Source organism: Ceratotherium simum, chromosome 28, assembly GCF_057802395.1.
Source record: "Ceratotherium simum simum isolate JZ-2026a chromosome 28, ASM5780239v1, whole genome shotgun sequence".
In the NCBI taxonomy this organism is placed as follows: domain Eukaryota; kingdom Metazoa; phylum Chordata; class Mammalia; order Perissodactyla; family Rhinocerotidae; genus Ceratotherium; species Ceratotherium simum.
Window position 1 is genome coordinate 456610 of NC_141927.1, and position 144179 is coordinate 600788.

Here is a 144179-nt window from a genome sequence, read left to right on the forward strand (position 1 = left end):
CTGTGTTTACACTTTGAAAACCCAATGTGTGCAACACACCCCACTCACACAGGTCAGTAGCACATGCGATTCTTAAAAGGTGATTTTTCAAACTAACAAAGCCTGTGCCCAAATAACATGAGGTTTCTCTGAGAATCATTTCTGAATATTAATCATGTTGACTTGGCCTTAAAATGCCAGCGCCTGGCACCCAGGGTCGGCTTTGTCTTCAGACCAAATTGTGATGTTGCCAGTATTTTCCAAGTTAGAATAATAAACCGCAGTCTCGCAGATGTTGGGACTGGAGAGGGACCGAAGAGACCCTCTCGGACACAGCCTTCAGTTTCCTTGAAAGAAGCTCCAGGCTGGGGGCCACAGTCGGGGGGATGGCTTTGACTCCAGGCTGCAGCCCTGCGCCCGAGCCCTGGTGTCATTGTGCCCAAATCGACGTCCACAACAGGAGGGCAGTCAGGACCGACAGCCCAGCAATGCTCTGAAACGAGGCACAGGAGACGACGACCTGGCAGTGAGAACAGAACAGCTCCGTGTTCTCGCCCACTGCTTCCCAAACCAAGGTCTCCAGACCCCAGGGGCAAGGATTATTTTTCTTACTGTTATGGGTTGAATTGTGTCCCTTCCAAAAACAACATGCTGGCGTCCTGACCCCAAGTATCTCAGAATGTGACCTCATTTGGAGATGGGGTCTTTACACAAGTAATCAAGTTAAAATGGGGTCATTAGGGTGGGCCCTAGTCCAATGTGATGGAGGGAATTTGACACAGACACACAGAGGGAAGACGGCCGTCCACCAGCTGAGGAGAGACGCTGCACAGGCCCTCCCCAGCCCCAGGAGGAACCGACTCTGCCGACACCTTGATCTCAGACTTCCAGCCTCCGGACTGAGAGGCAGTAAATGTCTGTTGTTTAAGCCCCCGGGTTTGCAGTTCCTTGTTACGGCAGCCCCAGCAAACCAACACACTCACTGAACCCCAAGACGCAAAGCTACCGACCTACGAGGAGTGAATCACAGCCAGGACGGCTGAGCACAGCTACTCTGCTCCTACCTTACAGTTCCTGAACACGTGGAGAACCTTCCTCCCACGTGGAGAACACACCGAGGCTGTCCCCAGGGAGGCACCAAGGTTCCTGCCAACACGGCACTGAAGTCAGAACTCAGGACACCCACACACCGCCTGCCCTCCCACCACGCCCAGGAGTATTTCTTCCCCATCCAAGGCCTGGAATCCGAACAGTCATTAGCTCACCCTCAGCCCCATCCCGTCAAGTATTAAATGGGGAGGGGGGGATATTTGCAATAAGAACTCCTGGTCTAGATGGAGGGGCCGCGATCTGCAGTGACTTGGAGTCCACCAGCTTCTAGGGCTGAGGAGACCCCGCCTCCAAGCGGGGCTCCTGGACCAGCCAGGACCTGCCCCCTGGGAGGGGCCCTCACCCAGCTCTCCTCGGCTGTGCCCTGGTCCACATCCCCCACGACTTCTGAACTGAACACAGGGAAAACGCCCTCCTCCGCATTTCTGCAGCTTCCATATCCACTTTCTGCTGGTGCTGAGGGTTGCTGAGGGTGGTAAGCTGGACTCCAAGCATCGAGCTCCCTTCTCCGGGGCGTTCCTTCACACCAGAGCTCTTTATTATAAGGGCTTCACAGGCTGGCTCATTTCTCCGCCCCTTGCTCTCAGGCCTCCCACCTCTTTCTGTCTGTGCAAGAACTTGGCTTCAGCTGAAAGTTTACAGTTTTACTGAACTGGGCATTCTTTCCAGCCCAATCTGCCGGCTCGCCTTGTGCTGCCTGCGGCTGTCAATGCTGGCAGTATTTCAGGATTTATTAGGGAAGCTCACCAGCTCCCGTACCGTTTCTGCATTCCTCAGGGCAGCTAAGTGCTCCAGCAGACAGAGTCCCAAATGCACATTAGCTGAACCGCCCCTGGACGACTATTTGACTCACAGGGTGGTGGAGGAGGGTGTCCTGCTCCTGCAGATCCATTGGCCAGACGACTCGGGGCCCAGGCCTCCTCAGTCTCACCTGCAGACATCCAATTCCAGGGGAGAGGGTAGGAGGCCTGTGTGCAGGGTCCGATGGGCAGCTGGACGGGCAGCAGCCGTTCTGCTCACATTCCACAGGTCAGTGCTTCAGCGCGTGGTCACACAAAGCTGCACAGGAGGCCGGGAACGTGTTCCTGCTCAGGAAGGAGTTTGGTGAGAATCCAGCAGTCTGCACAGAAGCATGCTAGGGGCTGCTCAACTACAGCAGTGTAGCCGGGATTCAGGCCTGTATTTGTCTGATATCCAGAGCCCAGGCCCTCGGTCGCTAGGCTCTGCTGGGCAGGGCGAACGGAGAGGGCGCGGGGAGCAGGGGCTCTCCACACGTCTGTGCTGGGTCATCGGGCGGTTATGCCACATGATGGGGGGTTCTGATCCAACAGATGTGCAGGAGTCTCACTTTTAATAAGCCAGGGATTCTCATGTCACCTACACTCTGAGGAACAGGGCTCCAGGGGTGGATCTGGAGAGAAAGCTGGCGGATCAAAGCAAAACAAGTCAGCACAGCGGCCTTTTGTTCAGGACGTCCTGAAACTCGAGGTGTGCCTCCGGTGACTTGTGGGTTAGTCTGGCCGTGGGGACGCCACGCTGAGGACAGCGGGCACCTTCTGCTCAGGAGAGAGTGCTTTCCTGTGACGTTCAGTCCCAAGCCCGGGGCGGCGCCGTCCTCGGCTGTGGTGTTTCTTGTCTTCCTCTTGTTTCTATAATTTCAGTCTTTCTCAGGATGCTCAGACCTTGTTTAAACACAGTGAACTTGTCTTACGATGGAAATTTCCAAAAATAGCTCTTCGCAAACAGTTAATTATGTTGATTGTGTATAATTTAAATTCTAGTCAAATCTGTGGCTCATTCTGGCTAATTGCTTTCCCTCCTGTAGGAAGCACTGAGAACTTGCTTACACCCAAGGCAATGTCACCTTATCAATATGTCGGCATCAACCCAAGATTTCCGCTGTGACACAGACTTGGTGTCACCACAGAGGAAGGTCACAGTCGCCAAAGGTCGTGCCTTGTGCTCAGCTCACTGCCCACAGGCTCCTCTAGACAGCGGCCCGGATGCGTCCCATGTGGCTTTGTCCTGCCCACACCAGTCCTCGCCAGACGAGACAGTTTGAACCGACAACACTCCTGTCTCTTCCAGGTGTGGTTCCTTCCAGGACAGTCCACGCCACCTGCCGGCCGTCCTGCCGTGGACGTCTCATCGTCAGCGGTTCTAAAGGAAGGACTCGGCTCTCTGCCCTCTAGAGGAGCTGACACATCCACAGTGGGGCTCCTGTGGTGGGCTTGCCCCTCACCTTCCTGTGGCCCTGTCTGAGCCCCTGCACAGTGGAGACATCCCCACGGCCTGTCCCTGGTTCTTCTGCGTCTCCCGCCCTGACAAAGAGTGAGGGCAGACTGCTCAGTCACACACTTCAGGCTGTTGATGCTGAAGGAAAGCAGAATGTGTCACCCCAGAGTGGTCCTCTTTGACACGAAATTTATTTTGAGCTGAAGGCAATTAAGGAGAAGCAGACGCAGGGAGAGCTCTCTGCACCCGCCTCTTTCTGCCTCGAGGCAGGATACGAGTCCTCTGCTGGAGAGGACGTTGGCCCAGAGCCACACCAGAGGGATCGACATAACCCTCCCTCCACAGGTTTCTGCATATATTCACCTGCCACGGTTTGCCCCCTCGGACATGCAGACCGCATCCCTCGTGCTCTCTCTTCTCCGCACACTTGGTTCTTTGTTAAAACCAGACACAAGCCCCAGCTTCAGTGCCTCTCCCCGCAACTCACCTCTGGGCCCCGCGGTCACACGCACAGCACACTGGGCAGCAACTTCCGCTTGATCCTCTCTTGTTCTCCTGCCTTCTGTTTCAGGGGCCCAAGCGAGAGCCGAGAAGGGTGGAAGGAAGGGGTCTTTCCTCCCTGCGTGCAGACAGAAACCCGGGCTTATTTCCATCACGGTGTCTTTGTGGACTCGTCATGTTGCTTACTCTTTCCAGGTTGAGAATTTCCATCTATAACACTGGGACAAGAGAGCATCCTAGAAGAATCGAAACAGATGAATGAAGTGATGACATGGAAAGCACTTTGCACTAAGAACTTCTCGCAGAGCTCTGGGCACCACGAAATGCCCAATGACCCCATCACTGGGGAGGGCGATATCTCGGCAGCTAGGTGTGGTCCAGCAAGTGACGGGGCGCTGGATTCAGAAATAACCTGTTTTTGAATTCCCAACCCTATTGTTTACTGGCCGTCTGACCTTCGTTAAATTTCTTATTTCTTGACCTTGTATTTCCTGACGTTCTCAAGAGGCTTAGAAGATGATGACAACCAGCAGCGATGAGCATTTCCTCCGTGCCTGACCTGACGGCAGGGTGTGCTAAGCACTCGACAGGCAGCGATTCATCTTACACAACAGAGCTGTGACCACCACGCCCACTTCACAGAGGAACAAACAGAGGTCAAACAGCTGCCCTAGACACACAGGTAGGTGGCAGAACAGCGGGGTGACCTGCAGATTCTTAAATAATACGCCACTTAAATGAAAAACCTATATAGGGTGAGTGCTCACGAAATGGCGGAGGATACTTGCTTGTGTGTGTCAGGAAGACCAGACTTGAGCTAATATCCTTTGCCAATCCTCCTCTTTTTGCTGAGGAAGACTGGCCCTGGGCTAACATCCGTGCCCATCTTCCTCTACTTTGTATGGGACACCGCCACAGCATGGCTTAAGTGGTGTGTTGGTGCATGCCCGGGATCCGAACCTGCAAACTCTGGGCCAACGACGTGGAGCTCGTGAAGTTAACCACTACACCACCAGGCGAGCTCCTATTTTTTAATACCAAAAATATGAATTCTTGGTATCTTGGCTGGACTTTCACATCCCAGTTCCTCTCTGGAGCCGCTGACACAGAAACCCCAGCCTGCCGTCTGCAGGCCCCTCGGCTGCGGGCTCTGCAGCATCCCAGCTGCCCCTGGGCCGCCCTGAGCCCCTCTCCCAGCCCACGTCTCAGCACCAGGCAGATGGCCTGAAGGCCAGGAGCCCACCAGAGGGCAGGCCGGTGTCTGGTCACGACGACCTCTACCTTCCTCCAGTTTACCTCCTTTGAAGTCACCTAGCAAGTATCCTAGGCGTGTGGGTGCAGTTTTTTTTTTTCTATTTATAATGTTTTCCTGCTTGTGATCCTGAAAAACAACCAAACCCAACAAACATGAGTTATGAGATTTTTCCATAGAAGAAGAGATTCACTCTCATCTTGTAAGTGTAAACAAAGCAACTCCTTTCTCAGCTCCAAAACACTGCCACTTTCCAGCTTCAGTTCCATTCTGGCGTACGTCTTGGTGACGCAAATAATCCATAACCAATCTATAAATCAGAATTGGGGTGAGTTCATTATGAGCCAAATTTGAGGACCACATAGCCCAGGGCCTTCCCTCCCCAAGGAAGGAAGGGCGCCAAAGAAGTGGGGTGTACAGAATGGTTATATGCCATCAAAGAGCATGTATCACATATGATTGCAATGTCCCTTTTACAATAGTCATGAGATTGGCCTGTCAGATTGCCCTTTTGGCACAGCGATTGATGGACACAGCAGGTAGCAGGTTTCCTGTCTCGATTTGGGTGGTCACAGGGTGAGTGCAGCAATCAAATCCTAACCTAGGGAGAAATGCTTATCCTTAAGGAAATGCCAATTTGGGGGAAGTTGCATCCTTATCTTCAGGGCATTTGTTCTTGTCTTTGGGACATGTTAATTGCTTAAAGCAGATATACAATGCATGTTCAAAGGCCACAGTCCCTTTTGGAAAAACAAGATCAGGCTGAATTAGTTTTACATCAAATAGCTTCCTCATATGCTCCAATACATCCTATTTCTTGCCATTTATTTATCAGTCTTAAGTCTTTCGTTTTCATTTTGTCTATAGTGAGGTATAATGCGACACATGGCAGGCTGCGGAAGGAAGTAACCCACTGGACCAGCACAGGGAGCGGACAGCACCCCACCAAGCTCCCGGACACTGTGGGGATGAGCAGCCATGCACAAGAACACCATGGATGGAGATGACTTGTAGATTACAGTTCTCAAAGCCACATCCTGGCGATTGTTTCCTTGGGAACAGAACTGGATTTTTTTTCACTTTGGGTGCAGCTGAGACTGAAGCTGTTCCAATTTGATTTTGCCAGAAGCCAGTAAAAGCTTAAAACCGTTCACATCTTAAACTACCAGAAGTTATGTTATTTTTCTTAAAAATCCCCAGTTTTGTTTCAACAAAACCTTCAAAACAAGTGCTTCCAGGGTCAGTGAGCTTTTGAGGGAGACGTGAAATTCGACAAAACACTGCAGAATAGTTCAGGTTACTTTTTCCATGGAGCCTGGGCTTTCCCTGACTTTCTGCCCTTAGAGAACCGACTCCACAGTGTCTCCCTGAGCTGCGATCAGCTTCTTATTCCTGGACATGCTGATGTTTTCTCGTTTTCCCTTGATGAGTGGGGCAGAGGACTGAACATTTTCTCCATCTATAATTTTACATTTAAATGGATACACTGGTGGAAAATGATGGGCAGTTTGTTGGAACCTGACCAAGAGTTGATTTTTCAAATTTCCTTGAATTAATTCTTGTGAAGGAAAAAGTCTTCATCATGGTATAAATCTGTTTGTAATTAATAACGCCGAAAGGAACAATCTTTATGCATTAAAAAAACCAGCTGTTTAGGATGCCCCTTAGTGGCTAAACATAAACAGTGTTGACAGGGTATCATTTTCAAAATTAAAAATTAAAAAAAAAAAAGAGATCCCCAAATCCCGGCAGTAATCTTGGAGGAAATTGATGCAAAGCAGCTCCATTTACACACAATTATAACTCTGGGGGCTCTGATTAGCTTGGTAAAGGTTAATTTTAGCTGTCCCCTAAGGCACCTCTTAAAAGGCCCCTGTCGCCTGGGGTCTACAAGACCTTTTTTCAAAGATTATTGAAATTGTAGTTTAATAATATTGTCTGATTAGTTGTACAGAGAGAAGGGTGTCCTATCGGCGCCTGTTAATGTGTCGAGAGGCACCTCACTCCTCCTTGCCGTCACTCACATTCTCTCCACGTCCTTCCAGCCGGACCTGCCGCTTCCCTGCCAGACGCCGCCCGCAGACCCGTCTCAATAGGAGCGAATGGTCACAGTCCCCTCACCAGCGTCTTCTGATCCGGAGACTCATTTCACGCGGTGCTCTCCGTCTGGGTGTGGTCTGAGGTGGGGGCACACCATCCTACCTCCCTCGGGAGCACCGTGAGGACCCCAGAGCGAGGCTGCGTGGCGTCACAGGTGACAGGGTGTTTTTACCTGCTCCCCCTGTTTCGTCCTCGTAGCCCCGGGAAACTTCAGGAGCGAGTCCCCCGAGGTTAAAGAGACTGAGGCACAACGTGTGCCCAAACCTGAGCCCCAGGGGGAGTGGAAGGGTCACAATTGATAGCATTTCCCACGTTGTTTTCAATGACTCTTGTCACAGACTGTAGGGAGGAGGGAAGAAGCACACACTGCCTTCTGTACCTGTGCATTGTAGGTACAAAACTTAATATTAATATTTTATTATTTAATATTAATTTATAATTAATTAACGACAATATTTATAACGTGGACTATAAGTATGTAGCCTGTTTGTATTCACGTGATACATGTATTTGATACGTGTGGTTACACAGTACATTAAACATACTCCATCATACGTCACACATATTAAATATGACCGTCACCACAGGGTCCACTTCACAGGTCGGAGCAGGAGTGCAGGCCCCTGAGTGAGGGGTTCCAGGTCCCAGAAGTTCCCGAGTGTGGGTCCTTCTGCCTCCACGGAGGTCCTGGGAGGGCGGTTCTGGGAGACCCAGCTGGAGCTGGCAGGGCTGCCTGGACGGCAGGACCAGGCTGGAGTCGGGGGCTGAGCTCCAGGCCCGGACGGGAGTGGAAACCCCTGCGCCAGGCAGAAGGGCAAGCCCCCGGGTCACAGCCCACGTTCCGCTGCCGGGGAGGGAGGGAGGGAAGGCAGACCCAGCGAAGGTGCCAGCTACTGGAGAAGAGGCCGCCCACAGCAGAGGCTCCTTGTCCCCACACTGGGACCCGGGCCACCCCGAGCTGTGACAACAATGGACCCGGCTCCTTGGTTCAGGACGTCCCTACAGGGGAGGGATCCCTCTCGCTGACCCCACAGGCCTCCACTCAAAATGCTTCAACCCTAGGAGCATTTTATCACCCATGGCCCCCCTGTCATCTGGTTCCCAAGCCAAGAACCAGCAGAGGCTGACTCGGCGGCAGGACAGTGGCGGGGGATCTGTGGACGTTGGAGCTGGTGCAAGCCTTCAGTCCTGGTGTCTTTCTCTGCAGCCCTGACCCTCACCGTGATCAGATTCCAGCTCGGTTTACCCTGCCGCGGCTGCTGCTTCTTTATGACAGGTAACTGAGTGCTTATCCGAGTCGCCGTGTGCAGAGGTGACTGCATTTCTGCCCCGTCCACACGCTGGGGAGACATGTTGACCTGATTCCGGGCACCTGCCGCTCTCATTTGTAAATTTCCCCGCTGCCTCCAACACGCAGTCACTTCAGCACAGAGTCGAAGGGAGAAATGTTTATCATTTAATGAAAGCAGGAGCTGTTATCATTCTCCCTCCAAATGTTTGGCATTAGCTATTCCAAAATGATAGCCACTATCAAAAATTATCATAACTCATTTACTTTTTAGCAGATGCTTAATTAAGACTTTCATGAACTATTACGAGACTTAACCAGGGGAAGTCTGCGTTCCCTCAAATTAATTTTACAGTATTACAAGCTAGAATGACTTCGAGCAAAATCGATATGGCATTTCAAAAGCTGTAATTAAAAGGAGAAAAAATTAGAATTTTTCTGCCTACCTGTAGCAGCCTGATGTATTCAGAGTGATCCTCCACACATTTAAAAAGAATTATCTTATCAGAGTGACAAGGAAAGTGCCGGAAAAATCTTCAGATCTTACAAAGACTAAAATTGAGAAATTTGCCTAAATTGACATTTCATGAAATACAGAATCAAATTTGGTTTCGGAGAGGGCTTCTGTCCCAAGGAAAGAAAAGCAGTCTCAGAGGTAACTAATGTAGGACCCCAAACAGCCGCGTCTCCCAATGGCACACGTCCAGCGAGTCTGTGAGGTGAGGCTGACTGACGGCCCCGCGTCGGGCGGGGGCAGTGTCATCCTTGTTTCCACTCCTTTGCTAGGGGCTAACTCCGTCAGGAAAGAAATCGGGGCCCTGGGCCCCATCCCAACGTCTACACGTTTATCAAGAAGAAACACAATGACGCTGGGTGTCTGGTGGCGCGTGCTGTTAATAATACAGGCAGTAAACTAACTCAGCACAGTGCCTCCCACGCACCGGCCAGGAGCCTTGACTGTGCCGGGTGCCCGGAGGTGACAGGGGTGCAGCACAGGGCCTGGCTTCCACGCCTTGGAGCCTCGGAGAGAACATTCCACACAAAAGACCAGCCCAGAGCAGCACAGCACTCCAGCGTCAGGGAGCAGGTGCCCGAGCCCTCAGCCTCCCTCACAGCTCGTCTCATTTACCCTCACCAGGGCCCTGGCGGGGCTGTTATTTATCAGCCTGGCTTGTAGGTGGGGACACTGAGGGGCAGCCGCCTCCCAGCCCGTCCACATCTGGTGGGATCCAACACAGGTCTCTGAGTGTCGCCTGAGTTCACGTGTGCTAAGTCTACAGAGGGTGGGGTTATTACGATTCTGGGTCACAGATTTTCCAAGTCGGGGGACCCTACACGCAGTGAAGCCGTCATATCGTGCCAGTGATTATTACTCACGACGGTGGTACCGGCGATTATCAAGTGGACGCTGGATTCCCTGTCTTCATGAAATCCAGAACTACCTGCTGAGAGGGGAGGCCGACTGAATTCCCTGACGCTGAACTGAGGCCGGGCCGGACGTCCGAATGCAGCGGAGCCACAAAGGGACACGACACGCCATTCACACCCCTACCTGTGGAAGAATAATGCAGACACACACACCTTATAGAGGACGAGGAGGAACTCAGCAAACCGCCATGATCTCATGAATCACGCACTTTCTGTCACCAGAAAACACCATGAATTCTACTGGCAGACTGGAATTTGCTCAAAAACAACTTTCCCATTGTTGAAGAAATCTTCAATCCAAGCTTCCTCCTGAAATAACAACATAAACAAGATTTATTGCAATATTTTTAAGGTGAAAAATGCTTTAATCACTCATCAAACACTGAACACTAATAATTTTCTTGAAAAGTTAAAATACCTTAAATAACGCCCCTGAGAAGTAGTGTCTTCCTGACTGTCTCTCAGGACCCGCAGCTCATCTGCCATCAGAAGAAATTCTACAGATTCACAAGTACCCTTCCGTCAGTTTTCAATATTTTATATGGATTTTTAAAAATTTCTACTGGGCTCTGTTATAAATGCTATCTGGGTTTAAAAAATAATCTACGCTGCCAGTCACGTGATGATGTGTTCTCCGTTCTCTGTGGGATTTTGTGATGGAGGCAGAAACGCCTCCTTCCTCCCTCTCGAGGGTAAAGGTGTCACCTCCTGCTGTGGCTCCTGGGCCACGGGCCCTGCAGTGACCACGTGGACCACCCCTCAGGGAAGCACAGAGAGAGCTCCCGGTCACTCACCTTAGATGGAAATGACTTTAGGACAGATCCTAGGGACACGGAGGGGAGACAGGAAGGACACAAGCTTAGAAAGGCTCCTGAGATGCCCATGGGGGGAGCCGGGACGCCTCCCTTCAGTCTGTGCAGACTCGGGTTGTGGAGCTGCCTCACCCACTTCTGCCCCATTAGGACATCTCTGGACTTAGCACGCACCTCACAGTGCTAAGTCCAGAGACGGATGTCTTTGCAGCATGTCCAGAATGGACCAGTCCACAAAACAACCCTCAGGAATAGGCACCGTTCCTAACATTCTCATTTCATGGTGGAAACCAGGGCCCTGAGAGGTTAAGTTTTCCACAGTCTCATGCTCATCAACAGTATGGCCACGGACTTAGATTTAGGTCCCCCAATTCCAGACTTTGACTGAGGTAACTATTGTACAGCTTCCTGAAGAGCTGCTCCCCTCATCAATAACAATGTAAGGTACCTGTGGGGGTGTCTGGGTTCGATTTCCCCAGGGCACACGAACGATGTCGCCCTGGTCTTTGTCCCCCCCTCACCCCAACAACTACAGCTGTAGAACTATCCTGACCGTTCCCCACAAAGGTGAGGTGACCTGTGACCAACCAGTGAACACAACTAACCATGAGCCAGCATTTCAGGGTGAACTAACAACAAGAGGTCACCCACCCAGGGTCCTGTGTTCCTCAGTGAGATGGCCAGTGACCCTTGCCTCTGAGAGCGTTCAGTTCCTCCTCTCTCTCCTTTGTCCTTCCCCACCTCTCCCCTCCCCCCAATCCTCTCCCTTCCCCTCCCTACCTCTCCCCTCCATACCTCTCCCCTCCATACATCTCCCCTCCATACATCTCCCTCCCGACCTCGTCCTTCCCCTCCTCTCCCTTCCACACCTCTCCCTTCCCCTCCTCTCCCCTCCTCACCTCTCCCTTCCCTACATCTCCTCTCCCTTCCCCTCCTCTCCCTCCCCACCTCCACCCTCCCCTCCTCTTCCCTCCCCTCCTCTCCCTTCCCCCCTCCCTTCCCCACCTCTCTCTTCCCCTCCTCTTCCCTCCCCTCCTCTCCCTTCCCCCTTCCCCCTTTCCCTTCCCCACCTCTCCCTTCCCCCTTCCCCACCTCTCTCTTCCCTCTTCCCTCCCTCCTCTTCTCTCCCCTCCTCTCCCTTCCCCCTTCCCCCTTTCCTTTCCCCACCTCTCCCTTCCCCACCTCTCTCTTCCCTACCTCTCCCCTCCCCTCTTCTCCCCTCCCTTACTCTCCCCTCCCCACCTCTCCCTTCTCTTTCATTTTTTCCTTCCTGCCTATTATCCTTTCTCTGTCTCTGAACTGACAATATTGAGAACATAGTTTTGTGTGCTGTTTGCTATTCTGCTTATTGAATGGAAGCTCATTTCTCTATGATTCTTTGGAAAAGGAGGGTGATGGTTAATTTTATGTGTGAACTGGACTGGGCCACGGTGCCCAGATACTTGGTCAAACATTATTCTGGGTATTTCCGTGAGGGTGTTTTTTGGATGATATTAACACTTAAATGGGTGGACTTTGAGTAAAGCAGATTGCCCTCCTGAATGTGGTGGGCCTCATCCAATCAGCTGAGGGTCTGAACAGAACAAAAAGATTGTTTTCCTCCGAACAAGAGAGAATTCTCCAGCAGATGGCCTTCAGACCTAAAATGGAACATTGGCTTTCCTGGGTCTCCAACCAGCCCACTCACCCTGCAGCCTTTGGGCTTGCCAGACCAATTGTGTGAGCCAATTCCTTATAATAAATCCCTTTATAACTATGTATCTCCTATTGGTTCTATTTCTCAGGAGAACCCTAATGCAGACAGTTGAGTTGAATATACCACACTTTTATTTATAAGGTAAAAACCCAACTCAAGTTATGTCTATTATGTGAACCCTCAACATAGGGCATTATATTTTTCCATAGTTTTTCTTCGGGGTAGTGGTCTCAAGCAGAAAAAAAATTTTCCTGCCCCTAAATGTTCCCCAGCAGCACACTAGATGAGCAGGACTCATGAGATGTCACCAGAAATTACCTTTACTTTTACTTACTGTCCTCTGAAGCTTTTCTGTGGGGACGTTCTTCAGGCAATCCATGATTATCTGCTGTCTCTAATATAATAAAACATCTTAGAGTGGCTTTAGGTCAATGGATCCGTGTAGGTCCTCAGAGAGGCAGATGCAAGAAGGGATCAGAAACACGAGGGCCTGACTGGGGGGAGTGTCTGTGAGAGATGAAGAGTGTGTTCATCTGCCAGGGCTGCTGTAACAAGACACCACAGACTGGGGCTTAAACCCCAGAAACGTATCACCTCAGAGTTCTGGGGGCTGGAAGCCCAAGATCACGGTGTCGGCAGGGTTGGTTCCTTCCGAAGCCGTGAGGAGGAATTTGTTCCGTGTCTCCTCTAGCTTGGTGGCTGCTGGCAATCCTCGGTGCTCCTAGGCTGTGGATGCCTCACCCCACTCTGCCTTCATCTTCACACAGCGTCTCCCCGTGTGCATGTCTGTGTCCCCTTTTCATAGGAACATCAGTCATTTTTGGTTAGGGACCCGCCCTGCTCCAGTATGACCTTGTCTCATCTTAAGCAATCACGTCTGAATGACCCTTCTTCCAATGTCACCATCTGAGCACTGGGCATTAGGACTCAACATATGGAATTCTGGGGGACACACTTCACCTAACAAGGGGGAGAAGGAGCAGAGAGAGCTTCAGACACACACAGGGCTAACACCTGCGAGACGAGGGCGAGGACTGGCAGGAAGCACATCGGATGCACTGCAGGTGAGGACGTGATGTGGACAGGCCGAGGGACCCAAGCACATGGTGCTCTAGAGGAGGCCTGGGCTGGACGAGTCCTCTGACGTGCTCCATCCTCATGGGAGGAACCGGGGCAGCGTGTCCGAAGTGTGAAGCAGCCATGGCCCAAAGGGGCGGCACCGGGGCTGTGGGTCAGCTGTGCTCCTTCAGCGAGCGCTCGTGGAGGAGCGTCTGAGTGATGCACCGGCAGAAAGGAAGCGGAGAGGGAGTGTGGGCCACCTCAGTGTGAGTGTAAATGTGAAGATGCCGAGAAATAAACAGAGCTATCCACATCCCAGGTGATGGACAAGAAAACGAACCCCCCCAGGAACACAAGGATCACGGACATGAGAAGATTTGCCAGTGAATCAGCCGCACCTTCCATGACCACTAGTGCAGAACTAGCTGCCCACACTCACCGGCCTGCATGGCTCTGGACTTCATGGGTCAGACATCTGGGAACACTGGGCAGTTCTGCTTGGGTCCCCCATGTGGTGCCATCTGGAGGCCTGACAAGGTCCAGCTCCTAAGATGGCTCACTCTCGTTGCTGGTGGCCCTGCTGGTTGGCTGGGGGCTCAACCATGGGCCTACATTGGTCTCTGGAGCGTGGTGGCCTCAAACCTCCAACACAGCAGCCGTTTTCCCCCAGATGAGGAACCCAGGAAATCAGTGGACTCACTGACTTGTCTCGGAAGTCACCCAACATCACTTCCACCACGTTTTTTGGTCAAGGAAATCAGTCTTCTCAGATCCAGGGGAGGGGACAGAGACCGTGCCTCTCAAAGGGAAGACTGTCAAACAATTTGTGACCATTCTCCTTAAACTACCACACCACACAGCGGATTAAAGGAGAATAATCAAACTGTGTTCTAAATAGATGCAGAAAATTCCCTAATGACATTTAACCTTTACCTATGAAAAAGTCTCAGAAAATAAAGAATAGAAGGAAATTTGCTATCCTGAGAAAGGCAATATATCAAAACCTATAACAGACATCATATTTGAAGGATAAATTTATATAATTCATACTAAGATCAGGAAAAAGACAAGGATGCCTGGTACCATTGCTACTGTTCAATATAACACACGATGTCCCGGCCAAAAGTATGACATGAAAATAAAATAATAAGATTAAAGATGGAAAGAAAGTGATAAACTGTTATTATCTGCAGTTAATAAGCTCATCTACATGGAACCCTCCATAGGATCAATACACTTTTAGAACTGATAGGAGATTGAGAATGTTGCCAGATCCAAGATCTGCTTACAAAAATCAGTATCATTCATCTACATCATCAATAATCAACTAGAAAGTATGACAGTAAACAAACAAATGTGTTCCAATGCTCTTAGAGTGAAATGTTATGGTAACATTGTAAAAGGTAAAATACGTAGTAAATAAGTAAATAATCACTTACAATAGAACACAACATAAGCACTAGACCATCCCTTTACGTTCTGCCCCTTCCACACTCAGCTACAATCTGCACACAGCCACAGAACATGCCTCATCTTCCACAGGTTCACCCAGAATCTCACCTCTCGGGGCTGGGACCTCCTCTGCTTCCTTCACTACGTGTCCTCAGCGCTCAGAACAGTGGAAGGTGCTCAGTTCGTGTGCATTAAAGGAATGAATGTCTACTCAAGGAGGAGTCAGGAATTGACCTAAGAGAGAAGGCACCAGACTTATGAAGAAGCATTTTTAACTCTACTGAAGGACAAATAAGAAGATATGGACAAATGCGGAGAGACATGTTTTTGGATGTGATAATGTCACATCGTATAGACGCCAACCCTGCTCAAAGACATTCTTTGCAATGCAAACAAAAATCTCAGATGGAATTTTAGGTAAACTGAAAAATATCATTTGAAATCTATACGAAAAACAAAAATACATGAATAGCAAAGTCAATTTTAAAATGTAAAGCAAATGGGGACTCCCCACCTTGTAGTGAGACATACGACAAAGCTGTATTAACAAAACCCATGTGGATGGCTGTAGGACCCAACAGATGGAGCAACACAACAAAGTAGGATTCAGAAATGGACCTGGAGTCCTACGGGAGACTTGATATCTAATGAAGATGACTTACCACAATCAATAGAGACAGGACAGATTTTTTAAAAGTTGAGATTGAGAAACTTCCTCACTATATGGCAAGAAAAATGAGGATAGATCCTCAACTTTGTCATATCCAGTGTGGACTTCACCTGGACTAAACATCAAATGTGAAAGGTAGAATTATAAAGCTATAGAAGAAAATGAAGATCTTTGAGATCTGGTTATGGGAAAGGAATTTTTACTAAAACTCCAAGAGCACAAATCATCAGGCAAAATATCGGTGGATGTTCACTAAAGATACGATTAGCAGACAGCTGGGATTCTGGGGCAAGACTTTTGCCGTGTCTGAAGTAGACAAGGGATTCCTGCAGGTCAACAAGAGAAGGAAACCCTGCAGAAAACGAGGAGATGACTGAGTGGGCTCGTCCCAGAGGGGAGCCTCAAGGACACAGACGTGCAGATACTTCCGGAAACTCACTAGGGATTGAGAATGCCAAATAAACTGATAACACTTTACACCCATCCGAATGGCAAAAAGAAAAATAGCAAGGTGGGCGTGCTAAGTGGGGCCAGCGTGTGGGAGGCAGACTGTGCTGTGCCACTGTGGCCGGCATTCTGGAGAGCAACTGGCTGTGCCCGGGGAGGTGGAGCAGCCCACTCTGGGGTGTAAGTTCACACGTCTCGGAGTGGTGTTCATGAGACGTCCTCACGGCTGTGGGGAGTCAGGGCGAGCCACCACCACTGGAAGAATTTGTGTGGGAGTTGGTGTGCTTCCTTCTGTCTCAGGTCAGACTGGAGGTGGCCCGGATCCGGGGAAGAGGGGCTGGGCCGGCGGGGTCAGCAGAGGCCTTGTCCTCCACTCCTGCTCTTCTGCTGCCTCCTGACTTGGCCTCGTCTGCAGGTTGAAGTTGGTTTCCACGACCAGGTCACGACGGTCCAGCCACTGGGAAGAGGGATAGACCGTGGCCTGGAAGTCACGCCCTTCGGTTCCCCTAAGAATCTCAGGTCAGATGCAGTTACGTGGCCACCCCCAGCAGAAAGTCACAGCTCGAACCCATTCCTGAAAGGAGGAAGGGGGGATGGGTGCTGTGGACCGTTCCCTGTGCACGGGTGTGGACGCGTGAGATGCGGTCAACGCAGAGACGGTAGATATCAGAGGAGAGACGTCCGAGGGTGGTCAGGCTCCACAATCACATGAACACACAGCAAAAAGTACACGTCAAAACGGGTTGGCAAGAAACAAGATGAACCGAGAACTGTAGCACACTATTCACGTAGACGCACAACACAGCCACACAAAACAGTGCTGCCCAAGGGTGTGCAGAGCCGCGGGCTCGTGGAGAGGACACGGGAGAGGGGGAGCAGCACAGAGTCAGGGACCCTGCGGCGGCCAGGCGTGTCCTGCCTGAGTGGCCGCATAGTTCCTGCAGCTGGGCCCGAGGAAGAAAGAAAATAGTGGGAAGAGGTGGGAGAGACCGGGAACAAGGATGCCTCATCAACCCCACACACAGCTGGGACGTGGGCGGTGGAGCTCCCCTCCTCCTGCCCCGGGTGAGGCTGACCTGTCGCCGGGGGACGGTCCCCGGTGACTGCCCGCACCGCCCTGACCGTGAGCTGGAACCTCGGAATAGCTGCAAATGACACTTTTCAAAAGTTCCATATTTTGAAAACCCTGGAAAGAAGACGGCTCCTCAAAGGATTGAAAAGAGTTGTTTTATATTTTGACGCTGGGAGAAACCTTCACTTCAGAGATGAAGGTGGGAATGAAGGAGGGAGCCTGACGATTGCGAAACAGAGTAATTCACGCAGAAACCGCGGGGCCTCCCTGCGCGTTCCTACAGAGCATCCCCCACCACCATCTCTGCGTGCGTTTCAGCGGCTTAGCTCCGGTGGGCGTGCTCTGGACGGCTGCACGCAGGTGCCAGAATTCAAAGCTCAGCCGGATGATTTCCACCTTTATTCAAACGCTCCTCCTGAGAATTCCCACGAGCACACCGCTGTGGAAACGCTGGCCTCAGTCACTGCGTAAACAGACAGTGGATCACTGGCCCAGTGAACTTAGACCTGGGGTCTAAAACTAGCCCACGCTTTACCCCTGTCCACCAAGATCCGGGGAGAGCCGAGGATGGCGTGTCTGCTCTCCTGGAGCTCTGGTTAGAGTAACTCAATATTTAGGTAAAATGACGTGTGTTTCACCCTGAAAATGAGACTGGAGTTTACAGTGGCTTGTCAAAAACAAAAAATGCAGTAATTCAAAATGGCTTTTATATTCAGGGTGTGGAAAGCTGCCTTCTCGGCCAGGAATGAGGCCTCCTTTTACGCTGTGCTGCCCTCAAGGCCAAGATCAGAGAATGTACAAAATAGGCCCCTTCCCTTCTGTGGAACGTTCTCCCACCCACCAGGGAAAGGTGAGCCCCATGGCGTCGACCCAGCTCAGAGGGTCAAGACAGCCCTTCTCTGCCCCTGGGAGCCAGCACAAGGTCATATGAGTCCTCCCATAAGAAGACGGATTCCGATTAGCAAGGCTCCCTCCTGGAAGAGGCGTCAGAGAAGACAGACAGCACCGAGGACAATCCACGCTGGGCGGCTCACCTGGGGCGTGTGGACTGGCCAGCTCCGGGCTGCCAAGATAGCAGGCACCATCTATCAAAGTGTGGGAGATGGACAGCAGGGAACCTGGAATATATAGGTGGCTGACATACCGGACTTAGATCCACTTCAACAAGCTGGAATCCACGCAGAAGACATTCCCAGGGATCTGTGGGAGAGCGTGGGCACCCGCGTGCGAACGCGTGGACACCAGCGTGGGAGAGCACAGGGCATGGGAGAGCGTGGACACCAGCATGGGAGAGTGCGGGGCGTGGGAGAGCGTGGGGCGTGGGAGAGAGTGGACACCAGCGTGGGAGAGCGTGGACACCAGTGTGAGAGAGCGTGGACACCCAGGTGGCAGAGCGTGGGGCGTGGGAGGCAGGGGACACGTGTCCACCACTCGGTTGGGACATCTTGGGCAGCCGACCCTGGGAGGCCGACGCCTGCCCTCAGGAGTCACCAGGCTTGTCCTGCATGCTTTACAGAAGCACGTGGGGACTCAGCTGTGTCGTAGAAGAATCAAGAAGCTCAGGGCACTCAAGGAGATCGACAGACAGCAGCCTTCACGTGTTCACTCTTTCTGCTGGGAGCACGTGGAGCTGGACTCTGTAAGTCAAGCGTACACTTGTGCGAGCTGGCGTGTGGTCCTATTTCTCACGGCCCCCTTACGAGGTGGGTATCTCTAGTCTGGCTTTGCAACGAGGTGGAGCAAATTCCCGAGTCGGTATTGAATCCAGGCGGGCCTGACTCTGTGGCACGAGCTCTCCCTACACCTTCCCCCCTACCTCTTACTGACACCTTCTAATGAGAGGAAGCGTTTGTTTTCTCCTGCTTTTGGGGACTGCCAGCTGACTCAGGATGTGACTGTCCGGTGATGAAACAAAGCAGCTCCAGGCACTTTCGGCTCTATCTGTCCATTTCAGTCACTGTCCCCTGCAGGACACTGTCACATCCAAACGTGACTCCTGGAGGCTTGGGGAGCAGATACTCGAGCGAGGCCCCTCAGTGACGGCCCTCAGGCGGCTGGCTCCCTGGGGGTTCCTCCTAGGAGCTGGTCCCAGATCCCTGCTCCGGGCCGGCCCAGCACCAACACAACATCTGCCACGCAGCCCAGCCCAGCCAAGGATTTCCAGGGGCAGGAGCTGGGCGTCTCCCGCCTCCAGACCCCAAATGGAGTTGGCTCCGTGGTCTCAAGATAACGGGGAGGGGAAGACGGGTAGCGCAGAACGTGAACTCAGATTGCTCTGCCACTTACAGGCTGAACCCTCCAGTCCCCAAGCCTCCTCTGGCTGTGCCATCTGTAAAATGGGCGTCACAGAACAACCGACCCTTTACAAGTGCACTGAGAGGATGAAGCGTTTTCTAAGGGCTGGTTATTGCCGTGGACTGAATTGTGTCCCCTCAAATGCACAGGTTGAAGCCTGAACCCCCCAATGCAACTGTGGACATGGGGCTGGGGGAGCTGATAAAGGTTAAATGAGGTCATGAGGGTGGGCCCTGACCCCGTAGGACTGGTGTACTTATACGAAGAGGAAGACACCCCAGAGCTCTCTCTGTGTGAGGACACAGCCGGGAAGAGGGTCCCCACAAGGCACCTTGATCTCGGATGTCCGGCCTCCAGAACCACGAGAAACATGTCTGTGGTGTTTGTTACGGCAGCCCTAGCCAACTAACACAGTTATGAACCAATGCACCATCCAACAGACCCTCACGGGGGCTACTGTTTCCTTACTGGTGGCAGAACAAAAGTTCACCCTCCGGGGCCACCTGCAAGGTGACCGCCGTCCTCTGTGACATGTGCTGCTGAGAATGGTCTCTGCGCTGCACGGCTCTGTGCCGTCTGCAGAGCACGGGGGCAGCTGGGATCTTATTTGATAAAGCAGGGGGAGGCGGCTGAAATTGCAGAAAGAAACTTTAAATATGCTTATTCGTGATGAAAAGATCCCAAATTAAAACACTGGCGTGTATTATCCAAGGAGACCGTGGAATTTCCTTCAGTATGATTTAGAAATAGACCTAGGATCCCTTCTCTAGGGTGGTTTAAAAACAGTTGAAAGATGGAGTGAAATAATTTTAGCCAAATAAAATACCAGTTTATTTGTGCATCTAAAACCTTGGTGTTCTGGTCTTGCCTGGGTTCAGTGGTTTTAAAAAACATTATTGCTCGGGAGCCGTATCTCCCTGCTTTATTCTTTTCAATGTCTGATTCAGTACAAAACTGATATTTCAAGTAAGTTGAATTAGATGCAGCAAATCAATGTGGGTTATTTTGGGCTTAAATTCATGCTTTGATTCAGCTCAGTTGCTAGTCTAGGGGAAGGAAGGAAAAGACTATTTTTTATTGAGTACTTTCTGTGTACCAGGAACTGTGCTGGGTTTTATAGGGGTGAGGGTACCCCAAACCTATCTGATGTTATGAATCACATCATTCATAACATGGGTGGGTGTGGGGATGAGGGGAAGAGGGATTCTGAAAAATACTGGTCAATTCTGAAATCTCTATTTAAAAAAAAATTATCCCTGTGCTCCTTGGAGAAATGGCTGACCTCAGCTCTGGGGCCCTGAAAGTAGTAGATTTTGGAGACCTGGAGGTTTCAGAGAGCAAGCACGTACTCAAAGGTCACTGGGGGCATGTCGAATGGATGCAAGAGCCAGCTTGAAGGGGCCCCGCTGGACACAGAAAAATCCACAAGTCCATAACGGGAAGAGAGAGACACGGGGGGGAGAGAGACACACAGAAAGACAGAGACACACACAGAGACAGAGAGACACACAGAGATGGAGAGACACACAGAGACGTCGAGACACACCGAGACAGAGAGACACACAGAGACAGAGAGACACACAGAGACGGAGAGACACACAGAGACAGAGAGACACACAGAGACAGAGAAACACACAGAGACGTAGAGACACACAGAGACAGGGAGACACACAGAGACAGAGACACACAGAGACGTAGAGACACACAGAGACAGGGAGACACACAGAGACAGAGAGAGACACAGACACAGAGAGACACACAGAGATGGAGAGACACACAGAGACAGAGCTGAGAGAACACGTCACCTGCCCCGCCCAGAGGTGACCATCATGTCAACTCTTACTCTGCAATTGAGTGCTACAGCTATCCTGCCTTCTTAAAGAAACAGTGGTTCACCCTCGGCTGATGAGGGCAATGCCTTGTTCACAGAAGAACGCCTGGTAACTAACGCGGAAGGGACGGCAGAACTAGAGCATCAACACTCCTGCAGCCCAAGTGAAACAACTGACGCAGGAAGGGTCGTGAATGGACAGGAAAGCATTGAGGGGACACTCAGGGACAGGGCACGTGCAGGCCCCCAGATTCACACCGACTCAGGACATGACAGCCTTGGACCCGACCTCCAGCGACGGGAGAGTTGGGGGCGGAGGAAGAAGTCATATGACCGGGAGAGGAAACCCGCGGCCTCAGGGAGAACGAGGCCACTCCCAGACCACTGACCGGTCACTTCAGAGTCAGCGCCGAGGGGGAATGGCGGGAGGAGCCTGAAGAGACGACCACCAAACGCAGAGTGTAGCCCCACTGGTCCTGGTCTGGAGGACTTTCTGGGGACAACACGGAAGTGAATACGGATGGATAGAGCTGGTGTGAGGCAGCGACCATCCTCGGTTTGTTGGGACAGCCCCGTATGTGCCTGCGGTCCTGGGTAATTATCAACACCGGCGTGTTCACCTTCCACGGGCTCATGGTGGGGGGGGGGGTGGAGGGAGGTAATTTATATGGTCACTCAACTTAGGGAATTACTGTTAATTTTCTCAGGTGTAAACAATGGTATTGAGTTGATGTAGGATAAAGGCTTTATTCCTAGAAGATGCTGGTTCAGAGAAGTTGAGCTGCCTATACAGAGCAGGACCACACAGCTCACGGGACACAGAAGTGACTTATAAAAAGTGTGGTAAACAAAACTAAACCCAACTTAAGTGGAAACTGGGCAGAGGGCTCGAGTAGACATCTCTCCAGAGAGGACGTGCGGATGTGGAGTTTGCTCCAGGAGGGGGACCCGCCTGCGGCTGCCCCTCCCTCCTGCCCTCTCTCCTCCAGAGGAAGGAAGCGTGTTCTTGTTGTTTGTTTTCTAACCAGTTAACGCTGAGAAAACAATCTTGGAGCACAAGGACTCCTGTCTTCCCGAGAAGCTGCCCTTGGTGGTTCTGACTTTCACAGAAGATACAATGTCTTCTACCCTAAGTTTCTGTCTTCTGCCTGAAGTCCTCTGGGCTTCTCAAAAAGGCTGACAGAGAACCCTACACTGGCAGATAGCACTGCTTCCAGCAGCCTGACCCCCACAACATGAGAGCCCCTCACCCCAGCGGCCCCACTGCACCTGCTCCCACGGCCTGGTTCCCACTCAAGCCTCCTCCTCTGAGGCCCTTCCCCTGGAGGCGCACGGCCTCCTGCACACAGCTGCACACCTTCAGAAGGAGCCGGAAGACCCCGTCTCCTCTTCATCGCGGGGATCAGAACACGCCACCCCCACGTGCGCCCCTCTGCCATGAGGACTGTTCTCCGCTGAAGACACCTGAGGAACAGCAGGTCTGCCCCTCATCTACCTAAAGCAGGACGTGAACTTCCATCTGTACCAGCAGCTCCTCCTCCTGTGCCGGGAAGAGGAGGACGGCTCCAGACTCGCCTCAGCCCAGACCAGGCACAGGAGCACACGACACACCTGCTGAACCACCCCCATCTCCACTCGTTTCCCATATGCCTCCCCCACAGCCAGCCGCCCTGGAGCCTGCTCCCCGTCCCCTGTCCTGTCCCTTCCCCACAAACTCGCTGTTCCTTGTTCAGATGCCACACGAGCCCGAGTTCTGACCACCCTGAGCTACTCATCACAGTCTCTCCCGCGTGTGTGCGTGACACACGTGTGGGCAGACTCGTCTGTCTCCTCCTGCTCATCTGTGTTTCCTCGTATAATGTCCAGGCCCGAGTGCAGGACCTGCGAGGCCAGAGGGAAGCTTCTGTCCTCCTCTACACCCCTCACAGCGCTTCCTAACCCTCGGGGTGTTCCTGTGGGATCTCGGGAAAGTATGAACGTGTGAGGCTGAGTCTCTGTCCTCCGGAGGCTGCAAATCAGAGCTCAGGTCAGACCGGGCCCTGCCACTCTGTCGACGGGTGACTGGGTGACCGGAGGCCTCAGCATGCCCGCTGCTGGGTCCCTCCCTCTCACTTCTGACAGGCCCTTCCCAGGCTCCTGCTTACCCTGGGCTAACACAGCCAGGAGTGGGAGAGGCTCCTGGACACAGCAAGCTGGGAGAGGGGAAGATGTAAGGACAGCGCTCTGAGAGAAGGCAGGAATGAGCGCCCCCTTCTGCACAGCCACGGCTCAGCGCAGACAGCCTGTGGGGGCCTCGCGAACGTCTCGCCAAGAAGTCTCTGAAAGGTCTCCTTTCTTCTCTCTTGTTCTGCTACTGAAATGTGGCTTCCTCGAATCCCATTTTCAATGTTGATTAATAATTTTATGAATAAATGTTGAATTTTTCCTAATTCAAAATGGTATATGCATAGATAAAATCCATCTTACTACTAAAAAACATTGAAAACATGAGTGAGCATCTGATAGAACTTATTTTAAAAAGCAGACAATTTGCCAACTGGGCCAACTTGAGTACTTTAATTAAACAAATTCCCTTTAGCCACAGTCACAACAGAAGGCTGCTGAGAACTTTACAAACTTGGAAACCAGATGGCCGTCCTCTCACTGTGTCCTCACAGGTTGTCTCTGCAGAGCCTGGGTCCACGCTGGACCGCAGCGTCAGCCCAGGTTCTGGGAAGAGCAGTGGTCTCTGGTTGTGTTTTTCATCTTGGTCCAGCATTTTTTAAGAGATGAGGCCTCTGTCGTCTCTAGACAGAAGACTGTGGCTGTGTGATTCACATTCCTAAGTTCCATTTTATCCTCACGCTCAGACGCCCTGAAGCTACAGGCATGTTGTAAGTGAATCAAACATACAAAGGATAATTAGGCCTGCAGAGACTCGTGTGTGTGTGTGTGTGTGTGTGTGTGTGTTATTAGTAGATCCAGGACTCGCTTGGAATCCTCTGACATTTAAAAAATCTAATATGAATTTCGTTAGTTCTCTTTTGCCCTTCTCTCATATAGACTTCAAATTTTACAAAAGCACAGATTTTACATTTCCCAGTGAGTGCTCTGGGAAGCCATACACCTACCCGCATCAGGTAGCTCACTCTTTTCTTTCTTGTTGTGGTTTGGTTGTGTAGTTGGTTGGTTGGTTGTGTAGTTGGTTGGTTGGTTGTGTGTGGTTGGTTGTGTGATTGGTTATGTGGGTGGTTGGTTGGGTGGTTGGTTGGTTGTGCAGTTGGTCGTGTGGTTGTGTAGTTGGTTGGTTGGTTGTGTGGTTGGTGGGTTGGGTGGGTGGGTGGTTGCATGGTGGTTAGTTGGTTGTTCCTTTGTTTCTTGGACCCCATTTGCTGAACTAATCACGCTACTCACTTTTTCCCACAGGACCACTCTTGACCTGCGCACGGCCTTTTCTCTTGCTCATTCTCTCTTGTCCTCATCTATTCATCCATTTTTTCTGTGTCTCCCCATCCCACTCCCCTCTCTGCTGTGGGCAGTCATTCTACCTCGTATCTCTTTATTTGACTGCATTCTTGCAAAATTTCTGCTATGTTTTCTGTGCGTCCATTTTTGATTTATGAAAGTGTTTTACGTGAACATGCCATCACCGTGTTTCTTACTTTCTACTCCAAGCTTGCTGCTTAGTGCTCCATCTGGGAGGCTGTATGTCCATCCAATTTGTTGCTTCTAACACCTACACCTCATCCTGTCACAATCCCCCTTCCTCTCCCTAGGATGGACACTAGGCAGCCTCCTGCTTCCAGCACCACAAATGATGCTGGAGCGAGTATTTGTGTACATGAACTCAAGACCTGTGTGAAGTTCCCTGGGCTACGCACCAGACGCAGACTGCAGAGCCATAGCAGGGCCCGCACTTAACTTGACCAAGTCGTTCTCAAATCCTCTCCAGATTGGCCACGCTGCCACACTTTCTCCAGCAGTGCAGCCCAGCATCCTCACTGACGACGGCACCCTCACCGATGCTGACACACTCACCGACGCCAGCAACATCCAGTGTTCCAAACTCTCCTGGCTGCTGTCACTTTTTTTCCCAGCGCCTTAACGAGCTCTGTCTGGCTCAGCCTGTGATTTCAGTTGGCACAAAGGACCCCTGAGTAGTTTGCTCCCTGTGCTTCGGAGGCAGGGTCCTCAGGGGGCTGACTGCCCACCCTGGTCTTGTTATCCTTGGCTCCTGGTTCCCGTCTCTCACTCTGGGCCACAGCGTCCTAGACCCCCTGCCCCGTCTCCGCTTGACCTATGTTGAATCCCAGGCCTTCAATTATTCATCCATTCTTTCATTCGACAGGTATTTCTGAGTCTTGCTAGGTGCCAAACCCCGGCCGCAGTACTGAGGACAGGATGTAAAGCACCTCAGACAACTGGGTGGGGGAGGCCTGTAATCTGCAAGTGGACACAGTGGGCAGCCGTCACGCAGACAAACACACAGCTAGACGTGGCGAGGGTCGTGAAGGACTAGTTCAGGGCTGTCAGCGGGGGACTAGCTGGGAGCCCCGGGGCGTGACGAGGACGTGGCCCGAGGGACGAGCGGCAAGCAGAGAACAGGGGAGCGCTCCTGATACCCGCCGTCAGCATGGAGCCCTGCTCTCAGCTGCGCCCGGTCCCCCCAGAGAACCTCTGCTTCGTCTTCTCTGGAGACGCAGCGCCATCTCTGCTGGGATCAGACGGGCACGGCCACTGTGCTGCACAGCTGGGGAGGGCCTGGGGGTCAGACAGCTCCCTAACTGTCAAAGGAGCCTCTGTGTTTCAGCCGTGCCCTTCACCTTTCTTCTGCAGAACCTGGTGTTGCCACACCTTGAGCTCCTGGGCTGTCAGCCGGGCTGTGTCTCAGTCTATCCTGGCTGCTCTAACAAAATACCACAGGCTGGGTGGCTTACGAACAACAGAAATTTATTTCTCACAGTTCTGGAGGCTGGAAGTCAAGAACAAGGTGCTGATTCAGATTTTGGTGAGAGCTTGTAGACGGCTGCTTTCTTGCTGTGTCCTCACATGATAGAGAGAGTGAGCCCTGGTCTCTTCCTCTTTTTCTAAGGGCACTAATCCCATCACAGGGGACCCACCCTCACGACCTCATCTCCCTAATTCTTCCCAAAGACCCCACCTCCTAACACCACCTCATTGGGGGTTAGGGCTTCAACATGTGGATTTTGGGGTGGGTGCAAATGTTCAGTCCATAACACGGGCTATTCTGAGTAAACTGTGTTGGTTCTTGTTGTTTTGTACCAACAGACTAGGATTTGGTTTTCCAGATCTGCTCTGCGCTCTCAGCCTCCCCACATTTGATGCCTTTGCTTCTCTCCTATTCTCCTTGTCACTGTGAGTCATGAGTTTATGCCTTTACAGAAATCTCCCCCGTGCCCTGGTGAGGCTTCAGGAAGGAGACAAGCAGCTGTCATCCACTGTGTGCACCGAAATGTCCGAACACTGTTCACATTTTCTTCCGCGACGTCCACGTCTGTTGGCCTTGGTGTTTCCAGAGGGTGGCCGACCGGCCCACATGTCGCACAAGTGCTTCGACACGCATGTCATTTCTGGTCACAACTGAACCCCAAACCCCAGGTCCCTGACTCCCTCCCATGGGAGGCATGGACTGGGCCTCCTCGGTGTGACCCCAGAGCAAGGAGAACGGGACACCTGGGCTACAACCAGCATCCGACACGAGGGCCCTTGGTGGCTCCTTCCATGACGACAGCTGCCGCCTCTGCCCAGGTTCCCTTCCCGCCCCCTGTGCACGATGCCACTCCACGCAGGACTGGAGGTGAGCGCCCCGGCTCTGAGGAGAGACTCTCTCCATTCTCTGCATGTCGTGGGCAGGTGGGGACATGATTGTAACCTTTGACCGCGTGCATCTGTTCCGCCACTGCGAGACCCTCCTCCTCTCCTGGAGCCCTCTGTTAGGGTGGCTGGGGCTGGGGCAGGTGTGATGCTGTGATGGAATGTTTGGTTTTCGTCCCAGGTTCCCGACACAAGAGCTTCTAAGTCCCTGGAATCTCCCAGTGAGAAGAGTGTCTTTTTTGTGTGCTAACGAGGTGACTCTTGCTGTCTCCAGAGCTCCAGGATGGGGGCTGGTGGCCAGAGGAACCTCATGTGGTTAGAGGGCTGGAACTTTCATCCCCAGGATCCCACCTCTCTCCAGAGAGGGGAGAGGAAGGGGGCTGGGGACCAACTTCCTCACCAATGGCCAATGAGGCAATCAATCATCCTATGTAACGGAACCTCCATGAAATCCCCGAACAACGGGTTGGGGAGCTTCCAGGTTGGTGAATGCAGCCACATGTGGGGTGGGTGTCCCCCCCAACTCCGAGGGGAGGAAGCTCCTGTGCTTGGGACTCTGGGGGCCTCGCTCTGTGCACCCCTTCATCTAGTGCTCCCCCGCATCCGTCATCTGGTGAACGGAAGTGCTTCTGTGGAGTCAGTGAGCTGTCCTAGCAAATCACTGAGCCGAGGGTCCCCCTCACAGACCAGGAGGCAGAGAGGACCGGTAATTTGAATGAGATCACAGTCAGGCAGTGGCCGGGCAGGCGGTGCTCCCTGGTCTCTCTAATGTGACTGCTCTCCACCCAGCGGGCAGCACTGAGCCGGCTCCTCAGGGCTTCTTCACACAGACAGAGTTCCCACAGGACTCCCATTCCCGAAAAGGGCATCATTCGAGGGAAATGATCTGATTTTAGGTCTGTGAAGATGAGGCAGTGTTTTATAACAGAAAAAAAAGATGAGTAGTCAAGATGACCTGTCACGTTGTCTCCAAGAAGAGCACGTTGATTGGACAATCAGCGCCGATTCCTCGAGCTGCGTGGCATCCCCCTGAGTTACTGTGAAGCTACATCAGAGGACCGATGGGGACCTCTCCTCACTGATACTACTCACCAGCCATCACGTCTGAGACGCAGCCCGAGGCACTTTCCTGTCACTCCGCTGACTGTTTAAAGACCCTTTATGCTGTGGTGTCTGGGCGAGCAACCACCCACGCCAGGCACAGCTCGGGTGAGCCCCTGGCCCCACCCGGGAGCTCGGGAGAGTGGCTGGGGGATTTACAACACAGCTGGGGACGTGTCTTAACTGACCGCAGGCATCTCCTGGGGAGCAAGGAGGAAGGACAGAGCTGCCACTCGGCCACTCGGCCTGGGGTTCAGAGGGGGCCGCCCAGCGGAGGGTCAGGGAAAGATGGCCAGATGTCCAGGAGGAAAGGCCTCGGTCTCTACAGCCCTGCAGGGAGAGAGGGAGGACAGAGAGGAATCAGGAGGAGGAGTGGTTCTGGCAACAAAGGGGAGAGAAAGTCTCTGGAAGTTTCTAGGCTGCTGATGGTGGACCAGGGGGTGGGAGCAGGCGGCTGGAGCAGGGAGAGCTCTGAGTGTCCTGGGTGCTGGTCTCTCCTTCTCTCCCTACTGGGGGCCCCAAACGCCCCCGCCTGCTGCGCCCGCCCCACACCTGCTGGCTCTCCCAACGGTGGTGGGTACGGTCCAGGACGGCAGGAATCATTCTGGGGAGTGGAAAGCACCACGTGTGCCTCATGGGACAGCCGGACTGCGCCGAAGCTTCCCACCTACACGCCGACCAGCCCTGGCCGTGCCCCAACGCCACAGTGTGCCCAGCGCTGACCTCAGTCTGGCCTCGGCAGGGCTGCCCGTCAGTGAGCGGCAGCCGTGACCTGGACTGGACCTGACGTGGGTGTGCACCCTCCGCACGCTGGGCTCCGTGCACCCTCCTCAGGGACGCAGGAAAAGCTGCTCCGGGGCAGCTTGTTTCAGACAACGAGCCCCGAGGCCAAGGCATCAAATGAGGGTAATTTCCACGGACGTTCCTGAAGCAAACCCTTCACCTCCCAACTCCTAGTTTTGAACACGTTCTTACAGAAAAGCTGAAATAACAGCACGCACACGCCCTCCACCCACATTCAGCGACGGCTGGCCTGTCCCACCTTTGCTCATCTTTCTGTGTGTGTAGACGTACACACTTCTTCCTGAATCCTGAGAAAAACCGCAGCCACCGGGAAGCTTCATGCTGCAATCTCAGCGTGTGTCCCCGAAAGCAGGGACACCTCCACGCGTCCTCAGGGACATGCTCGCACCCGGGAAGTTACGTGGAGATAGCGCTGGGCCCAACTCACACGGAGTCCACAGTCCAGTCCCCTGCCCATCCAAAACCATCCTTCCTGGGAGCCTTCCTCCTTTGCGTCCTTCTCTGTGACTGACACCAGGAGGACACGATGGCGGCTGCTCCGCTACTGACAACTTTACACCTGATCCTGGTCAAGGGCAGGGCGGCCACACTGCTCACAGCAAAGGCCTCCCTCCCCACTGTTGTCAGTGAGCGATCTGCGGGCCCCACTTCCCCAAAACACCTCAGCCAGGAGTTCGGCATCCGTGGAGGGTCCTTGTCTGAATCAGTTATTCCACAGGGAATTGCCATGGACTTTTCTGTTATTCTCTGACATTTATTAGCTCCCATTTTTTCTGTCTTAACTCTCCCTATGAATATCTTTTCTGTTTATCCATATATATCAGCTCATTACAATCTTTGTTCCAATTTTCTTGCATTAATCCCCTGAAAATTCCAGACTGGCAGGAGTATTTTTACATTACATACTTAATATTTATAAATTTGAAATCTGTTCTGCACGTGTCTACCGCTTTACCACTTTTCAAGACAAAAGTCACATATAGAAATACAGATGACTCAAAACATCAAGTTCCAGTTATCAAGAAGGTGCTTTACAATACAGAGCTGGCAGACAAGCTCTCCCTCTATAAAGACATAGAATGAGATAAAAAACAAACTCTTTCTGTGGGAGAAAACTCTGCCCCCACAGCTCCCCTCTCTCGCTTCCCTCCCCTCCTTCCAGTAACACCACACACTACGATTCTTTTTTCTATTTAATATGTTATCATCCATTAGTACCACTGTTTTCTTTGACGCTAGAATTATTCCAAATTTGGCCGGTGGGAGACTTTAGGCTGGCTCCTCAGTCATTCTGATGAGTGTTTTTAAATTCTGAGCACTTACTTGCTTCCCGAACAAGATACTCCAGACTCGCCTTGCACTTTTCTGGCTCCACGTCTGGAATCAGCCGTTTCTGCAAGGAGCCCGGTAATCTTAGACCAGAAGGGTCTGAAGCCTCAGTTCTCACACTTCTGGTCCCAGGATCCCCTCACACTCTGAGAAATCATCAAGAAGCATAGAGCTGTGTCAGTGTGTACGTGCCTATTAGTACTTACCAGGCTAGAAATTAAAATGGAAACTTAAAAATATGTCTTCATTCATTTAAAAAGAACAAACCACTTACACGTTAACACAAATAATGCATTTTAGTGTAAAATACGTATAATTTTCAAAAACAAACTCCTTAGCAAATTTACTTCAGAATGGGAGGAGAGAGTATGTTAGTATCTTTCCAGATCATTATGGGTGTGTTTACACAACAGCAAAGCTCAGCACATATAGTTTCTTAAAGGTTGGCTGCAACGTGGAATATGAAACCACATCAGTAACGGCAAAGGACACGGGTTTTCCAAAATTCAAGTTTTCAAGTGAAAATTTGAATTTTATCACCAGCAACAGTCAGTATGCATTACACAGGCATAGTCCATTACGTACAATGTACGTACTACATGTACATAAAACGCATGTGTGTATATGCGTGTGTATATCTGTGTGGGTGTGTGTATATATTTTATTCTAATTGTTGGAGACGTACATTCAGGATGAACCCCTGGAGGCGGGTTTGAGAAGCGGACTGCCAGGGCAGAGTAAACGGCCGAGTGGGTCCCCGAGTCCTGAGTTACCGCCCGGGTGCTGCACCGCGTCCCGTCCGGCCGTGGGAACATCCCCGTTCCCTCATCAGCAAGGCTGCCAGCTGTCAAGCTTCTGAAGTCCTTCCCAGTCTGATCTGCGAGGAAGGTTCCAGCAAACTTCCATTCTGTGCATGTTTCCCTCCCCGGGTCAGACAGTCGAGAATCTCACGGTTATGTTTTTCTGAGTTCTGCTTTTCATCTGCATTGAAGACACTAGTGTGAACCTCCACTGAAAAACTGCCCACTTGGGTTAAAAACAGGATTAAATGTTTGAAAACAATGACGACAAGCCCCTCGCAGAGCGTCTGTGCCCCTCGCCCACACTGGCAGTTCTGTGAGCAACAGAGCTGGTTTACAGAACGTGCCGGAGACCCTCCATCCAGACGTCTCCATCGTCCCCGATGTGCAGACGCTGCACCAAGTTCCATCTTCAGATGGACGTATTTTGGTGCACAGTCAAGTGTTTTCTGTGTTTATCTTCATACCTCACATGTGTCTCCTTCTCAACATTCACTGAGTTTTTCTCTCTCCATTGATGAAAACGTCACAAACAAATAAAACTGTAAACATGTTTAAGTCCTATGGAAAGCATTTCTGCACTTGGATTAATTTGTCCCACCTGACAGTCCTCAAAGGAAGGACAATGTGAGAACCAGGCCGTGCTCGGCCACGCTCAGCCACGGCACGCGGCCACACCCTCAGCGTCTCATGTCTCAGGAGCGCCGAGCACACAGTGTGAGCCTCACGGATGCAGCCCAACTTGCTGGGGAGAGACTATGAGTGTGTACAGGACGTGTGTGCCGGTGAGGACTCACGCCCGAGGGTCAGGAGAACCTCCGCTGTCCCCTGCAGTTATGACCACAGGGAGGGGGGAAGCAAAGGCTCGGGGCCGGTCATGGAGGCTCCACTCTCGGGAAGTCACCATGCGCACCTCGCACTGTCAGCATGAGCCAGGACCCTGGCGCAGGGGCTGCTGCATCACGGCACCCCTCCAGGCCGCCTCTTCTTGTGCCTCCCGTGGCGTCACGGCCCCTGAGCTGGGAGCAACCAGAGGGAACTCTGCCTGCTAGTCTCTCTCCTCCCAAGAGCACAGCCGTGCCTCATTTGAGGGGGTGTCCTTTTCAAAGTCTGCTGGCAGCAGCTCCCCCCTGGTCCTGAGGAGAGCCCACATCCGGGGTGGGTGGCGGGGACTGTGGCCTGCTCTCCCCCCCGAAGTGCTCCCCCACCCCCACTCCTGATCCCCGGTGCCCTCTGCCTGCTTCTGTCGTCACAAGCACCCTCTGTGCCTTCTCCTCTACTCCTCTTCTGGGATTCTCTGCCCAAGAGCTCTGTGCCTAAGACCCCAGCGTCTACCCTCAGCTTAGATGGCGACAGGGCTCCCCGGCCGCACCCCGTCCTGGACGAGCAGGAAAGGTCCTTGCCCACACCTCCGGGACATCCGTTCTCTCACTGCCGCCGCTCCCCAGTCTGCCTCCTCCCAGGGCGCCAGCTCTGCGGGATTCATGGAACGTTAGCCCCACCTCGCAGTCTCCACCTTGCAGTCTCCGCATCACAGGCAGACTGACTCCTCACCCACCTCCTCTCACAGGGGTCGCTCACCGATGGCTCTGGGGGGTCCCGGCCTCGCCCAGGCCACGTGCCAGGGACCCTTCCTCCTCATTTATGCCCCAGGGAACCGGGCGAGGGGGTGACCCTCATCCTATAAGAGGGGGCAGGGCTCTCTTACTTCAGAGACTAGAAATGTGGTTGCCAACGGGGGAAACCGAGGCTGACCTCATCCTGACCTCTCGGGAGGTGAGTAGCTGTGGTCGGTTGTGCCCCTAGGACGTCGGGTGTGGGCTCCCTGGGCGTCACAGCCAAGCCCCAGAAGGATGGGGACTCCAGGTGAGGGGCTGAGCTGAGAAGAGCCCCTGATTTGCTGAGGGAGACTCGCCCCCTCGGCCTCCTGGAGTGTGGGCACCACCAGCCCCAGACTCCCTCCATCCTCACCCCTGAGCCCCAGCACTCTCCTGTCTCTTCCTCTGCTAACTGTCCCTCCTCCTGCTAAGGCCTGAACTGTGCCCCAACACTCGCATGCTGGAGCCCTCACCCCGTGGGGACTGGATGTGGAGACGCGACTCTAGGGAGGTGATCACGGCTAATTGAGGTCTCAGGGCTGGTGTCCCTGAAGGGGGAGACCGCACGAGGGACAGCCACGTGAGGACATGGGGAGCCAGGAAGAGGCCCTCACAGACACAGCCCTGCCGGGACCTCATCCCAGGCCTCTGGCCTCCAGGACCGTGAGGACTCGGTGCCTGTGTTCCAGCCGCGTCTGTGTACCTGACGTGGCTGTGAGCTGCGGACGCCAGTTTCTTTGTGGGCTCATCCTTCCTCCGCCTCTCCTGACTGCTGGCCTTCCCACGGTGCTCTGCTCGTCTCCGCGCACCCCCATCCCGATGGGCCACCTCACGGGGGCTGCACGTCTCAGAAGCAGAGACTGCACTTGCTCTTCTTCACCACGTGCCGTCGCGTCTTCTGCTCGCACTGAAGAAAGTTCAGTAGAATAATCAGAATACGGGCCAAATCTTACTAATGAGCAAGGAGGAAATTCTCATTTTTGTCAGTTTGTCAAAGCATCCTCTAGCCAATAACAAGGCTATTAAAGTCAGCTTTTTTGTGATTAGAGCTGAAGTGGGGTGTTTATTCTAAAGCAGACTTCCAGGGTGGTCCTAGGATTCACACACAAAGTCTCCAGGCCAGTGGACGACCTGGAGAGGCAAGATTTACAGACTTTCCTTCCCCAGGCGTCTTCGGTGGTTTCTCACGGCGTTCTCTGGTGGCCTCGCTGTGCTGACTGACTCAGACGGGCCGAGCGGCTCTGGGTCCGCCCCGCAGAAGTGCGCTTCGCCCCCGAGTCCCTAGGCTCCTTCACCCGCCAAGTCACCCTCCCACAGGACCAGCGACTTCCACCCTCACACGTGCTGCCTGAGAACAGACTTTCTCTTAAGCCGCAGCACAATCGTTCACCCTCACCCTGCACAAGGTGCCGGGTCTGCGAGCAGCCCCGTGAGGCTGAGAGGCATCTCGGAGGGCGGGCACCAGGCAGCTCACCTCACGTGAGGTTTGTGGGGCTCCCCGTGGGACAGGCGACGTCATCTGTCGTGAGGAACCGGGCACACCGCTGACCCACTGACCCACATCTCCCCGTGTTTCCCCGCCCCATCCACTGGTCGGCTGGGACTCAGCACGAGTGTCGATGCCGCTGGTGATGTAATTTCTGGAAAGGTGGACAGTTCGTGTCACAAAAGGGAGTACTGTGATGCCCCACACACAACAGACGGTGGTGTTCCTGAAATACGCAGAGAACGCTGCAGTTGTGTGAACACTACCTTGTGTTCATATGTGAACAGAGTTGATTCTGAGCTCAGACCGTTGTAAACAGGTTTCTCACCTGCTGAACATTCGGTGGAGCATCTGAGGGTGGAGAGGCATCTGTGCAAAGAACTGTCCGCACGAGGCCAGACGGCTGGCATCCTCGCCCCTCCTCTAACCCAGTCGCCGTGACGGCCACAGGCCCCAGCTTACAGGGCTCCCCTGGGGGTGGTTCCACCCCCACCCCTCGGAGAACTACTGCAAGGATCCTCTAGGAACTAATGTTTCTTGTGAAGAAAGATTTTTACAAAGTTCAGCACCTCCATTAACATCATTTCAGCTTCTTTTCCTTGAACAAGTAACTTTTTGCTTGTTGAAATCAAGTAAAATGAATCGTAATGCCCTTTAGTTTTAATAAACATCTTTGTTTGATTCTTTAGTTATAAAATTCTTCCCAACTATCGGCGTGGCTGTCACCTACTCAGGCTCCTGATGCTTGAAATGCCTGTGATTCCAGCAAAAATTAATGATCTTTTTTTCTCAGTGGTGGGATCTGGGGGGTAACACTTTACTTTCTTATTTGTACTTTTCCTATTGCTTTGATTTTTAATAGGATGAAAACAATATTTCTTAAAAACAATAAACAAGATACTCTGAGCCTCTGGGGAGCCCGGCCTGGGGAACCCGTGCAGCTGAGGGGTCTGGAGCTCCCCACAGCCTGGCCATCGGGTGCTGGGCACTGGGCCCCAGCTGCCGTTCACACCGTGGTCCTACAGGCCCAAGGGGACTGGGGCTCCCCGGTGGTCTCAGCATCGGCTTCCCTGGTCTGTCTCCCTGACGCGCTCTCTCCCCCCCTGCCGTCTGGCCTCTCCCAGGCGCTAGGCCCCGTCCTGGTCTCCCTGGCGCTCTCTCTCTCTGCGGCTTGTCTTCTGTTCTGCCTCACCCGGGATTCGCTCTCTCCCTGGCAGCGCTCTCAGTGGAAGGTCCTTCAGAATCCATCCGCGCCACGGCCTCCATCACCTTTCTCTGAAAAACCTCTGTGGCCGTGACAGACCCCTCAGGCCCCAGCTGTGCCACCAAGTACAGCACAGCCAGTTTTGTTGGGGACAATTTATTGATGCTCCTTCACTCACTTCCGACCTGCAGGTCGACTGTTCCACTCTGGTTAGTCCACTTGGGGTTCGGCCACCACTCGCCCACGCGTGGCAATGACACAGCAGGCGGGCCCCAGACTGTGAACTGGGCTGTCCGCTCCTTGAGGGGAGGCCACACTTTGTCCTCACCAGTGCCCCACATGGTCTGGAGCCCCTTTCTGAATCACAAATGATAAACGCATCAATTACGTGGGGCCACACTTACGGGACAATCAGATTCCATGGTGCTGCCAGTACCCACACAGGCCCCTTAAGGACTCACAATACCCTAAGAACTCCCTGGGCTGCACTCATCAAACTTACAATAATCACACAGATGCTGACGTCTGTCTGCCTCTCCCGCCAGCTGTGAGCCTGTCTTTGATCCCGTTTGTATCTTCAGCGTCCAGCCCAGGGCACCCAGAAAACAGCTCTTGAGTGGGGACCTGAGGTCTCAGTCCTCCTGTGGAAGGTCAGGATGGCACTGGCCTTACCCAAGCCACTGAAGAACATGACAGTGTCTGAGGCGAGCATGTCCTATGGCGGAGGTGCCATTCGGACACGTGCGGTGTGCCTCCTCTGCCCTGGGGCTCGTGGTGTCATCGCCAGGTGGGTGACACTGTGGGTCTGAGTTTACACCACAGACACTGGCTGTTTCCAGAAGCAGGACAAAACCATCGGCAAGTTGGTGAGGCTGAGTTTGACGTTTGCCCGTGAGGAGGGATGGTAGCGGGGTTGGCATCAGCGATGGGGACGCTAACATTCCATCACTCGTGGGCGACAATGACCGTGGTTAAGATCCAGGCAACGTTTCTCCATCCGCAAATCGGGCATGGTGACAACTGTTAACACCAGGACAGATTCTTGTGAGAACAGGAAGATCCCACGTGTAAGGAGCTCATCCCACGCCCGGCACAGCAGGAGCCGGTGCTCCCGCGTCCTCCTCATCTCCATCAGGGACACGACTGAGAACCAGGTGAGGGTCTACGTTGCGGCGAGAGCCTCAAGAGATGAGAAGCTGGGTTCCATTGCAGCGTCTGTGAGGATGCGCAGACTGGGCTGCCCTGTGACCCACAGACATGCTGACGGGACGCTGTTCTGTGACAATCGCCTGGGACGCTGGCTCCTGGCAGTTGCCATCAGCTACTGTCTGCGCTCATGCTGGAACGTTCTAATCCCCTAAGAAAACATTTGTTACTATAGGACAGGCACATCTCCAGCAAGGTTGGTGGTGGTTAAATCTGAAGAGGAGACATTCCTGGGGATAATCTCTAGCAAGAGGGCCCCGCGCTTCCCCGGCCTCACGAGATGTCCGGAAAGCAGACGTGGGACAGAAACGTGACTCTGGGTTCACGGAAAGCCCCCACGTTCACAGGGGCTTCCACTTCGCCGTCTTCCCAGTGCTATTTCAGAATCCCCACTCAAGGGCACAGGAGGGTCCATCCATAGGGATGGAAGCTTCCAGCAGGCTCCCTCAGGGAAGGGAGGGTAGCGTGTCTGAGCCCCACATGGCTGCGCAGGGAGAAGCCGCCCGTCCAGCGACAACTAGACTCTCAGCGTGACCAGCAGAAACCTGAGTCCAGAGACCGTCTGCACCCAGAGAATAATAAAAATAACAGCAGTGAACTGACTGCACACTGAACACGTGCAGGCGCCAAATTATGTATCCAAACACCAAAACATGTAAAGAACTCTTATAATTCAACAACAAAAACCAAATAACCCAATTCACCAACAGGCAAAGACTCCAACAGGCATTTCTCCAGGGAAGAGAACGACGGATAAGCACATGAAAAGATGCTCGACATCACTCATCATTAAGGAAATAGACACCCAAACCACCACAAGATACCACCGCACACCCATCAGGATGCCTGTTATCAAGAAAGAGGAAAGGAACCAGTGCTGGCAAGGATGTGGGAGCCGGCACCCTCAGCCCTGCGGTGGGGACGGAAGATGGGGCGGCCGCTGTGGACAACACTCTGCAGTCCCTCAGAGTTAAACACAGACTTACCACTTGACCCAGCAAAACTCTGCCCTAGGAGAAGTGAAAACAAACATCCACACGTTTGTTGCTGAATTTTGTATGTGATGTTCACAGCAGCATCATTCCCAACAGGAAACCTGCCCATCAACAGAGGAATGGATAAAAGTGTGGTGGATATGTGAGACGGGACATCACTCAGCCTTACAAGGAATGACGGTGGTGATGGGTGCACAACACTGTGAGTGTACTTGATGCCACTGAATGGTCCACTCAGAAATGGTGAAGGTGGTGAATGTTGCGCTGCACGTACTTACCACAGTAAGAAAGTACCTCCGCGGACAGAGCCCGTGCCCTCCCACAACCGACGGTGCTTCAACCTGAGCAGCACTGGAGACCGGTGACTGCCCCCACCACAAGACAGAAGAGCAAACAGCAACAACGGTGCCCGATGTCATCCTCAAGGGGGAGAAGAGGGGAGAGGAAGGAAATGACAACTCCCACTAGAATCCAACTACCTAAGCCAGAACTCTAACATCCACACAGCTTTCTTTAAACAGAGACTTTCAGATACAAAGTGACTTAAAACTTTATAAAAACATATAACAGCTTCAAACTATACAGTTTATGCAGTTTAACAGAATGTCCATTTTCAATTTTTACAAGAATTAGAAAAACAGATCATCATGTAGTAAATTCTCATTTAAAGTCTCAGATGACATCTTTCCATTATGTATAAATACACAAATAAATAATATGGCAGAAAGGGCCTCAAAGTCATTGGGGATTGGATTACAGAGAAAATGCAGAGAAGAAGTCCATCTTCTTTGTATATAGCAATCAAGTCTCAGCCCATTTCATATTTGTCTTTTATATTTTTGTGCTAAATGTTAGCTCCTCTTAAACAGATGTACTGATTCTATTCACTGTTTTTCTCAGGAAGGATATGTGTGATCCAGTAATTAAAGAAAGCTGAGACGACGCTGGCATGGTCTGCAAAAACAGAACAAAACAAACAAACAAAAAAAACCAAAACAAGAAAAATTATGAATTATTTTGTAGATAGTAGCCTTTGAGCCCAAAGTAAACCCTGAAACAGTCTAAAAATATGCAACTTTTGTATAAAAATGATGCTGATGGTGAAATACCACACTTGTGACTCATACATTATATGACAAATATGGCAAAAAAAGATGGATAAATTCTGAACATTCGTATTTTACTTGGGTACGAGCCCCACAGGTTCACAAGTTCTATTAAACCTGAACTTCCTAACGTCACAATGCAGTATCACACGCTCAGCATCCGAGCTGAAGGAAACCACACACGAACTGAAGCGGACTGGGAACAGGGTCACTCCACAGTGGACAACGCTGCGGGAGGTCAGAAGCAGGATTCTAAGTGAGATGAGGCTGCGCACGCACAGCACCGAGCTCCAGGAAAGCCAACCACCTTGTGGCTGTGCGTCTCTGACCCGCCCTTCTACTGCGTCAGGGCAGAACTCCAGCTGGGAGTCAAGACTCTCCTCAAGGGTCAGGCTTCATGACCTGCAAGGACGCTCATCACGTGCTGCCACCAGACCTGCGTTCACACAGGACTTCTGCTCCAAGGTCATTAACCCTGAGAGCGGCCCCCCGCCCCGTCTGCTCAGATCCTGCTCCCCGGAGCTGCCCTCCGGCTGCTGACCCTGCTTCTCTCCGGAGCCGGGTGGGACGAGGGCCTGGGGACCGCCCACCCCAAACGGAAGCCCATGGCTAAGGCCCCCGAGCTCCCTCCTCTACTGGGGCCGCGGCCTGCCCTGCGTAGCCTCGTTCCCTCGAGGGAGGACGACAGAGCCTCGCTCACAGGCAGCGGGCGAAAGGGCACCAGCTCCCACAGCACCTTCACGGTACGTGCAGCAAGAGAAACGCCAAGAAACGGCAGCTCTCCCTCACGGTCACCTACGAGGGTGCATGCATGATGGCACGTGACATGTGGGGGCGGGGGCAGTTCTCTGACCACCAGCCTCGTCCCAACACTGTCAAAACGCGCACATGCCTGAGACAGGTTTTCTACATCCCAGGCAAACAAGTCGTCCACGAATCAGGAGACGTAATCGCCGAGCCAGCAGAGAGAAGGGGGCGACAACAGGGAGAGAACACGGCGCCCACCTCAATGCACTGCTTCCACGCTTGTCCACAGACGAGGAGGGGCAGCCCTGCTCAAACCTCAGGAGCTGGTTTCAGGAGAAAGAAACCATTTCAAAAGGCTACACCATGATACCCGCATTAGACACACCCGACATTGAAAACAAAGCTTCGCCACTTACGAAATTCTATCTTACAGAACACCTGGACACCAGGAAAACTACTTCACACGTAAGTTCTGTCTGCACCAGCTGCTCACGGCCAACGTGCTTCAGACAGAGCTGGTCCAGTGATTTTAACAGAAGAAACTGAGAAGCATTTCTGCTCAACCCCACTCGCGCCCCAAACTCTGATGCACATCAGAGCGATGCAGGAGAAAAGTCTTCAGAGTGAGGAACACAACAGAAATTCAAAAACTTTCAAATGACTTACTTTCATCTCTCATAAAAACGTCATATTAGTTTAACTCAATAAAATTGGCTTTTTGCAATTTGAGATGAAACTGTATTGTGGAAATCTAAATCCTGAATACAGCAGCCTGACAACCAACAAAAGTGAGGAGGAATATGGGACAGTGGAGGAAAATGGCAGCTCTAGAGCGGGCTCCTGGTCCCCTGTGACCCGGGCTCCCCTCCTCAGCAGGAGGAGCTCTGCCCGGCTGCTCACAGCTTCCCCACCTCACCAGTTTGTCCTCCTCTACGGGCTGTTCCCAGCAGCAGCCAAACCTGCTGCTATTTCTCCCGTTTTAAAAGCAGAGCCTCTTGACCCCACTTCCCCCACAGGGCTCCTTCCTGCCTCCCTCACCGCCGCTCCTGACGACGGGGTCTCGGCGCCCGACCTCCTCTCCCACTCTCTCCAGACCCCGCTCTGACACGGCCTCTGCCCCTGCCCCCGACTCTGCTCTGTGAAGGTGGCCGGCCAGTGACCGCCCCAATTCTCGGTCCCTACACCTGGATGTCCAGCAAGCACCTCGAATTCACCCTGCGCAGCACCGAGCTCGGGATGGGTCCCCGACCTGCTCCTCCGACAGTCCTCCCTGCCCTCCGAGGGGCTGCCTGCCCAGGCCAAGACGTGTCTTGTCTCTCCTGTCCCTCCTCTGGTCGGCAGTCAGCTGACGCTGTTGATTCCACCTCCACGGCCTGCCCACCTGACCTCACCTGGGGCAGCCACCTCTCTCCAGGTCGCTGCCCTCCGCCCCCGCCCCCCTCACTCCAGTCTGAACTTGACAGCGGAGAGAGCTGGCTGGGAGCAGGCAACACTGTCGACAGAGCGCTCCGGGAACCCCATTCCTCTCAGAGTTTGAGAGCCCACAGTCGCCATGCCCCCAGGGCTGGCGCCTCTCCCACTCCAGCCTCTGCCCCACGTCCCTCACTATCCTCAACACTGGCCATGCCCCGTCTGAGAGCCCCTGCACCAGTCTGCAAGGGGACCCCCTTCTCTGCTTCATTTTCTTCTCTGCAGGCTTCTCTCTAGGAAACACATGCCTTACTTATTTTTCTTGCTCACTTTCTGTCCCCCCAGAATGTAAGCACCAAAGGGCAGGGTTTTCCCCTGCTCTCTTCACAGGAAATCCCCCTAGCTGAGAACAGGGCCTGGCACGGGTGGATGAGACATGATCTCCTGACAAATAAGCTAATTAACACACGGGTGGGGCAGCCCCTCCCGGTCCCCGGGCAAAGACCTCCTCACCTTAAGAAGCGCAGTGCTCACTATTCCTGCCTACACCTGCCGATCACAGCAGGGCCGGACTGTAACTGCCTTACTGTTACGTAGCTGGAGTTGATGTCTGGCTTTCTGACTCTTCAGCTACACCACAGGTTTCCAGGATGGAGACCACGCATTACACTGATTTTGAGGTTCCCTCAAAGTAACCTGCAGCATCGCTTCCATCCATTCACTCACCTGAAAACCTGCCAGGGGCCCGTCCTGGGTCGGGCACGGAGCTCTGCACAGTGGTATGCAGGTAAAGGGCTTCTCCAAAAAAGCCCCGATTCCCGACACCAGTGTCTGTGGGTTTCTCTGGCCTAATTACCCCTCAGCCCATTTCAAGCTACCAAGGTGAAGTCCCCACCCACGATGCTGGGAGACATGAGCACAGGGGCTCCAGCACGCCACAGTGTGCACGGATGGTACCCAGTAAAGGCTGAGTGAGTCAACAAAGAAAGATCACCTGATAACTCAGCCCTCTCTCCAACTGTAGGGGTTCAGTAAGGCACACTGAGATATCTGGACGACAGAACGTTTACCTTCCACCAACCCAGCAGAGGAGAGGGAACAAGGAAGAAGAAATGAATTCTTTCACTTCTATTTAAAAAGTAACGAAAGTTTAGCCCTAAGAGCTGGTAGCTCACCAATCTGGAAAATTAGATGCGCGTGCACTTCTGCCTTTATTACATGAAAGATTTTAATAGCAAGCAGAGACAAGCTGCACATTCCTAGGTGGGACTCTGTTCTTTGAGCCGTATGCGCATCCTTACGTTTTCTGATTCCTGACTGTTCGGGGAGAGTGCAGGTTTTCAGAGCAAACCCAGACAGGGGTGTCTCAGGCAGCACAGAGAATAAACGTACATACCGGGCGGCATCATGCAATGTTCTGGGAACAGCTCCAGGGCACTCTTCAGTCTTTCAGTATCTTGTGAAAGTAACAGCGTTTTCATGTGATCCAGAATGAACACATCTGAGGGAGACAGACTGTGAGTCTCAAGATGTTTAAATAGCTCCTCTGTGGTTTCCATAAAGACAGCTGGGTCTGAATCCTTGGAGAAACCTAAACAAAGTTAGGGGCATTAGAAACACACCTTTATTCTCATTCTCATAAGCTGAAGACGAGCTCTCATCTCTTAAGGAAAGCCTCAAACATATGTTTCTACTTAGAACGAGATGTTTGGGACATGAAAGCCACCAGGAGAGACACTCAGAGAACTCTGACAAGCAGACGACAGCGGGAACCTGGCATCTGTGCACATGCACCTGACCCGGTGAAACGGCGTCCCAACAGGACATGTGGCTGAGCCAAGAACGGCAGTGGGACAGACAGGACGCGGGACCCCGCTCTCAAAGTGCGGCCAGCGTCAGCCAACAGCAGGAGCACGGTTGCCATGTCCCACACGTCTGGAAACCACGGGAACGAGGCCCTGGCTTCCACGCATCTCTCGTCTCTGTCACTGGTCTGCTCATGTCTGCGTCTTCCATGCTCCCTCCCTCCCTCCTTCAGCCTGGACTCCCCCTTGGCCTGCCCACTTACTCTTTCTCTTTTATGCTGAATCTAATCTGCCGTTGACACTCATCTTTGCATTCTTAATTTGAGTTATTATATTTCTCAGGTCTAGGATTTCCATTTGGTTATCTTAATAGATTCAAATTATCTGGTGAAATTCTCCAATTTTTCATCTTTTCTCTCCATTTTCTCCCTATTTTTTTGAACATCTTAATATCAGCTATTTTGAATTCCTTGTCTGATAACATCAGTATCTTCCACACTGTGGTGTGTTTCTACCGCTCTTTTTCCTCCTGGTTTTGGTCATATGGTCCTGTCTCTTGGCAAGCCTGGTAAGTTTTACTGAACGAATGTGAAAATGTGTAGTGCTCTTGGCTAATGATATGCTCCTCCAGAGAGGGTGTCCCCGTGCCCCTGCGCAGCAGGTAGAGGGTGGTCAGTGTGATCCGTTCAGGGACTGAGCTGACCTCAGGTGGGCTGCGTGTCCGGCAAGGGATCATCTGTGCCTGGTCCGCCCTTGTTCCGAGCACGTAGCCCTCTGTGCTGTGCTTGAGGGCTGGGTCAACCCTTGTCCGCTCAGCACTTCAGTACGCAGTCTACCAGAAAGCCCACCATGCATTCAGAAGCGCTCTGCATGCTTTCTTACCTTGTGCCCCACAGCGGAGGATGGGGCAAAGGTTTTCAGGAGAAGAGTGTTTGGTTCTATTCTCTGGCTCTCCTTTCTCACCAGGATTGGCCGGCCCCTGGGCTCCCCACTTTTCTCTCTCTAGACCTGAGAGACTGCCAGCTCTGCTGGTTTGTCTGCCTCTCAGTGCTCAGCTGGGCCCTCTCCCTGGACCTCACTCAACAGCCCACACCCAGAATCGGCAGACAGCCTGAAGGAGAAGGTGGCTCGTCTCCTCGTGGGTCTCTCCTCTTCTGGGATCTGTCCTCTTAGGAGCTTTTCCTCAATTGCTCTTAGATTCCTTCAACAGATATATAATATATATATATTTTTAATCTGGTTTTCTAGTGTCTTGGCAAGAGGGGTTGTCTGCCACAGCTCCTCCGTCACACACAGGATGGATAACCCGCTGAGACCTTTCTGAGCCCACCCTGCTCTGCAGTGCATGAGCTGTGTCTTCCTGTCAGTGTCATCCAGGTATCTGGGAAGTGTGTTTTCAATTTGTTAATACGAAGTGCTGATGGACACACTAAGAGGAAAAGGTTAAAGTCACCTGTGACCATCTTCTGGGCTAAAACTCATTAATAATGGTATTTTCACATCACTGTTTAAATCAGTTCCTTACCCCCCAAATTATTATAGAGCCAATATTTTTCAATCTTGTTCCTAAGAACCCTGTCAAATGTCTTGCTGGAATGTGGATATACTAAACCAGAACCTTTCCCTGACTCTACCAGGAACGTCATCACAGTGGGAAAACAGCTTATTCTGAGTGCCTGGCTCCTGGGGAAACCATGTGGGCTCTGAGGCAGCACCTACTTCCTCCTGACCCTCAGGTCGGCTGTCAGAAAAGCTCAACACACGTGCGAGGAAGTGTCACCCGTGAGAAGAAATCTGCTTCTATTTTTCATCTCCTATATCAACATACATAGTTGCTCAAAGATGCTTTCTGAAAGTCTTAAATCAGTAAGTTGTGTGCAGGAAAGTAAAACAAAGTACGTTCTACAGGAGATAGCTGTGCTTCTCTGACTTCTCTACCAGCTGATGAGACGAACATGAGCTCACCACAGCCTCCAATCTGCATTATCTTTTCTCTAGAAATACAGCTGAGAATATCAACATATTCCAAAGCTGGATTTTAGAGGCAACAAATTCCAAAGCTGGATTTTAGAGGTTGGAAGAGACCAACCACGCCTGGAGTCACAACTCTACTGTGGCTGTGTGGTTTCTCCTGGTCTGCCGTGAGCAAAGACCTCCAGATCTTTGGTGGGGAGAATTTAAATATTCTGATTTTTGCCTCAAAACTAATGATCTATTTTGAATATTGAATATTTTAATATATCTTATATTTTAAACATCTAAATATTTTATTATATTTGCTAAGTGAATGCCATTATTCAAAAGAAAAACAGGAAAAACATACCATCATAAAAATAAATTTCTTCTGTTGATTTCAAAAAGTTTAGGATACTATCTGCCTTTTCATTGGTACTTTTAACGTCTTCCTCCTCGGCACATGTAACACCTTCCTCCTTGGTGCCTTTACCATCTTCCCCATTGGCATCTGTAGCACCTTCCTCACTGGCGTCTCTAACATCTTCCTCGTTGGCCTCCGTAGCGCCTTCCTCACTGGCGGCTGGCACTTCCTCCCCACTGGATTCTCTCACGTCTTCTTGCTCACTGTTGCTCTCCTCAGGCTGGTACATGAAGTTGACACCAGAGGCTTTTGTTAGTAAGCCAGCTGCTTTCTTCCTTCTAATTTGCTGTTTCTTTTTCAGTTTCCTTTTTTTATTTTTGCTGATTGTGGGGCCATCTGTGTGCCGTGGCTGCGATTTTTCTTGTAAAAGACTCTGTTGTTTCTCTAATTCTGCTTGTTCTACATGAACATTATTAAGAATTTTAAATTTTTTCTTTGATTTATGCTTTCTAATTCTTCTTCTCTTTGGTTGATCATGAGGATCCTGATCTATAAGAAAAATTCAAATACAACAATTTTCTATACAATAGAACCATAACAAACATATTAGGCTAAGTAAGTTTTCTATTAGGATCTTATAATTAGTAGAAAGGGAATTTAAAATATTTACTTTAGTGATTCTTAACCTTATCTCAACTAATTATACTATCAAGGGCCCTGGGACTTAGCACAATAAATTAACAGCCTACTTGTTCTTCAAAAAAGTCACGCACAGACATATACACGTTCACTGTTGTGATAGTCATGATATATGGTGTATTTGTAAGGATATAAGAGTTGTTGCAATGTTATTGGCAGTAAAATTTCATTCCTATGACCTTGGGGAAAAAAACATGAATTCTTATGTTTTTTAAAATTTTACTTTAGTATCTTCTAAAAGCTATGTGTGTGAGAATAAAAAATAAATCCGATGACTTGCCCATATGAATCAGCAATAGGTCACACTTTGAAATGAAGACCGAGTCTGGGCTCTCGGTCAGCAGAGGCTGGAATACAAATGAAAGAGGCCATTGGTGTGTTGGGAAACAGTTAACAACCGGCTCTCTGAGTAGGAAAGCCTGAGTTGTCACTACTCACACGACAAAGGTCTCAACGAGTGAGCGGCATCAGGAAGGGTCGACAGAAGAGGGTGGGTATGGAGATGACAGAAAGTACCACCTGTAGAAATCCCGCACTACACCCGAAGTATGTCTGCACACAGGCTGTGTCTACACCACACCCTTCTGTGTCACTGCCGACACACGACACTCCAGGCTCTGCTTGAACAGACCCAGGACGGCAACACTTGCCCTTGAACCATGCAGTGGTTTCATTAACAATTCTCACTTTTAGGAAGCTCTTTTCAGATGTTTCTGAGCCGCATACCACCTATCACAGATTATCATGAGAAATTAAATAATGTGTATGAAACTTGTGAAACACCGTATAAAGGCAAGACGTTATTACGCTAAATAAAAATCTTTCTCCAAAATTTCTACTTGAGGGCTTTCATTCTGCCCTCTGTATTAGACAGACAGTGTCTGGTTCGCCCTCCACGTTGCAGTTCTTCAAGGCAGCTTTCGTCTTTCACCTGTTTTCTCGACAATGCTGCCAGCGCAGAGCCACAGGCAGCCACGCGATCACGAGCACGAGAAGCGGAGCCTGCCGGCGAGGGCGCTCTCGAGCTGGTCAGTAAAGGCTCTTTCCTCCCTGTGCTGGACACGTGAGTGTCGACGCAGCCTGGAGTCGGCACCACATCCCGCTCCCCCTGAAAGTGCACAGGTGCGGAACCAAGCACTAAAGCTCGTCTCCGCATCCAACACCCACCGCCCCCAGCCCACCAGCTCTGTGTCATCGTCCAGTCAGACACTGCGTTCTGGAAATGGTGACATTTCACTACTAAGTTTTGAATAAGAATTCTCATTTTTTCTCGACAACCACATCCGCGAAACCTTCTTCTACTCTGAACTTGGTGTGAAGCCAAAATTACTCCTCATAAAATCATGACATAAGATTACTGTCTAGTTCATCTCCCTCCTCAGTCCCAGTAGATCACTGAATACAGTATTTTCTGTCTCATCTGCAAGTGTCCATCAGGTTGAGAGGCCGGCTAAGCACAGCCGACAGATCGAAGCTGACACACGTGTCTCTGAATAGCCCACCCTTGAGCTGCTCTTGTAAAATATTCATGTTTGAAAAATGACCACCAGTTATGGATTTTTTTTTATTTCCAAGGTTCAGTTAAAAAAAATTAAATTTATCCTATTGTTGTCTATTCAAAAAATACATGCTTGCCTTTGCTTGCCTTTATTAATCCATAAGGTGTTTTATCATCTCAGAGTAAACCCACCAGGAACCAACACGCAGACCCCTGGGGGTACAGCCCTGCCCTCCACTGAGAGCTTCCCTCATTTACTCTCCAGGCCTTTGCCAATACCTTCCTTCTTTGCAGGCCCTTGCAGCCTGGCTAACTGCCCATTTCACACTCTGGCGTAGTTCTCTGTGTAAGTGGTCAGACTACAGTATAGACTGCTGCCCTGCTGAGAATGACTACACTTTTGATCTGTTATTTTAAAAGATTATAAGACAGTGATTTAAGAAGGGGCAGGTGGCAAAAAAGGCCATAAAACGATAACTATATCACACTTTTTTCATGTAAATATGTGCATGTACTTTTAAGACACCAGGAGTCCAGACCCCAGTTTGGGCTGTGGTCATTGCTGGGTGGTGAGTAAAGGCTGGTATTTTTTCACTGTACTTTCCTGATTTCCAACTTTAGAGCACTGAGAGGCACTGCTTTCATAGCGAGGAAAACTTATTATTTCAAACTTGATGAAATCATGACATCTCAAAACATACGGGATCCCACTAAATTCTACTTAATGAGAAAGTTATAATCTTAAATATAATCAGGAAAGAAGAAAGGCTACAATCAGTGATGTAAGCTAGAAAAACAGCAGCAAACTAATCCCAGTGAAAGTAGAAGGAAAGAAATAACAAACAAGAGCAGAAAATAAAGAAAGCGAAAACAACACGCGAGAGAGATGAACCAGCACTGAAACTCGGAAGGAAGAAAACGGACGGACAGCGCATGACCGGACGGAAGGAGAAGAGGAGAGAACACTGAGTGTCAACGCACATCCTGCAGGCGATTAAAGCTAATAAAAGGACACTGTGAACAACTCCATGCAAATAAACTAGACCATCTTGTGAAACGGAGAATTCTGAGAGGAGCACGCCTTACCAAAGCGACACACGAGGACACAGAACATCTTAACAGTCCCATCTCTCTTTAAAAAATGGAACCTTTACTTAAAAATAGTCCCACAAAAGAACTTCAGGCCTCGGTGGATTCCCCTGTGACTTCTATTAAACGCCCAAGGACAAAATAACAGCCAGCCTACATACGCATTTCCAGAGAACTGAAGGACAGGGGCCAGTGACCGCTCACTCCGTGAGGGCCACATGACCTTCATCCCAGCTCCTGACGAGGAGACCACAGGATGGGAAAGTGCGGCCCAGCCCTCTCATAAACATCAGCTCAAGAGTTCCACACAAAAAATTAATAAACGGACTCCAGCGATACAAAGTATTTGGTCAATCTTAATACCAATACATGATAAAAACTTGTAGCAAACTAGAAGGGAAAGGAAAATTCTGAATCTGATACAGTGTAGCTCCCAAACCCCATGTGGACACCATAGCTAACGGTGGAATACTGAGGTCAGAAAAGAGACAGGTGCCTGTTGTCATCAGCTGTGGTCCCCTCTCTCCCGGGGACACCAGAAGTGCAAGGTAAGAAAGAGAGAGAAAGGGTATAAGAAAGGGAAGGAAGAGATAAAACTGTCATTAACCACAGACGGCATTACTGTAAACACAGAAAATCCACGAGATCCTGTAGGTGAACTGTCCGTCCACAGGTGAGCATGTAAATAGTGGAATACTACGCAGCAATAAAGAGGAAGTGCACCAACACACATGATAACATGAATCGCAAAATGATGAGAGTGAAAGAATCCAGACTGCGACCCCCAAGAGTACAACCCACGTGATTCCACTCACACAGAGTTCTAGAACACAAGAGCTAACCCGGAGCAGCAGACAGCAAGGAGTGGCTCTTCCTGGGGGATCCCTGGTCTCACAGAGCAGCTCCAAGGCAGAGCTGTGGGGCAACCGTGCAGAGAGACCTGGGGCACTGAGGATGGGCCTGCTCGGAGTGCAGGAGCAGGCCGCTGAGGGGAGCTCCGGCCATCTCCAGTTTCAGTTTGCGTGCACAGGGTTATTCCCACTCCTGGATCTTAAAGTTACTGGGTGGCAGAGGTTTCTAACGCTTCTGGAAAATGACGTGCTGTACAAAACACCTTACATATGAGCTCAGGAGGGAAAACAACACACTTTAACTCTGCCTTGTTTAAAACATACGCAGCAGGGCCAGCCCAGTGGCATAGTGGTTAAGTTCCCACGCTCCACTTCAGCAGCCTGGGGTTTGCGGGTTTGGATCTCGGGTGTGGACCCACACCACTCCTTGATGGCCATGCTGTGGCAGCGACCCACATACAAAATAGAGGAAGACTGGCACAGATGTTAGCTCAGGGACAATTTTCCTCAGCAAAAAAAAAAAAAAAAAAAAAACACACACACACACCTACAATGGCAGTGAGAGCTCCACTGTCAGTCACACATATGCAACTGAGAAAAAAAGATGTTTATGAGTAACTTTCACACGAGATGAAGGAAGAAAGTTTCCTGGGGGATTGGAGTTAAAAGAAGAAAAACCTCTTGGACCGGATGTAGGGCAATCATAACTTAGAGGAAGGAAATTTAAAGATAATGTGAAGTTGTGTTTCCCACTTGATTTACAGTGACCTTTCTCAGGTGAGTGCTACCAGGAGCCACAGAACTCGTCTATTTCACAACCACTGAACTTTCATTTACTCAGACATACCCGTTTCTTTACATGATGTTTTTCATTACGTTGCCCCGTTTCTTGCCAAACCAGAAACATTTCTTAAACAAGAGCTGCATTTCCATCTCGCTGGAAAGACACCCAGGACGTAAGACACAGTCACACACCTAACAGTCTCCAGCACAGCCTCATAAGAGGGGGCTGGTCCTTGCTGGGCTGACCACGAGAATGTCCTCAGACTTAGGAAAGAACAGATTACCACAGGGAATGACCTGCCAATAAGAAAGAAGGCTGTAGCACGGCTAAATTCTGAACCATCTGCGACAGCACTTTCTCCAGGCAACAGTACCAACTGCAGAGATCCCAATAGCCACTCGTTTGGGATTTAAATTTCTGATGCAAATATCCATGAATAAAGTATGTCTATGTGGGAAAAGAAACGGATTAACCATGAAAGTATTGATCTGGTTCTTTCTTCTGATTTCCTAATCAGACGAGAATTTTAAAATTTTTTACTCTCGACCTTTTTAAAACTTCTCATAACCTTGTACATCCTAAATATTTCTTGACGACCTCTGAGTAGGCTATTTCCTCAGTAGCCTGAGGAGGAAATAGAGCTCACTGCTGAGCTCCATTGCATGGGAAGCTCTGCCCCTGCATGGGAAGGCGGTTGTCTGCACCGGGGCTGCAACCACCGTTCCAGAGCCCACCTCGGACGCTCAGGCCATGGCCACAGGGGCAAAGGAGGAGGGGCCGTGGCTGGGGGACAGCTCCCGGGGATGGCATGGGGTGCAGCCGAAGGAAGGAATTCCTGCTGTTGATGACAGCTGGCATCTGTGTGATGTGTCAGAGCCACCAGTGTGACTGGGGACTGAATTTTAGATTCTGCCTCAATTAACTAAAATCGACATGTGACAGCCACATGCGGCCAGTCTAGAGGGCAGGGGCTACGACACGTCCACCCTGGTGACCCCAACGTCTAACAGGCCGGGGAAAGACGGAGGGTTAGATGGATGTGCGCCGCATCAGTTAAGGGACATACTTCCTCACACGCTCACATCTGTTTCCTGTTTGGAAAGCACGAAAGAAACCAATTAAGTCTCAAAAGTCACCAGGTGAACTCTCAGTCCTACCCAGCCAACCGACCCCACACTGGACTCGCGGAAATCAGCGTGGGACAGAGGGAGACCTTGGCGGTGACCTGGTGATGGCAGGTCGCAGGATTCCTTGACTGCACAGAAAGGGAAATTATAATCAATCTCATTTATTTTCACCTGAGCCCTTGAAGGCAGAATCATAAAGTACTTTGTTTCTTTTTTAAAAAGTGACGGATTAAGACTTCTGCCCGTCATGTCTCAGAAGCGCTGCTGAAAGGATGTGGCCTTGTGCTGGGACCAGGGCTGCCCTGAGCCGAGCCTCTCGCTGCAGCCTGTTTCATTACCCAGAGCTGGGAGCCCCACCTGCCTGCTTTCTTCACGTCTCTTTACAGTAAACACACTGCTTCCGAACATAGTGCTCAGATTACAGAACTCACCTGGCGTCCTGTGAGAATCGCAGAGAGCTCCCGGCACATGACAACCGGGTCCAAACCCCGGCACCAGAGACCGGACCCACCTCCGCACAGCTCCTGCCCCCACAAGGCCACGGCCCGGGGACGCCCCTGCTTGCTTCGAGTTCCTGTGTGAAAAAGCGCAGGGCTGCCCAAAGAAAGTGCTTCACTCTCCCTTACCTCGCCCGTCACCTCTGAGCAAATGGGGTGGCGCTCAGCTCTTCCCCTCCGTCTGCAGGGACGGAACGAAACCTGTCTCACCACTGTTAACTGAGTCCGGCGTGCTTGCTCTGCCACCTATAAAAACACAGTCACTTCATGAGATTTCACAGACCAAACAGAAGCACGCATGAAAAGACGGGCAGCAGACACGCCACAGATGCTGGCCACGCGCAGGGCCTCCAAGGGGACGCGACCAGTGACCGCGCAGGCCTCCCCGAGACGCAGTCAGACGCCGGCTAAACTGGGAAGGAAGTCCTCCCTGACCTCACGGTGCAGCTTGCAGGCCCAGCACTCACCACAAGGTCATCACTGCTCCCGTCCCCACGGCGCACTGCGACCAACTTCTCCGCAGCGCACCCCGCAGACTCCCGAGTGGCCTCCAGGTGCGACTGCTGAGGACGTGGCAGAGACGGGACGGCTCCCTCCCTGTGGAGCTCGGGACCTAAGCACCATCTGCACCAAAGGGGTCACCACACAACACTCCCCACCCAGAGAGGGGCCACCCCACCCAGAGAACAAGACCCATTGCTGAGACTTGGCATCAACACGGGCCACACGCAGCTCGCAGCAAAGGGCGTGGAAGGCCAGCAGGCCCTGCCGGGGCGCTTGGCTCTCAGGGAGGCCGGGCTAGGGTGAAGGTCAGGGGACCGCCGTGCCCTCGAGGCTGCCCCTCCCCGCTGAAAGGACCGTGTCGTCAGCTCCCACAGATATAACCCACACCTTCCAACTTTCTGTTTTAAGCTTTCCTTTCACATGGCTTTTGCTGCAGCTGCTGGGTTTTTTGTTTGTTTATATGTTACAGGTAGAACTCAAAAACTCACCGAATGCCCAACTAGAATACAGAGATTTCTTGTTATTTATGACATTACAAAAGAAAAAGCTAATAGAGAATCTTTACACACCTCACAGGAGTCTCAGACTTTGATGCAATGGTTTTCAAGGTTGATGCTCTTCTCAATTTAAATATCAAGATAATACTTTTAGAATTTTTTTTTGAAGTTCCACTTAAAACTGCACAACTTTCAAACTACAGGACTCACACATGCAGCCACAGATGCTACATATGTCGCCCGTTAAGAGAACATCTCAGGAAACGCTCAGCTCCCAGCGTGAGGGAGGCAGACTGGTAAACACGTGCACAGTGTTCTTCACTGTGACCTCAGGCTGCGGTCACACCGTTCCATTCCTAGGCTACAAACTGCACTTCTCTGCCTGCGATGACACAGCGATGACAGAAACAAGCCTTTTGCATGAGACTGAATGGCAGCACATGTGACGGAATATACATGTCTGTTTATGAAACGGGAGGAGAGGACAAAACAAAGCAGGGCAGAAGATCTCATTTCATAAATTATATCACTAGTTTCAATTTCCATTTTTAAAGAAATATTTGCCTTCTTGACATTATGCTATGGACTTCTTGACGGGTAAATGCTGACCCTAGAGCCATACGGAGGAGTATCCCGGCACCAGTGCCCACACCCCAGCACAGGGACATGTTCATTCACAGACACTGGGGTGCGAGGACCGGTGGGACAGCAGGGAGATGGACTTTGCCTGGTGGACGTTGCACCGAGGGCCAGGACCCGTGAGGAGGGAACAGAGGGCGTGGAGTCCTCAGGATGGCTGACTCCATGGGAGGGAGTGTGGGGACCCCGAAAAGCGGGCACTGAGAGCTCCCTGCCTTCCTCTGAATCCAGGTTTCATCAGAAAACTGCACACAGAGCCAGAACATAAAGGCACCAGAAAGGAAAGGGGATAAACGTGGGCACACAAACAACGGGCAAGGGGTCAGCACAGAGAGAACCACGGCAGGGGTGGGGGGTGGGGACGTGACCCCGGATCAACAGATCCCGACTCTACTCCACAGTTGGGTCAAAGAGCTCATTTGTAATCAGCTGCTAGTGCATTTACACATTTATTTCTGTGCACGTATTAGTGCAAGACACAGAGTTAGTGCAACACTATCCTCCTCATCAACAGTATTCACATGAATGAATGTATGAAAACCATACAAGCTGTCATCTACAAATTATCTAATGAAAAACTGTTAAGTAAAAAAATTATAAGAAGAGACATAGGCTTATCCACAATGCCTATCCGATAAAATCATCTTAGAAATTGCTAAAAATTGCTAAAATGAGATGATCGCCACAGAGTGACCTGGTGCTGTGCTGTCTTCCCCAGAGCGTGGGAAGAAGGGCAGGGCGTCCAGCCCCACTCTTCTAAGGAGATGGTTCCACGAGTTCTGGACCATCTTACGAGTAGGCAGCGCACTCGCGCCCACTCGTTACCCTCAGGAGGGGCCTGAGGAGGGAAGCAACAAGGCCAGAGCTCTGTGTGCTGGGAGCGCGGTCTGGCAACGCTCCGCAGAGGCGGTGAGAGTGGAGGGCTGAGAGGGCAGCGCCAGTCAGATGGCGGGGGGCGGGGCACCTGCGAGCACAGAAGAGGGATCTGTGGAGGGCACTGAAGACAAGGAGGCCAGGCACACGCATGCCTAAGACCACCTGCGACCACTGGGTCCCAGAGGATGACACTGCTGTCACGATTTGCCTCACCACCTGCCGGGCTCCTGGCCCTCGCCAATGGGTCTCTGGCCCAAGGGAGCCATGGGGTCGAGTAGAGGAAATAGCAAACCACAGACAGCCCCATCCCCCTGACCATGTGGTGGCCAAGGACAGGCCTTGAAGGACTCACGTGGCCTCCTAAGAGGAAGACAGTGGCATAAACAGAGAAATGGTGATTGTCAACAAAGAGAGAGATGGTTGGCAAGAGCAGGGAGGAGGCAGCCTGTGCGACCAGAACGAGGTCATCCCACAGTCGCCACAATGACAGGCAGGCCTTTCAGCCCCGGCCCATCTCCCGCACAGCCCTGTCACATGACCGATCCGTGAGGGAGCTGGTGTGGTCTTGTGTGTGAGCACCACTCCAGGACAGTGCGTGGTGCAGGGCGGGTCTGCGCTCATCTCCCCATCTCCCCCTGGGGTCCAGGATGCTTCTGCAGATGGGGCCTGCTGACTGGGGGTCCCATGTGGGTGTGCTCTTCAACATCTCTTCATTATTTATTTGCATTAAAATAGATATCTAAGGCAAAAGGGAGACGAAATTCCCACCTAATCTCCTTGTGTGTGCACACGAATGTACCTAATGTAAGTTAAGGGGTTAAATCATTAGGCGACAAGGGTGTAAATGTTTCATGTGAGGCAGAAGTCTTTGGTAGATTATCAGCATTTAAAAACGTTTAGCGGTCTTTGGGGAAACTGCTTGGAATTTTGGGGTGAGATGTGAACTTATTATTCCCCAATTAAATTAATGGACTATACTATCATGCTACTTAAAACTTCCTATCCAAGCCCTTACAAGTATGGATTAGACTTGGAAACAGCTACACCTTTCCTTCCTGAGAGACTGTGGATGGGTTTTTAAATTCTCACTCTCTCCCTCGCACCTTCTGCCAACAGGCAACATCCACCTGCGATGCCACCAGAGTGCCTCTCTTTCTCCCTGGAAGAACCCTTGAGGGTGGGGGCAGTCTTGTTCCTTTTACCTCCTCTAAACTCTCTGGAGCAGGCACTTCGGGGGCTGAATATACCTAGGGCCTCAGGGAGTGAGCATCACAAGAAGTCCTCTGCCCTCACCTGAGAGCATCACGAGGAGAAGGCGCTCTGCCCCCACCTGAGAGCATCACGAGGAGAAGGCCCTCTGCCCTCACCCGAGAACATCAGGAGGAGAAGGCGTTCTGCCCTCACCCGAGAGCATCAGGAGGAGAAGGCGCTCTGCCCTCACCCGAGAGCATCACGAGGAGAAGGCCCTCTGCCCTCACCCGAGAGCATCACGAGAAGGCCCTCTGCCCTCACCCGAGAGCATCACGAGGAGAAGGCCCTCTGCCCTCACCCGAGAGCATCACGAGGAGAAGGCCCTCTGCCCTCACCCGTGAGCATCACGAGAAGTCCTCTGCCATCACCCGAGAGCATCACGAGGAGAAGGCCCTCTGCCCTCACCCGAGAGCATCACGAGGAGAAGGCCCTCTGCCCTCACCCGAGAGCATCACGAGGAGAAGGCCCTCTGCCCTCACCCGAGAGCATCACGAGGAGAAGGCGCTCTGCCCTCACCCGAGAGCATCACGAGGAGAAGGCGCTCTGCCCTCACCCGAGAGCATCACGAGGAGAAGGCCCTCTGCCCTCACCCGAGAGCATCACGAGAAGGCCCTCTGCCCTCACCGGAGAGCATCACGAGGAGAAGGCCCTCTGCCCTCACCGGAGAGCATCACGAGGAGAAGGCCCTCTGCCCTCACCGGAGAGCATCACGAGGAGAAGGCGCTCTGCCATCACCTGAGAGCATCACGAGGAGAAGGCCCTCTGCCCTCACCTGAGAGCATCACGAGGAGAAGGCCCTCTGCCCTCACCTGAGAGCATCACGAGGAGAAGGCCCTCTGCCCTCACCGGGGAGCATCACGAGAAGGCGCTCTGCCCTCACCGGAGAGCATCACGAGGAGAAGGCGCTCTGCCATCACTTGAGAGCATCATGAAGAGAAGGCCCTCTGCCATCACCTGGGAGCATCACGAGGAGAAGGCCCTCTGCCCCCACCTGAGAGCATCACGAGGAGAAGGCCCTCTGCCCTCACCCGAGAGCATCACGAGAAGGCCCTCTGCTCTCACCTGAGAGCATCACGAGGAGAAGGCCCTCTGCCCTCACCCGAGAGCATCACGAGGAGAAGGCCCTCTGCCCTCACCCGAGAGCATCACGAGGAGAAGGCCCTCTGCCCTCACCCGAGAGCATCACGAGGAGAAGGCCCTCTGCCCTCACCCGAGAGCATCACGAGGAGAAGGCCCTCTGCCCTCACCCGAGAGCATCACGAGGAGAAGGCCCTCTGCCCTCACCGGAGAGCATCACGAGGAGAAGGCGCTCTGCCCTCACCCGAGAGCATCACGAGGAGAAGGCGCTCTGCCCTCACCCGAGAGCATCACGAGGAGAAGGCCCTCTGCCCTCACCGGAGAGCATCACGAGGAGAAGGCGCTCTGCCCTCACCGGAGAGCATCACGAGGAGAAGGCGCTCTGCCCTCACCGGAGAGCATCACGAGGAGAAGGCCCTCTGCCATCACTTGAGAGCATCACGAGGAGAAGGCCCTCTGCCCTCACCCGAGAGCATCACGAGGAGAAGGCCCTCTGCCCTCACCTGAGAGCATCACGAGGAGAAGGCCCTCTGCCCTCACCTGAGAGCATCACGAGGAGAAGGCCCTCTGCCCTCACCTGTGAGCATCTTGAGGAGAAGGCCCTCTGCCATTACCTGCTGCCACTCTCTTTACACACCGAATGTGACCACATAGAGCTGCTCGGCGTCTTGCTCATGGAGCCTTTCAGAGGAGCGGACCCACCGGACCCTTCTGTAAGGCTTCATGTTAGATAACAGTATCTGTCCTTATGGTTTAGGCTGCTGTGAAGCAGGTTTCTGGTACCTGTAGCCAATGTGTTCTGATATTCATCCTGGCTCTCCAGCTCGGCATCACCTACACCAGCAGTCCTCACGCAGGCTTGGCCCCACTGCGGGCCCACTATGGTCTCCCTGTTTCTCTGCCTCGTCAGTCCTATGCTCACCCTCCTCCTCAGCATAGCATGTGGAGCGATCCCTCCACATTACAATGACACCATCTCTCTCCCTTTTCAACATTTAAACTGTTCCCCTTCAGTGAACAGTAACTTTGCAGCTGGGCTTTGAAGGATGGAGGGATGAAGATGTGTAAGGAAGGAGGCAGAGGAAAAGGAAGGAGGCGAAGAAGTTTGACAATCAGTGATCAAGAGATAAATCTCAGGTTTTTTTGAGGAATAATTGACAAATAAAAATCACATAATTTAAAGTGTACAATGTTAGGATTTGATACACTTATATTGTGAAATGATCACCACAATCAAGTTAACTGGCACATCCGTCTCCTTGTCACCACGTGTGCGCACGCATGAGTGACGAGAACACGTGAGGTCTACTCGTGTGAGTAGCGACTTTGACACACAACACGGTCCTGTTACCTGTGGCCCACGCTGCGCAGCAGGCCCCCGAGTTCTCCTCACACGGCATTAAGCCTCCACTTTCTCGCTCAAGCCGCTTTTCAGCTCCATCTCTTCCCAGCCCCGCTAGGTTCTGACGTCTGGACTCCCCCTCTCCCAGTCAGGCCCGCTCCCCATGGACTGTTAAGATCCGTCACAGGCATTGCCCCCTGCCTTCCTGAACAGCTCTCTCTCCTCTCCTGTCACCTGGACGCATGCAGGCGTCCTTCCCCCTACCTCCAGGCTCTCACCTGGGTTGATAATCCTCTGTCCCCCACTCATTACAGAGACTGTGTGTTATTCCTCTTGTACTTCTGCTGCCCCCCGAATGCTGGCACGTGGTGATCAGGTGACCAGATAATTTACTGTCCAAACTGGACATCAAAGCCAGTGTCAGTGTTGACCACTTTGAGAAGGAAAGACAGGAAAGAGGCCGCTATTGTAACGATGCTGGAATCAGGGGCATAAATCTGAGATGCACGGCGACCCCACATCATGCACCAACGACGGTTCTAACACCAGCCCCAGATGGGATCACTCTGGGTCTCAGACTCACCTGACGTGGAAACAATGCCCGCCTTCCTCACTCACAGTTTGGGGTGCGAGTTGGGTTCTACAGTGTACTTGGTCATTAACTAAGTTCACTCCTGGAGCCCGGAGTGGTCCCGGGCTCACGCAGGGGTGCTGTGAGTTCACTGAATTGAGCTGAATTAACTAGCCACTCTGCTCTCCTAACCCAAAGTCTGCTCCACTCTTCCCTGCCTCATAATCTGGCCTGTCCACAAGAAAAGGGTCGAGCTACCAGCCTTTGAAAGATCACAGGCCCCAACTCTCCCTTGGCCCACCCCACCCATTCACGCTACACATTCGTGGCCCTCCCACTGCCTCCCAAAATTCCCAGGGGGTTCCGGCAGTCATCAAAGAGAAGAGAAGTCATTAACATGACAGCTTTGCAGACGTCACTGTTCCGACCGACCCGGGTGTCCTGAGTGTCACTGACCCCAGGGGCTCTGCCTGGTCGCCTCAGACACTCGGACGGGAGTAAAGAACATGAACAGACCCACAGCTTGGCTCAGCCAGGATGTCATGGAGAAAAGACTAGAATTAGTGTTAGTGAAATAGTGCATCAACTCTGAAATCTTTTGTTTGTTATTCTTTCCTATCCTTTAAAGGTCCCTGCCCCTCAAAACAAGGTTCTTTGACAGTGTAAAGTACCTTAAGTGCCAATCTTCTGAACTTCTCTGATCCTGTCAGTTTGTCCCAGACCTTCCGTTTCACAGCAGAAGCTGAGATGCAGCTCCTCAAAGTGACCTTCTCCACATCCCGCTGCTCCAGACTCCGGAACACCCAAATCTTCACCGGCCCTCACAAAGCCCAGTCTCCCCTTCTTCACACCTTCAAGCACAATAACAGCTAAAGGAAAATTTATATTGCGGAACCAGAGGTTTGACTATTTATAATCCGAGAAGCACACTAATTTTGAAAAGCTGCCATCCCCAAAACATACCTTTCAGACATGCTAATTTTAAAAATAATCACGATTTGTCAAAATTCTCTCAGCTACTATTTGGCACCTACATTCTGATGAACTGCTGTAGAAGAAATAGCTGGATACCAAAAATAGCCATAGTCTCCAGATTATTCCAATTCCTGCAGCTGTACCATGTTACATTAAAATAAGCTAAGTATTTTAAAGGAAATATGAGTTTTATTCTAGATTCCAGGTAAGGCTGCAAATGCATATGATAATTACCCTTCAGCTACTGATGTCCTCTAGGTGCTAAATAAAAAATAGTAAGCATATATTTAATGTTGATCTAAACCATATTTGTGAAAGTCAATTGTTAAAATATAACGATATGAGATGCTTCAAATTACTTTCATAGTCTATTGTCTGCCTAAAACCGAGACAATATTTCGTAATACCACATACTGATGATACACATGTAGCAAGGTGAAAACCGGGGCCTCCTAGGCAGGGACCAATAGAGGCCTGTGGAGGGAAGTGTGTGGAGGGATGGGGCCCGGGCCAAGGTCCCAGGAAGACCAGCAGGAACCCATCCAGGGGCGCAGGGACGGGCGGGGATGGGTGTGGCCAGGAAGGAAGCCAAGCCGCCTGCACTGCCAGAAGAGCCCACACAGGGGAGAGGGATTCTTTGGTTTGGTTTGGGCTTTGAGGCTAAAACCCAGACCAGGTGGACAGGTGCAGGGCGCGGGGTCTCGAGCTGGAGTGCCCAGTGCCGGGCAGGCGCACTTCAGCAGCTACGCCCAACCGCGTTTTGAGCAAAGGGGGTTTAGAGCTCCCTGTAACTTTAAAAAATGGATTCTCTCCCTTTTTAAAAACTGGTTCTGAATACACAGAGCAGTAATTTCCAGAGAGAGCAGGAGGAGAGGTGACTCTGACAGCTGGAAACACGGCGGAGTTTCCTCCCGTCACTTGGCTTCAGTGCCAGGATATAAATTAGCTTTTAATTCCAAATAACATCAAAAGAATACCCGGAGCCTGAATGTTCTAAAAAGGGGGGTTGGGTCAAAACACAACAATCATGATTTTAAGTCGGGTGCCTGGCAGCAAGCAGGTGGATTTGCTCTGAGAAGCAAAGACGTTCTTACCTGTGGCTGCGTTAAATGTCTCCTTTACGAATATATCATAAATATGTGGTCAGTGTACATTATCTAATAATCCTCAACAAGATTAGTTCCTGCATTCTCTTCTGGAAGGTTGTGATACTAAAACAGTCTCCAAATTTTCTAGGTTGGTTTTGAATTACACGTATTCAGAAGATGTTTTCATTTTTCAGGTTTATTGTCTGGGTCTTGAAAACCGAGAAATGGGCATTTATTGGGAGAGTAATTAGGCAGTGCCTCACGCATAAAAACACTCTGATACATGTTTTCCAAAAAAATTCACATTTATGTTCATTAATTTTCTATGATAACTTTCAATAAAGTGACCAACAAAATGGTGAAAATTTTATAAGTAATAAAATAAATGGTTTAAAATAGGGCAGTAAAATGCTAAATCTCTTAAATAAAACATTAAAACCATGAAGCAAGTCATTAAAGTTAAAATTAGATCAACGGGAATTTTTTTAAAGAATGGGAAAGTTAGGAGAGTAATTAAAACAGTGTAAATGAGGAAAAGACATATTAAAATTATTAGTAAATATAAAGCTATAAATGGTTTAAACAGAGCAAATATATCCTCCAAAGACAAAAGGAAAACGGAGAAGCTGCACGCAGAGCCGGGCGGGGTGTGCGGGTGGAGCGGGTGAAGTCCTGGCTGGTCATTTTCCGTTCGCCATTCCCAAGTGGGAGGAGGTGGTGGACGGCCAGGCGCCTGCCCTCAGCTCCGGTGAAGATGCTGACCGAGGAGCCAGGTGAGGCGCTTGCTCAGGGCCATGGGGTCAGCGGGTCCAGGCCAAGAGCGAGGCCTACACTGGAGGTGTGCGAGGGCACAGGGTGAAGAGGGAGGCAGCGTAAACATGTGGACACCCGAGGCCTGAGTGGTCACTTGTCCAGCCGTGGAGCCGTCTCTACGACCCACCCCCGACCTGCACGAAGGCACTCTTGCACCTTGTGATACTTACAGACGGGAGACTCAACACTGGTGGCTTGTTAACGCACCGCCAAAGATGGCTCAGAGACTCCATTCTCACTGCCGGAGAATCCAAAACTCTCCTTGTTGGCACCCATTCTTCTCCTAGGACACGACGGGCTGTCACAGTGCCTTTCAGAAGGCCTGATCAGTGATTAGGCACAAAGCTTACGAATGTGCTCCCAGGATTCAATGTCAGACTGCCGCACGGAGCCCGTCGGGTCTTGTTCATGGTCCTGACAGAACTAATTACTTACACTGAAGAAGTACTCATTACTCAAAGCCCTTTGAGGCCACATATTTGTTCCTTGAGTCTCCAGTCACACCTCTCGCTTTTCTTACAGAGGAGTGATATCAGTTACTGCAGGCAGACTCAACTCCCCTGAATTTCTGTTAGCTGACTACCTTCTTACATCTACCACGGTGGCCAGGCGCTCAGAGATTATTTCCCAAAGAAAATGTTTTCATATTCTATTTTTACAAAAAGAATAGAACGTAGCTGTTGGGCTGGTTACATGCAGAATTCCTAGTAATGTAAAATAATTTATAAAACTATGAAGAAATTATAAATCTGACCCTTTACAACATGTTTCACCCTGAACACATCAGACCTTTTTATGATTCTTCTTCATCTCTGTATTTACATTCCAAATTCACAGGTTTATTATGCTACTTCATTATTTTAGGGTACAGCAGAGCTTATGAAAATCCTTAATTCCATATAACAAAGCCAAATCATTCCTCATGTTTATGAGCCCGCTTTTTCTTACTATTAAGTGCCAGCTCAGATTTCTAGTCCTTTATCAGATGTCCCGGAGGCTAGCTTCCCCATCCCGGTGTTCCCACAGCATCTGGTCCACATCACTAACAGCACTTAGGACTGAAGGAGAAAAGCTGGTGTTGGCTTTACTCCACTTACTAACCTACAGGCTCCACATGAGCAAGGGTCGCGATACAGTCACTTTTGTTTCTCCAAACTAGATTCTCAATGAATAGCTCGCATTTCAGGTCCAGCCAGCTGCAGACATGCAGAGACAGTGCAATCAGAGGACAGAACTCCTCGTGCTCTAGGAGTCAAAGGCAAAGCTGCTTGCTCATCCTCTCCACAGACATGAACCAACTGTCTTCTGAAGCCCCAAGCACAGCTACATGTGGTCCATCTACATCTACTGATCTCAGTCACTCCTGGTACTCACACAACCAACAAGGCACTCGCTTATTCAGGGCTTCTCTCCCAGTCAGACTCATACTGGTGAACTGAGGCAGGAGATCTGGTCTCCCTGACTTCTTCCTACCAGGGAGTTCCTTGGGCTACCCATGAGTTAATCTAAGTCGTGCCCACAGCCAATGGCTTCTAGAACCAACACAAAACAGAGTCCAGATGACTGAGGACCTGGGCAGCCCTTCAAGATGCCAAGCGGAAGGTGGGAGCCCCCTGGTGGAAGCGGAGCGTAAGGTCACCTTCACATGGTCAGTCCACCGGAAGCGCGGATCTGTCACCGGGGGGGCTCACTCGGGGCCAGCTGCTACTTCACAGTGACTGGCTGGTTTTACAGTTTCTTGTGAGGCTCAGATTACACCGAGATCAAGAACTGGACTGAACATGAGAATGCAATGGAATCTACATTTCGAATTCAAAGGATTCTTAGACTCCTTTCTTATTTTAGAGTACAGCACAGGCTATGAAAATCCTTCATTCCACACTACCATTTTTGTAGTGTCCATAGTTGATTGCAGTAACCATACAAAACTGTCCCACGTCTCAAAGTATTTTCATTCCCTATTTGACAGATAATTTATAAGAAGGTATAGACAGCCCTTGAGAAGAATTTGTACAAATTCTATGTGAAACCGTGTGTAACCAGGAACCAACTCTGAATCCATGTAAACATGAGAGAACAGGTAGGTGAGGAAGAATGAACACACAGGGCCTGCTGCTTCACAACGTGACTCTCCACGGTAAGCTGACCGTGGTGGTCAAAGGAAATGACCACAGCCTCACGGGCAGACAGCACACTCTTGGAGAACAGGGTGTGTCTGCACCGTCCACCCCCTAGAGCACAGCAGAAAGCCTGTGGAACAGCGTTTTGCACGGGGAGATATCCACCAATCAACGAGCATTTCCAGGTGCCCACGACATGCCAGGCAATGGAGACACGATGGAGAGAGACCGACAACGGGACTTGCGGTCTGGCCGTCGCACACGTCTGTGAAATGAAAGGGGGGCCCCCGGGTCTGCTTCGCCTCCTGTTGCACTTTCCGCCTCCACTCTGCACTCTCCTTTCCGTTTCCTCCCACTCACTGCTCTCTCACTTCTTCCTCGTTCTCACTCAGGCTGGTCTCCCGGGAACACACGACTGGCTGAAGGACTTGCCCCTGTGTATCGAGATTATACTATTAATCAACACTAATCATACACCCTCCTTGGTCTGTTCTCCGTGCGCCTTCAGTCTCCACGTCGTTGATTAGCTGTCTGACCGATGAAGGGATCAAAGATGCTTCAGAATTAAAACTATTTTAATTAATCTTCTTTACCCATTATTATTCTACAGGACAATTAGTTCAAGGAAACCTAAATTCATTGAGTCTTAAAACAAGAGGAGAATCTGGGAGACCATCTGGTTCAAACTCCTCGTCACACAGATTAGAAAAATGTGACCCCAATGGCTCAGGAGCCTGGCAGCTTATACAAATGGGACAGGAACAGAACCCCAGATCTCCGGACCCTAGCACGTTCTTCCTCCCAGTTCACTGCCATCTCCCACTGTTAGCCGCCACGCCATGAGCCTTTTTGCCTAATGACTCTTTATTTAACCAAATTATTAAAAGTTATGTGCACAGACAGGCATGATGATCACAGGATCAAGCGAGACTACGTATGTGGAAGGCTCTGAAACTACGAGTGTTGTATAAATATTCTTTTTGGACTTGGACTCATGGCTTTTTGAGTCGAAAACTAGCTTAAAGCTCACTTGGTTAGAGGATTTTAAATGGTGCCACAGAGATCGCTGCAGGCTCTCAGGCTTCCAGCTGAATTCTCACTCTTCTGTCAAGACAACTGCTTTCTTTTCTGGAATCGTTTAGTATCTTCTGATGCTCGTATTCTGACATTTCATGGGAATACCTCTGGGTGTGGGTCTTTTTTCATTATTACTGTAAGTCTGCATTAGTCTTTCTAAACCTGTGTCTCTCTTCAAATTTAGACAATTTGCATGTTCTGTCTTCTTTTTTTTAATTAGATCCCCAGAACTTATTCATCTTATAACTGAAAGTTTGTACCCTTTTACCAACATCTCCCTATTTCCCCCATCTCCCAGTCCCTGACAATCACTTTTATACTCTGTTTCTATGAGTTTGATTTTTTTTTTTTTTGGTGAGGAAGATCTGCCCTGAGCTAACATCTGTTGCCAATCCTCCTCTTTTTGCTAAGGAAGATTGTCCCTGGGCTAACATCCCTGCCCATCTTCCTTTGTGGGATGCCTGCCACAGCATGGCTTGAAGAGCAGTGTGTAGGTCTGCTACCGGGATCTGAACTTGCGAACCCCAGGCCACCGAAGCGGAGTGCATGAACTTAACCACTATGCCACCAGGCTGGCCCTCATGAGTTTGATGTTTATTTTTTTTTTTAGATTCCACATATAAGTGATATCATGCAGTATTTGTCTTTCTCTGTATGACTGATCTCACTTAGCATAATGCCCTCCAAGTCCATCCATGTTGTCACAAATGGCAGGATTTCATTCTTTCTCATGGCTGAATAATATTCCATTGAACATATACACCACATCTTCTTTATCCATTCATCCATTGACAGGCCCTTACGTTGTTTCCATATCTTGGCTATTGTGAATAACTCCTCAACGCACATGGGATGCAGGCATCTCTTTGATATCCTGATTTCATTTCCTTTGGATAAATACCCAGAAGTGGGACTGCTGGATCACGTGCTAGTTCTATTTTTAATTTTTTGAGGAACCTCCATACTGTTTTCCATAGTGGCTGCACTAATCGACATTTCCACAAACAGTGCACAAGGGTTCCCTTTTCTCCACATCCTCGCCAGCACTTCTTATTTCTTGTCTTTTTGATGAGAGCCATTCTAACAGGTGTGAGGTGATATAGGATTGTGGTTTTGATTTGCATTTCCGTGATGATTAGTGATGCTGAGCACCTTTTCCTGTACCTGTTGGCCATCTGAATGTCTTCTTTGGAAAAATGTCTAATCAGATCCTCTGCCCATTATTAAATCAGATTTTTTTTTTGCTATTGTTTGAGTTCTTTATATATTTTGAATATTAACCCCTCAGCAGATATATGATTTGCAAATATCTTCTCTCTTTCGATAGGCTGCCTTTTCATTTTGTTGATGGTTTCCTTGTTGTGCAGAAGCTTTTTAGTTTGATTTAGTTCCACTTGTTTATTTTTGCTTTTATTGCCTTTCTTTTGGTGTCAAATCCAAAAAATCATTGTCAGGACTGATGTCAAGGAGTCTACCACTTAGGTTTTCTTCTAGAAATTTTATGGTTCCAGGTATTACATTCAAGTCTTTAATCCATTTTGAGTTAGTTTTTGTGTATGTATATGATAGTGGTCCAGTTTCAGTCTTTTGCCTGTGGCTGTTCAGTTTCCTCAACACAATTTATTGAAGAGACTGTTCTTTCTCCATTGGATATTCCTGTCTGCTTTGTCATAAATTAATTGAACATATATGTGTGGGTTTATTTCTGGGCTCTATTCTGTTCTATTGATCTATTTGTCTGTTTTCATGCCAATACCATGCTGTTTTGATTACTACAGCTTTGTAATGTAGTTTAAAATCAGGGAGCATGCTGCCTCCAGTTTTGTTCTTCTTTTTCAAGACTGCTTTGGCTACTTGGGGTCTTTTGTGGTTCCACACAAATTTCAGGATTGTTTGTTCTATTTCTGTGAAAAATGCCATTGGAATTTTGATCGAGATTGCACTGAATCTGTAGATTGCTTTAGGTAGTATGGACCTTTTAATAACGTTAATTCTTCCAACCCATGAGCACAGAATATCTTTCCATTTGTTTGTGTCTTCAATTTCTTTTATCAATGTCTTACAGTTTTCATGTACAGATCTTTTACCTCCTTGGTTAAATTTATTTCTAGGTACTTTATTCTTTTTAATGCTATTGTAAATAAGACTGTTTTCTTAATTTCTCCTCTTGACAGTTCGTTGTCAGTGTATAGAAATGCAACTGACTGTTGTACAGTCATGCATCGCATAACGATGTTTCAGTCAACGATGGACCGCATATATGATGGTGGTCCCATAAGATGAGTACCATAGAGCCTGGGTATGTAGTAGGCTATACCATCTAGGTTTGTGTACGTGCACTCCATGATGTTCACACAATGACAAAATTGCCTAACAACATACTTCTCAGAACGTACCCTTGTTATTAAGCAAAGCGCAAGTGTATATTGATTTTGTATCTTGCAACTTTACTGAATTTGTTTATTAGTTCTAATAGTTGTTTTTGGTGGGGTCTTTAGGGTTTTCTATATATAATATCATGTCATCTGCAAATAGTGATAGTTTTACTTCTTCCTTTCCAACTTGCCCTTTATTTCTTTTTCTTGACTAATTGCTCTGGCCAGGATTTCTGGTAGTATGTTGAATAAAAGCAGCGAGAGTGGGCATCCTTGTCTTAAATAATTTCCTTTCTTTTCTCAGTGTCTCCTAATGAAATGTCTATTAGTTGAATAAATATTAATCAACATCTAATAAGAGTATTCATAGTCCATTCTATCATTATAATGCATTCACTAAAAGCTAAAGTGGTGTAAAGGTTTACCAAGATCTAAATATTTCTCTAATCCAAGTTTCTTATGAGTACGTGCCAACAATGGTTTGGAAATTAAGTAACTATATTTTAAGAAAATAAACGGCAATCAGAACCAATGCGGGTTTTTTTTTCCTTTTTCTTAAAGGCAGGCTAAAGAGCTGTGCAGATTCCACTGGTACATTATTTCAGAATTAATATTCTGACATCCTCCACCCACACAGTCCTTAATTAGACGTTCACCTAAAGTTATGGTAGCTGACGTCAGTGAAATGGGGAGGAATGAGGGTGTCAGGTATGCATGGCAGTAAGATGCCAACGTCACAAAAACGTAAGCACACAACACGGTCCCAGCCTCACAGAAGCAATCGAGGCCTTTCTGGGCGGCTGAGCATGCGCGGCATCTCCTCCCCGTCTGGCCTCTTACAGCGCCCCGTCGGCAGGCGCAGGCCGCCAATGCAGGCGGTCTAAGTGAGACGCCAGGTGCACAGAGAGAACGGCAGTTCAGGGTGATCCCACCTCCACTGCCCCCACAGACACCCTTACTTAACCGCGCGAGAGGAGAGGCTTCCACATAATTAGACGTTTTAAGTCGCATTTCAGAAAATCAGCAGGACAAGAATGAAAACTGCTAACTCTGACCCGGCTCTGTCACACCCTCGAGCAGGTGTGACCCGGATGGAAGGTGGCCCCTGGTCCGATTTTGGCTGAGCGCCCACCTCTCCCTTGACTCCGGCTGCATTTGGTGAAAATCTCAGCTTATTAGTCGGCAGCGCTGGAATGCCCAGCCACGCAATGCAGTGGTCACTCTGGAAGGCTCAGGAAGCCCCGGATCAGCCCAGACAGCGCTAGTAAGATCTGAAAACTACCTGTCTTAGCACTAAGGCCAGATCTGTCAAAACACACTGAAAGGATGGATTTTAACTCCCAGTGAATCCACATCAGAACTGTGCATTTAGCTCATGCTTCCAAAAGCCACGAAGATAATAACTATTTCAACCGGTGCTTGCTATTAGAATAATAATCATAACAGCTTTCCATAAAAATGACTTGATTTTAATGACTTTGCAGCTTGATCTGAACACAAAAACCATGTCAATACAGTCAAAACCACTTGTGATTATGAACTGAGAGAGACGACTGACACCTGCCTTATAGGCTGTTTTTACAAATAATTACTCAACCCGGCTCACCAAATATTGACTGAAGACTTAACTCCAGCAGGCACCCGTGCCTTGGAGAATAAAAAGCTGGCACGGCTTGCGTTTGTACAAGCGTTGCAATACACGCAATTTGACAGGCATGGGGAACACGAGCTCCTAGGCCAGGATTATTGCCCCATGGGATCGACGAGGAGACTGAGCCCAGGGAAGACAGGCCACGTGCCAGTCAACGCAGGGCTGCAAACCCAGCGCCCCTTATGCTCTGCTGCCTGGTAGGTCGGAACCCCGTCTTCCGAGAGTTGGGGGCGAGGAGGGAAGAACAGGAAAGTGATACAAACAGCCACGGCACAGGAGGGAGGCTGCTTCTGTGTCTGTGGTGAGGCTGGCAGAGGAGCCCAGGACACGACCTGGGAAAGCTAAGACTCCAGTGGACCGGGAAACGTGCGAGACCGCAGAGAGGACTTAAAACCAGACAGGAGAGTTAGACTTCACGGGGAGAATCTGAAAAAGGTAAGACACCTCAGAACAAAGTCCTCACAGGGCACTGCTCCCCGAGACCCTGGAGGAAGAGCATCTAACGACAGGCAGCAGGAACGTGTGAGGACGCCCCGGGCGCGACCTCGCAGGCACTTCTCAGTCATTGTAATGACAGATGGAAAAACAAACTCCAGGTTCTTGGTGCTCGGCAAACAATTATTATAGCTGTTATGACTAAAACTATAATAACTAGAACAATATATAATACAAATGTTATCATAACCTGAAAAAGCAGGCACCATCAACACAGAGATAAATTCTAGAGGAGCCATAAAGTAGTTATGGGTTTATGCAATCACTAAATGACTTAGGTGTTGAGTATATTCTCTTGTTGTAAAGACAATCCATGAACTAGGAAGGCAGAGGGATGTAATGCAGGGCAGGGGGGAGCATGAGGGGGTCTGTGCACACCTTATGCTGTTGACGGGTCAGACCGAGTTTCTCATCAGAGTCTTACAAGTCGCATAAAGAAATGTGGAAAGGCCTACACGCAGCTTTAACAATTCTGCGTGAGCGCTGTTACCCAGGGCGACCCCTCAGCAGCTGCGAGGGCGGTGGCTGTGGTCAGATCGCCCTCGGGAGACTGTGCTGGCACAGGGCATGCAGCCGTGGACGGCTCCTGGGACAGGGACGGGGGGAAGCGAGGCTGTGGCAGGGAGCTCTGGCTGCGCCTCCTCCCTGTGGCGCCCAGCACACAGCCTGGCAGGGCTGAGGGAGCAAGGCGAGGGTGTGGAAGGAGGCAGGCGCATCTTCACAGGGGCTCCGGGAGGAAGGTCGATGCTGGGAGGAGATTTGTTTGTTAATATGCCTTAAAATTTAGAAACATATATATTCTAATGCTTAATATTCTGACTTCCCAGAATCTACATTCAGGAGGTATCAGACTACTGCACATACGTACGATCAAGTTTATGTGCAAGGTACCTATGGAAGCACAAGGGAAACTTCTGGATGTCCTTCAACTGGGGGGAGGGGGTCGTTATAAACAAGCTGCTTTCATAAAACAGATTTCAGCTATTTAAAAAAAATGATATAAATATATCTGTAAGCACTGAAAAGGAAAAACCTCCATAATATATTAAGAGCAAAAAGTAGGTTATAACACAGTATACACAATACAGTAATTTCCACACAGTCTGCACGTGTGCGTGTCACACGCACAGGGGAGCGGTCTGTAAAGACGTTACTAGGGAGCCTCTGGCTCATGCCCTAAAAAGGGGGATGCTCTGCACCTTCTACGATGCTTGACTTGTCCGTAGTAAGTATTTCTGTGGGCAAGAAAAACAGCAAGTTCCTAAGATTGGCGTGCACAGAGAAAAGGGCCTCTTCCCTTCAGACTGGCCTGTTTTCGGTTTATAGGAACCGAGGTTCCGGTTCTGTGTCAAGTGTGCAGATGTGAGCTTTCTCGGGGGAAGTCCCAGGACTGACTCTGTCGTCAGGGCAGGAGGAATGGTGCTCCTGTCATCATGAGAAAGGATCCTTCCAGAGCTGCTGAGGTCATAGTGAGGAACGGCGGACGAGGATGCACCCTGGCGCCCTGGCGCTCCGGCGGTATGACTCACTCTGCCGCATTTCAGACTCCAGAGCTTGCTAGCGAGAGAAGGAAGCACGTGGGAAGTCGGAAGGAGAACGGAAGAGGCGGCTGACAAGCATATTTACTTTAATGAAGGAAAGAGGAGGAGATCATGGTGCAGAAAGTGGTCGTGAAAGGCGTGTTGAAACTAACAAATGCACGTTGACCTGTCCCACCTCAAGAGCACCTGTATTTGCAATGATGCAGATGCAACACCGGGCTCTCCAGCTGCTTACAGGCTCTCTGCTGGAGCTAAAATGGAATTACGGGACCACAGCTACAATTTTGTTTCTAAGGAGACAGAGGGGGTTATTAAGGCTTGTTGCTATCTATTGAAAAGCTGAATTCTTGGTTCATCTACTCAAAGGCGTTTAACAAATGTGGGGCAAAAGGAAACGTGAAAATGGTAATTGAGCCATAAGACATACAAATGTAAAAGACAAATTTTGTTATAAAATTAATATATCTTGAGGCTGACTGAACACAGACGATTCTTATTGGAAGGGATGAGAACCCAATGAAGGTCCCCAGAGCTTAAAATCAGGATTTGCTGGAGAAGACTAGAAATCTACCAAAGAAATGCAGAGAGGGATTGTGATTACAGTTTAAAAGATATCAGTTGTGGGAATGACACAGAACAGCTTCACACCAAAAGAAAACCAGTTTTTATAAAATACAGAACTCTTAAAAGTGGAAATGCAGTATTAAATTCAGTTTTCAACGTTGATCTTCCTTACTTGACTCACAGTGACAGTGTAAGTACGAAAATACGAACTCCGTTAATCTGGGGTGGCATCCCAGGAGGTGGTGCATGGGCGTGAACACGCCCACGACCCTGGGTGCCTTCAGTTCTGATGCGCTCACGGGTGGTGCCTGCGGCCAGCAGCAGCTTGTACGGGGGCCCTCTGCACAGTGGTCAGCTCTGCACAGGCTCTGAGGCCCTTCTTCTCATCAACTCGGCTGTCCACGGTGACATAAGGCCTGTGCTGACCGAGGTTCTGTGACATGGGAGGGGAAGAACCAGCCGTTAGAACTCCACGCAGACGCACGAGGAAAGGGTTCAGATCCTGCTGTGAGACCCCAGTCGACCACCTGCCACAACTGAACTCAGAGGAGCCACTGCCATCTGAAAAGTGAATTCTTCATACCTGGAGCACATCGGACTGTTCTCGGAGCAATAGTTTAGATTTGTTTGGCCCAGAGAGTTCACAGAAGACTTTCAACAGCCTCTACGCTTACTGTTAGAATGTTCTTTCTTCTGGCTCTCGCTCAGATCAGGACCCGAGCAGAGGAGGCGCAGAGAACGGGCAGTTGACACACTCCTGAGACGAGGGCTGCTGGACCAGCTGTGTTCGCCTCCACGTGGGGAGAGCCTCAAGGTCAAAACCAAGACCACCCCAAAGGGGAGAGGCCCCCAACAATCATGGTCTTCTCTCTGTCCTACCTCGGCTGCTGGTGTCGCGTTTCACCCACTGGAGAGTCAGAAACACTGGCGGGTGGAGGTTCCCTTCCCTTCCACCCACAAAACCCACCAAATCTGACAACCACACCCTGGACACATCTCCACCATATGCTTTCTTCCCTCTGTCATGGACCGTGGGTCAGGTCCTGCAGCCCCTCCTGCGCAGCACCCTCTCTCCTTCACTGTCCCCGGAGTTACCAGGTCCAAGCCCCAAAAGGTGTCCGCCCCTCAGACTCACAGTAGGCCGCCTCTGCACGGCTTTTCCTCCCAAGTCCTTCCCACGCTGGTCTGAAACCACTCCCCACCTGCTCACCGACCCCAACAGTCTGCTCAGCCTCCTCTCAGACAGCGAGCTCGTCGCCCTGGAACAACGAACAACAGGCGTCCCTGCGCTTCCGTGTCTCTCGAGCCTCACTCAGCAGCCCTGCTGCCCTCCTCCACACGCTGACCGACTCATCTGGGGAGCGGATGGAATGGCACACGCTGCACGGCTGTCCTCCGAATGCCCCTCCTCTGCTCCCGAGGCAATGCTGCCTGTTTTTAGGCAACTTACCAGACTCTGTTATGACTGCTTACCCGTGAACCTCCCCAACTGCAAGGAGCTCCCACAAGTCAAGGGCCTGCCCTGCCATCTCCTACTCTAGCGCCTGAGCACAGAGCCCAGTACACACATTTAACAGGCATTTATCACAGTGAACTAGGGGTTGAAACCTGTTTACTCTGTTCACTTCCAAAACGGGGATGGTGTCGCTTAAAAACATCAATGTTTTAAGGACTCAATCTAAAAAGAAAGAGTTAAGCAATTGGGTGGTGGGGAAAGGTAAGTATCAGAAAATGGAGGCCAAGGAAAAACTGCAATTGGATAAAAACAATGAAAAGCTGAGATCTGAGCTGCCTGGCAGCCAAAGCAAAAAGCATACAAATGAGTAATACATCTTTTATCCAGCAAGAGGAAGCATACCAGCTCACAAGAACTAAAACATCTTTCTAGCACTGAACTCTAAAAGGAATTCTTCACCTAGATTTTTATATAAACATGAGTCAATGCACAGTGAATGAAGAACAAGGTTTTAAATGATAGTTTTACAAAAACAAGCAAAAAAGAAAACACACTCTCCATGCCTTTAATTAGCCTACATTAAAAATGACTACTCAAAATGAAATTCCAAGATGATTTTTATAGAGATGTGGTAACACAAACTAGGTACACAGCTTTCTTATGATCTGACACGGCATAAAGTAAGCATCTACAAAACCGAATGGGCTGAATGACTGGTGCTTTCCTCCAACCAGACCTAATACTGGGTACCCTCCCCACGTCCCTCATCACCACGGGAGGGAGGCTGACAGGAGCCCGACAGCACGCCACCACACAAGCTGCTGACCAGCGCACACCACGCAGAGCCCAGGGAGAAGAGGCCTGCGGGGCCACGGTCCATGTTTCCTTCTACCCGTGAACGCCCCACCCGCCCCTTCTCTGCTGCTGGGGGACAAGCTCTCCGAGTCTGCAGGAGGATGCGCCATTTTCTCATTAACAGTTCCGTGTCTGCTAGGTATTTTCACTAGTGTCACCTGAACCCCCAGGATCCTGTGATGCCATTTGTTCTGCAGATGGCTGAGATCTGGTACATTCTGAGGGCAACATCACTTGCTATCCCAGACACCCCAGAGGGATTCTGATGTCACTGTAACAGATGACGTAACTCCACTCGGGGCAGCATTCCTGTAGACGTGCCACGGTAGTGAGCAGGAGAGTGTTCCTGCCAGAGAAACGAGCTACCACGCTAAATATGGCTGTTCAGCATTCTCCTCTGAACAGCTGCCAAGAACAGCAGCTTCCTTTGAGCATAATAGACAGCGGGCTGTTCTATCAGTAATGGGCCAAAGGTTTACAGCTTCTTGAGAACAACATGCAGCACCACGTGCACAAGGAGAGAAACGCCTGGCTGTCTACGGCAGCAGGAGCACACACAGTCGGCCCTCCGTATCCGCGGTCCCGTGTCGCAGAATCAACCAACCTCGGATCCAAAGGCCGACAAATGGTTGCGTCCGTACTGAACAGACTTTTTTCTTGTCACCATTCCCTAAACAATACAGTATCACAGCTATTCACATGCACTTACATTGTATCAGGTATTATAAGTGATCTAGAGATGACTGAAAGTAGATGGGAGGATGGGCACAGGTTATACGCAAACACGAGGCCATTGCATATAAAGCACTCAGGCATCTGCGGATTCTGGCATCTGCGGGGGGCCTGGAAACAATCCCCTGTGGAGAGCGAGGGACCACTGTATTTCTTTCCATCTAAAGCTACCAAGGTGTTTAAATGAATCAAACGTGGGTGGGGAGGTCCTAGAACAAAGCGTGGAATTGAGGTTAATGCTACTACTTCCTGTCCTACAAGTCCCTCCTACCCCTTCCTGACACATTTTAAAAGAACTCAACATCTGACCATCCAGAGGTTACTTAAGGGCGGGACAAAGGCAGCACAGAGAGTGAGCACATGACCGACCGACATTTAGGTCCATCTGTCCTGATTTCTGAGCACATTCTCGTCTCCGAAGCAAATACATCTGGCCTGCAACAACCTGGGACAGTTCATCAGCCCTGACTGTGGGCCGACCAGGCCCGTGCAGGGGCCAGGACAAGGGACAACGTGCTGACACACGAGGACAGCTGACAGCACAGCCTGTGTGGGCTCCCCGCCGGCTTCCTGGAGGTGAGAGTGGTGCTGCTCCAGGGCCGGGGCAGCCGTGAGGCGGCTCTGGGACCTACACACAGTCCTCAGGGAGCGGCGGTTTACAAGAGAGACACCTGTCTGATTGTCCACACACCCTTCCGTCTCCCGTGAGGACAGCGCTCATTCCTCACTCCTGTGAGGGCTTGGTCCCTCTGGACCAGGCTGGGAAGTGGTCTCTGGTCACAGGACAAACTGGTTTCCCAGCTGGGACTCCCGGGCAGATCTGCCCCGCTGCATCATCAGCAGAGCCAACTGTATACAACCACACGTGCAGGAGAGCTAACTGTATACGTCAGCACGAGAGTGAGGCCGACACACTGTTTATTAAATATGCTACATGTGTGATGGAGTATGTTCACCAAAGTAACTCATCTCATAAGAACACAGCTAAAATTTCTATGTACATAACCTATTTGTCTAATAATTATATTCCAAAGACTTTCAGCAGGGCTTGAAAAGACAGATGTATTATTCCTGAGCTATCCCATTTGTGGTTTTATGTTTCTGATCCTTTAATTAGGAAGTCAGAAAGATCAATGTACTAGAAAACCACATTTTCTTGACAGTCAAATTAATTAAGGCTTATAAAATAGAGTTTATTAGTTTATATTTGTTAAAAATCATCTGGGGGGCCAGCCTGGTGGCATAACGGTTAAGTTTGCATGCTCCACTTCGGCAGCCCGGGGTTTGTGGGTTTGGATCCCAGGCGTGGACCTACACTGCTCATCAAGCCATGCTGTGGCAGCGTCCCACGTACAAAACAGTGGAAGATGGGCATGGATGTTAGCTCAGGGACAGTCTTCCTCAAGCAAACAGAGGAAGATTGCAACAGATGTTAGCCCAGGGCCAATCTTCCTCACCAAGAAAAAAAAAATCATCTGGGAAAAATTTTTAGTTGAAAATTCCAAATTCCTCTTAAGGAAGTTTTGAAATGATGAATTAAAGGGAGAAAAAAACACTATTTCACTCGTCAAGGTAGAAATTTAAAGTCGACCACCAGCACTTTCACCACAGCATCGGACCACTTTATTTCCTTCATTCATAAGATGTTCAACAAAAAAAGGCAAATATAATAATGCAATTTTTCCACAAAAGAGATACAAAATAAGTAATTTCCATGATTAAAAAATGGATATACACTCAGAAATTTTGAAAAAATCAGAAAATCAAGAAAAAGTTCTACTAAACCAAGTACTGTGAACATTTTGACGTATTTAACACCAACTTCTCCCAACGCATTAACAAAGATGGCTATGATCACATTCCAACTTTAAGTCTCCCATCCTAAGCACCTGCTCCTGTCAGTACAAGTTCTTTACAACCATCTTCAATGACTGCACAACACGTAACAGCCCTGTGTGGTCATACACAACATGCTCGCCCACGCCCCTCTCCCCAGGAAGCAGATAAAGCTGATTGACGGGACTGGAAGGCTCCACGTGAAAGGCGTCACCTCCCTCCCACCCCAGAGGACCGCCTTACCTCCCGTGCCGTCGCTGCTGGCGGAGTTCTCGGCATCTGTGCAGCTGTGTGGCTCTAACAGAGTGGGAACATACCCCTCTGGAGGCAGACTCACGGTGTAGAGCCGTCTTTCAGGCTGGGTCTGGGTGTCGCCACCTGTGAGAAAAATGGGAGCAACAGGCCTGGTAAATGTCACATAATGTGACAGATACTTACTTCCCAAGCATTCTTGCTCAACCAAATTCACTGAAGACATGAACTCAAACAGCTCAACAAAACCTAGCCACTGCTACAAATACGGATTTTAATAAGCCAAGCATTTTGCCAGAAGAGCAAGTCGCCTATAGGTCCAGCCAAGAAAAGTGAACAATCTATGATTATTTAAATTCACATTAAGTTACTTATAATGTAAACTTTTGGGTTTTCATAATATGATATAAAAACACAATTAATTCATGAGTAGGAAGCAGAAAACAAAACTACTCCACATAACATCCTCCTCATCATCACAGCGTGAATCTCTTAACATTCTGGTGCATAGTCTTCTAGAACGTGCTCTCCATATGTGCTAACAACCTGATACATAGTGTGGTGTATACAGACGCGTGCACACACACACACACACACGTCTTAATGGGATCATGCTACACATATTTTATTATTAGATATTTGTATATTATACGTATAATATCATTCAAAAGTGAATATGATATAAAGTAACGTATTAAGATATATTTAAATCCATATACTCTTTTAATGGCTACGTAATATTCCATGTTTATTGGCAAATTTTAATTTAACCACTGTCCTAAATTTTGCACTGGCGGTTGAGTCTACATTTTCAGTATCAGGAACAGGGGCCATGACCATCCTTGTTGTACGTAACCTGGCACACTTGACTACTGAGTTCCTTCAGATAAACCCCTGGACGTGGAGTCACTGGCCTTTCAGACACGCCATCTGGAAGCCAGCCCGTCAGAGGGCTGCCTTCTCCCACGCTCTTTTCAACACTGGGCAGTATCAACCTTTTTAATCTTCATATTTCCATTCAAAATATGGCAAAGTAACCTTCTTGTATGTGACAAACAAGTGGATATCCCAATTAGTCTTTCACAGAAAAATGAATATTTAATTTTAAAAACAACAAGGATTGCATGAAATTACTATGACATATTTCAATGTAAAAACGTGACACATTTCCTAATTGTTCTGACAGCAATGTATGCACTCTCCTGACGCTACGATGTGCGAGTTCCGGTTCTGCGGTTCACTGGATCCGCCCGCTGATTAGTCACCACATGACTGGCTGCTGGACTCCAGGCAGTGTGCAGACCCCTTCCCGCAGACCTTCCCTATCAGGCAACATCAACATCCACCCATTTCTCACAGGATATTTTTGGAAGCTTTTAATCAGCTCAATCTTTCTTAATAAGATAGTTAAACAGAACTTAGAAATGTCATTGTTCACTTAATTATTAGGATGAATATGGGAGGTATCATGGAAATGAAGCACGAGATGACTCACGCAATGAAAAATAATGACGCACCTAAGAAAAAGAACTGAAATGTAACATGCTCAGAAGAGCTCTCAGCTGGGAGACCACAGACTGACTTCCCAGGCTGCGCCTCTGGCCTGTGGAGGACAGCGCTGCCATAAAGGGCGTCAAGCAGGGTCTCAGAAGGCCCCTGGGCCTCAGTCTGCTCATCTGTAAACTAGGGTGACAGCCTCCCGTTCTAGTTTTCCTCAATTCTTCTGGGTAAAATGGTTTGTTGTGCTGACATTTACCGTTTCACAGCCAGATGTTGTGCTCACTGCTCAGGTGGTAAGCATGGAGGACCACCCGGCCTTTCCTGCGCAGCCAGCAGCCAGGGGACACTGCACACCCTCGTCTCCTCCCCGGCCCAGAGCCCGCACCTGTGAGTCCCCGCAGCTAGACGGGGCGGAGCTCCCCGGACAGCTCATCTCCAGGGTGAGGACACGGTCCTTGGAGCCTAACTCAATCCTTCAACCTCTCTTGGACCCAGACCACTGACTCTACTCTTTTCCCTGTGCCCCTCAGACCCAGCCTGAGGTTCCTCACTACGCCGACCTGGCCGAGAGCACGCCCGCCTTCTCCCCCGGTTACGCAGGCTGGAACACCCTGACAGCACCATCACTGAGCGCTCCACATCCTGGGCTGCTGGGACCGCTGAACGACTATGGAGAAGCACCGGGCCCTGCTGTCCCAAGCCTCAGACGCAGGACTGCCTCCCACCCATCCTTCCACCTGGTCCTAGTGCTGCCTGAAAATCACCCCATTGCCCCACCGTCGCTCTCCCGGCAATTATTTTACAGCTCCTCCTCCCTTCCCTCAGCAGACACTGCCCTCCATCCAAGGCCAAACACCAGCCACTTACACCCATCCACTCCCGCCCGCCCAGAGCCAGCACTCCAGCAAGACTTTCCTCCCTCCCTCCCTCCCACATTACCAGTTTTTCCTCTCTACTCCGTCCACCCCATGAGGGCCCCTTCCCTCACCTCCTCTAACTCCTCCACTCTCACTCTCTTTTCAACCCCCACCCTCCATGAGTCTCTCTTGTCAGGGTCACAGTGGCTTCCAAGTTTTGCTAAACACACAAAAATTATTACTTCTTTGTCAGTCAACAGTTAATTACATTACCAAGTTTTATTTTTTAAGTGAATTTCTGACCTCACCGCTGTATCCAATACCCATGCTTCCTGTCTGGGCTCATTTTTGTTTTTGCTAACACACGTTCTTTCTTGCTCTCTCAGTGAGGGGCTGTGGGTGGTGAAATCCCTCATGTTTTGTGGGTGTGAGCGTGTCTTTATTTGGCCTCTTTCAGAGGATACCACTTACTTACTTCCCTACCAGGAGCCACAGTTACCCAGCTCCAGGGCACAAAGGTATGCCCACCACCTCCCGCCACCTGGCTCCCCTCCCAGGAGGCAGCCAACGTCATCATTTCACATGTCTAGTCTAACTAATACACATATACCACTCCTTTTTCTCCTTTTTTCTTCTTTTAATGAATCCATTAGCAAGCTCTCCACACAGCCTCTGGCTTCTTCACTTGATGATAATTGGTGGGCTCACTCCAGGGGTACCCAAGGGTGCCCTTCACACCTTCTGACAACTGCATATAATCCCACCACACCCTATTGATTAAATATTTATTTATCTTATTGATGAAAACTTAGTCTTTCCCCAGCCTCGATATTCTGAATGATGCTCTCAGGAACAACCTTGAACACGCTGACCCACACCCGTAACCTGCCCACAGGGAGCCTCCCAGAGGCCGGGGGTATGCACCTGCACCTTGGATGGATGGCGTCAGACTCCCTTTCAGAGGACTGAGGAAGCTATACTTCAAACAGCCACGCCTGAGCGTGTGCCCGCCACTCCCAACAGTGTGTTAACAAACTTCAGATCTAAGACAATCTGAAACATGAACAAAAAGATCGCAATGGACTCTTCATTTGTACTTCTCTTGTTAAACAGATTGAACATCTTTTTTTCTTTTAATGCTGAAAGAGCCACTTGTGTATCTTTCTGTGAAATGCCTGTTACTATCCTTTGCCCCTTTCTCTTTTGAGCAATTGGTCATTTCCTTGTTGGCACATGAGCTCTTTATATATGAAAGAAATGGATCCTTCGTCAGTACTAAGAGTTGCAATCTTTTCTAGTTTATTATTTGCCTTATGACTTTGCTAGTGGTACTTTTTTTTTGCCATGTAGAATTGTATATCTTATAAGGTAAAATCATCAATCTTTTGTGCCTCTGGTTGTGTATGAAACTCTATAGGGGAAATGTTCTCCACGATTCTTCTAGTACCATTATGGTTTGAATTTTTTAGATTTAAATCCTCGCTCCTTTGTGTAATCCACACCCCGCTCATTTACCCCTTCACTCCTGAACGGCAGCTTGACTGTGTATGCAAACCCAGATCAGGGCCGGCCAACAGAACTTGCTGTCGTGATGGAAAAGTTCCATATCTGTGCATCCAATATGCTGGCCACTGGCCTCAAGAGCTACTGAGTGCTTAACATACGGCTAGTGTGGCTGGAGAAGTGAGTTCCTAATTTTAGTTAACTATGCTTTGAATTTAAATAGCTGTGTATGGATACTGAGCGCTGGAAGATGCCACCAGGGTCGGCTGTCCTCGAGCCTAGCTAGCCTGAGGGTTGTCCTCTGCAGGCAGCAAGTCTCCTCTGTAACTGCTCATCCTTGTGTTTAAGTGGGTTTGCTTTTCTTATCCTGCTGACCACTCAGAGCACATGTTCATCTAAGAACTCTTTCTTCTAGAGAATTCTCAACAAGTTCTTAAGTTGTCTCAAAGGAGAGATCTCAAGAGGAGAGATCTTAAAATAAGTCTCCTCGACACACGCGTGTGCACACACACGACAGCTCCCTGCCAGGTGATGTGTGTTATCCAGCTTGGTTGTGGGATCTTTTCACGATGTGTACACAGATCAAGACAACATGTTGTCCGCCTCAAGTAGACACCCTTTTCACATGTCAGAGATACCGCAATCAGGCTGCTAAAAACAATCTCCAGCCCCCCGTGATGTCACACACACTCCTAGGTGTTCTGCTGCCACCTTCAATCCATGACCTTTCCTGACGGAGCCTGGCCCAGTAGTCCAGGCTGAGCCAGCCACTCTTCATTTCCACAGGATCTTTTCATTTCCAGGATTCGGGTGGTTCTTTTCCCGGCCATCTACTCCTTGTTTCATTTCTGTCTGTTCCAAAATTCTTTTTTTTCTTAACAGAAATCATGCTATTATTGATCTCTTGTATTTAAAATGTACGTAAAACATGCCGTTGCTTGGAAAAGAGAAACAGCCTCTAGTCAGTTGCTCAACCCGGACACCCGGAATCTTCCGTGCCTTATCTTTCTCCTCTACCTGCAACCCACACATAAGGACAGCGTCCCTCTTGACTCCTAAGTGTGTCCTCAAGAACTTACTTGTCTCTACTGCCACGGATCTGGTCTACCCCACAGACCAGCTGTCATGGGGGCTCCTGCCACACCTCTCTGACCTCGCCCCACACCTCACTCCATTCCAGAGCAGCCAACCCTGTTCAAAACAAAAAAGCCCTGAGGCCTCCTGGAAGCACCAGGGGTGAGCTCCAAACTCCCTGCCTGGGCGCAGTGTGGCCGCTCGCTCACGCTCTCCCCCCGTGCTCCAGTCCACCAGACATGCCCACTCCAGTGCCTGCTCAGCTCTCCCCCCGTGCTCCGCGTCCACCAGACACTCACACTCCCTGGACTGTAAGATGTGCGGCAGGCCACTGCCTCTGTCTACAAGGCTCTTCTCTGGGACCTTTTCATCCTTTGGGTTCCAGCTTCCTTCCAAGACTTTTTCCTCAGTGACGGCTCCATCTGAATAGGGCCTCTGTGACCCCCGTTATTCTGACTCGGCCTCGTTGCCTTCTTAGTGGATGCTATGGACCAAACTGTGCCCCCCGGATCCGTAAGCTGAAGCCCTAACCCCAGGTGCTGTATTTGGAGATGGGGCCTGGGAGGTGGTGATGAAGGTCAAAGGAGGTCATGGGGTAGGCTCTGATCCCATAGGGCTGGTGTCCTCATAAGAAGAGGAAGAGACCAGAGCTCTCTGCAGGTGCACAGGGAAAGGGCACGTGAGGACGCAGGGAGACGCGGCGTACACGAGCCAAGGAGAGAGGCCTCACCAGGAACCAAATCCTTGGCACCTGGATCTTGGACCTCCCGCCTCCAGGAATAAATGTCTGTTGTCAAAGCTGCCCAGTCCGTGGTGCTTGTTCTGGCAGCTCAAGCTAAGACGTCTGCCCTCCCACCATGTGCTGGGCACTGTTAATTTTACTTGTTCATACTCTGCAGTTATTTATTCACGTTTTATTGTGTCCCCAAGGAGAATGTGAATCAACGGTGGCAGGAAGTTTCCGTTTCGATGTTCTATAATCAGCAACAGCCGTCATCCAGTGTGCCTTCTGAATAAACCAGTGGCTGACTGGTGCTCCCAGTGCAGCTTCTGTCACACTGGGGTGGGTCAGAGACCCATGGACTCTGATGACTCCATAGGGCTGGTTCAACTGCTTAAAACACGTCACGACCTGAGCACCACGGGGAAGACAGGACTGCACAGTGGGGCGAGACTCCGTGAAGCTCCAGAACCCCATCTGGGCTCTGGCCTCAGCTCATCCAGCCCTGAGACCCAAGCCTCAGCCTCCCCTTCCGATGATAAGACCTCACCTTAGAGGGCTGTTTGAAGCCTTGGTGCCCTGACACCTGCCAGCACTCTGGCAGCCCCGCCCATGTGTGCGCTCAGCGGGTATCAGTAACGATGGAGAGGCAGCGTCCAAGTTGAATAGAACTCTGAGGGATTCTCAGGGCTAAACTGCTGGAAGTGGGGTCAGACGGTCATATGACCCCAGCATGTGCCTCACTGTCCACTTGGTTCAGCCCCTTCCTCAGACCCTGGGGGGCTCAGGGGCGGGTGACTGAACTCACTGCCTCCCCGTGTCAGCACCGGGGACGCTGCGATGGTCACAACAACAGCCCTGTCTTCTAAAAGGAGAGAGGAGAGCAAACAGGTGTGACGCCTCCAGCACACGCAGAGTCACGAGGAAATGACTGAGGTGATGTGACAGGAGCTGACAGGAGGGACCAGCCTCGTACACGGGAAGAGAGACTCGCTCTCCTAAAGGGGTCGGAGCGTCCCAGATCCCTTTGGAGAGTAAATGCAATTCCGACTGACGTGCCTCGAGCGTGAGCAGTGTGCTCGCGGGCACAGATGCAGAGGAAAAGGATGAAAACACAGGTGGGGACACAAGCTCCCGTGTTCCAGGCGCCCTCCTGCCCCGTCCTCATCCCACGGCTCATCGTTGATGGAGACTCACTGATCTAACCCACGCAAGGAGCTACAGTGTTCTCTCAAATGGACGCACCACACTATCTCTACTTCCTCACGAGGGCCACAGCGGCTTTGAAGCCAATTTTAACAAAACCAATTTTGGGTTACCAATCCAGGATCTTAAAAAAGAACAATAACCACAATCAGCCTTTAAAATGTTAAAGTAAATGTGGTCATTGATTAAGGAAGGGAGTAAAAGTTTCCCAAGGTTCCATCACTAAGATAACCACCATTAAAAATTGGTTTAATTAGATTTTTCCTTTCTGAATGTAGCGCTGTTCATTCAACGAACTTCAACTGTTAGGTGTTTAGATTCCTGACTGTCAGCTCCCATAGCAGGAGCCTGACGTCACTATGTCCTCCTGCCTCTCGGAGAATGAAAGATGCTTGGCTCTGGCTCCCAATTACACTCCCTGCGACGGTCTAGAGACCACCCATGACTGTGCAAACCCTGAGGCGACACTCGCTCATCATCCGCTCTGCCCTCAGGCCCGTGACCTCGCACCTGCTTCTCTCTGTCCCCGGTGCATCCAGACGCAAAGCTCAGCCCCTCCCTCTCCTACAAATCGTCCACTCACCGCGAGCACCTCAAGAGTTTTTGAAGGACTTTATTTTTTAGAGCAGTTTTAGATTCACTGCAAAAATTGAGGGGAAGGTACAGAGATTTCCCATATGCCACCCCCCCATACACACATGCGTAACCTCCCCCACTATCAACATCCCCGCCAGACGGTGCATTTGTCACAACCGATAAGCCTACATTGACACGTCATTATCACTCAAAGTCCATAGCTCATCTTAGGGTTCATTCTCGGTGTTGTACTTTCTGTGGGTTTGGACAAACGTATAATGACACATATCCACCATTACAATATCACACGGAGTAGTTTCAGGGTTCTAAAATCCCCTGTGCTCCTCCGGTTCATCCCTCCCCACAACTCTCAGCAACCAATGATCTATTTACTGTCTCCATAGTTTTGCCTTTTCCAGAATGTCACATAGTTGGAATCACACAGTGTGTGGCCTTTTCAGATTGGATTCTTTCACTTAGTCATATGCGTGTAAGGTTCCTCCAGGTCTTCATGGCTTGACAGCTCATTTCCTGTTAGCACTGAATAACCTTCCATTGTCTGGATGGACCACAGTTTATTTATCCATCCACCTACTGAAGGGCATCTTGGTTACTCCCAAGTTTTGGCAATTTTGAATAAAGCTGCGGAAACATGTGTGTGCAGGTTTCCGTGTGGACAGCAGCGGGTCACTCTGATGGAGGCTGGAGGGTGAAGGAGGGTCACACCATTTTCTGCACCCTCTCTCCCATCTTGGCTTCCCCGGCCCCTCCTCCTTATCGCAAACAGAGTTGTTCTCTCCCTCACGGAAGTCCTGGGCCGCCAACACCGGTGCCCTCAGAAACTCAGACAGACTTCCGTCCTGTAAGGAAAACAGCAGTCAAGAGAATGGACTTTTCTTTGAGAAGGGGTCAGAGCGTGGACGTGCTGGCGGGGGGTGCTCACGGTCTGACAGGAAGACGGTGACATGCTGTGCGCCTCCCATTTACTTCGACGGGGGACGGGGGCAGGCATCTGCTGTGGAGACGCAAGGGGTGAGACGCCCAGCAGACACCGAGCAGAGGCGACAGTGCTCTATGAGCCACACCAGGTAAAAACCCGTGTGGAGACGGGACCAGTTGGAGAACTCAGCTTGGGAGCCACCGCTACCTACATACATGGACACAGAAGCCGCGGGACCAGGTTCAACTACCTGGGACGTGGGTGTGGATAAGAGAGTCTGGGGCACCCCAACATTCAGGGGGTGTGGCTATGAGTGAATTTAACATGCGGAGGGGATTATTACATCAAAGGATACAGAAGTTTCATATTTTACTACAGGCTATAAAACCACCCTCCAGAAAGCCTGTACTAAGTCACATCTCCACCAGCAACTTACGGCACTCACCTCCCTCTATTCTTAATGACAAGACAGCAGCGTACTTTCAAAAGGCCCTTTGTCGCCGTGGTAGACAAAGAGCAGCGCCTTACACCCGTCTTTACCTGCGCATCTAACTCCTGGGGAGGGTCTCGGGGTCGTCCGCACGGGCAGCAGCAGGTTCAAGCACAGCCGCTCCACGCAGGCCTACAGGCCAGCCCAGAAACTCCCCGCACGTTCGCGCCCAATCACAATGCAGCTACAGTGAGCGTAACGGGAAACAGTCCCGGTGAATCGTTCTCAGGAAAAAACAGAAAGTATTTCCTTCCCGCCTGGGGTAATGAGCAAATGTTCCCAGAGGCCGGGCTGGACTGCAGAGTGGACACCACGCACCAGACCCCTGTTCGGAGACGCTTCTTCTCGGTATTGTGATCTTTCAAGAAATCGGATCTACATAAAAACGCGTCCAACAAATCATACTCGTTTCTCTTGCAGAGGTAAAAATCTCTGAGGAAATGTCCAAGAACACTGCCCGAAGGCGTGAGGGGCGCCCCTGGCCCTCTGCCACGGAGGCTGTGCTGCCGTCCTCCGTGGGGCAGCCTCGCCTTCTCAGGGGCCGCCTCAGAGCTGCTCCCAGCAGAGGAGGCCTGCACTCGTTCTCCTCTTTCACCTACATAAACGCCCCACAGCGCCCCACATCTCAGGGCGTGCGTGCACACACACACACCCTACATCCCCACGACCAGTTCCCATTACCCAGCTTCCAAACTGAAATCCCATCACGGCGATTTTACGTACAACGAGGAGTTTCCCTGCTTCGTGGCGGTGGAATAACATCTGCCAAACAGGATGGGCGTGTGAGCCGCTCTTATCTAAATGGTGAACACTTAACTATTTGCCGTGTCCAGAATGCTATCCTCTCCCAGACACCGGCCACCTTTAGTCCCTACTCTGTCCACTGGCTTGGCCACATCACTCCGACGCATAGCAGGAGAGCAGAGTGAGCTTTCAAAGGCGCTTGCTTTTTCATGACAATATTTCCTAAAAAGCACAAATGTTCGAACACTGAACATGTCTGCTTTTAAAGACAAAACGTAATTTATTCTTGCCGCTCCACTGAGCATTACGAGAAAGCGAGAGGCAGACCACCCTTCCCGTGGCTGTGGCCCACACTTTCCACGCGTGGACACTTGAGTCATCACAGTCTTGGTGACATACTCCTACGTTAGGAGCTTCCATTCTGGCGATGTGGCAGGTGGGATAACCCGAGCACCTTGCCCAAAAAGCATCAAGAAGTGCCAGGTTCTGTACAGCGAACATCCTTTAACTGCACAGCCGAGCTCTGGGGACAACGAGGGTGACCCCAACGAGGGAGCCACCAGTGACGGAGGAAAGAGATCCTGAGAGCAAGCACAGGGGCTAACAATGCCACATGCCACATCAGAAGATGTGAACTCTCCCCAAAGTAAGACTAAGTATGATAAAAATGCAACAAATTTTCAAGACTTTATTGTGCACAAACTGACAATCTGATTTTAAAATACATATGGAAAAGCAAGGGGCCGAGAAGAGCAGAGAAAACTCTGAGGAAGAAGAAGCCGAAAGGATCTGCCCTGAGAGATATGAACACACGTCATAAGTCAGAATAACTAAGAGTGTGGTACTGGGAGAGAGGCCAGTGGGTCAGACAGCAGAGCTCAGACACAGCCCTGCTTCCACAGGGACAGCCCCGTACCCAGGAGAGGACACACTCTTCAACAACCGGCTGAGAACACAGGGAGAAACGAAACTAGATCATTACCTCACCCCACAGACAATGATCTGAAAGGGAAAAAATACCTGAACAGGACAGGCACGCCTTTTAGAAGAAAATACAAAATATCTCTTATTAGGGTAGTAAAGATTTCTTAAACCAGCACAAATAGCACAAACCATAAACTAAAAGATCGAGAAGTCACATTATATTAAGATTAACTTCTAAACGACAGAAAACATCATTGTTTTTAAAAATGAGAAGACAATCCATAGAGAAGGTATTTGCAACAGATACGCTGGCCAAAAACTGGGATGTGGAACACAAAAAGAACTCCTAAAACCTATAAACAACTCAAGAGAAAAATGGGCAAAACAGAGTCAGTAAACCCACGAAACGCTATGCAGCGTCATTAACACTCAGTAATGCGTATTAAAGTGAGACGCAGACTCCTCACGCCTGTCAGCAGTCAAGTACTCTCTGTCACGAGGACCCGGAGAAGCGAGAACGTGTACATCACTGGAGTGAGCACAGAATCTGCTTGGGACCACTACTTACAGATAAGTTGGCGACGTAAACAGAACTGAAACACGAGTCCTCAGAGAAGCAGCACTTCCCTGGGGCACAGACTGGAGGAGCTCTGTTTACAGACCACGCCCGTGTCTTTAAGAACAAAGGAAGTATCAACACTCTTAGAACCAAAAATAGTAAAAGGGTTTCTGTAAAGTGAACAAGTATCAATAAGCTGGTTAAATAATTACCATAATTACCACGCTTTGTCCCAACCGCACAAAGAACGTTTTCTCAATCTCACCTCCAAGGACTGGCTGGTAAAGGCACCCTTCCTCATTCTGGCTGCCTTCCTCTAACCCTAAAAAGACACGGGCACATCTACAGCTCTGATGATTACCAAACTCTCTCCTCCATGAGCATCACGGCTTCAAGGGAATTCTCACAATGACCTTTACAGAAGCTTCGCAGGATCTTTGTCTGTTTGATTGTGATTTTATTGTTTTGCTTCTAGCCAAGATTTCTTTCTTTAGCTGCAAATAAATGATGAGGTTTTTCCTTGAAAATTTCTAAGGCGTATTGCTTCAAAAGACTATGTTGCTCTTTCAAGATAAAAACACGCTCAACAAACTAGGACTAGAAGGAAACTTCAACATGACAAAGGGCGCATATGAAAAACCCACAGCTAACGTATTTCCATATTTAAGACCACTGCCTAACCCGAGGTCAAAGATTTACTTGCATTCCTATACATTAGCAATGAACATTCCAAAAAGAAAGTAATTCCATTTACAATAGTATCTAAAAGAATAAAATACTTTGGAATAAACTTTCCTAAGTGTAAAATTTATAGTGAAAACTACAAAACACTGTTGAAAGAAATTAAGGATGACTTAAATGGAATGATATCCTAAATTCATGGAATGGACAGCTTAATATCGTTAAGATGACAATAATCCCCAGTGTTCTGCAAATCCAATGAAATCTGTATCAAAATTACAACTACTTTTTCTTGCAGAAATGGACAAGCAGATCCTAAAATTTATTTGAAATTGCAGGGGACCCCAAATAGCTAAAACAATCTTGAAAAAGAACAAAGTTGGAAGACTCTTACCTCCTGATTTCAAAACTCACTATAAAGCTACAGTAGTTGAAACAATGTGGTGCTGGTGAAAGGGCAGACATAGAGATCAACGGATCAGAACTGAGAGTCTGGAAACAAACCCATATATCAAAAGCCAATTGATTTTTGACAAGGGTGCCAAGTCCACTCAATGGGAAAAGGACAGTCTCTTCAACAAATGGTGCTGGGACGACTGGATATCCACAGGCAACAGAATGAATTTGGACCCTACCTCACACCATATACAAACATTAAATCAAGATGGCTCAATGACCTAAATGTAAGAGCATAAGCTATAAAACTCACAGAAGAAAAACTAGGTGTAAAATTTGTGACCTTGGATTTGGCAATAGTTTCTTAAATATGACCCCCAAAACATAGGCAACTACAGAAAAAAACTGATATAATGGACTTAATCAAAATTAAAATCTTTTGTGCTTCAAAGGACACCATGAAGGAAGTGAAAACACAACCCATGGTATGGGAGAAAATATTTGCAATTATGGATCCGACTGGGGTCTAGTATCCAGATTCTAACTCACTCTTACAACTCAACAATAGAAAGACAAACAATCCAATTTAAAAATGGGCAAAGAACTTAAATAGACATTTCTCTAAAGAAGATACACAAACATGCTAAGATGAACATCAAGAGTCATCAGGGAAATGCAGTTCAGAACTACAATGAGATACCATTTCACACCCACTAGGATGGCTATAACCAAGAAAACAGAAAATAACGGTGTTGGTGAGCATGTGGAGAAACTGGAAGCCTCGTGCACTGCTGGTGGGAAGGAAAAATGGTGCAGGAGCTGTGGAAAACAGTTTGGCAATTCCTCAGAATGTTAAACACAGAATTACCATATGATCCAGCAACTCTACTCCTAGGTATACACCCAAGAGAAGTGTGAATACATGTCCACACAAACACTTGTACACAGATGTTCACAGCAGCATTATGGATAACCGTCAAAAAGTAGAAACAACTCAAATGTCCATCAACTGAAGAATGGATAAACAAAATGAGGTCTATCCATACAATGGAATATTATTCAGCCATAAAAAGGAATGAAGTACCGATACATGTTATAACACAGATGAACCTCGAAAACACGATGCTAAGTGAGAGAAGCCAGACACAAAAGGTCACACAGAGTGTGATTACACTTACATGAAATGTGCAGAATACACAAATCTATACAGACAGAAAGTAGGGAGGGACGAATGGAGAGTGACTGCTAACGGATTTGGGGTTCCTTTTTGGGGCGATAAGAATGTTCTAGAATTAGTAGTTGTGATTGCACAACATGGTGAATATACTAAAAATCACTAAATTGTACACTTTGAAATGATCAAAATGTCAAGTTTAGGTTAAGTAAATTTTATGTAAATCTGTTGCTGCATGTTGTATGGAGTTTTCAGATAAAGGCATGTGTGAGCCTCACCTGCATCTGTGAAACAATAAAACTCCCAGAAACACCCCCTCCTCTGTTTGTTGCCTAAAGCCAGGTGAAACGGCACGTGGTCTGCTCATCACGTTCTGTTTCCCCGCTGCCCTCTCGGAGAGGCAGAGGACCTCCCGAAAGGAGAGGGAAGTGCCGAGAGCGGGTGCAGAGACACAAGGAACCAGGACTCCTGACGCCCTCCAGGGTCTGTGTGACTGCCCCTGTAACCCTACACCGATACTAAAAACTCCCTTTTAATTTAAGCCAGGGCCAAGCGGTTTTAGTTGCTCAGAACCAAAGACTCTAAACTGTCCGTGGCAAACTGAGATGTACCTACTGTTACAACTCAGACATCGGGCATCACAGAATAGAGTCTGGAGCCCGATAAATCACACACATGGGGTCAAACCACTGAGAAAGCGTGTGTGTGTGGCCGTGTCTCCTGCTCTGGCTCTCACGAGGAGGCCTCCTAGCTCCTGACCCTGAGTCCTCACGCTGTCTTCTCCGGGACGCGCCCTTAGTGGGGCCGGTCCCCCGCCACCAGGCTGGCTCTGACACCCCCAACTGGAGACTGACATCCAAGCTGTTCCATGCTCCAACTGATCAACAGAACCATAACCATCTGCCCAACAGAACCGGGCTCCGATTATGGCTCAGGCTCGTAGACGGGCGCTCGGGCTCCTCCTAGACTCGGGGCAGACCGGATGAAAACTGTCTCAATGCCCAATAAGATCCCTCATTCACTTGGATCAGGCGTCTACTCAGTAAAACAAGCTTCTGAACCTTTCAAACTAGTGGTTTTATGTGATAATCACATTGTGAAACCCACTTTACGTCAGTATTTTGAGTTGTAATTAGTCTTCATATGTAATAGCAGTACCTTACAAATGCCTGCTGAAATGAAGTGACTGAATCCAGAAGCTTCTGTGGAAAGATGTCACCCAGACGATCAGGAACAACCTTAAAGAAACCTAGTGATTTCTAAGAATCGAAATGGACTCAGCCATTTAAAATTAATAATCTTCCAACACTAACTTGCAGCAATCATCTTGACATTTTAAGCTTTTCATTTGCCATTACTACACATGGATATAACTTGTCTTAGTAAAATGTGAATCCTAATTTAAAGAATAGTCTCATAATCATATTCAGGAAGAGTAGTGCGGTCTTAGAGTGTGTATTTTTAAACTGTGAGTTTAAAAGTGGAAAGTCAATCACTTTCGGCAAGAAAGCATACATGAGACAGAGGAACTGTCCATCATCATGTGAAAGAACCCGTAATTAGTTATTTATCTGCTTGGAGGAAACTGGCCTGGAATCTGTAGATATTAATTTTGACTGAGAAATGATCATCCATGCATAAAGCTTTAATTGTCCCACCCTATTTCACCTTCCATTAGCAATATTATTGGTGAAAAATCACTGTTAAAACTGTCAAGTTAGAAGAGGGAAGAAAATGCAAACAAACACTAAAAACAAAAATTTCTAAAAAGATGAATGTTGGTTCAGCAAATTCAGAGAGAAAAGCAGGAACTCCTTGGCATGGCCTGCTTCTCACGTGGGAGAGCACGTCTCCTCCACAGCATCTGCCTTTCTTAACCTTGCTGTGCTGATCAAAACACACGTACACTCTAACAGGTGGAACGGTGCTGTCTTAGCTCGGGCGGCCGTAACAGAAGACCACAGACAGGGTGGCTGAACACCAGAGACACCTCTCAGGTCTGGAGGCTGGGCGTCCGGATCAAGGTGTGTGCAGGGCTGGTTCTCCTGAGGCCTCTCTCCTCAGTGCGCAGACACTACCTGCTCCCTGTGTCCCCACATGGTTGTCCTCTATGTGCGTCTGTGTCCTCGCCGCCTCTTCTCATAAGGAACCAGTCCTATTGGATCAGGGCCACCCTAGTGACCTCGCTATACCTTAATTACTTCTTAAAAAGCCCCATCTCCAAATCCAGTCCAATTCTGAGGTCCTGGGGGTTAGGACTTCAACGTATGAATTCTGGGGGACACAATTCAGCCCATAATAGGTATACTCTTTGAAAAGTAGAAATACATTTACCAGCAGTTATTTATTCCTTAGCGTTAGTCCACGTGGTCTTAATTTTACCCCACTGCTTTGCTGGGCTGTGCCAGAACAGCGGCAGCTAACTTAGGGTAAGGAGCATCTGCATGTGGCAGTCTCGGTGGGACATGGTGGTCTCGGTGGGACGCCACACTTGGAGCTCACGCCCTCCTGACCACTGACGGATGGCACACGAGAAGGATACAGAAGGGATCACACACATGAGGTTTGCCCCAGAGGAAGGCAGGCAGCGTAACCCGTGTCTGGAGGAAATGTTTTCCTTCTCACTTGTCTGGTATCCCCTGGCACCAGAATGGTGCCCGCGGGCATCCAGTACCTTGTAGGTCAGACAAGTTTTGCCTGGAAATTTCCTTGCCTAGGAATCTCATCACCACGAGTAACATTCTTCCCCGTGGTAAAATGTGCTCCAAGTCAACAGACACGTGGCCCGTGGGGTGGTAAGCAGCTCGGCCGGTTATCGGGCCCACCCTCTGAGACCCAGTCAAGGCAGCGTCATGAGATGCATGAACAGAGGGACTAAACCGAGTCCCATCTCTCAAGGTTGCTCAGCTGGACCAGCAGCAGAGAGACCAGTGCTTGAGAACAGATTCAAACTGAACAAAGGCCCGTGAGAGACCACCACCAGAGAGAAACAGAAATGACCCCAAGAACAGGTGCTCGGACCCCTGTGCATTTCTGCATCTACCGGGAACTAAGAGGCTCCACCCACTGGTGCCCCCAAACTCGAATGGCCTCTCCGCGTCGCCCAGTCGTGTCTCCCACATGGCGGCCCCTCACTGGGTTGCCACCACTGTGCTGCTGAGGACCCAGAGCTACTGAAGCTTCCACTGCAGACCATCCCTCGACTTCAGGATCGTGGGCAGACGTCTGCCGAAGACAAAGGACAAGGGAGACTGAAACGCAGGAGGAACACCAGGAGGCCGACCCGGGTGGACACAGCCAAACAGCGTCAGTGACGGGGACAGAGCGACAGAGGGAGAGACCGTGTTCTTGTCAGGTGAAAGACAAAGTGGCTGAGCCAGCAGTCCAGTCTCTACGACAGGAAACAGTGAATAAATGGACCAAAGACAAACAGCAGAACTCTGACCTAGTCTTCCGGCTTCTTCCCTCCTCAGGTTAAGCACAGTTTTGACACTCCAGAGCGTGTGTAGATGACCCTGCCCGCCCCCAGGAGACCCGGCAGAACTCAACCACCCACGTGGGCTCCAGCACAAACACAGGTGGTTGTGAAGAAACTCCCTGGAATCCCTCCTTACCTGTGAAAGGGGGAACGCCCTGGCCTTTCACCTGCTCATGAGCCACGTTCTCGGCTGGTTTCTCCGAGGCTGCAGGCACTGGTGCCCTCTTCTCTTGCCCATGAGAAACTTCAGGAAAAAGTCTCTTCAGCACTTTTTCAACAAACACTGCAAAGACAAAAAATTGACAAAAGAAAACAGGAGAAGGAATTACTGAAGGCAGTTTTATTTAAATCACACACGACTTTTATATAAACACATATCCTGACATTCCCACCTGAGAGCAAAGTGACAGTCCCCCAGAGGAACCCCAGCACTGTCCCCAGAGGACCCCCAGCACTGTCTGTCACAGGACCCCCCCAGCACAGTCCATCAGAAGACCCCTCCCCAGAGCACCAGCAGTCTGGGAGGCCCAGCCGTGTGCTCAGGGGAGGGGAGCCCCCTGGGAAGAGGAGGCAGGCCTGTCGTGGTGAATGTGGACTTGCGTGTTGGTGTCGGGCTGGCTGGCTTTCCCTTCTTCCCTTAATGTTCTCATCTCTGGTTGAATTCTATGTAAAGAGCACACTGTGAACCAGCTTCAGAATTGGGGGTTTGAGGCCCTGGGTACCTAGGGCGACCCTAGCTGGGCTCGGTCCACGTGGAGGTCACACGGAAGGCCTCGAGGCCGGGTGTGCGGCGGGGCAGACAGAGCAGCAGAGCAGGGTGATGGCACACCTAACAACCGTAATCTGGGAGGCAGCTCTGGTGTTCTAGATTGTTCCAACAAGCACGTGGAGACTTTCACTGTTTATTTTAGTTTACATTCTCTTTTAACTGGAGGAAGGAAGCTGTCATAGCAAATAAATATTTCCACCCTTACTTAAGTGTGAATACTGAACAGGCACGAATCTCCACACAGCATCCCAGAAAAGGCAAGGGGAAGGTTAACAACATGAATTTGTTTTAACCTTGTTAAACTTGGACACAAATCCACAAGTGGAGAGCTGCTCTGGAGTGACCAGAAGTTCTGTGGCGGCCACCAGAACGCGGGGAAAGGGGTCCAGGGCTTCCAGCCACGAGGTGGGTGGCGCGAACGCGGGCACACCTGGAGCCTGCTGTTGTCTGTCACATCAAATGTGCACAGGGAGCAGTGGCTACGGGTGACAGAGGGACGGCTCCTCGGCCCTACACGGGAACCGATCCCTAAAACACGGGCCCTCGTAATATCATCCTGTTCTTAGATGGTACAGCATTAGAAATATTCCCCTCCAACCGCTTCTAGTTGTAAAAAACACAATTTGGGTTTAAAATAACTAAAGGGCTCCCTCGATCCTGCTGGCCTCCTCAGGTCATCTATAAACCCAGCGGCTGCTCGGCCGGGGCACAGGGGGAGCACCGTGTCATCACGGATGCAGGAGCGGCTCAGGAGTGTCCGCAGTCCAGGGCTGCCAAGGAGTAAGACGGCGCCTTTCAGGGGAGGGAGGCCTCGGGCTAAAGAGAAAATGTACACGGAAATGACATTATCATTTACGACCACAGGTCCAGGCAATGAAAGGGCTCCCACCCACGTTTACTTTGTGAATATTCTACAAAATCTCCATTAGCACAGGAGCCTGCACAAAGTGTGCTTCCAGCACAATCTACGGAGGCCAGATGCTCCCAGAGCTGCTGCAGAACGGGGCCACGGGGACGCGCCTCGGAGCGCCAGCCCACCTGCTTGTGGGCAGAGAAAGCTGCTGGGCGGAACTTTTAACAAGTGTTCGGTGGTGCTCAAAGATACACTCAAACGGAAGGTTCTAAAGTCTCAAGTAAAAATTAAATTGAGGTGTGTACTTCCATTAAATGGCTGAGAGGAAAATGCTCTGTTCCAGAAGACTGGAGTGGCAAGTTCTAGGGGAAACAAAAGGCAGATAAGATAGACTTTATCTACAAACTAACAACAAACCAGAATTGTTATGAACTGGATCAAATTTTAAGATAACGTTGTAACCAGCGACCCCACTTTACAGATGCACAAAGGGAAGCCTGGGGCCTGGGCCTGCCCGGGTGACACAGCTGACACTGGTGACATCTAGTCGAGACTGTCTGTAAGCCACAGCCTCCTGCGCACATGTGTGTTTCAAGAAAGACAACACAGCAAAGGAACACAAGATACTGGACGGGGCCACGCCACGCTCAGAACCCCGTGGCTGAGCGGCAGCACAGACCGGAAGGACCTGCCACAAACACAGAACCACCCCAGGGACAGACCAGCAGGATCAGCCCCCCAGGAAGGCCCCGTCACCGGAAACACCGACGCAAATCGATCACCTGCCGACAAGGTCTACAGAGGCCGGTCCTTGAAGAACCTGGAAGAAAACGTGGTGAGGCCTAGAGCACACGGCAGTCAACTTCGCCTCCCAGCAGATTCCAGTGCCGGCAGCAGGTGACAACCTGGCAAAGACCCAAGATCTGAGCGTTCTGACTGAAGTCAACGTACCGCCCCAAATAAAAACTGCATTTACAGCCCAATTAACAGTGGTTTTCCACCCGAACTATCAAATTTAATGCTGCAGATGAAAATACTGGATACAAATGTGACACTGTCACGTCTGGCCACTTCCATAACAAAGATCCTAAAATGGAAATCAGTCGGAAACACTCTACAATCAGGTAGCATACACTCACAAATAAACCCACAGCTCATAGGTATTTCTTTGTGAAGTATCATTAGTGCAAAACAGGCAGCCTGGAAACAACCACCACTGCCTTCTGATGCTGGTCATTCCTCAGAAGAGATGGACTGTTTCTCAGTCGTGTCGCTCACAGGACCTGAAACTCAAGTCACCCTGGCAAGTCATCCAGCAAAGCCCCCCGACCCCAGGGGCCTGGGGCTCCCCGCTCACTGATTTCTGGGTCTTTCCTGCCGCAGGCGAGGATGTCTGCCACAGTGTAGGGTCCAGACCTGACAGGGGCTCACAAGGAGGTTTCGATACTCCAAAATGCTCATTTCTGGCCGACCTGAACTCTCCTAGGTGGACAAGCCCAACCACAGCTCACAGCTGGTCCCAAAGGCAAAGGGCTCTCAAGAGGGGCCTCGGGAAGACGCCACTGCGGCCCAGGCTGTCGGGAACCTCTATTTGGGACCAGAGCCCCCCCGTGAGGGAAGGCTGGAAGAACTGGGGTTCAGAGCATCACCCCAACAAACACCCCACCCTGGGTGGCCCGAGCCCAGGACAGGGCCCCTCTCTCCATGCCTCCTGACCGCACCACCCTTTGTGGGCTGCCAGCACAAGAGAGTCCCTTACTGCCTTTGAAAACGAAGTCTAGCACAAGACACCAGGCTTGCTGCTTCCTGCTTCCTGCGTCAGCTGCTTTACTAGCAAAGCGAAGTTTCGTGACGCTGGGACCAAGGAGGTTCTCCTGGAGCACAGTGCTGCAGACCTGCAGGCTCTCAGTGCTCCAGCTGCTCCCCTCTCCCAAGGCGGGGGGATCCTAATGCTTCTCAGGATCCCTCTGAGTCGGATCAAACTGGGTTAACCACGTTCTGCCACTTGCAGGCAGGACACCTCGTCTACGTGAGGTCATCTTCTGCCCTGGGAAGTGCCGGGTGTGCTCGGGCACCTCACCTCCCCACACCTTCACCATCCGCTACAAGGGTGAAGTCTCCTCCAGCCTGCTTGAGCTCTAGACCCCAGCGTCCAGTAGCAGACACACCCGCCCCATGCCCCCAGCAGCTGGTGGTATAACACTGCAAAACTGAACTCACTGCTCCTACCTGACACCTGTGCCCCTCTGGCCCTCTCCCTGGTCAGGGGCATGGCGGGCTCCACGCCAGCCTCTGCACGGCCCCCCATGCTCCGACGCTCCACGCTGGCTTGCCTTCAGATGGGTCTGACACACCCTCACCCTTTTGTGAGCACACGGCTCACATTTCCGGCACCACCCAGCTTGTATTTCCTCCGCCCCAGCCCCGGAATCCAGCGTTCTCCAAGGAGCCTGGCGAGCCTGGCGTTCAGAAGCAGGGTCTGGGCAGCTGGGTGCTCGCTGCTACTGCAGTTCTCCTTCTGAACACAAATCTAGTCACTTCAGGCCTCTGCTTAAAAATCTCCAACCACTGGAGGGGAGGCCTGCCTCGGCCATCCTGAAGACAGGTGAGGCATTTAGTAGCAGACGGAGGGAGCAGGGACGAACCAACGCCTTGAGCCCCAGACATGCCAAGAGGGAGAAAAAGGATGCACGCCCACATGCCCACATCCACTCAGGATACACACGGCTGCAAAACTGAGATGCTGGAAGATGCTTCCTTTTCGGGAGGAGGGAGCTGAGCTACCAGGAACAGCAGTTCCACATTTAAGAATGCAGGAGAATGGGTTATGCATTCAAAATTCAAAAACATGTAATATAAATACAATTTAAATATAAAAGTTTCATACTTTAGGTTTAAGTCTCAAGTTATTATTTGGAGGATGGACATGGGGAGAACAGTGTAGATTCAGATGTGCTAATTCATAAAGGTCTAGAGTATAGTTTACATTTTATTAAATGGGAAAGACAATTTTCCTACTTTTTAAATTTAAAATTGAGCACAAGAGTCCAAAAAACTAAACAGAAAGAAAACCCAAAACATCCTAAGCTAGACTGGGGTAAGCACCTTGTAAACCTAAGTGGCGGGCATGACTTCCACCCTACACATGCATGTTAAAACCTCATAAAAAGACACGTCCTGTTGCAAGACCACACGCTTCTCCAGGAACCTCGCGTCCAGCCACATCCCAGCGGTGCGCACCTGCTCCACAGATGTGACGGGTTCAAGAAGTTCATCCCACCCAGACGTTATTATGGGAACACGGGCACTGGACACTCAACTCCTCTCTGAGAGGAGCACAGGAATGACCTGGAGATTACATTTTGGCAAATGCTGGTTTTGTGTCACATTATCCCTGACCCATGAGTTCCTTATGAAGTGCGCTGTCACAGGCACAAGAACAGATGGCCTCAAAGAGATGTCACAACGGCATCTCAGTTATCGAGTGGGAGTTTTGTCTTCAATTAGAATTTTAACTAATAAATCTTAACCCAATCCAAATATCAAGGAATCTCAGAATAAAATGATTTTGCTGATAAATATACATGTCTAATACTTTCAGCTGCCACAATTTAAGGCATAGTCGTCTTAAAAGTAATATTTTAACTTTTTAAAATCAGTTTTAAAAGAGCAATGTGTAACAAGCAAAATTAAAATATCAATAATTACTTTCTACCAACTAATATTGCTGGAAGGTTCACTGGTAAATGTCACCTCTCCCAGCACTGGAGGCCACACAGGGAGGGAGACTATGCCACCTGGACTCAGCAGGTGAACAAGCTTCTTGTGAAACTGCAAACGAGCCCTGGGTGCCGCCCCCATGAGCCGGACCATCCACAGGTCCTCAGAACCTCTGGGCTTCTAAGGGACGAGTGGCCGTGATGCACTGGTGCGGTTACGTGGAGCCTCCCATCACTGAAGGTGTTCATAGTTCATTTGAACGGAAATAACCAACTATCTTAGACCCAAAAAACCATGATATATAGCCACTTAAACTCTCGCTGCCACTTTGAACCTCCAGAGTTATGAACGAGATGAGTACCCTACAGACTGCTGGCCGGTTTCCTATGCTGTGGACTTAGAATATGCTATAAACAGAGTCTGTCTTCTAACTGGCTAGATCTACCTAGTGACTCATGTTAAAAGCAGAACATAAAGGAGAGTTACATTTTTCAGGATACTGGGACACAGCGAAACATCGTTTTTAAAAAGCACTTGTCATTTGTGGTTTGCTAAAATGCTCCTTTTAACCTAGTGTGTGTGTGTATGTGTGTATCTACTTCAAATGTAGGCCTAAAAACCAATTTAGAGGTTAAAAGTCTCTTTTCTGCTTAATTTCCAATGGCTCAAAACCAAAACAAAACAACACGGAGGCGGGTGCTCTGCCCTGGGAGGCAGCCCGGTGTTACACCCAGGCTTGCAAGAGCTCCCCCACCACGGGAACTGGTGAAAGTGCGCCGTGGCACAGACACTGCCCAGGCCCCCGTGTCCTCGCCTGCACGATCCTCTTCCAGCAGCAAGAGCAAGTCTTAACCTGAAACTCGGGTGTCCGTCAAAAAGCAATCACCAGAAAGCGAAGAAGCAGGAAATGGATGTTTCACACCAATCGGAAAAACTAAGATGCAAGAAAACAATACAACCACACACAGACGTGGACGTGGACGGGCATCAGAGCTGAGATGTGAGGCACACCAAGGAGGAAACGCCTTCTGAAACTGATACATGCAATACCAAACAGGGAGGGTAGGTCTCCTTCTCACGGGGGAATCCAGGATGTTGATGTAATTTTCAGAGAAGACAGCCTAGACTTGCTATTTCAATTTAAAGACACAAGTCAAATAAAATAAAAATTTTCAGGAAATTTTTTTTTAAATAATTTTATTTATTTATTTATTTTTTCCCCCAAAGCCCCAGTAGATAGTTGTACGTCATAGCTGCACATCCTTCTAGTTGCTGTATGTGGGATGCGGCGTCAGCATGGCCGGAGAATTGGTGCGTCGGTGCGCGCCCGGGATCCGAACCCGGGCCGCCAGCAGCGGAGCGCGCGCACCTAACCGCTAAGCCATGGCGCCCGCCCAGGAAAGTGTTCTTTGGAAATTAGACACCTAGGAAAAACTATAAATATATATACCTCAAAAGGAAATAGTTTGATTGCTGGTGGTAAATCTATTCAATTCCAAACTCTTCCTCAATGCAGTTACTTGACTTAAAATCTAACAGTTGGGTATCAAAAAGGAAGAGTTTGTTCCATTTTTAACAAAGGTGTTAATGGCAGCATTTCAAGGAATTATTTCTCTGTTTGCTATGGTGTTAGGGCAGAAGCCCAGGAACTGTGAGGTGTCAAACCAGCTCCTGGAGGGAAGTGGGTAAACCCGTGGACGAGAAACAGCTGCACCTCCAGCACGCTTCCTAGCTGGGGAATCTCCTGATCAGAGAAGGTGGGGTGCATTCCATTTGAAAAGGCTCTTACAGGAAAAAGAATGGAAATCTGAACGTTTTCTTCTATAGTGTTCCATTCTGAAAAGTGACATTTGTTCCCCTCATTGTCTGTGTACACAATATACTTAACTTAAAATTGGGGCAAAACTAGCCTTTCTTTTTACTATGGTAGATACATGCTGTGCATCCAGAGAGCTTCCTGATAACAGATGAGGTTAGAAATGCCATTCATTCTGTGTGATTCTCTAGCCAAATATTTCACAACTGTTACAACCCCTACGAACTAGTGTCGCTTGGAAAAGCACGACTCTCACAGGACAAGACATGTGTAGAGACGTTTGGGAACACCAGGAATGAAATTAGTTCAAAAACCACTTCAACGGTGGATGTCAATGGGAAGCAGTCAAGGTGACAGGCCCACAGGCTCACAGGCATTACACGAAAATAAGAGAGACCACAAACACTACAAGCAACTTTAAAATGCGGCTTCTGGACATTGCACTTGGAGAGAAAAACACAGACAGTGGAACAAAGAGGTTTATGACGTCCCTTTTCAGAGTTTCCAATTAGCAGATGTATGGATGGAGAGGTGGTATCATCTAGAAGTTGACACAAGCATTGGCAGGCTTTTCGAAATCACATCTAAACAAAAAACTGCTACTGAAAATAAGACCAGAAGTGGACATTAACAGAAACTTCCAGCGTGGCCAATTTGATGATGTTCCCTCCTCACCTCGGCCTTGGAACTGGAGAAAATCTTCCACAACGTCCCATCAAACACACACGCATCAGCAAATCACAGTTCTAAGGAAAACTGAGAATCCTCGTCTCAGTATCACCGGCTCAGGTGGTGCCCTTTTCCATCCTGATGTCCATGTATCTTGTTTCAGCAGACACCTAAATTTACATTTTCTTAGGGTTATAGTATTTCCCGGAATCTGATATTTTGAATTTTCTCTTTTCATGTTCAAATGCCTGCTGATTATCTGCCAGCCTATCCATAACTTTCTCAGAAATGATACTCAATTTTTTTCATCTTACTCCTATAATGAGTTATTTATCCTTTCCCTATAATCCAGGAATAAAGGAATAAATTGATAATAGCACCACATCACTCCCTAAGAAAGAAAAGTGCAGTATAGTATGCTAATTCAGTGAATGATAGTTTCTTAACGAGTCTCATAATAGAACTAGAAATGGAAAAATAATTAGCTAAGATTTAAGCAAGAGTTGGCAAGCTTTCTGAAATATTAATTAAAAGGAAAATAGTACTCAAAATAAGACCAGAAATGGTACTCAAATGGGACATAATTAGAATCTTACACCATGACCACTCTCATGTGGTATCCCTATCTAAGCAGTGGATATACACTAAATATTCATTTTCTCCCCAACTTTTTTTTTTTGCTGAGAAAGATTAGCCCTGTGCTAACAACTGTGCCCATCTTCCTCTATTTTGTATGTGGGACGCCGCCACAGCGTGGCTTGATGAGTGGTGTGTAGGTCTGCGTCTGGGATCCGAACCCACGAACCCCAGGCTGCCAGAGCGGAGTGTGTGAACTTAACCAGTACGCCAGTGGGCCGGCCCTGCAAAATTTTAACACTAAAAAAACAAAAAACAATATTCTAAACTTTGCACCAAATCTTTCCTTGTAGAGTTTTTAGCAGTACTTCCTGTGTTATTAACCATTCAGAAACACTTTAAGTGCGTGTGAGGCTGTAATCGCTTTCATTAGGGACTGGTAAACACACACTAACCCAGGAGACAGCAAGGACAAAGGGACGCTGCTCCCCGCCCTCCAGGACGGGGCCTCAGCAACCGCTACGCTCTCCGAGGTGCCTTCTCCCTGAGCATGCTGAGGACGGCACCGGGACAGGGCTGCCTGGGCTGGGAGCATGCTCAGAAGGCAGTGCAGAGGAGTGCTTTATCATGCGTGGGGATAGAGGATAAACTCTAGTTTTCACTGCACTATTTTCATTTTTTCCAGTTTCATTCACATTGGCTTTTTTGTCAGATCTTGAACTCCACCCACAGAACACGGGACTTGGCTGACAGAGAGGGTCCTGTGCAGGCGTCGGTCACCTGCGTGCTCAGGAGGCACCAGGAGGCAGACCCTCGGGACCTCGGCCACTTCCACTTCCGCAGGCTCTGCCACGCCCGCCACGCCCAGAGCAGGAGGAGGCCACAGCGCTCCCCAGTGCTGCCCCATGGGCGTCCTTGACCCACCTCGCTTTCTACTGTGTCTTCAAGGCAGGGTCTTGTTGTCTCGTCCAGGCCTGGCCTTTCTCTAGTCTCTAAGCTGGGCACGCGTTGGCCTCCTCTTGAACAAGGTACCCCCCCGCTGCCAGTCACCTGTGCCGCTCTGTGCTCACTGCCAGGTGCGCGCCTGGCCACCTCCACATGGATAGAGGATATAAAGTAGGAGTAAAACAGGCAGATTTTCCAAAAGCGGAGGGGTTACCTCGATACTGTGCTCCCGCTAACAGTGTCGGGAAAGGCACAGGGAGGCACCTCGAGGGAGGCAGCAGGCACGCAGGAGCCTGTGTGGCTCCAGGGGGCTGCCCCGGGTGTGCGAGGGGAACAGGCACGAGTGGCACGGCTCCGCCCTCAGGAGCGCCCGGCCCACGGGGAGCTGCCCACTGGGCAGCACCGCCCAACGTGCCCCAAGAGCCTTCCCGGTTGGAGACACTGTCATCCGCTGCAGGCTTCCTTGACCACCGGCTCCTCCGGGCGCCAGCCAGGGTCCCACCAGATTCAGCATGTGATCCTATGTTGGCCAGTCACCCACCTCCCCAAGCAGAAAGAACCTGAACCACCTGAAGCACCACTTACGTAGGGGACCGTCAGGTGACACTTCAGTCAGCTGGAACTGCTCACTGTCAGAGCCGTCTGGTACTCACAGAGGCTCGCCAAGCGAGGCCCGGGAGACAGCCTCCAGTGCTGTTCATGCATTTTCCAGCATAAAATAGAGTGCATTTGAAAAAAATTTACTTCTTACTCAAGTAGTGTTGCTTCAAAGGCAAAACACGCTCCCCACTCATCCTGGAGAGTCTTGCTACAGACGGCATCAGGACCACGTTCCCCAGCAGAGCACTCTGCTCCCGGGGGGAAACACAGAGTCTTGCTACAGACGGCCTCAGGACCACGTTCCCCAGCAGAGCACTCTGCTCCGGGGGGAAACACCGAGTCTTGCTACAGACGGCATCAGGACCACGTTCCCCAGCAGAGCACTCTGCTCCCGGGGGAAACACAGAGTCTTGCTACAGACGGCCTCAGGACCACGGTCCCCAGCAGAGCACTCTGCTCCCGGGGGAAACACAGAGTCTTGCTACAGACGGTATCAGAACCATGTTCCCCAGCAGAGCACTCTGCTCCCGGGGAAACATCGGAGCCACTGCTTCACGCTGGCCACCAGCCTACCCACTTCGCTCTTTCTGGGTCTGGGCCAGAGCTGGGTATCTTCTTTCTAACGCAAAGGCCACGGCTCCCGGGACGCTCCCTCAGCAGCAGCCACCGTGAACTGCCTTGACCTGCCCCAGGGCTGAGGCGCTGCGGGGGAGGGCAGCCCCAGCGCGAGAGAGATGTAACACACACTCCGCAGACGCCGCACGAACGAACAAGTGCAGACCCGAGTCCTGCAGACGGGCTACTCCACTCGAGGCGTGCCTCGCTCATCTCCCTTCCAACAATGCGCAGAGGGCCCCAGAGCCTCCACCCACCACTGGGGACTCTGCTCTTGAAGAGCAGTGAGACCGCCAGTCCACCCAAGCTGCTGTCGTCTCCTCCACTCGCCACACGCTGCCCTAAGGGTAACACGCACCACGAGCCACACGAGACAGGACACTGAACACAGGGAGCACTCGGGTTTCACGCTTCAACAAATGACAAGTGCTTGGGATTTTTCCGACTCAGAGCCCCCTACGTGCCCCTGGGAGCTCAGGTGTCGTCCCAGCACAAACACTGCCCAGGGGACCTTGCTGAGAAGGGACACGTAAACCAGTATCTTGTTCCCACCTCCACCGGGTACTTGCAGGACTTATCATCCATCCTTCCTACCACAACGTTCCGAAGCAACCACACTTTCCTGACAATTGGTCACATGTCCAATGGGAAAAGGAGGCCTGTCTCAGGGAACAAGTTTCCTGACTGATGAAAACAATGAAAAGGTTCATTCGTCCTAATTCAGTGAGCTGAGAAAGGTGTTGAAAGCGGACTAGGTGCCTTACAGATGATGCGTAGGGAAGAGCACTGAATGTCAGGCGTGGAAGGGTCACAGACACCAGAGGGATACAGAAGGGCATGAAGAGAAAGGGCGGGTGTGCTGTGAAACAGGAGAAACCCAGTAAAAACGCAGGGAAGCAGAGGGCAGCCTGGCTGCCAGCATGAAGACCCTGCGAGAGCCCCCTCCTCAGGCCTGTCCCCAAAAAGCCAGCATTGACCTGCAGAGCCTGTGGACCCCACTCCCGAGGGGGCACTCACAAAAACACGGTAATGTCCACGCTGGAGCCCAACCTCTGACTGTTCAGAAACCAAGTCACGGTAACCTACAAGATGACCCCTTTTTAAAGCTGATTAGGTGACAGGCCTGACTTCCGGATCGGAGCAGCGGGGAAGCACCAGCATTTTCTAAAAACAGAGCCACCGAGTTGAGAACTATACTTACTTTTCTCCTATTCTGCCTTGGTGAGAAATTAGTTTCTTTTTCTTATTTTAAGCAAATGCTATTAACCATAGTTGTCACCGGGCTTTTCATTTCAAAAAGGAAAAAAATAATCACAGCCCTAACTAACTCAGATAACATGAGAAATGATCTAAAACCTTCACTTTTACCCAAAACCATAAAACTCCTAGAAGAAAACATAGGCAATGAGCTTCTTGATGTCAGTCTTGGCAATGATTTTTTGGATCTGACACCAAAAGCAAAGGCAACAAAAGCAAAAATAGACAAGTGGGATGACACCAAACTAAAAAGTTTTGCACAGCAAAGGAAACATTAACAAAATGAAAAGGGAACCTACTGAATGGGGGAAATTATTTGCAAACCATGTACCTGATAAGGAGTTAATATCCAAAAGATATAAAGAATCTCACACAACTCAATAACAACAACAAGAAAAAACAATCTGATTAAAAAAATAGACAGAGGATCTGAAGAGACACTTCTCCTAAGAAGACATCCAGATGGCCGACAGGCACAGGAAAAGGTGCTCAGCATCACTAATCATCACGGAAATGCCAATCTAAACCACAGTGAGATATCACCTCACACCTGCTAGAATGGCTATCATCAAAAAGACAAGCGATAACAAGTGTTGGCGAAGATGTGGCGAAAGGGAACCCTTGTGCACCGTTGGTGGGAATGTAAATTGGTGCAGCCACTATGGAAAATGGCATGGAGGTTCCTCAAAGAATCAAAAACAGAACTACCATATGATCCAGCAATCCCACTTCTGGATATTTATCTGAAGAAAACAAAAACACCAACTTAAAAAGATGTCTGCACCCCCATGTTCACTGCAGCGTTATTCACAATAGCCATATGGAAACAACCTAAGTGTCCGTCAACGGTTGAACGGATTAAGAAGATGTGGTGTACATACACAATGGAATATTATTCAGCCATGAAAAAGAAAATCTCACCGTTTGCAACATGGATGGACCTTGAGGGCATGATGCTCAGTGAGATAAGTCAGACAGAGAAAGACAAATACTCATGAACTCACCTATACCTGGAATCTAAAAAAACAAAACAAAAACTAAGCTTGTAGATACAGGGAACAGATTGGTGGTTGCCAGAGGCAGGGCACGGATGGTGCGCAAAATGGGTGCGGGTGGTCAAAAGTACAAGCTTCCAGTTACAAGATCACTGAGCCCTGGCGGCACGCCGTCCACCCACCTGTCACACGCTGCGCTAGCGGTGCCACGCACCACGTTAACACCGCTGTATGGTGGACCTCAACGGCGTCAGCGAGTAAATCCCACACGTTTTCAACACGAGGAAAAAACGTCTTGTAACAATATGAGGTGATGGATGTTAACTAGAGTTACCGGGGTGACCATGTCGCAGTATAAATGTATGTCACTGTGCTGTACACCTTACACTTATACGTTACATATCAATTATATCTCAATGAAACCGGGAAAAAACAAAACCTTCCCTTTTTCACTTTAACGTTGACGATTACGGGGCAATGAGAAGATACAGTTTGTTGGGCTTTATAAGGAGAAAGGAGTTCCCTGTATCTTCTGAGTTCAATCCTGAGGCGCCGCCAGGTTAACCAACTAAGCACATTCCACCCTGCCTTTGGTCCTGGTTAACAATACCACCGCCACATAAGCACTAGTGTGCTAGCTCCACCTCACCGACGAAGAGACCGAGGCTCAGCGAGGCTCCGGTTCTGCGAGAGCGGGGAACCAGGTGCGGGCGCAGGTGCCCGCGCGGCCCCGCCTCCGCCGGCCGCGCGCCGCAGACCCCTGTCTCACGGAGGCGCTCGGCCCCGTGCCGCCCGCCCGGGCTCGGCCCGCGGCCCCCGGACACGCGCGCTGGGGGTCCGCCCTGCGGCGCCCCGCGGGACCACCCTGCAGGCTGGGGCCGGGGGCGCGGCTGGGAGGGGTCTGGGCGGCGTCCCCGCAAGCGACCCCCGCCCCCAGCCGTCCCCAGGCTTGCCCCGGCCCCCGCCCCAGTCTACCGCGTCCCCTACAACCCCTCGCCCTCCACGGCCCCCGTCCCCCCGCCCACCGCCCACCGCCCACCTACCCCGCCTCCGCGGCGCCGCCATGCCGCTCTCGCGACCCCCGCGACCCCGCGGGCCCGAGCCGCGCGACGGCGCTTCCGGATTCCGCCCCTGTACACCCGCCCACAACAGCAGGCGTGCCCAATCCGGAGCCATGGTCTCTGCCTCTGGCTGCCAATCAGCTGCACCCCGGCCGCGGATTGGCTCTTACGGGCCTGTGGGTGCTGGGGTTCTGAGCATGCTCAGAGTGAAGTGACTGAATCCTGGGGAGCCTGGACCCCTGGCCTGTGGAGGGGATCCTGGGGAGGGGTCGACGTGGGTGCGGTCAGCGAGAGGGGAGTCAGCGGGGGAGGGGGTGGTCAGCAGGGGGCGGCTTGTGTCCCTGAGTGACCGCCTACGATGCCACCTTGGGTGCTGGCGCGCACATCCCACGTGGAGGGCCGGCAGATGGCCAGGGAGGGGGGCAGTGGGAAGGTCTGCTGAGTGTCCACCCTGCACCGGGCGTCCTAAGGTCCGCAGAGCTGGGACAAGGGACAAGGGGCCTGGGAGGAAGAGAGCTTGGAGACAGCCCTAAGCCACCGCTGCCCCTGTCCCCGACCGCGTCCACACTGCTGCCTCCTCCCCCGTTACAGCTGGGCAGGTGCTCTCTAGCAGGCGGACTTCCCTGTACCCCCTCCAGCCCTATTCCACCCCCTCTGGACCTTGACTTACTGGTAACCCTCTTCCTTGAATTCATTTCCTGGAAAACATCCTTCCTGAGAGTCTGTGTGTCAGGCACTGTTCTAGGTCCTGGGATACCTCCAGGGGTGGTCTGACAAGAGAAGACAGAAAAGTCTGAAGTGACACAGACAGCCTGTCACACCAAGATGAGTGCTTGAGAGAAAAATAAAGCAGAAAAGAGGGTGTCAAAGGTGGGAGATGGGGGTTGGGAAGGTAATCTGAGCAAGGCTTGAAACAGAGGGCAAAGAGGGTCAGAGCAGAGGGACAGCAAGTGTCCCCGAGGCCTCGGGTGACTGTGTCAGGAGCAGCACCAAGGCCAGTGTCACTGCACCTCAACGAGCAAGGGGGAGGAGGAGACGCCCTCACACGGAAGGGAGGCGTCAGTGTTGGGGCCAGACCATGCAGGGCAGTGTAGCAACTCGACTTTTCCAATGAGCAAGATGGAAAATCACGGGCAGTTTTGAGCAGAGGAGTGAAATTATCTGACGTCCATCTTTTTTTTTTTTTTTTTTTGTGAGGAAGATCAGCCCTGAGCCAACATCCATGCCAATCCTCCTCCTTTTTGCCGAGGAAGACCGGCTCTGAGCCAACATCTATTGCCAATCCTCCTTTTTTTTCCCCCAAAGCCCCAGTAGATAGTTGTATGTCATAGTTGCACATCCTTCTAGTTGCTGTATGTGGGACGCAGCCTCAGCATGGCCAGAGAAACGGTGCGTCGGTGCGCGTCTGGATCCGAACCCGGGCCGCCAGTAGCGGAGCGCGTGCACCCAACCGCCAAGCCATGGGGCCGGCCCTGACGTCCATCTTAAAGTCACTTGAGCTACTGGGCTGAGGGCAGATTTTGGAGAAGGAAGCATAGAGACCCGTTTGAGTCATTGCAATAAGAAAGACCCGGATGGCTAGCGTCAGGGGGGTAGTATCCGAGGTTGTGGGAGGAGGTAGTCAGATTTTGAATGTATTTGAAAAGAAAGCAGAAGAGATTTTCTGATTGATCAAGTGTGGGCTGTGACAGAAGAGAAGTGTGGAATGACTCCCTGTTTGTGGTCTGGAAGCTGGAAGGCTGGAGTTGCACTGAGGAGATGAGAAGCTCCAGGAGGATTATCATTGGGTGGTAGCCTGCAGTGTTAGACATGTTAAGTTTGAGATGCTCATTACACATGCAAATGTAAGCATCAGTTAAGCAGTTGAATATGATTTTAGATCAGGGGAAAGGCCCAGGATGGAGCTATATAGCTGGGTTTGTCTGCAGATAGGTGGCATTTAAAGCTATAAGAGGGAGTGAGTACACAGAGCAGTGGTCCAGGGACTGAACTCTGAGGTGCTCTAAAACTTTTGGAAAGTGGGGAGATGAGGAGGTCCCAGCCCTGGCACATGAGAGAGAGTGGGCAAGGAGGAAAGGGGAGGACAGTGAGCTGTCCTGAAGCCAAGTCAAAGACGTCACCATTTGTTTCAAAAGATGTTGATGGGTTAAGATGAGGATGGGCCACAGACAATTGGATTTCTCAAGTGCAGGTTATTAGTGACCTTGATCACAGTAATTTTGTTGAAGGGGTAGAGGCAAAAGCTTGATGGGAATTCAATAGCGAGAACTGCAGGAGAGAAATTGAAGATATTGAACGTAGACCACTCTCTACTGGGACTGGAGAAATAGGGCAGTAGCTGGAGGGTTTTTAAAGACAGAACATACACACATATAATCAAAAGAGGTTTTTTTAAAAAAACAGAACACAAAGCACACACACAAAAAATTTGTGTGCTGAAAGACCTGATCAAGTTGAGATTGAAAAACAAGTAGTGGGACAGAAATGACATGATTAAAAAATGGGCCAAAGACCTTAACTGACACCTCACCAAAGAAGCTATTGAGGTGGCAAATAAGCATAAGAGAAGATGCTTCACATCATATGTCATCAGAGAAATGCAAATTAAAATAACAATGAGATAGTACTACATACCTATAAGAATATCCAAAATCCAGAACACTGACGCCACCAAATGCTGGTGAGGATGTGGAGCGACAGGAACTCACTTATTGCAGGTGGGAATGCAAAATGGTGCAGCCACTTTGGAAGACAGTTTAACAATTTCTTACCAAACTAAACATCCTCTTACCATACAGTCTAGCAATTGCACTCCTTGGTGTTTACCCAAGGGAACTGAAAACTTAGGTCCACACAAAAACCTGCACGTGGATGTTTATAGAAACTTTATTCATAATTGCCAAAACCTGGAAGCAACCAAGATGCTCTTCAGAAGGCGAATGGATAAATAAACTGGTACATCCAGACAATGGAATATTATTCAGTGGTAAAAAGAAATGAGTTATTGAGCCATGAAAAGACATGGAGAAACTTAAATGTATATAACTAAGTGAAAGAAGCCAATCTGAAAAGTCTACATACTGTATGATTCCAACCATATGAAATTCTGGAAAAGACAAAACTATGGGGACAGTAAAAAGATTAGTGGTTGTTAGGGATTAAGGGGAAGGGAGGGATGAATAGATGGACCACAGAGGATTTTTTAAGGCAGTGAAAATATTCTGTATGATTCTATAATGGTGGATACATGTCATTATTCATTTGTCCAAACCCTTAGAATGTACAACACCCAGAGTGAGCCCTAATGTAGACTGTGGACTTTGGGTGATGATGACGTGTCAGTGTAGGTTCATCACTTGTGACAAATGCATCATCTGGTGGGGATGTTGATAATGGGGGAGGCTGTACATGTGTCGGGGCAGAAAGTATAAGGGAAATCTCTGCACCTTCACCTCAATTTTGCTGTGAATCTAAAACTGCTCTAAAAACTAAAGTCTATTTAAAAAATGAATAGTGCTGGAGAGAGAGGGAATTCAGCTGGAAAAATGTCCTTGATTAGGCTGCATCTTGAACTTGTTCTCTACTTCAACATTCCCACCAGCATTCAAGCCTACTTTAGACTTTCTGACCTTACAACAAAATCTTTCCAGAAACCACATATTTTCCTCCAGCCCTGTTTCTTTAAATATTTCACACCCAAACTTCTTGAAAGAGTTGATGACAAAGTCAGCATCTACTTTGTCATCTTCAGTGGACTCTGTTGCCCAGCGTGTCCACCCCTCCACTGTAACTGCTTCTGCTCAAGTCACAAGGACCTCCACGTCACCAGTTCCAGTGCACACTTGTCTGTATTCATGTACCACTAGTGGTCCCAGAAGCATCATTGACCCAGTTGCAGAGCCAGACTTGGTATTCACTGTGCAATCCTCCCTTTCTCTTCCTCCGTAACCCATCCAGAAAAATCATGCCAAGTGTATGCTATCTGCAGTATTTCTTACTTTCACTGTCTAGTTCACATCTTCATTGTCTCTCACTAGGATTTTTCCAGGCATTTTTAAATTGATCTCCTCAACTCCACTCCTGTTTCCTTACTCCCACCCACCTCCATCTCTTCTCATAGCAGCAAAATGATCTCTTAAAAATCTCATTGCCATTCAAAAATCAATGAATGTAGTCCCTCATGTTTACAAGCTAAAGAAGAAAAACCACATGATCATATCAATAGATGCAGAAAAAGCATTTGATGAAACACAAAGTTCATGATTAAAAACTCTCACCAAACTAGGAAGAGAGGGAAATTTCTTCAACTTGATAAAGAACATCTACAAAGACACTACACAGTTGACATCATGTTAACCCTATAGTTAATGGTGAGAAATTAGATCTTCCCCCACCATCAGGAACAAGGCAAGGATGACCCCTCTCACCACTCCTTTTCAACGTCACACTGGAAGTCCTAGCTAATGCAATAAGACAAGAAAAGGAAATAAAAGGCATACAGATTGGGAATGGAGAAATAAAACTGTCTTTGTCCACAAATGACACAGTTGTCACAATGTAGAAAATCTTATTTCCCTGCTCAGAACCCTACATCAAGTTTCATTGTCTATAGGATACAATTCAAAGTCCTTAAAATGTCCCTTCAAGACCCCTGACTCACTCTGCAGACACTCTCCTTTGCTCACTCTGTTCCGGTTACTCTGACCATTCAAAGCATCACATCCTTCCATCTCCCTGGGTCTTCCGCCTGCTCTTCCTTCTGCTTGAATCTCATTCCCCCTCCAGGGCTCTGGCAGAAGCCGACATCTGACTTCGTTCTGGTTCTGCTGCGCAATCCCCTTGCACTCACCTGTTGGCACTCCAAACCCTGCTTGTTGGCCTCCGGGCTTTCTCTGAAGCTATGGGAGTTGCTCAGCTCGAGGAACCTGGGGGTGGGTTGGGAAAGCAACCATCAACTTTGGAGGATGTAAGTCAGACAGAAAAATGTGCAGCCTTCCAACCCTCAGGCAGGCAATTCTGAGGTGTATTCCACACGGTTCCTTCAGAGATCCACAGCCAGACTGAGCCTCTGGTTGTCCACTGGGGTAACCAGCTTGATGATGCATCCTATTAATTTTCCCTCCCTCCCCGTCTACTCTTCTTCCTACTTCCTCTCTGTGGTTTCCTGGACCAATCTCCCAAATCAACTACCTGCCCCCAAATCCACATCCCAAATCCACTGCTTGTAGGGGAACCTAGAGGAAGATAAAGATTCAACTTAATTATGACTTCCTCAAAGAGTTCTTCCCCAATAACACAAGCTATATTAGTTGTCCTTTTAATATTCTCTGGTAACATTGTATATCTTTCCTTCAGAGAAACAGTTATAATTTGTAATTATGTTACTGCGTTATTTTGAAAAGTGGCTCCCTGTCTAGACTGAAGCCTCCATGGGCCAGTGGCTGTTTCTCTGTTTGATTTGCTTGCATACTGACAGCGCGTGATAGGCACAGAGCATGTTTTTGTTATTTTTGTTGTAGCTGTTCATGACTGAATAAATACATAAACCTTAAAAAGATGAAATAATGGGGATGAATGTGGAGAGGAGGAAAGTAAATTTTATAATTAAAAAATTGATCTAGAATCTAGATTTTTGGTTTGGCATGCACACTTCCGTTTTTGACAGTGGGGACAAGTCAGAAGATGCTAGAAACACTATGGAGAAATGCGATTGTGGGCAGGTTTCTTGGATTCTTGTTGTATCCACTCCCCTCAGCATTCAGAACTTTGCCATGAAAATAAAATGCAATTGATTAATATGAGTGATCAATTATATGAAGAAATCTTGTGGAGACAGTGTTTTTGTTTAAAGATCTTGGAATTTCTAGTAAAGACTGGTTTGTCCCATTCCAAATATTTTTGATCACTTGATTCTGTTCCTATTCTAATCCCTATCCATTTTTCTGTAAACTTTCATCTTTGTGGTTTTACTTTTTCTAGCAGCTTTCAAGTCTTTTATCCCATGTACACTTCACATAACCCAGTTAGAGACTTGGAGAAGTCCATTATTGCAGGTGCATTAAAAATGAGTTTCCCAACTGGCCCCAGGTCAGGCAACTGCACAGGGACAGCGGGGAGAAGACCGGTCAGTCTGGTTACCAGTGGAGCGCATTTCACTCTGGGCCACAGTGACTTTCTTCCCCAGCGGCAATCCCATCTTGGAAGGACATTCCCACGAGTTTAATTACAGTCTATCAAAATACGGCCAAGGTCGCTAAAATTTCCAGATCGCTGCAGGTTGTCAACATAACTTCTACCGAATTAATTCTTCCCATCCCTTGGCTCGTGCCGTCTACATGCTGCTGACAGCAGACACAGGCAGGCGGCCAGACCCCACTGACGGCGCTCACCACCTCTGATTCAGGTTTACTCAGAAAGAGGACGCTGTTCCTGTCCGTAGGCCTGGGGACGCACGGCGGCCCCTTCCTCCCGAGAAGACACCACGGCACGCGTCCTCTCCAGGGAAGGGCGCGCGTGGAGAGCGGAGGCTCGGTCCTAGGGCCCCACAGCAGCCGGGTGGACAGCACCGCCACACTTTCGCCGTGGATCCCTCTCCAGCACGGAGAACAGGCACCTCTGCCCGCGTCCGCTCTGCCGCGCTAGCGCTGGGAATCGAGACGACTCCGCCGGGCGCACAAGCCTCTCGCACCACGCGCCCGTGCGTCCCCAGTCCCTCTCCGAGCGGCCGCACCTTCCCAGGTGTTGGGTGCGTGTGGGATTCGCTGGCCAACTTTCCGGCGCTCGGAGCACCTGCAGGCTCGCGGCGGCGGGGGCCGCGGACCTGCGGGGGCGTGCTCGGGCGCCTGGTGTCCCTCGCTGTCCCCGCGTGACCCGCCGCTCCCCGCGCCACAGGTGGCGGGCCGGGCGGTGCGCTCCGCGGGCCGTGCGCTCCGGGCGGGACCGGGAGCAGGGGCGGGCCGGGGTCGCAGGGGTCGCCGTGCCCAGGCCTGCCCCCCAACGCCCCCGCGCGCACGGCCCTTCTCCCGATGCCGCGCCGGCCGCCCCCCAGTGCGCCGGTGCCTCCCCGGGCGCCCAGTGCGCAGGCGCCGCCGCCAGGACCGACCGTGCGCGGCTCGAGCGGTCGGAGCCGCGGCGGCGAACGGAGAGCGGACGGACGGACCGACGGACAGACGGACGGGCCGACCCGCGAGACTCCGCCCGGCCTGAGGGGCCGGCCCGCCATGCCCCGCTGCCCCCGCTGAACCCGCAACCCGAGGATGTCCGCGCTGTGGAAGGTGCGAGCCGCGGGCCCGGAGCGCGGGGACGGGGACCGGGACGATGGGGGCGCGGAGCCGTCGGGGTGCGGGGACCCCGCGCGGGCGGGGGGCGGAGGAAGGCGGGCGCCCCTCAGCAGCGGGTCCCGCGCCGAGCCCTCCCTCGGGCTGCGCGTGTCGCTGGCCGCGGGCGGGGGTCCCCGGACCCGGGATCCGGGGGGTAGGGCGCGGAGCGGTCGCCGCGGAGCCGGGACGGTGTGCGCGCGGCGGGCCCGGGGAGACCGGGGGGCGCGGGCCGAGGGGGCTGCACGCCCGGCTCCCGTGGGGCAGCCGCGAGGGGTGGGGGCGGCCGGCAGCGCCCCGCGCCTCCCCCCGGGCGCAGGTGGGGCGCCGAGCGGACCGGGTGGATGGCGGTGCCGGAGCCGGGGCTCCGCGCGTGGGGGCCAGAGGGGCCGGGGGTGCGCGGGAGGTGGCGGCCGCCCGCTCCGAGTGGGGGCGCGAGCTCGGGGGCTTTGGGGCGGTTGCTAAGCGCGGCGCTCCCGGCGCAGGACCGTAACCAAGCCTCCCCCGGCCGCGCTGCTGCTCTCGGCTCGCTCGCTGACAATCGCGGGAGAAAGAACGAGGAGGTAATTAGTGCAGCCTCGCGGGGGACCGGGGGCGGCGGGGGCCGGGGGACTGGGGGAGGGAGTTGGAGAGTGAGGAGGGGGCGACGAGGCAGAGCGCCCCAGAGGTGGGAAGAGGTGGCAGGTGCAGAGTGGGGGAGCGTGCCGGCTGGCTGGCGATTCGCGTCGGAAACTCAGAAGCAGCCTCCCTCCTCCGGCTCGTCCACACTTCTCAGCTAACGTGGGTCCAGCGCCTGTGTGTCGCTTCTCCCGAATGCATGGCGATTCGGGCCGGGGCTTGAATTCGGGATTTGGGACTCATCAGCCAGCTGTCTTGTATTGATTCCGAATAGGGCGATCGGCAGCCGGGGCTTCCTCTGTGCGTTGATTCCGCCAGCACCCAGCACGGGCGGTGGGTGGTGTTAGCTCGAGATACACAGCGAGCCGCTCTGTCCTCGGACTGGAGGCAGGAGAGGGCCACCGGGGGCACTTCAGACAGGGACTCTCCCAGAGCCTCTCCTGGGGCCTGGGCTGTGCCCACCGTGACCAGCTCCCGTGTGTGGACGTGGACAGAGCATCTGATTGGAACTCTCGGACCTGTCCCTATGACTTAGAGAAGGCTCTTATTTGCAGATGGTGAATTAATCGTATTAGTTATTAGGACATCATCCGGCGTCTCAGCATAGCCTTGGTGAGTCCGTGCACCACATCCTAAAGGGCCCTCTCTCAGTCTCCAGGCTGACATCACAGAACCCCCTCCCCCACTCCTTGGAAGGAACAGCATTTAGATCTGAGCTGAATGTGCACTACACCACCATTTTCCTTTTACTTCATATTCTCTGCGAAAGATAATAGGTAACCAAGGCAAAAAATGGTGAAATGATGAAAAATGGTAATTTCTGGCAGGTCAAGTTGTTACTCTGGTGTTTAAAAAAGTCATTAATCAGGATTTTCCAGTAGCCAAATTGTCTTGAGCAGGCGGCTGGGTGACTCACAGGTTTGGCTCTCATAGTAATTGTAGAGTGTGTACCATTGCCTTTTAGATGGTGCAACTCTTCATTGCTTGGGAGAGAACAAATTGGGATATTTTATTCCCCACATCTGGCAACATGACTAGCGGGCTGTGGGGATGCTCTCTGCTCGCGCATCTGGGGTGTAGGAGTTCTGGACCCACTGGACAGACGGGTAAGCCTGTCCTACAGCCGCTGTCTCTCCCACCATCACTTCAGAGATCCTGTCCCCCATCAGGGGTTCCGTCACTGGGGTTTATTCTCAGTGGCGACCTGTCCGGGAGCCACTCTGCCCCTTCACCAGCGCTCCTCGTCCTTCCCTCTGTTCCGGGTTAAGAAGGCAGAGAGCTCAGCCTGACTGACTCCCGTGATTCCATGATGGACCCTGTCCAATCTGCACAGTACATTTCAGGTTAAAGGGAATTCTTAGTGAGCAGAGCAAGTGCTCCGTCAGGTAGTCCAAAGTGATGAAGTAATTAACGTTAAAGCTTTCTCACCACAAAGATGTTTTCTCAGAGAAGCTTTCTAAGTCAACTTTTCATACTGTTAATCATTTCTTCCCTTTCCTTCCAAAGAGCTTTGCACTTACAGTATAGTTATCCAAAGTGATATTGCTTGAGACAGATAAACATGTATTTATTGACAAATGTTTTTGTTAGGGGTAAGATATTTTAACAATATTTTTGTATGCTTTAGGTTACCTGTGATGTGGATGAATTAATAACAGTATTTTTCTACTTTTATAGAGTTTGGGTTACTTTGCATTATTTCTCCCCAATAACATAAATATGCCCTCCTATGGCAATCTGTTGCTTCTCCTATTTTTGTGTACTTCATTTTTGAAATCGGTAGAAATTCCAAATTAAATATTAAAAGCAAAAAAGGTGCTTTGCAGAATTTGTCGAATTGGATTCCAGATGCTCGGAACCTGACTGATTCTGAAATTAAAGAGTTCTAATATTTTTTAAATTGTTAGAGGATTTGTTATGTCTGTTTTTAACAGAGTATCTTCTATAATGTGCCTACACGAGGAAATTGAAGAAATGCTGAAATTCTTTTATAACTATATTTGAGAAAAAACTTCATGATTTCTCAGTTACCCAAGGAGCTGAATGATGTACACTCCGATTGTAAATTGTAAAGGGAAATTAATGAAATGTGTTATTTATCGACCCTTGGAATGAATATGCCATGGTCATTCACTGGATACAATAAAAATAACTATGATTCATCATTTTGGACAGATGGGAGTCATATTTAGAGCATTGCCAGCATGTTGTTATAAGAGAATTATAGACTACTGTGCAGGAAGTTAGCAGGCAAGACATTTTATGCAGTTAAAAATCATTCCTAATCAACCATAGTTTTATGTACAAGTTATTTTTATCACATAACCATATTCCTAGCTGATCGCCAACTTTTAAGATGTGTTTTGTTTTCTAGGTACTTGTGTGTGCAAAGAGTGAGCATGGTTAGTTTCATGTTTATTCACAAGACACTCAGTTTTGGGGAGCTAAGCGTATGGGCTTTGGATCCACAGAGTGGGATTAAGGGTGTGCAGATTCCAGTTTAAATCTTGCGTCTGCTATTGGAAGAACATTCACCTTTACCATCACCCTTTCCTTCCAGGGCTTAACAGCAGTGACAAATAACAGATTTGAGTCAGTTTTAATCTCCTTGGCAAAGGAATTGGCTTCGTATGTAAAACCACTGTCTTTCTTTTTCATGCCATGATTCTGTGTACTGGCTTCACCTGCTTAAGAAAAAGCTTCTCTCCGTCTGCAGCTCATGGGGCCCCTTGCATTGTGCCTGTTTCAGCCCGTGAGGGTGACTGCCCGTTTCTTTGGCTGTTCTGACATTTCCCACAAAGAGCGTCAGTTGCAGTTACTCTTAAGAGAACTCCCAATCTGTTGCCCATAGGTTTTCTGTGCTGGGTGTCAATTCTGTTGATCTTGAGCTCTGGCTTTCTTGGTGGGCCCTCAGGGAGTTGAACTTACTAGACCAGTTGTAGCAGACACACTTCCAGGATAAGTGTAGTGATTTCTTTGGAGAGTCATCCTTGCCCACTTTCAGGGTTTGGCTGTGGGGGACCCATGCTGTGTTTAGAGGTGGGCTCCTGGTTGGCTGAAGGAAGTCATAGACCCCCACCCCTCTCTCAGGAGTGAGTGCATCAGTGAAGAACATGACATTTCATTTGAGCCAAGAATTGTGTGTGCCTTTGAGGAGAGGAGAGCTTTAGGAAGTAAGGCTAAATAGATCCAGGGCCTGGATGGTGGTGGGCAGCCTGCAGCCTGGAGGGGATGGCCTGTCTGGAAAGGAAGCCAACACAGGAGAGGCCTGTCTGTGGAGGAGGGCAGGGCCCGGCCGTGCATGAGGCAGCTTGGTCCAGTGATGTCACTGAGGCTCTGAATCACGTTGTGCCTGAAACCGTCGTTACCCCTTCATTTTCAGTTATGTAAACCAAGACCTTCCCTCCTTTGAAGTGGCTTTTCTGTCCCTGACAACCAAATGAGATGTGAGGGTTTTTAGTTTCTCTAAAAATTTCCTCATTGTGGGGCAAGATTTGTCCATTTTCAGGTGATATTTTAGTCAGTATAACCTTTTTCTGTGTGTCCACAGAAAAAAAAGAAAAACCAAAATTCTTGCTAAAAGGAATAAATGTTGGCAACCAGCCCATTGGTAAAATTGGTAAAAAGTAACTTTTTAAATCTTTGGTCATTGTCTTTAAAATGATGTGCTATACTCTGCACAAAAGAAAAAATATTGAAATGACCCCCTTGGGCCCATAGGGTATATATTTTGAGACAGGCAGTGTACAGTTATCCTCTTGTGCTTAATGAAAATGTGTACTACTATGTTTGCGTGGCGCTGACCAGTGGTGTTTTGTATTGGCAGCATAAGTAGTGGTCGAGAGTGCAGGTTCTGGGCTCGGACTGCGGAGCAGCCGAGCAGCTTTGGCAGTGTGTTCGACCTCACTAAGTTTCAGCCCCTCATCACTAAAAGAGGGACAGACACAATGTTCACTTGTTAGGGTTGTCATGAGAGTTAAGTGAACTGATGATGGCAGAACATCTAGAGCCGGGGACGTAGTCAACGCTCAGTAAGGGTTGACCGTTTTGTCACGAGGAGATAGAACTGGGGCCCAGTTCGAGCCATCCCACGATGGAAATAATCAGGCCACTCTCTGGATTCTCATACAAAACTTTAGGTTTTTGTTATTTCTGGTCTTCTTTTTTCTTTTCTTTTTTTTTTTTTAAAGATATGTCCTTGTCTCTTTGTTTTTTTTGTAGGGAAGGATTTGCCTTGAGCTAACATCTGTTGCCAGTCTTCCTCTTTTTTGTTTTCTTCTCCCCAAAGCCCCAGTGCATGGCTGTATCCTAGTTGTAAGTTCTTCTATTTCTTCTTTGTGAGCTGCTGCCACAGCATGGCTGTTGACAGACGGGTGGTGTGTTTCCACGAGTAGGACGCAAACTTGGGCCGCGGAAGCAGTGAGAGCACCAAACTTTAACCGTTAGGCCATCAGGGCCGGCTCTGGTCTTCTTTTAGTAATATATGTTTTGCCACTTCTTTCCAAAAAGTTTTGACCTGACTTAACCACAAAAGGACAAGGGCAGAAACGTTAGTAAAATAGAAATAGATAATTTGAGCAAACAAACATGATCACCATGAAGGTTAACGTAATTCTTGGGGCTTCAAATCTGACTGAGTTTCCTGGAAGCCAAGTCAACAAAAACCAGAAAACATGAGCCTGCCCTTGATCGCCTGGTCGGGGTGGACATTGCATCCTCATCTTTCAGTGAAGAAAGTATTTCCCTAGTGCTAACTCATAAAAGATGCTCTCACAGAAGGCTTTATATAAAGGGGCTGGGGTTATGTAATATATGGCTGTTGTACAAATACAGAGGTGTTTTCATGATTGTGTCTTGTAATAGACTTTGAAAGAAACCAAAAGCAAAACATATATACCCAACCTCAAGAGGGTGTAATTAGCTTTTCCCAGTATTTACACGTTGTCTCCATGATCAGATGGTGAACTCTGGGTTCAGGAGCCAGATCTTTATGTCTTTGCATCACCCCCCAATCTGTTACAGTTTAGCGTTTATATGTGAATTCACATCATATATCCTGTGGACAACTCAGATTTCTTAGGTCTTCTGTATCGTCATATTTCCCACAATGCTTTCACGTAAATGCCCAATAAACCTGTCTTAGCCAAAGACAAGTGACCGTGTTGTCCTGAATGTGACACTGTGTGAGGAGTCATTGCAGCTGTTGCCTCTTCGGCTCTTCTGTCTCCCCCCGCCCCAGACTTGGGGAGGAGCACTCAATCTCCCAGTAAGAGCTTAGAAGCTGTCTCAGTAATTCTTCCCGACCCCATGAGATTGGGCTGGTGACTTTCTCTTGCACCTACTATTATGGTAACACCTCACAGGGAATTGTTATTAACCCTTTACTTGTCTCCCCTTTGGAATGACACCTCTTGAGGAGGGCTGCCTGGTCTTACTCATCCTTGGATCCTGGCACAGGAGGTCCTGTCCATCTCCCTGTTCCAGGGAATGAACGAGCACAGGAACAGCACACTCCTCCGCCTGGCATTCAAGATTTCCCAGCTCTGACCTTATGTTCTCTTCCCTCATCCTCGTCGCCCCTTGCATGGTGTTGAAGATTCTCCTCTCAGATCCCATCTCTGTGTTGTCCGTTTCCTGACTCAGCCAGGCAGCAGCAGGATTCCATGCCTTTGCTCACACTGAACCATTTTTTCTTTTCTACATTTTCCTCGTATTTATCCTTTCAGACCTCGTTGAACTGTAACTTCCTCTGTGGCATGTTTCCCAGTCCTTCGGTGCCAGAATTAAGTCATGCTGTGGTCCTTGTACCCCTCTTGGGGAGCGTTCCTAACGCATCCTCCTGCAGGTGTCAGGTGCTGTCGTTGGTGCTGAGGAGAAGCAGTAAAGGGACAGATTGCGCAGAGTCCCAATTTCTACCACAGTGACTTAGATTGTATTACTCAATAATATTGAGTGACGAAGTAAACCCACAACCAGTTAGCTCCTTCATGCACTATAGGAAAGTCTCCTCATTTACATGTTTTACCCATCGTCTCTCTAAGTTGAGTGTGGTTGAGATATGAGACCCTACAAGCACATCAGTGGGTTTGTATACCTTTTTTATTTGCCTGTAATATGAAACTTTTGGGTCTTTAAAAATAATTCCCACTTTTCTGACATTCTTTGTAATATTTTTCCAGTTTCTTAACAAATTTCTAAATATGTGTTTTCTGACTCTATTGAAAACAATATAGAATCTATACTATGATAATTTAGAAAATTTCTTAAACAGTTGAATGTTGTATTTTCAAACTTTCGTTTTGGCCATTTTAGTATATAACATACCTGGGTCCACAACACAATGTTCTAGATTATTACTGTAATTAGAGTCAAAGTTTCATTTTTGTTGTGAAAGATGGGTTACATACTCTTTAAAGCAACCAAACAGTATTCTTAGTTTGCAATTTGTCCACTTGCTTGTTTCTTTAGTGATATCTTATTAAGAGTCACAGCACTCAATTAAAAAAAAAAAACCTTCTTTCACATATAACTAGTCCCAGCAATTTCACTTCTGGGAACGTATCCTAAGGAAATGATCATGAATTTTCGAGAAATCAGCTAAACAGATGTTCACTTCAGCTTTGTTTCGTAGTAAAGCATTGGAAAGTAGCAATAATGGGAGACTGGATAAATCCATTATGATATAGCCACATTATGAAAAAATACATACCCACTAAAAAGATGAAAGTTAAATATTTAATACTACACAACGTGTTCACATTAAGTGAAGAAAGCAGATTACAAAACGGTGTGCACGGGATGGTCCCATTTCCCTAAACCCATTCTGTGTGGAGCACAGAGAAAAGACTGGAAGGATGTACAGCGGCCAGAGAGGGAGGGACTGTGGTTGACCCCAGCACGTCTGCACCTTGCTCAGAGTAAAGGCCAGCTTCCTACAGCATCTGCACCACCCTACACCACGAGACCGTGGCTGTCTGAGTGCATCTCTCCCCTCGATGCTCTCTCCAGTCACGCCCCTCCCTCTGTGCTGTTCCTTGAGCTGCCCAATGGGATGTCCTACTGTCAGGGCCTTTGCACCCCTGGCTGTTGCCCCTGCCTGCATTTGCTCCCCTTGGGTCACTTCCTCCCTTCATTGGAGCCTCCCACATGGCACGTCCTCAGTGGTCAACCACATCTCTGCCACACTCTCTAGCTCCCTAGCTCCCTTCTAATGTCCTAAATGATTTACTTATTTCCTGATGTCCCGCCCACCTGCCAACAATAACTAGCATGTACTGAGCACTTACTGTGTACCAGGCACTCTGCTGAGTGTGTTACACACGGCAGCTTGTCCTGCCCCACAGAGCCCCATGGGGTCGTCACACTTGTCGTCCACATGTTGCAGATGAGGAGACTGAGGTAACGTTGAAGGTCCCTGTGTGGTCTGGCCGCAGCCCCCATGCCTCTCCCTGGCATATGGCTCCACAAGGGTGGAGAGTTTGTGCATTTGGTCACTGCTGTGTCCTAAGCTCCTAAAATACCACTGGGCCGCAGGGGCTACATCAGTGTTGGATGAGGGGGGAATATGGGTTGGGGACTAACAGGGCTTACCTGTGAACGCTGGGATGGACAGCCACTCTGGTGTTTTTTCTGTTTGCATCAGAATGCATTTGGCCTCAGGTCATAGGAAGTCCCCACAAAGTGACTTAAAAGGGGGTATCTCTGAGCTCACAGAGTAAAGGCTGGCAGGCAGAATGTCTCAGGGATCCTGGCTTTTGTCACCCTTCTGCTCTGTGGTCCTCACTGTGTCAGCTTGTCCCCCTAGTATGCAGATGGCCGTCATCGTTCAAGGTCGTCACTCACAGGGGTGACAACAGCAGGCGGAGGAGGAGGACTTGTTCCTCTGTTGGGGTCTGCTAGCTGCCGTCACAGAGACCCTCTGAGCATTTGTGATGTAACGTGATAGAAGCTGGTTTCTAGCTCCTGTGAAGTCAGATTCTTGGCCAGCGGGTGGCTTTCCTGGAAGTGGTTGTCCGTAACCAGGCTCTTCCGTCTTGTGGCTCCACCGCTGTCGGCGAGGTCTCCAGGGTCACTGTGCTCATCCTCATCTAACCAGGGCAGGGCTGGGAGGGCCCTGTGGGAGAGCTCCTGGGCTTGGCCTGGAGGTGCATGCACCACCTGTGCTGTTCCTTGGCCTCTGTCACATGACCGGCTCACCTGCAAGGGAGGCAGGGATGCAGCCCCCTGCAGGCCCAGGAGGAGGAGGAAATGGTGTGTGACCAGCTGCCTGTTTCTCATGTCGTTTTCGGAGTGAAGAGGCCCTACCTGGAGGTTCTCCGGAGACTTCGCCTCCCGTCCCATCAGGTCTAAACCAGTTCCTGGCAGGAACAAAGGGACCATCACTGGGGTTAGATTAATCTTCAACCACCCGGGCTGAGCTGTGCCTGTGGACCCGTGGGGCCGTGCAGAGGAGGGTGAGGCCTGGGGGAAGCTGGTTTCCATTAGAAATCAAGAAGGCGGGTGGCTGCTTCGTTATCCACCAACAGGGTCTGTTACACTGCTGTTCTGCATTTATAAAGTGCCTAGGCATACAGCACTTTCGTAATTTAGGAATGCCCTAAAGGACTTCTTTATGCATCCATCCAGTAAAGGACTGCAAAGATATTGTAAAGTGCAGAGGGAATGGAAACATCCTCTGATAACCCATTAAACCCGCTGTGGCTCATCCAACAGGGATCACTCATCATAAGTCCGTGACACCAGGGGATTCCCTGGCTGTGCCGGTTCTGTTCTTTACTCACAAGTCCCGGCTGATGTAAGCCAGGCAGAATCCACTGGAAGGACCAGGACCATCCCACAGACCTGAAGCGAGAGCTGGAGAAGCTTCAGGAAGAGGGAGCCTGGCAGTTCCACAGCTGCCTGTGGGATCCTCTCCAGGGCATCGCGGTGGAGACGATTGGCTCCAACCACTCTCTGTCACTGCCTGGCTTTGCTCAGAATTGAGCTTCCGTGGAGCTGGCCTAGCTCGGGCCACCTGCTGCGTTTTAGCTGGAGGAGTGCAGGGCACCTGGGCTGGGGGATGGCAGTGGGACACGTGGACCAGCAGCTGGACGAACATATCCAGCCTGACCCTGTGACCCGACAAGAAAGCCCATCCCTGGCCCTTTTCCCAGTAAAGCTTTGGAGTCCAGACTGTCGAGAAGGTGAGAGAGAAAATATCTGTGTCATCTTACAACAGATCTTAGTGTTTTTCAAAGAAGATGCTTACATATCTACACCGGGTAGAGCCAGGGTCCGCAGTGGTATAAATTTAACAGCACTGCTAGAGACAACTCGAGTTATTAATTATGAGCAGCGCACAGTACCTTTCTTGGCTCTGCCTGTGAGCCTTTGTTCCTTTCCTTTAAATTTTTCTCTGTTGTGGGTTTAGGACGTTCTTTGGAAAGTATTCAGTGTTTGCCCAGCGAACAAGAATAGGCAAAACCCGGAGGTCGGTGTTTTATTGTCAAACTGGGTAACACATTTCCTTGGCGACCAGATCTTTTCTTGCTGTTACCTTTTGTTATATTTCTTCCACTTCTGGAAACTTCTCTCCTGTGATCTGTTTGTCCTGTCCCATCGCTGGTTGGGCTACTTTCATACATTTTCTTTTCTTTTTTTTTCTGGTCATCGAATCTGCTCAATATTTAGAGATTATAGAGAAGCACAAATTAATGACTTGGAAGTCACCAATAATTCCAGGACCTAGAAATAATTATAGTTTGTGTCTTGGTGCACTTCTTTCCTGGCTTGTTCTTTAAACCAGAATTGGGACCTATCCTGTTCTTTTCACTTTATATCCTTTTCTGAGAATTTGTCCCTGGTTTCCAAATACGACTTGGCAGTGTGACTTCAACTGAAGTGTAGAACCCAAGATGCAGTATTATTCAGTCAGCCTCCTGTTGCTCAGTGTTTAAGTTGCTCACAAAAATTTTTGGCCATTATTCTGTGATTAACATCTTTTTCAATATTTTCTGATAACTTAGATAATTTTTCTCTAGTAAATTCCTGGAAGCAGGCTTATTGGATTAATGGATGTATTTAGTTTATTAGGGTTGCTCTAACGAATTACCACAAACTTGGTGGCTTAAAACAATAGAAATGTGTCCTCTCACGGTTCTGGAGCCTAGAAGGCTGAAATCAGGCATCTCAGAGCTGCGCTCCCTCCAGAGGGCCCAGGGGAGGGGCCTTCCTGCCTCTTCCAGCTTCTGGTCCTGACACGGTGTCCCTTGGCTGGGGCCACATCCCTCCCATCTCTGCCTCCGTCTTCACACGGCTGCTCCTCTGTGTCTGTGTTGCTCCTCTCCTGTCTGTCTCGAATCTCTCTCTTATAAGGACATCTGTCGTTGGATCCAGGACCCAGCCAGATAACTCAGGATTTTTTTCTCATCTCGAGATTCTTAACTTAATCACATTTGCAAAGACTTCTTTTCCAAATAAGGCCACATTTGCAGATTCTAGGGATTTGATGCGGCCATCCCCTGGGGGCCATTTTTGGCTTACCACTATGGCATGAACATTCTTTAGAACCTTGAAACTGCCGCCAGACTGCTTTTTGGACCAGAATATCCCCGCAGCACTGACCAGAGTGTGAGTTTCCCTGCACCCTTGCTAAATGCTAGAGGGAGAAAGGGCAAGTGTGAGCTGATCGTGGCCCAGGAGGGGGCTTCATAAGAGTCAGAGCATCAAACGAGACCAGATAAGAACCAGCAAAGGGAAGGATCAGTAGATCTGATGGGAACATCTGGAACTTTCTGTGCCCACATGAATAAAGCAAAAGGCATGCAGAGTGAGCTTGGGGCACACTTGTTCCTATCCTTAAAAATGGGTGAGTATCCTTTATCTATAAAGATTTTTCCTGAGTGCATAAAATGGATGCAGAAATAAATAGGAAATTAATAAAGAAGTCAGTACTGTGGACATGAAGCATTTGAAAATGATTAGAATCACTAATGAATGGTGACACAAAGGCAAATTAACACATCACTTTTTTAAACCTATCAAATGGGTTATTATTTTAAAAAGAACTAGTGAGCGCACATTTTCAGTGTCTGATTTTCAGGCATCTGGCGCGTGAGTCCACGTGTTGCGTGCCCTCAGTCTCCTGCAGTTACCCCCGCGATGCGTCTCCATCTGCCCGGCGCGTGTACCTCCCGGGCTCCTGGCCCCTGCGCCCCACAGTTCATCAGAGGGCGCCGTGTTCCAACTTCATCACGAAGTGTAGATTTCCTGTTTCAGAGGTTTAATGGGATAGCACTTTTAAAACAGAATTCAAGTTGGCTAAATTTAGTGTCTGAAAAATGTCCAGTCTGAGAATAGATCTATTCCGAAATGTCTGTCCCGGCCGGAGCTAGTTCCGTCTGAGAAGGTGAGCTGGCCAAATTGTGGTGGGCTGGCCCTTGTTCCTCCTCGTGCTTCTGTCAGCAAACAGGTGTCCTCGGCCGTGTTGACCGCACGGCAGCCTCCGCTGAGAGGATCGGTTTTGATCGTATTCTTGCCGCCTCTGACCTGCGTGATGCTTCCGGCACATTCCGATAACCGTTCAGGAGCATCACCTCCTCCTCCCTCATCCTCTGACTTGGCCACCTCGTGATTCTCCCAATTGGTTCTTACCCTTTTCTCTTTTGAAGACGTTAAAAAAAATAACTCATAAGATGTATAAAAGTAAAGCTTTTCCTGGGTTTCCTGTCCTTTCTGAATCCTTATAGTGAGTTTTAAATTTCTGCTACATCTGACGTTTTTTCAAGCTTATTATTATTTTTTTCTTAGAGAAAGAGCATTAGTGTTAGCTTAGGGGAGGGTCTTCCTCTTGATCTCTGTGACTTGGCGCTTGGTTAACCCACGTGTTGGTGCCTCTCCTGCCGTTGGAGGGGGGAGCGGGGCCACCCCGTTCTCTGCTGGAACGCTGGTGTCGTGGCCCCATCGCCTTATTCTTTTGTCACACTCACGCTTTGAGGTCGCGTGATCAGAGCATGCTCTCCTGTTGCCCTGTTGTATGGCCGTCTGGAAGAGGGATACTCGGAGAGCTCCCAGAGAGCTCGCTGCAGTTGGGGACCATGAGCTGAGTGCCCCGTGCTGCACATTCACTCACTGATCCTTCCAGGAATGAGCTTGTCTGTGTTGGTCCGGGGCTGCTGGTCAGGAAGGCAGCCGAGACGCGGTCCCTGCCCCCCAGAGGTTCCAAGCACGGACGTGACAGTGGATGCACGACAGACAGAAGGGAGAGCGGGATCCCTGAGCCCTGGAGGCCTCGGGTGAGTGGGCCTGGTGTTGGGATCCTCCAGATGCTTGGGGCGGGGTCCAGGAATACGAGGATGAGGCAGCTCGGGTGGCTCAGAGGAGCGCCTCCTGCCCATCTTCCTGGCTTCGTGCTCTGGGCCTGTTGATCGGCACTGAACTCAGCGGATGGCACCAAGAAGGAGTTCTGCATGCTCTTCTGAAATTTGTAGATGGGGCGGCGCCTGGTGGCCAGGAAGCAGAGGCCTACCCCGGAGCCTCGCAGTGGACCCTGCAGGTCGGGCAGACGCTGAGAGTTTTACTGCTGCCCCCTCACAACGCCTGTGGGTGAGGGTGCCAGCGCCCGGCCCCTCAGCGAGCAGTGCGTCCTCCCACTGTTGCCGCGCCCGCAGGAGGCCGCCTTGTGGGCTCCGGGACCAGCTTCCTCTCAAATATTTTGTTCCTTTGTCCCTTTAGGTAGACTCCTGCTTATCCTGTTTCTCGATGATTATTTTTAGAAATGTGGCAGAAACTATGGTCACTCCATTATTATTGTTTTCTCCTAAACCCCATCTTAAAAGATCACACGGATTCCAGCTAAGAGAGTCTTTAACTTGACTTTTTTAGGTCAAGTCTTATCTCTCCCCTGCAAACATGAAACAGAGGACTTGAAAAGTTAGGAAGCCTTAGCGGTGTGGGACAGGGACCCAGAAACTCAGGCCTGGGGGTGGTGGTGTGGCTGACACCTGTTACGCCAGGGGGACGGCAGCCTTGCTGCTCTGCGTCTCAGAGCGTGAGCTTCAGAAATGCATCTTCAGGGGAGCGTCGACGTTAGGGCAAGTTCGGAAGTGCGTTTTTTTAGTGTTGTTTCTGGGCTGACATGGCCACGATTTATTTACACTTAAGCCCAGTCTGTAAGGAAATGGGGGCATTCAGTCTCCAGGAAGAGTAAAGGTGTTTAAGTCATAAGTGTGCTAGGTAAACATTCCTTCCAGGGAGGAAGGAGGGAAGGAGTTTCTGTAAGGTGGGAGGTGTGGCTGCAGGTTGTTAGAAATTGTGAACAGACCTAAGGAGTGAGAGGCTCCGGGTGAGGCCGAGGGGCAGGGGAGAGCTGCCGGGGGCGTGAGAAGGAGTCACAGGAGGAGGAGAAGGGAGAACGAACCGTCAGGAGGGCGGCTGTCTCACCAGCCCAGAAGCTCCCTAGAGCCCCTCTTTATTCATCTGTCCGGACGTTAAGAATTTATCAACGCGGCAGATGGAGCTTTATGTATTTCTTAAACTTGCTTGTACGTCCTTCTCTAAGGTGATCCAAGGTAATAAAATGAGATAAATAATCATCATTTTCCTGGAGGTATTTAAAAAAAATATGTACAGAGAAAGCAGAGTGTGTTTTACAATCTGCCACAGATTAGGGATGGCGGCCCCATCTGTGTGATTGCGATGAGCTGGAATATCAAGGCCCCGACGTTCTGAGTCGTGGGAACGCTGTGACGGACACTCTGTTCCCTGGTTGAAGCGATGGGAGCGCCTGCCTGCATTGCCTCCCGCTCCTTCTGGGCTTAGGTCTCCTGCTGGCGTGGGTGGTCCTGGGCGAGGGCCCGAGAGGCGTCCAGAGCAGGTGGATTTGTCCCGTGGGGCTTTCTGAGCCAGCTCTGCAGCCTCCGAGAGAGTGTCCGGGCGCCACCTCCCACCTTTCCTGGGCCCCCTGGCCGGACGCTGATGGGTGTCTGCCTTCGTTCCTCTCCAGCTGCCAGCTCCACCCACAGAACTCTCCTGGATTCCGCTGAGCTGCAACTCCGTTGGACTTGGCACTAAGTTTCCCTGCACATTAAACAAGGACAAATCTCTTGTTGAATGTCAGGAACGGCACGTTCAGTAGGTGCAGATCCGTGAACTAAAGGGACTTTTAAGGTGTGGATTTCTGCGTGTTTTCTCTCTCTCCTTCTGGAAGGTGGAGTGAATGTGGTCAGACACAAGGGCTCAGTACTGATGTCCCCATCCCCTGAGAAAAAAAGGAATAATCAGGAATTAGATGTCTGCGGCCACAGAGTGGGGATGAAGAAGGGAGTGTGCTATTCACCAGGATGTATCTTTAATCCATCTGGTAGACCATCCTCCCAATTTGTAATAATCTGGGTAACTTTGGCTGGGTTTCTAGATTCTTGCTGATCAGATGGTCCCTCGGCAGATGCTTTTTGGGGCGTGTCTGGTGGATACAATAGAGGACATTAACTGAGTATTTATTACTGAGGAATAATTCATTCATTTGGTGTGTTTATTTGTAAACTCCTAATGGGACAGGCCCTGTGCTTGGCACTTCGTATATTTTAGTAAACAAGAAAGACGTTGCTGGAATAAGAGTCTGTGGAGGGGGATAAATATGAAATAAACATATGACAATTAAATTACTGAGGGTGTTTTTATAGTCATCATAGTTCAGCTGTGAGGACCGCTGTGGGGGAGAAGCGTTGGTTGTCTGGCTGACAGCGGGGGCAGCCTGGAGCGTGGGGGCGGAGGGGGCGTTTCAGACGAGCTCTGGAGAGTAAGTAGGAACTAGGAGCAGTGCTGGGTGAGGGGACGGAGCATCTTCCAGGCCCAGGGAGAGGCTGCAGGGTGTCTTCGGATGACTCAGGGCTCTGCCAGCGGGATGGTGCGGTGCTGGGCAGTGTCGAGGGCCTGCCTAGGGTGTTCTCCAGTCTGATTTTAGTTAGTGTAGTTGCAATTCTATGTGTTTAAGAGAATCCTAAGATCTTAAATCTTAATTTGCCAAGCCAGGCCTTGCTGTTTGGGCGTGAAGTTTGGGATTTACTTTATTCCTTCATTCTGAATTCGCGTCCGGCCCACCGGGAGGCCTTACCTGCAGTCTCTCGGATCTCCTGGAACAGAAGTCTGTGGAGTTGGGAAGTTCTCAAGGTGGAGTGTTGCCTGGTCAGGCCCCACAATTTACAGGAAACTGAGGACTGGGCCCGAGTTCCCTGTCCTGGGGGAGCGCTCCTTCCCCTCCTCTGGGCTCTGCACCCCAACCACACCCTCCCCACGCGGTGCTTGAATTAGTAGAACATTCTTTTAGCAGGTCTCCCCGCCTCCGGTCTCTCTCGGCTTGGAACCATCCTACACACAGCTGCTGGGATAATCTTTCTAAAGCCATTTTTATCATGCCACTTCTCGGCATGCTGTTTTCTGTTGCCTTTTGTCAAATCCAGATTTCTCCTCTCTGGCTCTCAAAGCTTTCTGCAGAATGTCCTCTTTCCTGGGGTACCCATCGTGGGCCTTTAGGGGACGTCTGCCCCAAAGTGCTGCTCGTGTGAAATCTCTGCTCAGGTTTTACTGTCAGCTGCCACTGGGCCTTTGCACGTGCGATATCACCCACCTGGAATAGTCTTTATCAACCTGTTTCTTATGTTCCTTTTTCTTCCTTGATCTGTGTCCATTTCTCTTTCCTTTCTAACTTAGAAACCCTTTTCTTCTTGGAACTTACTCTATAAATGCTTCCCTCCCCCCAACTCTGGCCATCCCTTTACTTTATGGCTCCCTTTAGCAATTGGTTACTCAGCTCACAACATTCACAAGATGTCTTAAATAAGATATTTTAATCCAGCAAACCAGTCATCATATAATGGTTAGCTGAGTTTATGAAAATATGCTAGGAAATACTCCACTATGAGCTTTCTTTAAAAAAATGGTTTCCATTGTGTATTGGCAATGATGCAATTACATGAGGTTTGGTTCATTTCACACCAGGTGTTAAGGGATGTTGAGTTACTCTGTGGTTTCCTGGCTGGTAGGGTTTTCTGGCAGACTCCTGAGAACGAGGCCGGGCCTGGTTTGGACCCTTGGGCATTCTCCTCCATTGGCAAGTGGTGCTGACTCGCTGGGCTGAGTGCCCCGGGCTGGACTGGAGCTCTGAATCATACACCACCGTATCCAAGATCAGAAGTCTGTGATTTAGAGACTGTGTGTCTTTGATTTTCCCATTTTAGATTCATGTTTTTAGCAGAATCCAGACTGTGTTGAGGTTGGTTGGAAGCTGTATGCAATATCCCGGGCCCTCTGCGTCAAATTCACCGTGTGAGCAAGGCCGGGTCTGCTTTCTTTGTATTTAAAAAGTCATCCAAGCATGTGCCCCGGTGTTCTCCAGGGTGGCCTCACTCAGCTTTCTTATTGTCACGTTGGTGGGGTGACCGCGTGGCACCATGTGGGCGTGTGAGGACAAGAGCAGGGCCCTGCCACTTGCTGCTGAGCGCACTGACTGTGACATTTAATCTCCCCGAGCCTCAGTCGCCTTGTCTGTGAAATGGGATGACGGAGATCTCCTCACCTGCCACACGAGGTTGTGAAGATCAGAACAAAACGAGACCACTGAGGCCTCGAGGACTGGGCGCTGGGCTGAGGTTCAGGCCGATAGCGGTGGAGCCAGGACTAGCATTTGGGCTCCTCTGTTTGGCTGTCTTCTCCACTGAAATCTGTTCTGTTCCTCTGCACGTAGCTCCTCTGTGAGTTTCGTTTACACCCACGTAGTGGAAGCGCTTTTTACCATAGAAAGAACTATATTTATAAGGTAATATTGCATACCCCATATTTATGGCAAAGTAACTTTTAATCACTTTCCAGTTGTTATTAGATTAGATCCAGCAATCTCTATGACAGGCAGGGTCTTTTATCTTTATTGATTAAAAAAACTAGCTGTGAGTATTTTTGTTAAATTAGAAATATCCAAACAGCTTGTCATCTGACACATCTGAAGCATGACTGTGCAGGTTTTCCTGGGAACTTTAGAAAAATATGTACTTCCGTGATTCTCTTAAGTTTCTGATCTCTATCGCTTTGCCTTAAAATAAGTCTCTCGGTGCTGGCTATGTGTCCAGCAAGACGTCATCGTCCACATTCAGGGAGGCGGTGAGCGGATCAGGGACGGCTCAGCTGTTCTACGTCCATCTCCCGGCGTCCGTTGGGTTCCTGACCTGTTGTTGTGGGTCTTTACCCAGGCATCCTCAGCCCCATCTCCTCACAGGTCTGCTCCTCCCAGCCAGCTGTGTCATGCACAGATGGTCCACGCTCTCCCCGGGCCATGGGGAAGTCCCCCTGGGCGTCTTCCGAGTTCTGAAAGTCGCTCAGCTTCTCTACCTGATGGTCACATTGACTTGGGTTTTCTGCGTAGAGGTTATTTTACTAACATACATCCGTCATTTACTTTGCTGATAGCCGACTTGAGTATACGTACTAACCCCCAGTTCCTTCTAATATTGCCCTTCCCCTGAACAGCCATGGTCACGTGCAGGTCAGCTTCATCTGGGCTGTGATGAATGGCGTTGGATTAGGTAATTTCTACAGTTAGTCTCAGTTATACACATCAGTTTCTCTTCTTTTGTATTTCTTTGGGTTTAATTGTTCAGCAGGATTGTATCTAGTTTTCTTATACTGTGATTGATTGTTTTCAAACCTCATGAAAAGACAGTAAAAGGTCTAGCTGCCATTTCCTGAGCAAGGACACCAGGCGTGGAGCTAGATGCTGTGTAGACGGCATCTCACTGAGCGAGGACACCAGGGGTAGAGCTGGGTGCCATGTAGACAGCGTCTCGCTGAGCGAGGACAGCAGACATGAAGCTGGGTGCCATGTAGACGGCGTCTCGCCGAGCGAGGACATCACTGAGAAAAGTTCTACTATGGACGAAGTCTTAGCCAGACCAACAGAAAAAAAAAGAGAGAGAGAACTCAAATAAAATTGGAAATGAAAGAGGAGACATTACAGTGGATGCCTAGAAGTAAGAGGACTGTTAGGGGCTATTAGGAACAATTGTATGCCAACAAATTGGACAACCTAGAAGAAAAGGATAAATTCCTGGAAACATACAACCTACCAAGACTGACCTGAGAAGAAATAGAGAGCCTGATCAGAACAATAACAAGTAAGGGGATTGAATCAGTGATCAGAAACCTCCGACACAGAAAGCTCCGGACCAGATGGCTTCACGGCTGTGTTCTACCAACTATTCAGAGGAGAATTAATACCAGTTCTTCTTAAACTCTCCAAAGAATAGAAGTCGAGGGAATACTTTCAAACTCATTTCATGAGACCAGCATCACCCTGATAGCAAAGCCAGACAAGACCCCACAAGAGAAGAAAACCATATCGATGTCTGTTATCAACCTGGTTTAGCAATGAGGGGACCAAAGGCCGGAGCTGTACCTGCCTGACGGTTCGAAGCTGGTTCAGGGGACGGGGTCCACCCTGCTCTGAGGCCTTCAGGATGACGAGGCGTGATGCTTAACGGACTGTCACCTGGATTGGAGGCCTTCTTAGTGTTTCCTCCACAAAAACTCCGTGCAACATTTGTACTTTTCTGTATAAAGTTTGAAACAATAATAAGACATTTCTTTAGGTGGAGTGAAAGCCTAACTCTTGTTTCCTTATTCTTGCTTCTCAGGTTTGTTGTGTCTAAAAACTTAAAAACTATTCAACTTTAATTTATATCTTTACATATATTTTAAATTAAAGTAACATTTGCACATAGTTTTAAAAAGAACAGAAGGAGTTAGAAAAGTAATAGCGTCTTGCTCCACCTCTCCCCATCCCAAGGCCCAGGAGAATCACTTGGAAATCACTTTTTTAAGCTCACTCTTTTTTAGAGCAGTTTTATGTTCACAGCAAAAACGAGAGGAAGGTACGGAGACTTCTCGTATGTCACCCGCCCCCCGCGCATGCACAGCCTCCCCCGCTATCAAGGTTGACATTGGTTACAATTGATGAACCGACGTTGACCGTCATCCTCACCCAGAGTCCACAGTTTACATTAGAGTTCACTCTTGGTGTTGTGCGTTCTGTGGGTCTGGACAAATGTTAAATAACACGTATGTGCCGGTAGGTATCACATAGAGCAGTTCACTGTGTAACTCACTCAACTGTTTCTTGTTTCGGTCTTCACAGGGCGATTTCCATGTCTCCTGACTAATTTACGTTAGGCATTGTTAACTCTTTACCACATCTTCCCCTTCTCTCAGTATAATGAAGTTACCGCTTTATGTTCTCTTTGCTAACTCATTAACTTTGGTAATAATTCCATGTCTGTTTCTTACTCTGTCAACTCCAGGTTTATCACTTGAGGCCCATTCTGTAACCTAGAGATGCTGGCACCTCTCAACTCTCTCTCTCCTTTCACTTCTACTGGCAGACATTTGTCAAGGTTGATGGCGCTTAAGTTCTGTTTAGTAATCATGGTTCAGTTGGGTGCTTTTTCTGGGAGTTGAAAATTGCAGATAAATGTACAAGTTGGCATTATTACCGGAATGCTGACTATTCACGGCAGAGCCGGTGGGGCACGTTGATGGCTTTCTTTCTCAAACAGCTTCTTGTTCTTCCTGGAGTTTCCAATGACTTTTTCTTTTCTTGCATTTTATTTCCTTTTTGCCTTTTTAAGTGTTCCAAATGCTCAAGGGTTAGTGTACATTTCTTAAATGTCACCGCCTCCTTTCCTCCATTCTTGACCCTTGTCCTGGACCTCCAGAACTCTCTGCTTTCCAAGACTTGCCCTTTTTAAAAAAATCTTTCATTTTTTGCCTGGTTAGACCTGTTGTTTCTTAAATTACTTGTCTTTTTCTATCTGATTTTCACCCTCATTTTGTTGATATGCATCTTCAAATAATTTCCTAAGAAAATAAGAGTAGAAGGTGAATTTTCTGATCTCGCCCATCTAACATTCTGCCTTCATGTGTGAAAGTTCAGCTGGGTATGGAATTCTAGGGTCGAAATGATTTTGCCTGAAAATTCCAAAGGCATTTTTTCCTTTGTTTTAATTCAGTATTGTTCCTTTGTTGTAGCTGATTTCTCCTCTCTGCACATGTCTAGCTTCTTCTCTCTGTCTTTGTTCTAAAGATTCACAAAGATCTACTTGGGTGCAGGTTTCTCCCCTCTCAGTGGAGACGCTTGTCTGTGAGGACTCTCTGGTCTGGAATTATGTGTTTTCTGATTTTGTCAGCTCTCGTGTAATCTTTCTTTGGTAATCTCTTCCCGTCTATCTTTTCTGTTGTTGGTTCGTTCACTTCTTTTATTCCTGAAACTCTGCTTCTTTGGGTGCAGGACCTCCTCCTGGGTGGATCCTTCATGTTATGTGTCTTTCCTAGTGTGTACTTTTGAGTCTCTTTCATAACTTTGCTCTGTTTTCTGGCGGATTTTCTCAGTGTTATCGTCTAACACTTCCATCAAAATTGTAATCTCAATTATTCTTAATTTCTAAGACCTGTTTTTGTTCTCTCTTTTTTTACAGCATCATTTTTTTAATGGTCTAATATCTTCTCAGATTTCTCTGTGGAGACTAATTTGCATTTTTTTTGTTTTTTTGGGTCTTTTTGCCCTGGGTCACTTGTTCTGTTCATTTTGGGTCCAACTCTGTGTTTGCAGGTGAAATTGTCGCCAGTGGGCTTCTCTTTGGGATGGTGGGTGAGCTGGCCACGTTGCTGGAGAACCCTGCATCCCAGAGCTCGGGTTCACGTGGAGCAATCAGTTTCAGTTTTGGAAGGATGAGTGTGCCGGTGTTATGAGGGGGCGGTTGCCGGGCTGTGGGCATTTGTGTGAGGGACATGAGGACGGACTCCGGGTACGTTAGGCCTCACTGACGTCCAGCGAGTGCTCACTGTGTACCAGGCCCTGTCTGAGCCCTTTGCACCGATTCCTTTAACACTGGCCTCCCTCGATCCCCCTGCATTGAATCCTTGTCAGTCTCTCTCAGTGACAGGTCTGGGTGTCTCAGGGCCTCAGTGGAGCGGGGGGCTTGCTTCTCAGCTCTGGCCTGCTTTATTGTCTCCTCCGCTCTGGGTCATCAGTCGCCTCCTCCCCACCCACTTCATGTGAATACATGTCAGGTAGATAACAGTGGACACTTGACCACCTTGAGTCGGACATAAACTACCATTTTATTGTATGACGGCTTTTCACTTTGAAACGCAGTAGAATTCTCTAGCATTATTTAAATGAAATTGGCCAGGACTTTGGTAAGAGTATCATCTTTTCTATCTCTCCATGGCATTGTTTCAAAACATCTGTGGATTTTAATATTTCACAAGTAGACGTGGAGACACTGAATGTCAGAACGGTGCTTTTGACTTGGATCGTTTCCCTCGGTGAACACTTCCCTCTGACATTTGAAAGCAGGCTTTTTAGCAACCGTGGTGGAGAGAGACTTGCTCCTGTGTGTATGAACGTGTGTGTTGTACGTATGCATAGATCCTGTGTTGCAGAAGATGGAAAACAGTGAAACACAGACTATCACACAAGCTCCCTCTTTCCCCTAAAACTAATGCTTGAGAAGGTGTCTGAGATCAAGGAGCCCCTCTTCACGGTGTCCTCGTCACACCTGTCTGTCCTCTTGCATCTCCTGCCTGGCCCTGGCCTGTGAGGACCCGAGGAGGAGAGGGTGCACTTGCCCGTAGGGACCTGGGCAGCAGAGGGTATACCTGTCTCTGTCTCTGGGGGATCTCGAGACACTGTTGAGGGGAGAGAGAGAGTGAATGACCCCAAGGCCCAGATACGTGTCCTGGTTCGTGTCATGTGGTTCTGAAGTCTTTGTTTTCAACAAAACCAAAGGAGGGCCTAATCAAATTGTCATTTGGTGGGTCGTTGGGTATAGTTCTGATGAAAGATTGCTGTGAGTTTTGGTGTATGACTTTGTGGGAGTCCGTGGCTGGAATGACATTACAATAACAAAACTCCATTTAACTGTGAAAAAGGTTTCTCATGCTTATATTGAAAAACCAAAGTATAGTGTAGAAGTGATACTGAACCCAGTTTCAGTCCAGCAAGAAGTAATGTTTATTCAAGGATACATTAAAAAAAAAGCTGTATCATGAAGGGTAAAGTTTACTTTTATGTTTAAAATTATTGATAAAAATTTGCAGTATCTGTGTAAAACACTCAGAATCTCGTGGTCACAGGATGCCTTAAAATGTAAATTTTTATTCACATACATATCTTTGTTGCAGAGAGGTGTGAAATGATGATCAATAAAAACTTTCAAGCATAAAATATATTACTTTAGGATGAAATTCTTTGGAGTAAATGGAGTGGAATTAAGAGTTGAAGGAGTGAAAGTAACTGTAAGATTTCTAACTGCCGGGCTCATGTATTTTAAAGAGGGTCGATCTGGAGTTGCCACCTTGCCGACTGCCGGGGGCACCATCCCCTTTGTGCGGCCTGAGCTGCAGGCCACATGGGACAGCCCTGAGGATGGTGGCCGTCGGATGGAGAGGGTCATTTTGAGTCCGTTGGATACATTTAAAAGAACGAGGTAACAATTTTGTTTAAAATGACTGTAATTACAATTAGAAGTTACATAATTTGCAATGCTTTACTAGTTATTTGGAATTCTTCTAAGGGGTACTTGAGCAAAAAAAATTGTGAAGGCAACTAGTTTAGGGAATCAGGCATTGGGAAATCTGGTGTTTTCGGGAGCGTGGAGATAAGGGTGGAAGGGAACATTAGGAAACCCAGGTCAGGCTGGTCCCACCCTGGGAGGAAGAGGATGCTGGGAAATGCATGGAGAGGTCGCATGCGGCTGGAATGGTGGCCTCACCACCCCCAGGTCTGGGGTTCGCACCACATTTATCTTCACATGCTGTTATTATCCTTATCTGAGAAACTTAACTTTTAAGGCATTATATCTTATTTAAGCAAAGTGCAGTGTTACCATTTTCAAGTGACACTTTTTGCATATCAAGAAAAAGAGCCGTCTGCTCAGGTTTGGTTGTAGGAAAATTGCTTGAATCTGAAGGGCTATAATTGACCATCTTGACTCTGCTATTGTCCTATCAGGAGTTGTTAAAGGAGAGAACACTGCAAGGCAATTGACATATAAATAGCACCTTGAAATGGGATTTTGTTATATAAGTGATTCCCACTTTCAAGACCATTCCTGGCAGGATTTGCTTGAAAGAATGTAGGAAGAATAAGAGATAGGGAGTGACAGTTTATAATTATGGAAATACATGGTGAATGTCAAAGACGATTTAGGTGGAGGAACAGGTGTTGGCTGGTCAGGAGCATCCAAGGAGGTAATGCCGGTTGAGAAAAGGTGCCCACCTAGCTGAGTGCTCGGTACGTTCTTCTCAGAGAGGTTAGCTGTGCTCACGTTTGGAGGATATTTGCTGAACATGATGCTTGTGCTCACGGAAGACACGAGGAACTCAATACATATTAGCTGAACTTAAAAAGAGTAAGAGGAATCAGGGAAACTGAAATAAAAATCTTTCTAATTGCCGTCTTGAACTTTAGCTGATAATTTCCTTATTTAAAACAAAATTGGGAGTTAAACAAAAGTGACAGCATCATAAAGTAAATGACGTGGTTTTTGGATGCTGGGACTTTGACCGTATTTGGCTATGCTTCCAGCTTTTAGTTGGAAGGCTTTACTTTTAAGAGCCTAGTTCATTCCAATGGGATATTTATGTCTTACAGCTTCCTAATCTAAACCCAAATTTAGTTTTTATGGTTTAAATACATTGGTGAGATTCTGAGTCATGATTCCTTCTTGCAGAAAGCATGACATTCTGTCTCAGTAGCGTTCCTGGGTTCGTTGTGCTGTGCGTGTGGTTGCCACTCGTTTCTCCATTTTGACAGAGTCGTCAGGTGTGGATGTAGATCACAGCATTGGAATGCTTCTCTCTACAGAGAGGTGAGGAGGTTGCACAAACGTGCAACACTTTTTAGTTCCTATTTAGAGAATTACTCCTATCACAATGCTTTCTAAACCCTTGCTCAGTAACTGCCTTACCGCCTATGAGTTTCTCCATCTGGGGAAGAAATGAGATCAAAACTTACATAAACACTTATTGTATGCTTTTGTCACTGTGGTGTTTAAAGAAGAGCTTATCAGTTTCTTCCAAAATCCATTAACCTGTCTCCTGACAGAGTAATGGCTAGGATGTAACTGTTTGGCGTCCTTAGACTTCCTCAGGGCTGTGTGGCCTGGCACTGTTCCCCGAGTTCAGGTGGTTCTGTTTATCGTTAGGTAATAAAGCTCGCGCACGTGTTATTGGCCAGTTAGTTTTCTGATTCTGCACGTCAGTGACCTGTATGACATGTACCAGGATGTAGGGCCCTGCCGTCCGTCCTCGTGGTTACAGCGGGCACCTGACCTGTGCTGTCTGTTGAGCAGTTGAGTGTGGGGCTTATAACTCACGATTCCCTCATAGATACAGCACGACCTGAACAAAATCTATTCCTCCATCGCAAATACGAACCACAGAATTTTTTTGTTTAATTTGTCCTAAAATTCTCCTATAGATCCAGATCTTTGGTGATTTAACCTATTCAAAGCAAAGTGAAGATTCAGGAAGAAAAAAATATTTCTCAGTCTCTGCAATAGAGTCAATAAATCTTGTGGCTCTTACTAATCTAATTTGACAGTGACTAGTGGTAGTGAGAGAGTTTTATTGGAAAGTTGGAATTGGCATTTAGAAAGCATTAATGAAGTTCGAGTATTACAGAAGGAACTTGAGAACTGGGGGTGCCGCAGTGGGTGGGGCTCCACTCTCCCCACCCAGATTTCAGTTTATTTGAAATTAATTCAATTGCAAAAAAAATGGTAACATGAACTACAAGATTATCAAGGGCCCTTCTGGGGCTCAGATGATTTGATAATCAATAAATTTTAAGTACTGTGTTTGGGAAAGATGCTGTTTTCCTTTTGTATGTATGTAGTTTGTTGAGAATGTTCTTAAGCCTTACAGAATGGTCGGATAAATGAAAGAAACTCTTCACCAAGTGACTCTAATGGCATGGGTCCCGGGGTAGAGGCAGAGGCAGTTCCTGTCGATTTGTGGGGCTAGGAGCAAAATAGTGATTTGCCAAATGCATTGTATTTGACTTAATTGCTGTGACATTGACACTGGAATACAACAGCTCTTAGGGGCAGGTGAGTATCAGTCTAGATTAGGTTCAACACACAACATCAAAAAAGATCCTGAGGTAACAATGACTTAAAAATAAATTATGTTTTCCATAATATAAACGGGGCCAAATTGAGGACCTCCAGGGCTCTGTGAAAGTTCCTTCAACATCCGGGATATGGGCTTCTGTCTTGTTGCTCTGCCAGCCTTTAGGCCTTGTGTCTTCTGTCTCATGGGCCAGGATAAATGCGAGAGCTCTAGCCATCTTATCTGCTTTCTAGCCAGAGTAAGAAGGAACAGGCAAAGGTGGGCACACTCCCTATCGTAAAGCCCATTTCTTAGGAATCACACAACATTTCTGCTAATATCTTACCATCCCAAACTTAGTCAAATGGCCATTCCTATCTTCAAGGTAAGCTGGGAGAGGTAGTCTTTATCCTAGAGCAGGAGTACGCAAACTTTTTCTGTAAAAGGTCAGATAATAAATATTTTAGGCTTTGCAGCCCACATGGCCTCTTTTGCATTACTTGTCTCTGTCATCATCGTGTGAAAGTAGTCCTAGACAACACCTAAATGGATGAGCATTGACACATTCCGATAAAACTTTATGGACACTGAAATTGAATTCCATATAGTTTTCACATGTCATGAAACATTGTTATTTTGATTTTTTTCAATCATTTAACAATGTAAAAATAATTTTTAGCTTGTGGGCCATGTAAAAACAGGCAGTGGCAATTGACCTGCTGGTCAGAGTTTGCCAAGCCCTGTTCTAGAGTGCCATGAGTCCTATTAAAACACAGGGGTTCTAGAAACAAAGAAGGGGTTACATATTGATAAGAAGTTCAGTCCATCAAGGAGATATAACAATTATAAACATACAGGCACCTAAAAACAGTGCCCCAAAATACATGAAGCAGAAACTGAGAATTGAAAGGAGAAATAAGCAGTTCTACAATAATAGTTGGAGACATCAGTAACCCATTTTTGGTAATAGATACAAGAACCAGGCAGAAGGGCAATAAGGAACTAGAGGACTTGAGGCACACAAACCCGTAGAGCTAACAGACGTGTACTAATGCTCCACTCAGCAGAAACTGCACGCTCTTCAAGTGTACATATGACATTCTCCAGCACAGACTGTATGCAGGGCTGTAAAACAAGTCTCAATAAATTTCAAAAGATAGAAATAACACAAAGTATCTTTTCTGACCGCAATGTAATGAAACTAGAAGTTAATAATGGAAGGAAAACAAAGGAAAGATCACACATATGTGGAAATTAAGCAACACTCCTAAATAACCAATGAGCCAAAAAAGAAATAACGAAGGAAATAAGAAAATACCTGGAGACAAAACAAAAGCACAGCATAGCAAAGCTCATGGAATGCAGCAAAAGCAGCACTCAGAGGAAAACTCATAGCCTCAAACGCCTGCATGGAAATCAAGAAAGATCTCAAAGCAATAACAAATGTATGTCTTATGGAACTAGGAAAAGAATAGCAAACTAAACCTGCAGTTAACAGAAGGAAGCAGATAATAAAGTTTAGAGTGGAGACAAATACAGAGAGAAGAGCAAATCAGTAGAGACAATCAATAAAATCAAAAGTTGGTTCTTTGAAAATATCAACAAAATTGACAAATCTTTAGCTAGATTGACTAAGAAAAAAAGAGAGAAGACTCAAATTACTAAAATCAGAAATGAAAGTGGGGGCATTTTTATTGACTTAATAGAAATAAAAAGGATTATAAGATAATGCTGTGAACAACTGTATAGCAACAAATTGGATTACCTGCATGAAATGGACAAATTGTGAGAAATACACAACTTCCCAAGACTAAATATGAAGAAAGAGAAAATCTGAGCAGACCTATAACTAGTAAGGAGACTGAATCAGAAATGAAAAACCTCCCAACAAAGAAAAGCGCAGGAGCGTATGGCTTCACTGGTGAATTCTGTTAAACCTTTAAAGAAGAGTTAACATCCATCTTTCTCAGACTCTTTCAAAAAATTGAAGAAGAGAGGATATTCCTAACTCACTCTGTGAGGCCAACATTAACCTGATACTAAAGTCAGACGAAGATGACAAGAAAACTATAGACCAGTATCCCTGATGAATATGCATATGAATGTCCTCAGCAAAATATTAGTAAACCAGCATTCAACGGCACAGTAAAAGAATTATGCACCATGACCAAATAAGATTAATCCCAGGAATGGAAGTTACCACTCTTCAATATATAAAAATCAGTCCATGTAATACACCACATTAATAGAATGAGGGAAAAAACCCCACATGATCATCTCGATGCAGAAAAAGCATTTGAAGGTACATGAAAAGATGTTCAACATCGCTGATCATCAGGGAAATACAAATCAAAACTACAATGAGATATGACCTCATGCCCATCAGAATGGCTATGATTAAAAAGACAAGAAATAACAAGTGTTGGAGAGGATGTTCAGAAAAACTCTCATACACTGCTGGTGGGAATGTAAACTGATGCAGCCACTATGGAAAACAGTATGGAGGTTCCTTAAACAATTAAGAATAGAAATACCATGTGATCCAGCTATTTTGCTTCTGGGTATTTATCCAAAGAACATGAAAACATGCATGTGTAAAGATATTTGCACCCCTATGTTCATGGCAGCATTATTCACAATAGCCAAGACTTGGAAACAACCTAAGTGCCCATCAACGGATGAATGGATAAAGAAGATGTGGTATACATACACAATGAAATACTACTCAGCCATAAAAAAGGGTGAAATCTGGCCATTTGCAACAACATGGATGGACCTTGAGGGCATTATGCTAAGCAAAATAAGTCAGATGGAGAAAATCAAATACTGTATGATTTCACTCATATGAAGATAAAAATAACAACAACAACAAACAAACACATAGACACAGAGAACAGATTGGTGGTTACCAGAGGGGTATGGGGAGGGGGAAGGGCAAAAGGGGTAAAAGAGCACATGTGTATGGTAAGGGATGACAATTAGATTTTGGGTGGTGAACACGATGTAGTCGACATAGAAATCAAAATGTAATGATGTACACCTGAAATCTATATAATGTTATAAACCAATGTTACCTCAATAAAAAGTTAATAAAAAAAAGAAAAAGCATTTGTCAAATTTAATACACTTTCATGATAAAATCATTCATTAAACTAAGAATAGAATGGAACTCCTCAACAACATAAAAGCCATATATGAAAAACCCATAGCTGGTGTCATGTTTGATGATGAAAGACTGAAACCTTCCCCTAAGACCAGGAACAAAACGAGGATGCCCACTTCCACCACTTGTGTTCTTTATAGTCCTAGAAAGTTCTAGGGAGAACAGTTAGGCAAGAAAAAGAAATACAAGGACTCCAAGTCAGAAAGGAATAAGTGAAACTATCCCTATTGTCAAATGACATGATGTTATATGTAGGAAACCTAAAGAATCTACACACAAAAAAACTACTAGAGCTGATAAGCTCAGCAAAATAAATTTAGCAAAGTTGCAGGATACAAAATCAACACACAAAAATCAGTTCTATTTTCTATGCACTAACAATGAACAATTTGCAAAGGAAGTTAAGAAAATGATTCTGTTTACAATAACATCACAAAGAATAAATTACTTAGGAATAAATTTAACCAAAGAGGTGAAAAACTTGTACACTGACAACTACAAAATGTTGCTGAAACAAGTTAAAGAAGACACAAATAAATGGAAAGATGTCCTGTGTTCATGGACTGGAAGACTTTATATTGTTAAATGGCAACACTATGCAAAGCAATCTACAGATTCAATGCAATCTGTATTGAAATTCCAGCAGCCTTTTTTGCAGAAATAGAAAACTCCCTCCTGAAATTCATATGAAATTTCTATGGATCCCATTTAGCCAAAACAGTCTTGAAAAGAACCAAGTCAGAGGACTATCCTCTTGATTTCAAAACTTACTAGAAAACTACTGTAATGATAAGAACGTGGTACCAGGATCAAGACAGACATATAGATCAATGGAATAGAATCGCAAGTTCAGAAATAAACTTTAACAGGTACTGCCAATTGATTTTTGACAAGAGTGCCAAGTTTATTCAATGGGGAAAGAACAGCGCTTTGAAGAAATGGTGCCGGGAAACCTGGACATCCACAGACAAAAGAATGAAGTCAGACCCTTACCTCACACCATATACAAACATTAAGTCAAAATGGATCAAATACTATTTTAAGAGCTAAAAACTCTTAGAAGAAAATACAGGGGCAAATCCATGACTTTGGATTTGACAGTGGTTTGCTAAATATGACACCAGAAGCACAGGCAACAAAAGAAAAAAAATGGATAAATTGGACC

At 49.2% G+C, this 144179-nt stretch overlaps 1 protein-coding gene across 5 annotated transcripts; it reads right to left on the reverse strand.

The window, feature by feature from the left end:
* Nucleotides 1-12546: 12546 nt before the first annotated feature.
* Nucleotides 12547-106845, reverse strand: ERICH1 (glutamate rich 1). Of its 5 annotated transcripts, XR_015548779.1 has the most exons (7): nt 106763-106845; nt 93041-93187; nt 76073-76207; nt 44956-45498; nt 42224-42418; nt 30270-30421; nt 12547-15146 (listed from the first exon to the last, which is right to left on the reverse strand). XR_015548779.1 is itself a non-coding variant. In XM_087418269.1 (6 exons), the coding sequence occupies exons 1-6, from the start codon at nt 106782-106784 to the stop codon at nt 15124-15126; spliced, it is 1065 nt and encodes a 354-aa protein (XP_087274395.1). In that variant the 5' UTR covers nt 106785-106845; the 3' UTR covers nt 14785-15123. The 5 variants fall into 5 exon arrangements, 4 of the variants coding, with proteins under 4 accessions (XP_087274395.1, XP_087274394.1, XP_087274393.1 ...); XM_087418269.1 differs by lacking the exon at nt 30270-30421 and having other exon boundaries at nt 14785-15146; XM_087418268.1 differs by lacking the exon at nt 12547-15146 and having other exon boundaries at nt 30131-30421.
* Nucleotides 106846-144179: the final 37334 nt, after the last annotated feature.

Excerpts from the sequence above, each read along its gene's own strand:
- ERICH1 (XM_087418270.1), bottom strand. The coding sequence starts at position 100,236 with ATGAATGGCATTTCTAACCTCATCTGTTATCAGGAAGCTCTCTGGATG. Across the intron at positions 76,208-93,040 it reads GGGCGTTCCCCCTTTCACAG|GTGGCGACACCCAGACCCAG; the intron begins GTAAGGAGGGAT and ends TTTTTCTCACAG. Across the intron at positions 45,499-76,072 it reads CAGCAGCGACGGCACGGGAG|ATCAGGATCCTCATGATCAA; the intron begins GTAAGGCGGTCC and ends TTTTTCTTATAG.